The sequence below is a fragment of the Ostrea edulis genome, chromosome 6 (assembly GCF_947568905.1).
Source record: "Ostrea edulis chromosome 6, xbOstEdul1.1, whole genome shotgun sequence".
NCBI lineage: Eukaryota > Metazoa > Mollusca > Bivalvia > Ostreida > Ostreidae > Ostrea > Ostrea edulis.
This window is the reverse complement of record NC_079169.1, coordinates 89,370,309-89,514,487: the sequence shown is the minus strand read 5'-3', so window position 1 is coordinate 89,514,487 and position 144,179 is coordinate 89,370,309. Positions and strand designations below refer to the sequence as shown.

At 34.2% G+C, this 144,179-nt stretch overlaps 5 protein-coding genes and 1 long non-coding RNA gene across 7 annotated transcripts in view; 2 read left to right on the top strand and 4 right to left on the bottom strand.

Moving 5' to 3' along the window:
- Window positions 1–11,298, bottom strand: part of LOC125646845 (uncharacterized) — a 44,913-nt gene extending 33,615 nt beyond the window's left edge. Inside the window, exons 1-8 of the mRNA XM_056142040.1 lie at window positions 8,690–11,298; window positions 8,299–8,365; window positions 7,096–7,163; window positions 3,010–3,172; window positions 2,791–2,861; window positions 2,451–2,561; window positions 1,795–2,052; window positions 1–17 (exon numbers count right to left, since the gene is read on the bottom strand). The exon at window positions 1–17 is cut by the window's left edge and continues 31 nt beyond it. Of these exons, the coding sequence (XP_055998015.1) occupies window positions 1–17; window positions 1,795–2,052; window positions 2,451–2,561; window positions 2,791–2,861; window positions 3,010–3,172; window positions 7,096–7,163; window positions 8,299–8,365; window positions 8,690–8,734 (800 nt within the window). The 5' untranslated portion in view covers window positions 8,735–11,298. The remainder of the gene's footprint in view (window positions 18–1,794; window positions 2,053–2,450; window positions 2,562–2,790; window positions 2,862–3,009; window positions 3,173–7,095; window positions 7,164–8,298; window positions 8,366–8,689) is intronic.
- A 129-nt stretch (window positions 11,299–11,427) lies between these two features.
- Window positions 11,428–14,297, top strand: LOC130047457 (uncharacterized). The gene is made up of 4 exons (XM_056142575.1): window positions 11,428–11,513; window positions 13,048–13,142; window positions 13,662–13,733; window positions 13,972–14,297. Exons 2-4 carry the CDS (start codon window positions 13,061–13,063, stop codon window positions 14,295–14,297), a joined length of 480 nt encoding a protein of 159 aa, XP_055998550.1. The 5' UTR covers window positions 11,428–11,513; window positions 13,048–13,060.
- Window positions 14,298–14,861: 564 nt separating this feature from the next.
- Window positions 14,862–23,249, top strand: LOC125678464 (uncharacterized). The gene is made up of 7 exons (XM_056142574.1): window positions 14,862–15,086; window positions 15,596–15,717; window positions 16,304–16,433; window positions 17,953–18,108; window positions 18,574–18,690; window positions 19,605–20,231; window positions 21,445–23,249. Exons 1-7 carry the CDS (start codon window positions 14,862–14,864, stop codon window positions 21,472–21,474), a joined length of 1,407 nt encoding a protein of 468 aa, XP_055998549.1. The 3' UTR covers window positions 21,475–23,249.
- A 9,222-nt stretch (window positions 23,250–32,471) lies between these two features.
- LOC130047456 (uncharacterized) lies at window positions 32,472–33,060 on the bottom strand. Its single transcript, XR_008796343.1, has 3 exons — window positions 32,908–33,060; window positions 32,745–32,798; window positions 32,472–32,618 (listed from the first exon to the last, which is right to left on the bottom strand). It is a non-coding gene; the product is annotated as an uncharacterized LOC130047456 (long non-coding RNA).
- A 4,003-nt stretch (window positions 33,061–37,063) lies between these two features.
- LOC125647901 (atrial natriuretic peptide receptor 1-like) lies at window positions 37,064–59,956 on the bottom strand. Its single transcript, XM_048874735.2, has 24 exons — window positions 59,753–59,956; window positions 54,199–54,308; window positions 53,196–53,330; window positions 52,787–53,017; window positions 52,041–52,252; window positions 51,856–51,969; window positions 50,879–51,011; window positions 50,616–50,752; window positions 50,118–50,229; window positions 49,425–49,506; window positions 49,144–49,240; window positions 46,386–46,673; window positions 46,024–46,128; window positions 45,817–45,888; window positions 45,540–45,705; window positions 43,701–43,859; window positions 41,998–42,196; window positions 41,739–41,879; window positions 41,526–41,649; window positions 41,078–41,146; window positions 39,991–40,153; window positions 39,615–39,725; window positions 38,199–38,290; window positions 37,064–37,500 (listed from the first exon to the last, which is right to left on the bottom strand). The coding sequence occupies exons 1-24, from the start codon at window positions 59,953–59,955 to the stop codon at window positions 37,192–37,194; spliced, it is 3,564 nt and encodes a 1,187-aa protein (XP_048730692.2). The 5' UTR covers window position 59,956; the 3' UTR covers window positions 37,064–37,191.
- Window positions 59,957–64,468: 4,512 nt separating this feature from the next.
- LOC125648241 (uncharacterized) lies at window positions 64,469–98,066 on the bottom strand. 2 transcript variants are annotated; one of them, XM_048875213.2, is made up of 10 exons: window positions 97,777–98,066; window positions 92,227–92,369; window positions 86,912–87,030; window positions 76,001–76,125; window positions 71,142–71,509; window positions 70,237–70,290; window positions 66,975–67,113; window positions 66,445–66,560; window positions 65,862–65,955; window positions 64,469–65,142 (listed from the first exon to the last, which is right to left on the bottom strand). In XM_048875213.2, the coding sequence occupies exons 2-10, from the start codon at window positions 92,359–92,361 to the stop codon at window positions 64,934–64,936; spliced, it is 1,359 nt and encodes a 452-aa protein (XP_048731170.1). In that variant the 5' UTR covers window positions 92,362–92,369; window positions 97,777–98,066; the 3' UTR covers window positions 64,469–64,933. The 2 variants fall into 2 exon arrangements, with proteins under 2 accessions (XP_048731170.1, XP_048731171.1); XM_048875214.2 differs by lacking the exon at window positions 64,469–65,142 and having other exon boundaries at window positions 65,854–65,955; window positions 97,777–98,060.
- Between the last annotated feature and the right edge of the window lie 46,113 nt (window positions 98,067–144,179).

Below are 144,179 nucleotides of genomic sequence, written 5' to 3'. Positions count from 1 at the left end.
TCCTTCTCGGGTTTACTCTAGAAAACATCATATTAATCAATCATTTGAAAGGCACATTTTCCCAAGAGCACAGTCAGATTATTCCTTAAAATTAAGCAGACACCTAATTTTTCCTAGGTATTTCACACTTTAAATATTGATGTCAACTACAACCTATGTATTAGCAAGCATATCTTAATTTTGTCTCTCTATAAAAAATATTAAAATAATAATTAAATAAAATGATAAATAAATGTCCAATATTTTAGGCTTCCATATCTTTACTAATTGTATTGACAACCATTTCATTGTGGTGTGAAGAATGCTTGATAAATATATTTTAATCATATTGCGCAGCTAATAATATATTAGATTGTTTACTTGCTGTTCCCCAATACCGGCATTTATTTGTAAATACGATCGATTATCTCTCTCTCACGTTTCAAAATGACCACCAGTTATGTGTCCAGATTCTAGGGGGAAAAGTCTCTCTTATTTATACTATATTTTATTCACAAAGTGAATGGGATGGGGCAACAGGCATAGCCTATTTAAGCCCTCTCCATCTCTCTCTCTTTCCCTACTGTATACACACATTTCAAATGGCCATCAGATATTAGTCAAAAATCCTGCTCATTATTTTCCATGGGGTTTTGAAAGTGTTTTCAGAGACATTACCAGCAAGACTCAAATTTTGAAACTTTTTGTTATATACAGGATATCCCTGCCCAACGTTTCAATTATTCAATGTTGTCTGATCTTTACGAAATTAGTATGATGGCGTAGGAATAAAGTTATGAACTCGCCATTTTCAAATGTCCGCCATAAACGCGTCACATCTCTGAATAAAACTTGAAAAATATTAACTTGGGAACCCCGTCCGATTGTTTCCAGCTGGTTCTCAAAACCCTAATAAAGTCATTCCTAACATAGCCAGCTATCTCGCCTCCCCATGTTGTCCGCTGCTAGATTTTATGAAGTAGTTCACAGAATTAAACGATGCATGTTCTACTTTGATAATAACTGTTGGTAATATTTATAAGATATCAGTATTACGTTCTCCATATTCAATCAATGACCTACGTACTGCACATTAAAAAAAGCGAGTCTTAGGATTTGCGTATCCAAAAACGATGACGCAAGCAAACCCGCGACCTACGTTAAAACCGCGAATATTTCCGGACTCTCTCATCTTCGTGGAAATGCGAGTTACATACAATAGGTCCTTAGTACCCCTTACTAGTCGGAAGAGGCGACTGAATGGGGCGGTCTTTCGAAAGAATCCGCAAAAGCCGAGACCAAGTGTTACCGCAGGTGTGGCACGATAAAGATCCATCCCTGCTTAAAAGGCCGTAAGCGCCGAGCATAGACTAAAATTTGCAGCCCTTCGCCGGCAATGGTTGCGTCTCCATAATGATAAAATGAAAATTTCTCTATAAGGACATTAAACAATACCTAATCAATCAATGTAATCTTCGATACAACAGAATATTGACATAGGAACGAACCGTGGACGAATGAATGTGCAAATTCATCATAAAACGTTTTCCCTATAATATGATTTAAAAATTATTATCCCTTTATAATTGTAAAATTATGCGAATTTAAAATAAATGGAATTTCAAGCCTATGTTATCTAGGGAGTTCGCTCTAAAAAATATTCCCGCCCGTGCGGCGATAGATCTGTTCAATCTACGCTGAGATATCATTTTGAGGTCGAATGATGATTGTAACGGAGTATTTCATTTTTTTAGCACTTAATACTCGGCGGCCTTTTGTTAATCAAATCAGATGTCGCAGCAAAACATTTTATACCTTTGCCTCCTTCAGTTTTTCGTTGAATTCCTTCTTGGTTAAGACCCTCTCTTCAAACTGGCAGAGTAGGTCAAAGATCTCTGATTCTTTTCTTAACCCAGGAAGCTGCACAAAGAGCATCCTGTTCACTTTGTTATTACTCTGCCTCCTTAATCGCCATTGCTGATATTCCGTCATAATATTCTCAGCCTTCCTGAAACACCTTTGGCTAAGGCAGGCCACACTAATCGCTTCTTTCATAAGGCCACCGATGGATCCCTAAAATTAGAAACAATTTAATTCTCAGGTTTTGGTGCAATAATATCTAAAATATTTCACTTTTGATTTAAGTCCCACTTTTATAAAAGAGACAGATCAATTTGAAAATTTATGACTATATATGCCGCAAGAACCAAGTCTGCATGTTGCTAGATTATCAACATATCTAATTCAGGAAATTAGTATTCCTTTCAGCTATCAAAATCAATTACACTTCTATGATAGAAATTATTTCTTTCCAACCATTAAAGTTAATATATCAATTTCACTAGTTAGTATTTGCTTAATTCAAATAACAAACAGAATTTAATATGATTTAATATATCATTATGTGAATATTAATCTGAATGGAAAATATATATATATATATATATATATATATATATATATATATATACCGCTTTCATTTCGAAATGCTCCTCAGAATTCCTCCTCCACATCTTGTGGGCGGTATTCAGCATCTCATCTTCTTTCAGCACATCCTTCTCTGGGTGCAAGTTTCTCAGTATCTGTTAGATGAAAATTCGGGATTTAATCAAAAGTCTGTAATGTACAGCGACTTTAATAACATGCAATTGGTCACTACGTTGGTGCTAGCTGGAATGTTCATGACAGGAACCTTTGAAAGCTAAATTCGCTTTAAAATACCGTGCAAGTACCTCGAAGAAAAATGTGAAACATTAGATATCAACAACTCCATTGAACATGATGCTGTATAAAATGCACATGTTTAATTACCTGCACTTCCTCTCGGAAACTGACGGCATGCGTGAAATTGGACTTAACACGAGTGGGTGTGGCATCTGAAACTAAAAAAAAAAAACCGGTCAGAACGGACCTACAAGCACGGTGTATGGATACTTTCAGTTGAATGTGACAATTTCAGAGAAATCTGTATCATGTTCATAGCAGATCAACTACTTTTGAACAATCAATGAAGTAATTATAGCTATATACCTGATGTTCTACTGAGTTTAAGTCCGTTGAGTTGTGCTATGTTGGCAAATTCCTTGGCAAAATCCACATTATTAAGGCCGTGCAATGACTTGAACATGTTGTCTGTGGCATAGAAAGCTAATGCTGAAACATGGACTACCATTTCTTCATAATCTGTGTGAATCTATTATGGAAAAAATAATAAATATTTTTGATCCGTAAAGATCTAGCGCAACTATGTTCAATTAAGTTTAGAATATGCACCCTGGCATTTGAACGGATATTTTCATAAATATTGCATTTTGTGTATCCTAATAATAACACAATAGGCGAGATTTTTGTCTTCTTAAAAATTAAAGTAAAATTTCTTGTATTTGAAAACAAAATTTAGTGATCGTAAAAAGTGTTTTCGATTTTGTCGATAGGGATATATATCCAATATCCATCGGGTTTAGCGCTTATGAGAAACAATTTCACTCCTGTGTAATACCTGTCTTGGACTCTGCATCTAATACCTGGGGTTTCAAAAACTTTCAATCAATGGATAATATTCAAAATAGGGCCATTCGGTATGTTATTGGGGTACATCGTTTTGCACTTAGATTACATGTTTACAGAGACAATGGCCAAATCAATATTATAGACGTTGGATTCATGTTATCCAATATTGGAAAAGGGATTTGTCCTTTGACAATGAGTGCATTACAAGATATACATTTGAATTTCAGTGGCGGATCTACACCTTACACCTTACTGTGTGTGTGTGTGGGGGGGGGGGGGGGTCCGAATGGGAAGGGCTTGGGATGGGGTGCGGGGGAATTTTTAAAAATATTGATTCAAGATTTAATTATATTTAAACAAATAGAATAAACTTGACTTATTGATTCAAGATAATTCAATTTAATGCATTTCAGACTGAAATTCTGGTTTCTTCTTGCTTTGATTAATAGTTATCACTAAATAAAAAAAGAACGGGTTTTTTTATCGATCCCCCAACCCCCACCCCTAAATCCGCGACTGACTTTGATTACAACAGATGCAGAAACAATTGGCGCAGTGATTTGAAAGAACTATTTCATAATCTAGAGTTAGACTAGTATTATTTTGAGTTAGAGTTAACGGTAGATAAAATATGGTTCAATCAAAACTACACTTTTCTTAGTCAAACTTTTGATAGTGAAATTTTCAATATTCACAAATTATGTACTTATGTATCTTTCCAAACGACTTTTGGTAGGCAAAATTATGTAGTTCTGGATATTCTTAAATATTTACGGTCAGTTTTGGCGCAATTTAGATGTGGAATTTAACAATTACGAATAGAGACTGGTAAATATAATGAAGAACCTGTTCAAGAACGAATTTGTACCTTTTGTTCTGAAAATAGTGTAGAAGACGAAATTCATTTTGAATATACACATGTCACTATAAATAAATTACTACTATACCATATCATATCTATTCACTATGTAATACGACATTAATTGTCATATCCCTTGAAATTTACTCGGACCCCATGCCGCTTGTTAATCAAAATAATAAAAGATAAGTGTTCAGATCTGATTGGCAGATTCAAACAATCTTGCCCAATGGGTATCCGAGACCGGAATGTGGACTGAAATTATTACCCTCTCACATTTTTTTTTTAAATAGTGGATTCGATAGTCGCTGTAATTGCTCATAAATAATACTGATATTGACAGTTACAAGTATTTAGCATGATATCCTCGTAAGTTGATATAACTTGTTCAAGTTACTCTGATTCAGACTGTATTCAGGGAAAACCCTCACCATAATTAGGTAGTACCACTAAAACCAATCGGGATCGAAGTAGTATGCGACAGTACTATGTATACGTTTATGAATTTATGTATACATATTGTAACTGATGTGATAAGTCTTTAGCAATAAGGGGAGTATTTACTGTAATATTATAACATTAGCCACACAATTCAATTATTTTATATACGCAGACATTATTTATTATTATAGGCCCGTTGGGCGGGGTGTAAAATTATATTAAAATGTACCTTAAAAGTTTGTATTACACATGTCACTACAATGAAAGATTTACTAATTTAGTTACTTCTTAGTTTCTCAAACATTTGACGAAAATCGGTCCACATGCACAATTCCGAAAAATCGCGTGGATAAAAATTTTAAGAAAAAATATTAATGATAATAGAGAGAAAAACTTAAATAAGGTTTTCCTTGGGAAGGTCGTACAAGGAGAAAAATATGAGCCATCTCCCTTGAAATCGCTCGGGACGAAGATCAAAAACCATACCGACCGTCAATCAAATACTAGACAATAGACCCGCCAAGGCTAACAGACCAGCGCATCAACAGGACACCCAGTAGACTTGCTGAAGTCTCTGTTTACTTACCAGTGCTCTCTTTTAAAACTAAAGTCTTTTTAATAATGCCGAAATTGTGACGTTTAATTATGGTCGAGAGCAGATATTTAGATTTCTGAAACACAGTAAAATTTGGACGAAATGATAAAGTAATAAAAACAACATAGAAACTTGAACAAGTTCATCTACCGCAAATATATTTCGAAATCTTTAATTTCTTCTTCTTACATGTAGGAGGTGAATGAATAGATGAAAAAGAGTCGGTGAATACGTGAAACACAGAATCAAAGATCAAGAATATATCATTTGCATTTAAAACCTATCCAGGAGAAATTTGATCATATTGATAAATTCGATAATAATATCAAATCAATTAAACAATTTAGATATTTAAACGATTGATTCATTTGGCAGATTTACATTAACCTTTCCATGTATTTCTTTTTGTATAGCAATTAGCGCTTCTGATTGGGCATCTTTACATTTCTCTATGTAAATAAATATTATGACATCTTGAACTTTTCCAGAAACCGTACGGTAGTACAAGGGGTCTGTTAAGAATAACAAAACGGTCTTCCAATAGAAACGAAAGACCTTAATAATTGAAAAAAATCAGTATCCACATTGGAACGAAGATCAAAGAACATACCGCCAATCGATCGGATCTGGCTTGACGGACCGAGCGCATCAACAGAGCAACCGAGCTCGGGTGCGTTTATAAAACTCTGCCGCACAAATGTTGTCCTTCTTAATTATGAGTTGATAATTACAAATACATCATTCGCATTGAAAGGGACTGGTTCACAAGGGGGGGGGGGGGGGGGTGACAAAAATATTTTTCCTTTTTAACGTTTTCAATTTCAAATCAAATTTATTTAAACGATGGGTTCCGTTGGTATTTTTACATTAATGTTTTTGTTTTTTGTTTGATTGTGTTTTTGAAAATCTATTCTACTTTCCATGTATTTTTTTTAATATAAGAATTAGCACTTAAGGGCGTCCTGGCCTTTCCTATAAGTATCGTACCGATTCGAAGGAGTGAAAAAAAAAACTTGGGTGTCACAGTTTATAAGAAAATAAAAAATATTGATTTTTGATATATATTTGAAAACTTATCTTGGGGGAATTTTTTTTTTTTTTTTTTTTTTTGGTAAGTGTAAGAAAATATTTATGCAAAATTTATATTTTCTATGAAATTTGGATAAAAATTATAAAATTGTTATTCCTTTTATCATATTTATTGTAAAATATTATTTTTACTTTTAAAAAGAGGGATTTTTATTGAGATAAAATTAAAAAAAAAAGCTTTATGATAATTTGGTTTTATATGCTATATATTAATGCTTGTCAAAACAAAATCTGATGGCAGAATTATGGTTGGCTTCCTTTAACTCCAGATTGTCAAAACAAAAAGTAAGTGAACTGTCATATAATAATTGCCATATAAACAAGTTAATGATTTTTCCTTTCTTATTATCTAATAATGAACTGAAAGTGTTAAATATGGCAAAATAAAACAGTCATAAGAATGATGACGTGTATTCCCTTCTACCTCCCATCCACTGTAAGAAATGTCTGCATGGTGTCTGAACAGCTTTAGCACTTGAGCATTTGGGTACCACCTGTTATTGTTAACTTAATGGTATATATGGGGTCTCATATGCTAAGTCGTTTTTGTGACTTTTCCTACCGATTTTGTGACTTCTTGTCCAGTGACGTTTTGTCTAACCCAATACCCAATGAAACTTACCATAGTAATCTTTAAGTTTTCATCCTCTTTACCACAGACTACTTCTCTGACTGTTGAAGAATTGCCACCTGTTGATGTAGAATGAATTATTGATATTACAGTGGTAATGTCTACAACACATTTTAAAACTAAACGGTACCATTTATTAGTGCTCTAATGTAAAAATGTTTACTAAAGCCTTCGTAGAACATTTCCCCCTACTTCTTGGTAAGTTACAGTTTATGCAAATTATAACTTGATCAGATTAGAAATTGAGTAATCAAGTTAATTTTCTATTTAGTTACATGTACTTGAATTTCGGTGATAGACACAAAAATATTATTCTTTGTCAATTATGCAATAAAGCTAGTTGAATATTCATTGTTTGAAAGATTATTAAGGTATTCCAGGTGAACAATTTAGAAGGATTTAGATCAACATAAAAGTTTATTGTTGAATAATGATGAAAGTAAAGCAGATAAAATTCACATGACTGGTAAATGATTAGAAGCTGACCTTTTTGCACGTAAGATTTTTTGGAGGAGTTGTCTACCCTTTGTAAAAATAAGAAAAATCTAATTTTCTAAAAATGTGTGTGGTCAATGATTAACTGTATTTCATAATTTCATAAAAAGAAAGTGTATGTAACTTTCTACCAAGAGATTAGTATGAAAATATAATTTGTTTTTAAAATATTGTAATAATACATGTTTTTCCCATATACTTCAATGTTAAATTCTAAGTGAAATAAATCAAGCAGTAAACAAAATTTTGAAAATTCCTACGGTGGGTTACTTTTATTTGATGAACTCTTCAAAATGATACCATGATTACAAATATTCCACCATCCATTTATTAGATATGAAATATTGTCATTATACATTGAATACCTTAATTGACGATCCACACTCTGACAGCAACAGATTGATAGCTACAGTTGTTGAAATATCAGTAATGGTCTTTGCCATTATCGGCTCATCAGTTATACTTTATGATGTACGGGAGTTTAATTGTAATAATATAAAATGATGTAATAATATAAAATGAAAAATGGGTATTTCGGTAGGTAGGGGATGGAGGGTATTTCGGTGGGTTTTTTTTAAAAAATTTTTTTTAGGGTTTTTCGGTATTAATCAAACAAGGGTATTTAGGTAATTCTAGTTACCCCACTGGCTTGCATGTAGATACGTATTTTTCCTGAAGTTGGTAATATGAAAAACTTACTTGATGTCTGGAAGACAACATTTCCCCTCTTCAAACTCAAAGTCCAACCGGCCATGGTTAAGCAACGCTATGAAACGAAATGAATGCAAAGGTGAAGTGTCACGAAGGTGTTTATTAATTTATGACGTACCTGGTTTCACACCTTTTAATTACTAGGGGTGATTGGTTACTATATCTGAAGCCAATCATCAGTGCTCTTAAAATCTTAAAAATTGGCTTCTTAATGGCGTGGCTCTACTACACTGCACTACAATTAATAGTAATTATATAGGTGGGGAGTATGAAATGAGAAACATTACCATCTATGATTTAGTCTTTAATTATTATGTGTAGTAATTTTTATACATGAATAAGTTTTAAAATTTAACATCGATTTTGAGCCTAACTTTACCTTTGTTTCGCTTGAGCATGTGCTATCATGTAGATCGATCCTCATGTGATGTCATGGGTTTTTGCAAAATAAAATTTTTTCATCCAATTAAACTTTGCGCATGATAGAAATGTATCTTTCAGAAAATTTTATTCACTTAAAAAAAATAATAAACACACTATTGATAGTGAAAAGTATTATATTTTCCTTACAGAAACTGTATGACTATTATACCATCCTTTCCCTAAAATCTACAATTAATTTATACACATTTATAAATTAGAAGTTTTTCTAAACTGTTGACATGGAAATTGTTATATCAAAAAGTTTTAATCTTTTTTATTATTCGGTTTTGCGAAAATGTATGATTTGTTTTATGTTGACCTTGACTGTCCGATATTTTAAGAAAAGTGCAGTCATTAAATTGAAAGATGAGTTTGAAACCATAGTTGGTGCCATGATATCATATAACAGCAATGGATCTACTTTATATTGGATACTTTTTAGACTTCCTTGAAGTACCGAGAGGAGAAATCAGTTGAGGCAAATACATAAAGATATATGAATACGGTGCCTTTATTCAAACATCACTTACTCATTTGTCTTTCATATCCTGCGCTGAGATTGGCTCTTTCGAATCTTCTGATCTTTGAAAATGTCCGAAAAGTATTATACACAGACTTGTTTACGAAAAGTACCCAGATCTACAGAAAAGATCTGAGGTGCTTCCCGCCTGTGTGCCCATGATTGTGTATAATACACAACGTAGCGGTTACAGACATAGTCGCTACCACGGGAACAGTTCAAAGAACAGCGACAACAGTATTTGTATAGAGGCAGAAGGGAATAGATTGTGACTGTAAGAATCAGCAAATTTTTGGAAGAGAATTTGAAGTTTGTTGAAAAGGAAAAGACTGTGACCATTAGAATTCCAGCAATTTTGGAAAGAAAATTCAAAGGTAAGGCTTAAAATGTCGTTATTTTCGTAATATAATCAGTGATATAGATTTAAATCATGTTTAGAGGGTAGCGAAGAATATTAACATGTAATAATAGGTTTCTTGTTGGTATGCTATGCTTGTACTAGAACTAGTATCAGAGCGGATAACTATTACTGAATCCACAAATCCCAATAGCTACAAGTAGCACATGGTGTCTATGGTTTCTTATAAGTAGGCCCTATGCTATGGTGTACAGGTACAATACACGGTCCTCTATACTGTTATGATAACAATTTCCTGTGGTATGTGACAGCATAGATATATCCCAGTTTCACACCTTTCTTCAATACTCTGGATCATATGTGTAAAACTTGTTTTCATTACTATTATTTTTTAACTGGCATTTTGTCACCAAAACTTAAGTTCAATGTTCGCATCTTATGTATTTCAGTGAAATTACAACAGTATTTTGATGATTTACCGTCAATTCAATTTCAATTCTTTGTTAACTTTACTCACCACATTTCTTCTTATTATTATTCAAGAAATATATTTTTAAACAATTTTGCCGTCACTTTCAACGCTAATAATGTAGCCTCTCCGACTTATTTAACATGGGGGGGGGGGGGGGGGGGGGGGGGGGGGTTCCTTATAGAAACTTGGGCGCAATGATTCTCTTTACCGCACCATTTTCAATCATTCTAAACATTAGCTGGCTTTCTTTATGCAAATAAACAATTATAGTTTCATAGTCAATGTATAAATTTACAACCTGCAACTTGTGTACGATTTGTGATATTCTATACTACCGTTTTTAACGGGTACTACTAAACCGTAATTCAAAACAACTCATAAAATAATGAAACAAACACAATGTATTCCAGATATACATTTATTAGGTTAAGGTAGCTCACTACACTAATTTTTTATCGAATGGCTCGTTAAAACAACTCTTAAGAAGTAAGATTTCACCATCGAAAAAGTGATAAAAGCTCTCAAATATTTTAGGCTGTATTAATTTTTTGTGATTTATTCCAGGATGATTAGAGTCCAAATTTCGCTGTGATTTGATACATAATATTATGAATATCTAAGAAATCATACAGGGCTAAACGACTCAGATAGATGTTCGAATTGTTTTAATAAAAAATATTCACGAAAACGTTATTTGCTAATATTTTTTAAATTCATGGATATAATATTCAAAAATCACATGAATTAGAAAAAAGATATATTAGAGACATATATTTTAAAAAGAAATTGAAATTAAAAGGTCAAAATTAAGAAATATTACGATTTTTCTAATTTGAACCAAGTCCGATCGGAATTACTTAAGAAAAAAATAATAGGGTCAAAATTATCTTTGGGCGGAAGTGTCTGAAAAATGCGGGCTGAAGTGTCCTAATTGGCCCGTAATGCTTTTGGAGTAAATCGTAACTACCGGAACCTTACGGAAAAAGACGGGATCCGATTGGTTTGGAGTCTGAACAGATAGGACGACCGGCTATTTCCGTAACCACAAAATCCTCTTTCCGGTTACGGAAAACTCCGAAAAGGAACTGTAAATATAAATTTGACACTAATTTAAAAAACGGACAAAGTATAAATTTTTCCTCCAAACATATAATTTTCCTTTGTTTGTTCGGAATGGCTGTCATGGGTTACTACATTTTTCGTGCTGATTGTCAGTGCTTGTTTTCAGTAGATCCACCTACGAGATTTCGCGATTACAAGCATGGCGGAGCAGACGAATAATTTGGCTCGTTTACACATAGATCTACGTTTACATGTCAAATATTTAATGAAAACCAACTTTATTAGATATATCCAAGCGCACACTTGGTACTCTTATCATTGTAAACAATATTGGAGACTATTGCAAGGAGCCACGGAACTTATTACAGGTTATTCATAATTTTTTTTTTTTTTGCATCATTACGACTTACGTATCACAGGTGCTAAATTGGGTCATGAAGTTGAATACATATGGGTCCATTTCAGATAAATGGAAAAAATAACGTCCGTCACAATGCGAAAAATCAGAATGAGAATTTTACATGAATTTTCATGTTTTTAGGTAAAATAATTATTCGACTTTCAATATATAACTGAGAAAAGATAGTTTGTCCATTGTTTTTAATAATTTTAGCAATAATATAAGACCCTGTAATTGTGACGGGTGTTATATTGACATCATTTCCTTTATGCATTTTGACATTTCTACTGATTTTTTTAAAGCAATTATTGAATTTATGAAAGAATCCAGGTCATTTTACTTGTAAACATATTTGTATTAAATGTAGATCTAGCACTTTTAATTTACCTTATATCATCTTTTTTCTACCAAGTGACGGTTGGTACTATTTTTTACTGAATTTTATGTTTCTGGCATGTTATCACTCACTAAATTGACACAACCAACAATCCTATTCCACAAGTGTATGCACAACTTCAAAGTACATAATTAAAGCATCATTTGATTAACTCTACACGGATGTTACCTTTGACAGTTTGACTTGTACAAGTTTGAGCGGACGTTGCATTTGACATTCTGTTTATCAATGCACTGCATGTACTCTATGTAGTCACTTTATATCAATGAAAAAAAAAATTGAATGGTACTACTATATATATTAAAGCAAAATGTACATAGTTTATCTTAAGCTTTCTATATATGCACCCGTTGGTTATTAATCCTCCTCCTCCAAGTGCTAGTTGGCTTTGTAACACATTATTAAGGCGAGTGGTGTGATGCATACATGCTCATATTAACCAGGCTCTACTTAAGAATGTAACCTGGGGGTTCCAACTAGTGTAGTTTAAAAAAAGAGAACTAAAAGAAAGTAATTCGACACAAAAATCAATTTATTTTACTTTCTTCAAAACTTTTCACAAATGACATTCTTCCATGGAAGGTCATTGTGCAAGTTGAGAATTTCTTCTCATAGTTTAAACATCGAAATGGGTAGGTTTATCAACATTCTAAGAAAGGACCGATTATGCACAAAATGCGTATCTATTTACCATTGAAAATGAAATACATTTTCTTCATAACATGTGAAAAAATGATAACGAAAAAAAATTTAGTTGTATTATCAAAAATATCCAAAATTGTCCACTTTAGATAATAAACAAAAACTATTATGGCTACTCATCATTGTTGTAATTCTCTCGCGTTTGTCTATTTTTACTCTGAATTAGAAATGAAGTATTCTATTCTATGCAAGGGATTGGTTGGGGAAGGATAATAATATTTTTGCTATTTGGGGCCCCTTCAACCCCCACTCCCTTCAATAAAATGTTCTAGATCTGCCAATGTCAAAAGTATTAGGCCTAAATTTTAAGTTTGATTATCAGACATCAGCTGCTCCCATTCTTCTATGTCCTTGAGATTATTATAAATATCACTAGTGGTTTTTTTTCATATTCTTTTTGTAGGTGCTGGCTGAGAATGAAGAGGAAAAGGAAATTATCTCTTGATGAATTTGACACCTTGAAAACATTGAAGGATATCACAAACCATTTACCAAAAGGTATCTAGAGAAGCTCAGTCTTATCTTATAAGTGCCATGATTTGAAATGGTGTGCTGTTTGGTAAATGAACTTAAGAATATCACTAATGAGTCAGATAGAAACAGTACTCATCAAACTTGGTTTTCGTGTTCATGATAATTAGGCTAGTACACTAAAGCATTCAAAAGGTAACACTTGATTGTTAATTTTCAGGCACAAAAAATAGATATGATGTTTTATTTTCTAAGCTGTCATCTCAATTTGTATGTAGCCTATACATTTTCTTACAGAAACAGGTCACTAAACATTGTATATTTATACTATTTATAAAATGTGAGCAATGGTCTTGTTTAACTTATGTGAGACAATTTAGAAGCTGTTAAGCACTGTGCATGCAGATTTATACATGTATTGACAAATATTATTTAATTCAGTTATAAATCAGAGAAATTCATTTGATCATTTGGATCAGGTGAGCTAAAATTGATATTGCAGTTATTAGTTGTATGATGTAAATTTTCTGAATTATGAATTTCTAGAAAAAGAAGTGGAGGATGCAAGAAATTTCAAGGCCCCAGCAACAGCCAGATGGAGAGACACAACAAAGTCTAGTAAGTTAAATAACTTATATTTAAAGACAGGTCAATTAAGGATGAATGCTACACCAGAGAATTTACCTTTATAGAAGTCTAAAGCTAGAAAAGAGACTATAATTGTCATACATGTATCTTTCAATGAATTTAGTAAAACACAATACTAATAAGTGGGTTATAAGCCTAAGCTATATGTATGCGAAGTTCACTAATTATCAAGGGTTGTAATTTTTAAAAAATTAATTTCATTTAACAGACCGAAATCATCGTAAAGTTAAAGGCAAGAGGTATGTAGATAAGACCAGTAGAACAACGGTAGTAGATGACTTGAGGATGAACTGTTGCCCACTCCATTGTATGGAACATTTGTCCTTTGATCTGGTGTATGACCTACGGACATCATTTTGGAACGAAGTTGTGACGGCCCAGAACTTGAAGATTCAAGAGCATCGACGTCAAGTTTCCAAGGAGAAATGTGTATTAAGTGGTCATCTAGTGTGCACAGAATGCTGGCGAATTGTTCATGGAGTGTCTAGGTCAAGGCAAGTAATGCATATTTTGTTTCAATATTTTCATTTTTGATTGAAGTTTGCCCTTAGTCTGCCCATAGCCTGTTAACTTTTCACGTTTTCAACTTTGTAGAAAATATTTTTTAAAAGATAGGAAGGACAGTGGCATGGAAAAGTTATGATATATTAATTTTTCTCATAACCCCCCCCCCCCCCTCCCAAGGTGAGCTGGTGTGCTACTAAACATGCTAAAGGAAAATATAATTTTACATGGGGATATGTAGGGAAATGTTTAAAAAACTTTTCAATATTACAAGGGCCATGATTTGACCATGCAGAAAACAGCACAAAGATCACAACATTTTGGGTTATGCTGCCAATGAAATTAATTATTCATCAATAGAATAAAATAATCCAAGTCTCCAGGACCCCAGTAATACATTATAAAGCAAAGTTTATATTTTTTAATTCTCTCATTTCTGGAGTGACCTTAAAGGTTAAATAATATCTCATGGGAGTAAAGGAAAGGGGGGGGGGTATTGCTTTTTATATAAGTAATGTTAATAAATTTTACCTTATATACAGGTACATAGGATATAAATCTGCCATTTCACCACCAATAGATGCAAGGACTGGCATGGTTTATGGCCACAAGAGGAGTGCTGAAGCTACCAACTTCCTAAACAATCTGGCAACAAAGCAAGGAGAGAAACAGCCTGATAAACCATGCATCATGCTGCCCACATGTTTATCCCAGAAAAATGCATATGAAGAATATGTCAAGGAACACGATAAACCATTCTGCTATAGACATTTCCAGAGGGTTTGGAAAGAGAGATATCCAGAGATGAAGGCATCTGAGGTATTTATATTGTTCAGTTCTAAACTTTACAAACCTTGAGAATAGTGGTATTCATGTATATGCACCTCTCCTTCCAAAAATGAGAAATAGAGTTTTCTTGTCAGAGCTATGTTGGATTTTCACCAAATATACCGGTAGTACAAATGTAAAGTAAAGTTAATCTTCATTGCAATTGTAACAAGTTCTAATTGTAAAGGGGACCATTATATATGTTCCCCAAACATCCCCCTTTTAAAATTGGTGTCATTGAGCTTCTACACAATCATTTTACATACAGTTTTTGTATTTTTGACATTTTAGTGTTATCCAATCAAAATGAAGCAAGAATAATAAGATTAATGATAATAAGAAACACTAAAAACAAAATGTTTCCAAACTTAGCTTGGGGAACACGATAATTGCTGCAGTTTAAAAAGAGCTACATTCTCATGTGATTGAAAATTGATAGTGTTTTTTTAATACTCTGAAGCAAGTGCGTAATACAAGTATGTTATCCTTTTTTTTTTTAGAGAACCACATTCACGGAATGTAAAGAATGTGCCATGATAAAGCAGTTGAAAACCCAAAAGCTCACCAAAGAACAGCTTGTTGTTCTTGAGAAGCAGAAAAAAGCTCACTTGCTAGTTGCCCGGTATGTGTAAATTATCATAAATCAGGTAAATTCTATTTAAAGAATAACTATCTAGATTTATCCATGCATGCTACAATTTTTATCTTGGACACTATTATAGAAATATGTCAATGGTTGTGACTTGAAAGCAAGTTTCACCACTTTGCCAAATGAAGATACAAGAGATTAATCAACTGACCCTAACAAAGATTGATGATTGAATTGCAGGAATTTTAATTGACTTGATCCCAGGCTCTGAGGTTGAATGTCCAGTAGGGTGGTCTGCTAATGGAGCTATCTGGGCAATGATGATCGGTTGAGTTGATTGATTTTATATTATTTTCACTCATATGGAGACGTCACCATTGCCGGTGAAGGGCTGCAAAATGTAGGCCTATGCTCAGCACTGATTGATGCTGTCTGATTGTCACATTTCTCCCTCCTTAAATGTGTTCACACCTTGAAGACATCAACCCAGGATCTTTGTGTAGTTATATCTATCCCTAATCTTGGCACACTCTTTTTTCACTTATTAGGTATCTGTTCTGAATTGGGTATCAATTTTCAGTTTTTGATTTCAGTATTTATTTTCATTTATTGTTTACAGAATTGCAAGGGAAAAGTACTACAAACATGCTAAGAAAGCAGTGGAAAACAAGAAGAAATATATCTCGATCATCATCGACAATATGGACCAGTCGAAGACAAATCTGCCACGTTTTCCAACCTACCATAAGGTTAGTTTTAAACTTCACAAACTACAGATATCTCGTATTTACTTTGGACTAGCCACTGTAAAAAGCTGATGGTGGGAAACATATAACAGTGGATGCCATATAAAATCCTAGAAAATTATTTGAATATGGAAAATACATGCTCTTAGGTCACATGAAATGAAACTTCAAAAGGTCTGACCAAAGTGCATGATTCGTACTATGTTGGAGATCTGTTTGCCATTAGGTATATCTGCATTTAAAGGTGTCACATTTTTTACTTCTTTTCCACCAAATGGTAAAGTTCAGCTAAAATTGACTTATCATCCAAAAGTGATAAAGAAAAAATAATAAAATGCTATAAATTCATTCCTTGCCTCATTATTTAGTTTTTTAAATTCTGAATTCAAGCATAATAACAAACACTTGCAGTTGTGTTAGAAAGGAAAGAATTCTGCCTCATTACATTGCACAGCCTTGAATTCAGCTTCTAAAAACAATAGTAAATGGAGCAAACATATCAGAGTTTTTTAAGGTCTTGATTTCAGGGGCCAGGGCCTTTCGGATTGGGAAAAAGAGTGACATTTGCTTGAAATTGGGAAAAAATGTTTCATGTACAAAGAAATGGGGAAAAATTCAATTCAAAGTGCTTTAACGTGGGTCAGTCCTCATGTGACTTCTCAATATTGATGGTTAAAAGTGGAAAAACTATTAATTTCCACTCAATATAGTTTAATCTAATCAATAACCGTAGAAAATGTTGCCACCTTTTTAAATATGTCGGACATACAAAAACAGGAGTATATATCAACATAAAAAATCACACATTTTAGTTAAACAGAATGGTGAAAATTAATAGAAACTTGTTGAAAGGAAAAAATTTAAATGTCAACAGTGTAAGAAAACTGATAATTCATAGATATATAAAAATTTATTGTGGATATTAGGGAAATCGTGACATAGACATGCAGTAGAAGAAATTCCAGCATAGGAGTTATTGCCCTCGACAACATTTTAAACATTACCTATAAATAATTGATTATCTATGGAAAAATTTGGTAAACTTTTTCAGTATCAAAAGTTTACCAATTTTTTTTATCTTATTCAGTGAATAAAATTCCTCTGAAAGATATATTTCAATCACGCACAAAATTTAATTAGATAAAGATTTTGCAAAAACTTATGACATCACATGAGGATTGATCAACCTTAAGGTATAATTCGGCTCCTTCTGACTTTCAATTTGGTCAAAGTTTACCGCATTCAAATAAGCAGAGGCCAAAAAATTAGGTTTACTTAAGAATTCTGAAGCAAAAATTGTAATCTGGGGGAGTGTGAAGATTTATAAATGATTAGGCTACCCTGCTGGATTTGGTTTCATTGTTTAGGAATTTCAAAGCAAAAATGGGAAAAATACCTGCCTTTTAGCATTGGGAATGGGACCTTATTTCAGACCCCTACAGACCCTAAAAAATGCCTGCATATCCTTGTATAAAGTGCTTGGTTAGTCAATTTAAGAAATACATTGTTTAATTTTTCACAGGGAGATGCAAATTTGACACGACTACACCACCATGTCACTGGCGTACTAGCGCATGGGCAAAAGAAGTCCTATATATTTACATGGACAGACAAATTTGGGATGGACTGTAACATCACCATCAATTGTCTCCTTGAGGTCCTGAATGATATTTCAGAGGTACAGTACAGAATGTACATTATACATATATTATTAGCTCACCTGAGCTCTAAGCTCAATTGAGTTTTTCTGATCGCTTGTTCATTCATTGTCTGCCATTCTTTCATAGCAGGGTTATGATTAGTCATTTTGATATGCTAGCATTGACATGTAGTGCAGATTCGAGTTAATTCAGGTCATGGGCCCAGGTTTAGTATGGGGCATATTTATACATTATATAGAACCATTGATGATGAATGATACTTGTTGAACTGTAGAAACAAGATAAAAAAAACCTTTGACTTTTAGAGGTCAAGTTCATCCATGAAAATCAATGTTAGATTTACCATTTTATGATCTGATACTCCTTTAACTACAACTTCAGAGTGGTGTTTCCTTCATTAAAATACTCCCTGATTTAAATTTAAAATTACAAAATTAGATTGCCATTTCCAGTTGTTCAATATATTCACTTTCAATTTTCAGGAAAATTCCCTCCCACCTACTTTATACATACAAGCAGACAATTCTGCAAAGGATAATAAGAATTTCATCTTAATGGGGTTCCTGGCCAATTTGGTGCAGAGGAAAATTTTCAAGAAGGTAAGCATATTTGTTTAATGGGTATACTGGAATCGGGTTGTCCGTCTGTCTGTCCGTTTGTCCATCCGTCTGTAGACGCAATGGTTTTCGGGCTCTAAAGCATTATCCTTTTCACCTACCGTCACCATATCATATATATGGACTACCCATGGGATGAAGATGTTCCCTATCGATTTTGGGGTCAAAAGGTCAAAGGTCAAGCACACTGGACATCGAAGTAGCAATATGGTTTCCGGGCTCTAAAGCGTTATCCTTTCCACCTACAGTCACCATATCATACATATGGACTACCCATGGGATGAAGATGTTCCCTATCGATTTTGGGGTCAAGAGGTCAAAGGTCAAGCGCACTGGACATTGAAGTAGCAATATGGTTTTCGGGCTCTAAAGCATTATCCTTTACACCTACAGTCACCATATCAGACATATGGATTACCCATGGGATGAAGATGTTCCCTATTGATTTTGGGGTCAAAAGGTCAAAGGTCAAGTGCACTGGACATTGAAGTAACAATATGGTTTCCGGGCTCTAAAGCGTTATCCTTTCCACCTACAGTCACCATATCATACATATAAACTACCCATGGGATGAAGATGTTCCCTATCGATTTTGGGGTCAAAAGGTTAAAGGTCATGCGCACTGGATATGTATCAAAATAAGAGAATGAAAATCTTCTGGTTGTAAGCATAAATTCAGTATGAGGAGGCGGGTATTTGCTGTATCCATGTTTTACTGTACATTGTAAAAGTGTAATATTCAGATAACTTTATGCTGGATTTAGAAGTCCATTGAACAGATATGTCTGTTATTCGATGGCTATTAAGGTCTATAAGCCTCTTATTGTAGGGTTTATTTCAAACTTCTTTTTATGTTGAACATATCAATCACTCCTAAATCTGTGTTAAATTTTCAGATTAAGCTGTCTTTCCTAATGGTTGGTCATACACATGAGGATGTGGACCAGATGTTTTCAAGACTGTCCGTCCACTTATCTGGGAAGTCCATCCCTACACTTCCTGTGCTCCAGAGTCTGATGAAGGATGCATATCATCCTATACCGATGATTATGCATCTGAATGGGCTCTGGGACTACAGGAAGTTGGGAATGGCATCCCCAGTCTCGCTTACTGGCCACAGCAGTCCACACATATTTAGATTTAAGGAGGACCATGGGAAAGTTCTGATGGGGTATAAGGAATGGCCTTATAAAGCTGCTGAATACAAAACAGTAGACGTAACCCAACTGGCTGAAGCGTATAACCTGGACCCGGAACAACTTCATTTAGTAGCAGAGAAGGGGTCCAGGGCTTTTGACTTGATGATGACAGACCTTAGAAAATGGCAGGCAGGAGGGAAGTTAAGCGACGAACACATCAGTTGGTGGAAGGAACATTTAAGGTCGGAAAAGATCATGAACATCCCCTGTACCCCCAAGGCTTCTTCTTTCAATCCTTATCAAGTTCCTCCAGAAGATGGAGATTTCTATTCAACAATGACAGTTTTGGGCCAGCATGTCTCCAACCTTTCAAAGGAATCTGTTGTAAGTGAACTGTTAACTGGTTATAAGAATAATCATATACAATATTACGCTTGACTTAATATGATTTTAGGTCGTGAATCAGAGTAAACTCGTCACTTAAACTATTAAATTGATTATTGTCTATATTATATTATGTAAAGTCTTTCATCAGTATGGCCATTTTCGGAAGCATATAAGTATTGTTTTATACTGTTGGTGATTATTAGAATTAAGCTTAGATATGCAGAACAAGAATGTTGACATTAACTTGTAACTGATTTTCAGGTGGCTAATAAGGCCTGTGGGCCTCTTGTTTTGATTTGTTTGTCTTCATCTTACTGGCACTATAAATTTGAGTTAAGGACTCTCTTTTAGGAATCTAAACAGAGTTTTACAGTTTATAAATGCTTTTAACAAAAAAGTTTGTTGAGAGAAGACATTCTGATTCAAATATAGAGTAAATTAGTAACTTAGCCAACAGAATAATGACATGGAGTAAATTCAGTGGTTGTGATGAAAGCCTAGCTATTAAAGATCATTTTGCAATTATATATCAGATAACAGGCATTATATTTTGGAATGTGTAGATATATTGTTTCTGTTTTAATCATTGGTGTCATGAATATAGATATGAGGTATATATATTATTACTACAGTAACTTAATCCGAAGAGTCGGATCAGGTCGAGTTGACAGGCGCGGATCATCAGATCACGAGAAGCGAAGCGTCGAGTTTGATCTGATGATCCGCGCCTGTCAACGAGACGTGATCCAACTCTTCGGATCAAGTTATTGTAATAATGATAAATTTATTATATACTCACTTCTGCATTTTAAATCCACATTTATAAGATGATAAATGTAATCCAAATTATCAAAAACACAGACATACCATGAAATTATGTTTTGTGTACGTAGTTTTGTTTTGTGACGCGGTCAATATTTTCCACAAATAACGTTGCGTTGATGCATTGTGACGGAATCAGAAAACCACAGCGTGGTGATCCGGAAAACCGGATCACACGCTGTGAAATCCACAGTATCAACGAACGATACATTGATGGGTATATAATAAAGCAAAGTATTACAGTATTCTTATAGTCGTCACACAATTACATACACATAGAATGAAACATGCATTCATATATATGCACATAATTCTGGGAGGGGATATACATGTATTAAATGTATACATAACAGTTTGATTCCATGCTATATTTCTTCCTTATTTGCAGGTCAGAGTTGTGAAAAGAAAAACCAGATAGGGTGCCAGTGTTACCAAGATGGGCGAAAAGGACAAACATAATTTCTGTCTTCTAATTAAGATATTTGTGATATATTTTGTATTTGATACACATATATTATGCTTTGGCATTGGCATTTTGAAGCAAAGGGAAATTAACATTAGACATTGCTTAGTCATTTGAAATTAAATGTGATTTTCATTATTGTTATTACACACTGATAAATTCCTTTCTATAACTATTTAACATTTTTGTTCATTTACCTCTTTAGTTTTCTATAGATTAGATATAATATTATCTGTCCGTGCTTTTTTCTCTGTACTTGCAGATATTTATTTTATATATGGTATGTTGCTTTGCCATAACAAGTTACAGATAAAGTTTGATATTCGTCTTGGTCCGTTGATTTATTTCACATAGTTATGGCCCTTGGACTTAGAAAAATAGCATGAATTATCCGTTTTCCAGACTTGTTTTGGCTGTGCTTGTAGATATTCATTTGATATTTGGTACATTCCTTTGCCATCATATCAAGTTACAGATCGAGTTCGAATTTCATCTCAGTCCCTTGTTTTTTCATTAAGCTATGGCTCTTGGACTTAGAAAAATAGCATGAATTGTTTGTTTACATCAAAGTTTCTTATCTCTGTAGATAAGAGTAGTACACTCATTAAAACTTTTAGCAAAGTAATACAACAATATAGCAACATTATTCATGATCACCTACATGTCACAGTTTATTGACTTGGTTAAAGATTTAAACCTAATTATAATTTTCTCCTTTTTTCCTGGTCTAGTCTCTACTGGAATAGTAGTTGATTTTCAACCATTCCTATCCTGGTTCCCCAATTTTCCATTTTACCATAACTTACATAATGAACTTTGAATGTTGTGGTACATATTTTGAAAATATGAGAGTACATGTATTCATACAGGAGTTTTAATTGTCAGAAAAAGGGAGCACACAAATTTTTAATGTATTTCTTTGTACTTTTTGACATGTATATTAGTGCTTTCCAAAGCTATATTGTTATTTATATGATTTATTTTCTAAACCAATTCATATGATGGTGTTTTGAAGCTGAAATGTAATGAACCATTTTTTAACTCTTTCAGCAACAACACTTGCTATTTTCAATTGATATTTCTTGTTATGAAAATAGATAGATTAAATACATGTCTCTTCGTTGGAATAATGAATGTGTAGGATTTGTATATTATTTCAGGACTGAGGTCAAAGTGATTATTTCTAAGCTCTTTAATTATTTCATGACAACATTCCCTTTTTGTCAAACATTGTGATTTGAAAATTTTACAAGTCCATCTAGTCACTAAATATAGTTTCTAAGTTAACAGCATTTGCTACAAACCATTGCTGTTGTAAAAAAAATTATGAAGGTGAAAACTACACATTATTATTTTTATAATTGATATGAATACGGTATGGAATGTAACCTATCCCCATGATTTCTCATTGTAATTGAAATCCAAAAATTTGGGAGAAATTTATATAGTTATATTAGGGGAGGGGTAATAAATTTCAACTTTTAAACATCATAGAAAATTTACAAGTCTCTTCATAATTTTCTTCAGGAATTTCAGTAAACTAAGCCATAAAATAAACAAACATACGCAGCCATTTCTTATCAAGTGTCCTTATTAGTCAATGAGACATTTTAGAAACTTTGCATGAATTGATAACTATTAAAAAATGTATATATGCTACAGATGATGTAAACCACTGGGTTAGCATATGTATGCATTCATGTAATAAATTGAAAGTTTTATAAATTCAACTGCCTTATATTGTTGTATTTTCAGTAATTTGTCTGATGCAATACATTATGTGGTTCATGATTACTATATAGAAAACAGACGAGGTTCAATTGGATTAATGTACCATATGCTGAAATTATAATAAATCAATGAGTCTGGAAAGGTATCTTATGTGCATCACACTGTATAACAAAAGGATAATGAGCAATTTTGAAGGATTTCTAAAATCAACATGAATATTTATTGTTAAACAATGATGAAAGTGAAGTATATGACTGGTAAATGATTAGAAGCTGACCGTTTTGCACTCGAACTTTTTTGAAGAGTTACCTACCCTTTGCTAAAGTAAAAAATTAATTTTCTGAAAATTTATGTGGTAAATGTTTACTTTTATTTCATATTTTCATAAAGAGAAGGTAAATGTAACTTTCTACCAAGAGATTAGTATGAAAATATGATTTGTTTGAATGATATTTTATTAAAACATGCTCTTCCCATAGACTTTGATGTAAAACTCTTGGTGAAATAAACCGAGCAGTAAACAAAATACTTGAAATTTCTATGGGGAGTATTTTTATTTGATAATTAAGCCCTTCAAAATGATACCATGATCACAAAAAGTCCACCATCCATTTACTAAATATGAAATTGGTCATTATACATTGAATAACTTAAGTTTTAACTCAGGACACACTCATGCGATTAAGTAATTGTTATACTTATTACTCAATTTAACTTAAAAGACTTATAGCAAAGCCTAGTTATGCATCTATGAAGAACTCGTTAGTAGCATATCTAGTGCTATAGAAAAGTTATATGTATCTAGTAACCCCAGCCTGTAATCTTGGTGTATTGTTAAATGCATCACTTGAATCTGATGAAGTTGAAAGATGATATGGAGAGGTATTTTGGGAAACAATATTATGTGTATATGTAAGTGGATCTTAAAAATGGGATCCCCCCCCCTTCTTTTTTTTGACAGCTTTTGAAAAAAAGTCAGCATTAACCGGTCATCAAACCCTCATCCCCATTTTTAGGGTGGAAAAGGTCCAAATTTGGGTTGCAACTCCCTTTGCAGATTTTCTGGGTCCACCCATGTTAAGACAAACTTACCTCAGTAAGTATATAAACACACATAAAAACAACCTTTTTTAAAGAAAAATTTTCATGATGAGAGTTTGAGCCGTACTTGTTCTTGGATTAAAACATCCAGGGTCGGGCATGTCTAGGGCCAGAATGTCTGTAAACCGTGTATTCGCATACTGTCAAAGTCTTTACAATGCTTGAGGTAACACTATGCAACAGGTTAAAAAAGGACATTGAAATGATGAGGTGAATGCGATTGTCAACGAAGCGAAGACAGAACCGAAGCATACATGTTGTAAAACGATTCTCTGTCAAAAATCAGCGAGAATCTTTAGTGAGATGTCTGATTTGGTTCACTGAACATCTAGCAGCAAGTGTAAGCAGGTAGAATATACTGAAAACAATCGGCAACAAACTATATAGTGATATTATGTTTTTAACACGGACAAGTAGCACTTTTTTTCGTAATTCGTACACTTATTTTTAAGTTACATGTTATATAGCATAAGTTAAAGTAAATAGGCATCTGTGGTTGTGACACGTTGAACAATGTATGATTAGTACACAATCTGACTAAAGTACAGACCAGCCTATATTATTATTATATATATATATAATAATAAAGGTCTGTACTTTAGTCAGATTGATTAGTACAGAGTTTAGAATATTTCAACAATGGAATTCACTCGATTGACCAAATCGTGCATTGTCATTTTAACAACATAACATTCTGTTGCTATCGCAGTGCAAAGCTAATATGGCTTAGGGAGTGAATTATCATGATAAAGTATTTAAACTCTTGGGTGAGGGGTTGTATTTTTTCAGGGACCTATATACTAACGTTATAGGTCCCTGATTTTAAACTGAATGTAAACTTCCAGGATTTTTATCTATTGAAAGAAAATCCAGGTCATTAAACATATAGGTGCTAATACCATCTGTAAAACCAATCCTATTTTATGACTTCAAAATAGAAGCTCAAAACTCTTCACAATTCCTTAACATTTTTCTTTAGTATCAATATTCATGGGAGAAAAACTCCTATCCTGTCTTTTATTTGGGATATTTCCTCCAACTTCAAGTACAAATAGGATATTTTCTCCTATTTTTCATTAATGGAACATTTCATCCCATTAACAAGTTTAAAATGGGAGTTTTAATCCTATAGGAGAAAAAATCCCAGAAGATTAATTTCTCCCATAGGATTTTTCATGGGACAGCTGATAGGAGTGAAAATCCCACAATAATCCCATGGGATTTTATGATTTCAGGTGAAATATCTTAAAAACTACAACAATTACAGGTGTAAATTTTGGTGAATGTCTTGAGGGCAGAAAATCCAATCATTTTTTGTGAAGGATATACTTGTATCCTTGATAAAAGGGTTGGCGAAAGTCCGGACTTTTGTCATGTCCAGAGTTAAATGTCGCACTGTTAATGTTCATTTTGTTGGTCAAACTCTTAACAATCCTGTAATTTCTTTGTGGGGTTGTTTTACCTTCCTTCAATTTTTATGCACTTATATTGAGACCAGATATAATTAAAGTAGGGTTCTTTAACGTATCGACGCTTGTTGCAAAAGACAACCACCATTTATAGGTAATATATCGAAAGAACCGTGAGTCTCACATCTAAATACTGAGCGTTTACCGAAGAAGCAATTACTCACTATATTTACCGTTTAAGTTTAATGCGGCAACAACACAATCAATCACAATATCAAGTATATATATCGTAATTCAAAGTGCTTTAGGTAAGATATAGGGCTCATGGTGGGTGTCACCGGTCAACATGGGGTGCTTACTCTTCCTAAGCACTTGATACCACCTTTGGTATGTCCAGGGCTCCATGTTTGACAATCTCTTACTTATATTGTTCATAGGATTTATTAGATTGATCATTGTTATCTTCACTTGTTTACCAAACAGATCATACACGCCCTTGTACGAAGCAGTGTATAGAAAGGTGAATGTAAGGCGTATAGAAAGGTGAATGTAAGGCGAAGATAACGAACAGTTAAAAATCTCATAACTCCTATAAGCAATTCAAGATAAAGAGTTGCGCAAACATGGACCCCTGGATATACCAGAGGTGGGATCAGGTGCGTAGGAGGAGTAAGCATCCCCTGTCGACCGGTCACACCCGCGTTGAGCTATATATTTTGATTAAATAAACGGAGTGGTCCGTTGTTAAAACCAGCGTGTCAAGAATAATTGTTTATTTTTACTACTGCCTTGGTAAATATGCATATGTGAATATGGACATGGACTAAAATTTTAATAAATATGATCATTAATTGCTTTCTTGAAATTTTATTGTGATCTTTGTAATACTCAAAAGAGATGTTGTATCGACTGTTATTGTTTATCTTGACAACTATGTGTCGACTTTCTGCTTCATTGACAGTCAAGTATGACTCTTATCACTAGTTGTGCGTATGATCTGTGACATTTGACAAAGAAAGTTTTTGGATGACAGAATACAATATAGGAATGTTTCCGTGTTTGAATTCAATTGATGAAGCAGTTCTTTATGCTGTCAAAAATCCTAGTCTTTATTTTATGTGAAGAATGGTTGTGTAGAGTGTTCAATGATACATTTTGATGTTATTGAATTTGGGAAGGATTTGTAATAAAAGTGAACGTGAGAATCTGTGTTAATATCTGACGGACATGGGGATGTTAAATTTGTGTGAAAATAGATGATGAAATACATCATAATGCAAAAAAGGTCCGCTGGCTTCTTTAATAATGTTTTATTAGAATTGTTTCGACCAAAGTCTGGAAATGGTTAGTGAAGTTTTTGAGTAAAATTACGATTTCCAAAATTGATATTTCGAGAAGGATATTGAACGGATTCAGTCAAATTTAGTTTGATATTGAGCTAGTTTTTAATTAAAAATACTGATTACATACATCCTCAATTGCTTTATTGTTGTATCATGTCAAGGATTCAAGGTTGTTTGTTTTATGTCCCATCAAGAATAATTAACTCATATTGAGACGTCACACAAACTTAAACATGTGCTTAGCGTTTGCGGGCATAGTAATGAGGGTTATATGTAACGTGCCAACACCTGCCACGATACGAAGCCTCCGTTTTTAAGGTATATCCAAAAGACCTGTGGTTATCAAATCTGAATGCCAAGCATTTAGTTACGTTACGTCTTAGGTTTGACGTTGCCATGGCATTAATCCATGACCTTTCACTGACGAAGGAAACACTAATACTGTGCTACCGCGACTGGTACCTAATCAGGGAGTATAGAAGTTGCCAGTGTTAAAGTTTTCCGAACACAGAGATGATTTATTTGAAATGAAATAAGATTTTATCAGTATGTGTTTCACATATAGGATGTTTGTTCTGAAATACAACACACTAATAGGGATACTTCCTTTTGAACTATTGTTGGCTTTAAAAAGGCCTTTGTTACTATTGATAATGAAATAGTTTGCAAATGTGTCTTCACTGACTAATTCAAATCATGCAGCTTTCAAATGTTCAGTTTGAATAGTATACGTCAAATGTTTCACTCCGTTTGCTTGATCAGGATATAGGGCTCACGGCGGGTGTGACAGGTCAACAGGGGATGCTTACTCCTCCTAGGCACCTAATCTCACCTTTGGTGTGTCCAGGGGTCCGTGTTTGCCCAGCTGGCTATTTTGTGTTGCATGTTGGAGTTGTGAGATTGATCGCTGTCCGTTGTCTTTACCTTGCATGTACTCCATTTACGTGATCAAAATATAGGGCCCACGGCGGGTTTGACAAACCAATAGGGGATGTTTATACCTCCAGGACACTTGGTCCCACCTCTGATTTGTGCAGGGTCGGTGTTTTCTCTACTCTTATATTTATATTTTTCATAGGACTGTTCGTTATGTTCACCTTTCATGAGATTGATCACTTCGTTTTCTTCACTTTTTCGTTAACGGCGTGTTATCTTAGCCTAGACCTGTTCGCTTTAGAGTACCATAGGGTGGCATCATCGTAGACCCTTTAACTTTTCACATTCCTTAATGGTAATCTAGTTTGTTTAACTATAGCAAGAAATCAACTTCAAAGATAACATTCTTTAATAAACGTATCAAAATTTGATATTTTGACAGAAACTAGATTGAATTGGTATCAGAGAGGGATATGGTACGAGCAAATTTTAAAAAGGATAAAAAAGGGTTTTTGAAGAAATATATTAAAAGGAACATGTTCTTTGTATTACTCCTTATCTTTGAATGAATAACCTTCACTTTCAACGGTTTTTGTCATATTCACTTAAACATCACCACTCTATTACCTATTTCTCTAATTATGAAATTGAAACACCATTGACTTAATTGGAAAGAGTTTTCATGGATGCTTCCTGTCGCAGAAAATTAAATTTTCCCAGTGGTCAGATTCCCCGGGAAACCTAACTTTAGAGTTAGATTACTGAACTTGTAATCCACCTCTAGTTGAAAGAGTTTTGAAGAAATGAACATAACATTTCACAATAGTCACTCATTCACAATATGCTATTCATAGGGAATACAAAATTTTTGCCTGAACAATGGAACGTTCTGAAGTCATATATACGATGCTACATAAACAATGATATCAACACCTTATCATGTTTTCAAGAGGCATTCTTAACATATATGTAAAAAAACAACCCACCAAATCATCAGAAAGTTGAATCAATTTAGATTTCCAATGTCCTGTAGCATCATATATTAGGAAATTTCTGAATTGATAGTCTTTTGTGATTATAAAAAAATCCAACTGGAAAAACATAATAGAGAAATTGCAGATCCTTCAATTTCTCATAGATACCGTTATCAACACTTGTATTTGTTTGAAGAATAAAGGCTGACAATTGCGAGACATTATCGCTAGTTAATATAGATAGCGATAGAAAGTTCACTCCAGGGGTGTGAGACAGATCATCAAAATAAGAAATTTTACCTTTATTTTCTATTTTCAGCTTATACAGATATAAATTTCAATGATGATTGAAAAAGCATTTAACTACGTTTTACTTTGTTAGATGACCTATTTTTATATTTCTATGAGGTAGAATTTATTCAAAAGTTTCTACATAAGAGGAAAAATCTTTTTGTGGCTTTCAACTCGACACTTAGATATATCAACAATGTTTTATCTATCAACAAAAATCATTTTCATTCATATGTCGATTCGATATATCCCCATGAACACAAAATAAAAGACATCACAGAGTCCTCTACAATTACTTCATAATTAGTTATTTCATTGAAAATAGACATTAACGGCAATCTAACAACTGTATGATAAACTGGATGATTTCAGATTCTCCATCATCAACTTCCCATATTTATGTAGCAATACTCCCGTATCACCTGTATTGTGTTTATATCTCTCAACTGATTCGATACACAATACCTTGTTCTGCGAATCATAGGTTTTCAAATCAAGACAGACTACTGTTAAGATGATGTTACCGGGGATTCAACTGTCTCGTTTAATGTCAGCATTTAGTAAATGCTATGGTCGCTATAACGATTTAGTTTGCCAATAGAGCATATCATTGGGTCAAATGTCAAACGTGTTTCATACCGATTGTCAGGCCCTATTGGCACATGGATTCTGAGTACGTATCACTCCGTTTACCTGATCAAGATATATAGTTCACGACGGGTGTGACCGGTCGACATGGGATGCTTACTCTTCCTACGCACCTGATCCCACCTCTGGTATATCTAGAGGTCCGTGTCTACCCAACTCTTTATTTTGTATTGCTTATAGCAGTTATGAGATTGATCACTGTTCGTTTTCGTCACCTTTTCATTCAGTTTTGATGACATCTAATGACAGTGGAATTCTCTGACATTTTTTAAAACTTCAAGGCAAATTAAACCAACAAAAGAGAACATATTTTATACATGAGATTTGCAGAATCAGAATGCTATGCTTTGATATGACTTTTTTGTAATCTAACACCAGATTCTTAGTGTTTGTTTATTTTATAGTCATTGCGATGACACCAATATGCTTATGCTTATGTTATATATAGTCTAACTAATATCAATACAATCTGATGAATGAAATGGTGAAGATACAGTGTTCAATCTCATAAATCGTATAAGAAATACAAAATAAAGAATTGGGGAAACACGGACCCCTGGATATACCAGAGATGATACCAGGTGCGTCTGAGTAAGCATTCCCTGTCAATCGGTCACGTAGTCAGTGTGTAAAGAACGTCGTAATAATGGGTAGGAAACACGTCAGACAGCATATGAACTAATGACAGGTTGTATTGGAAAAGGAAATTGTTAGAAGGTCATAAAATGTGCGAAATGCTGACTTTAAACGAGACTGTTGAAACCCCTGTAACATCCAACATTTTTGTCATTAACTTGCCTCGATTTAAAAATTGGCCATACGCAGAAGCTCTTGCATATCAAATCAGTTGAAAATCTTTTGTATGCAATAATTCCACTTTGAACTTTCGAAACTACAGTAAAACTCTGATATAGCGAATTTTTGCGGACGCTCTATTATGTGCAATACATACAAACAGCCTATCGCATTTGTAAGTTACTTGTTGCTTTACACAAAGAAAGGGGTGGATGATGTTAAAATAAATGCAGCCAAACTTCAAATTTAATTATCGAGAATAGGAAACATCTTTTATGGCAATGGAAAGCGATTGTTAAAAATCACAAGTTTAAATGAAAAAAAAAATCGTTATAAAAGGTGATTTTTACGTTCATTTTTAATTCAAAAGGAATAGAGATTTACTTCGTTAAATCCGTAAATTTGCCATATCCGTGTTCATTATAGATGGAGATTTTTCTATTGAATATATAAAGAATTTGCCGGGGAAATCGATTTCACTTCGTTATAGCCGCAATTTCGCTATATCCGTGTTCGATATATTCGACTTTTACTGTATTATAATTCTTAATTTGACATACTTTTTGTCTGTGATGGTAACTCTATTATTAGTCACTGTATTATATGATAAATGCATTTATACCTCGATAAGGTGTAAATACCATTATTTTCTACAGTAAGCTGCATCATAGTGTATCTGGTTGATATGTAAATCATTTTTAGAAAATAGAGGAAAGATATACCTATAAACATTTACATTCATTCATTCAGATATATATCACAACAGGAACAAGCCACTGTCATTGCTGGCTGTTATCGGTGTAGTATAGTAGTACATTCATATATATCTATAGGACATGTAGGTTATGTAAATACGAAAGCGTTCATTCATACTTTTTTTTTTCTTTTTTTTTTTTTACAACTTTCATTCATTGATTTCGGTATCTAGGCCAAGGCTGTTTAACTTTATTTTAGTGAAACATTTCTCTTTGTAAAAGATTTGGTGTGAATTTTATTATCTTAATATTTCAAAATCCTCCACAAACAGTTCATTTCACAACATTTGGCGCTCTTGTTTTATATCATACAATGACACTCTGTATTTGTAAAAAAAAATTTCATTCTTCATAACAATAACAAAGTCTATTACATATTATTGGCATAACCTGTTCATAATGAAGTATGTCATAATGCAAACTCTTTCGCTGGCTAGGATCTTTATCGTGTCACGTCTGTTATGAGACGGGTCTCGTTTTTTTTGCGGTCTCATTCAAGGGACGCCCCATTTAATAGCATATTACGACAAGCAAGTGGCACTGAGACCTATTCTAACCCGGATCCCCACGAATGTAACTGAATGTAGATGATAGGCATAAACCAATAAGTAATGATATGCCATAAAATGATAGCAAAATCGTGCTTTCAATTATTTTATTACAAAACAAAAAAACAAAAAAACAAGCGGTTATTCAAATGTAAAATAATATCAAATTAGACAGAAGTATATGGCACATATTTGTAAGATAAATAATAAAAAAATCAGCAATGACAAAAATAATGCAATAGAAAACAGTCCAAATGTTGCTAATTATGCTTTGTGAGTTGCTGCCAAGATGAGGTAGGTTAGGCTATATTACTTTACTCTATTAATGTGAGCAAAACGTTGAATTTTTGTATGAATCAAATTCAAACAAAATGTCATTCAGTCTCATTAGTGCACTTTGATAGTGATTCTTTATGTTTGTAACACGGGCCGAGCGTAAGGTGTTTCCTTTACAGGCGTCAGCCGTTCCAAGGGCCGACAGACTGTTTTGGATATTAGATATGACGTCATCTGTAGCTTGTGTGCCTTCCGTTCCAGAGTTTTGGGTGTTCGTTAAGCTTTTTACTGTTTGTATTTCACGGAGGACGTCACACAGTTGTTGCTCCGTAATATTCCATTGATAACGAATCTATAAAATAATACAAATCACATTAACTTGGTATACTACATACAGGACTTCAATCAAATCTCATGACATTGTCAGTCAAATAGTTGCATTAATATTATTCACACATGTCCATATAATTTCTCTCACCGATTGATTGAAAATATAAGCTCTCTCATGGTGATATATTTTGGGGTTGCTAATCTGTATAAATATATAAAAGGTTTTGTCAATAGAAAGCAATGACCAGTTTTAGAGAAATTTCAAATCAAAGTACAGAAGAATATTCACACGTATTAAAAATATTACTTACACCAGGTATCAAATTCGCAGCACGTCTTAAAAAAGTCGAGAGTATTTCTGAAGTTTGACAATCGTTCATTGTGTAATTCACGGCTACCACGAAGTCTGTGAGATTTTGAATAATTTGTTTGGTTTCTTTTACAATGTTGAAATTTAGAGATTGCTGAATAGGAATCATTGGAGTATGATTGTTTGTAAAGATTGCAGTTGTAAGCGGGCTGTTTGAAAGTGATGAACAATTCTAGAAGCTTCGTTCTCTAATCCATACAAATGTGCCCGATCTCGAACACTTACTTCTATTGTTTGCAGACCATTATCCACAGAACAAATGATCGCCAGTAAAGTGTTCAGTATCTCGTCATACTGCAAGATGAACAAGATGGTGGGGATTATCAGATGTCTTTATTGTTTGAATAATTCACGTTTGATATGTTAATCCTAACTTATAAATGGTGGGGATTATCAGATGTCTTTATTGTTTGAATAATTCACGTTTGATATGTTAATCCTAACTTATAAATGGTGGGGATTATCAGATGTCTTTATTGTTTGAATAATTCACGTTTGATATGTTAATCCTAACTTATAAATGGTGGGGATTATCAGATGTCTTTATTGTTTGAATAATTCACGTTTGATATGTTAATCCTAACTTATAAATGGTGGGGATTATCAGATGTCTTTATTGTTTGAATAATTCACGTTTGATATGTTAATCCTAACTTATAAATGGTGGGGATTATCAGATGTCTTTATTGTTTGAATAATTCACGTTTGATATGTTAATCCTAACTTATAAATGGTGGGGATTATCAGATGTCTTTATTGTTTGAATAATTCACGTTTGATATGTTAATCCTAACTTATAAATGGTGGGGATTATCAGATGTCTTTATTGTTTGAATAATTCACGTTTGATATGTTAATCCTAACTTATAAATGGTGGGGATTATCAGATGTCTTTATTGTTTGAATAATTCACGTTTGATATGTCAATCCTAACTTATAAATGGTGGGGATTATCAGATGTTTTTATTGTTTGAATAATTCACGTTTGATATGTTAATCCTAACTTATAATTTGTGATATATGTATATTCACTACGTACTTGTGAAAGTGTCATATCTATCTTCATAGCATTGTTTATAAGTTGTTCCGAGGCAGAAAATAGTCCTGTTTTCTTCTACAATTAATGATATATATTAACTATCAATGTTTGTTGTTTACCAATGTTGTGGTTAAATTGCTTGATTATTGATTGAATTAATTTGGAATTTCTGATGGTCGTTTATTTATCCATAATTTTCTGATTTCTTACGTTAGATATAAATACATATCATTCCTTCCGTCTTTCGATATGTTGAATGAAGTCAAAGTTATATTGCATTATTTTGTAAACTGTGAGAGTTTGATTAGCCTGTAAATATTGTCCTGCATTATACAGATAGGTTTGACATGTATGCAAGGTGAAGATAACGAACAGTGATCAATCTATGTATATTTCAAATAACACTGTGTCAATTTACGTATTGTCGAAATGCAATTCCAACAAAATCAATGCTCCGTTCACTTAATGTAATAATATTATTCAGATTTATTAGCTTGTTCAGGGAGAACTTTTGATGATGAGCGTGAAAGAATCTTTGAGACGGTTGATGTCTGGAAATCAATCCCTGGTTAAGGTGGCTTGGCGTTCTGGAGTTCAGATTTGTATGTTTGTCGATAGAAGATCTTGCAGCTGGTTTCTCTCATAAATAGGCAAGGGTATTGCCATTTGTGGACAGAAAACGAAAACGCAAAAGAGTACGCCTTGAAGAAAATATGAAAAAAGATGAATACGTAAACTAGTTCGAAAAGTTTTTTTCTCTCGCTATAATCCTTCTACTTATTGTTATGATATATGATAAATGCTTGATTTAATTCTTACTAACCTAAAATCGTTTTGTTTTCTTTTTTGTTTTGAAATCTCGTATCTATTATTGTGATATATGATGAAGTTTTGATTTTGGTAGATCTAATTCATACAAACCTAGAATCATTTTTTCTTTTTTGTTTTGGAGATCTCGTATCTAGTGAACGATGGCTGTGAGGTTTCCTATGATGGAGTACGTCTGGTCTTTATATACCAGTCTAAAGTTGTTAAATCGAAACAGAAAGGATGGATTCTAACGTTCCCGATTTACTCATGGAAATTTTGGTATCCCTTAATATTTCAGCTGCAATTGTTAGTGTCATACCTGTATATTCCATATTATTATTCAATGTTAATTATATTCCTGTGGGCGTTGTTTATTCTTGAACATAAATGGAATAAGAAATTCGGTGTCACATGCATCCATTAAGGTCAATGATCATATGTTCGGAAGTGGGCATTGTTTGATCAGAAAAAAATAATACATTGGTCGAAGGAGACACTTAATGTGTCTTGCTGTGTGGAATCCATTTCCTGACCAATTGGTTCCAATATATGCTTTTTATCTATCATTATGTAAATTTGTACACAGCGTATATCTAACACAATGTATAATTAAACAGTGGGTGTTCTTCCTTTTGGAGCAAGATACTTGTATAGATTACACATTATTTCATGTACAAGAATATTTAATATCGATTTCGATTTTCTTCAACATATTTCATTGTATCAACACAACGAAAATTCCATTCTACAGTAATTTACTATGATTAATGATGATGTGCGATTGGCATTCTGTGTCTAATGTATTACGGATTTTACATGTATGTATTTTGTTGCTCAAACTCTAAACAATCCCGGAATTTCGTTTCTGGTTTGTTTCATGTACCTTCGAGAATTGTTCACTTATATTGAGTCCAGATGTAGGTACATGTAAAGTACCAGAAATATAGACATGGTTAGCGCTCAGGGCCCTAAAGTCTTCATTTCATTAACGTGCCAACGCCTGCAACGACACGCGATCTAGGTTCTTAGGTCAAAGTTATTCTCACTAAATGCCGAAAGTTTAGCGAAGAAACAAACACCACCTTTGTTTACCTCTCAGGTGTTACGCGGCCGTGACAAAAGCGGACTTGAACTCACAATCTCAAGTATATATATCGTAATAAAGAGTACTTTCGGCAAGATATAGGTTACAGAATGAGTATGATCGGTCGACACGGGGTGCTTAGTCTCCATCTGATCCCAGCTTTGGTATATCAAACGCTCCATGTTTGTCCTTCTCTTTAATTTTTTTCTTGATGGGATCAATTAAATTGATCAGTGCTCGTTATCTTCACTTGTTCATCAAAACGGAGCATAGCATGCCCTTGTACAAAATAGAGTATAAAATAATTGTTTTTTAAATACTGCCTTTATATAAACTCTCCAATTTCTGGACTTGAACCACAATTTGAATACATTTGGTTTGCATTTCATTGCTTTCTTGAAATTCTTTACGATGCTTAAAATAGATGTTGAATTAACTATTATTTTTTATCTTGATAATTATGTGTTGACTATCGGCTTCATTGTCAGTCAAGTATTACTCTTATCACCGCATTGTAGCTTTCCATCAGCCGTACGGTGATGCATGATGAAAGGACAGAAATACCAAGTGTTAAATTTGATATGAATGGGAATTCTAAGCTCAAAGTATGTACTCGTGCATTATTCATTCTAATTATGATATACATGAATGAATAAATCAATCAATTCGAGTCACTGAAATACAGCTACTTAGAAATTTGTGGACCTTTGGCAATACATTTTTCAGAATGCTGTTTCCAACAGCCATTGAAAACAGCACACGTAGTTAAGCCTGATATTCAAAAACAACTAAGATGTGTAAATACATCATGTATTAGGTTCCATCGTCTTGCAATAAACAGGAATAGTTTGCTTTGTTGTTTTTACGTATATTTGAAATGTTTTTCATTCGTGTAAAGATGTCACTAACTGCAGGTGAACACAATTGCGAAACAATTTTCATTCCTGTTTAAACAGAAGCAAACGATTTTCATTCTCTTTTTTTTCCATTTATATAGCAAAAACATAAAAACGAACAAAGCCATATATAGACGTCCAGAACTTTGATTCTTTCTCAACTGAGGACAGGAATTCCACTGTAATCAAAGTGAATGAAGCGCTCGTCTTTTAGATTACGTTATCGACTCTCTACGATAACAGTGGTGATAACCAATACAGACCGGAGGAGATTGTCCTTGTTTTTATTACTAAACGTTGAAGACACGTTTCACATCAAGAAATAGACATAGTACTCATACTTGTAAAGTGATATTGCAAACACAAAAAGCATATAAGTGATGCGTTTAAAAACCATCACTCTGAATACACTTCTTCCTTATCATCATCAAACAGCTCGAGGAGTCCCGAGTCACTACTGATGATGTCCGATGCGTTAGGTAGGGATGGCATGTTGAGAAAAGATACGTATTTCAGAGATGGTTCCTCAGCTTCCGGTCCTTCTTCACTTTCTGTGGACACATCGTAATGGCGACTACAGTTTGCACTTTCGGGTTGCATATTAAAGGCATTGAAATCCGAGAGAGATACTCCTTTAGGCGACGATAACGGATTTTCTGTGACCGATTGACCCTCCAACCAGTAGGTGGTCATAGTACCTTTGCCCTGTAACGCCAACGTAATTGGAAATGGATTTTACAAGTTCAGTCTATGCATGTGAATTCAATGTAAATACCGGAAACCCATACTTTGTACTGAATTAGTAACCTTTGATAAGTTACGTACAACTACAGGTACATGTACTTAAAGCTAACGTTATCACATTTCATATCAAAAGGTCATATCAAACGATTGATAACAGTGATATTTTACTTTATAAACATAAAGATTGGTATGAATGAAAAATAAATTGCGTATAGCAATTTGTATAATGTTTGGCTACCGAAAAAAATGGTCATTTGTTTCGCAAATAACCTTGATGTGTTCGTGGCAACAAATCCATTGCATCGGAGATTTTTTCTAAATTTGGGATCTCTTGAGGAAAGGTACATGCCCATTTCTTCTGTGACCATAATACAGCAATTAAATCCAGCACACTGCGGCATTTTTCAAAGCTATGCAATAGATACTTCGTTATACATCACAGTGGGTCTTTCTAACGTAATCAGAAAAGGGAGATAAGCCGCGATCATCGAAGATCATTTCCGTATCGAGAATATTTGACCAGCTGTATTGACATTATCGTGCATTAAAAAAAAAGAATTGTTATTGATTAATGAATCCCCATACAAGCGTCAATTTCTCCGTTTATCGTTTCATGTGACCTTTAAGATGAGTAAATGATGAATTCTTATGAATGATACCTTTACTTCTAGTTTCCCCCTCTCCACTATTGTGTAACAGTTTTCTTCTTCTAATAGTGTAGCCGTAGTCGCGCTGATATGGATTTTCAATGCTGAAATTATGTAAAACATGATCAAACTTACTTTCTATAATGAACAGTGATTAATCTCATAAATTCCACAAAGAATACAGAATTGAGAGTGGGGCAAACACGGACCCCTGGACACACCAGAAATGGGATCAGGTACCTAGGGGGAGCAAGCATCCCCTGTTGATCGGTAATTTTATCCGTGAGCACTATATATCAATTAGGTGAACGGAGTCACCTGTAGTGGTAATTACCATATCAAGAACGGTCCTACTATTGGTATGAAATAAGTCAGACAACATTGGACCTAATGACAGCGTTGTATTTGCAAGTTAGATCAAAAGAAAGACATTAGAATTTCCGTAATGCAACCTCTAAGCAAAACTGTTGAAACCCCTGTAGCATCAACTTATTTGTAAGTAATCTGCCTCGATTCAAAACTGATCATATGCAGAACACGCTCTTGCGTATAAAATCAGTTCAGAGACATAAACAACATATGCAGGTGTTAATGGAATGATGCTACATGGATATAGGAAGTTGACGATGGGGAAGCTGAAATCATCTTGTTTGTCTTAAAGATGAGTAATTAGTTTGTCATTAGCATCTATGTTAAATAAAATATCTAAGTACGAAGCAGACGTGGAAGACTCTGTGGTGTCTTTTATTTCGAATTCAACCAGGATATATCGAATCGACATATGATTGAAAATGAGTATTGGTAATAGATAAAATGCCGTTGATATATCCAAATGTGGAGTTGAAGGCCACAGCAAGAGGATTTTTTTCTCATCCAGAAGCTTTTGAATAAACTCTTGACTTGTAAGAATATGAAAACATGTCAGTTAATATTGTAAATAGTTCCGACTTTAAATAAAAATTACTTCCTTACTTAGCAGTTGTGCATGATGCTAAAACCCCTATTATTAAATGTATCGAGAGGAATGGTCGTGTACAGTTTTGAAAAGTCATAAGTTTTTATGTTTTTGATTTGGGATAAATTATGCCTAGGAAAAATACGAAACAGGTCAGCTAATAAATGAAAATACATATATCCAGTGTCCATGAGATTTCCAACAGACTGTTGGAAGACCTAATCACCAAAGACTACACAGAAATTGTCACTGAGCAATTCCAGCAGCTTTTTAATATCAACTTAAGAATACTTGTGTGTGATATCAGAGTTTTGGTTAACCCATTTTTGGATAATTGTCACAAGTTACGTATATACCAGAGTTCCATTGTTACATGTATTGACGAAGCAGTTGTGTATGATGTCAAAAAGTCAGGTCTTTAATTCATTGTATTGTACAAATACATAAACTGAATAAAACAAGTAAGACAGTGCCTTTGCCATTGGATTCCATCCTGGATGCTGTGTTGACAGTATCTCCAAACAAGCAATAGCGCGGCATAGTCAAGCCCACCACTCCAGCACACACGGGGCCGGAATGTAAACCTAGCAAAGCACAGTCAAATGTAAAGTTTCAACAGTTTATTACACATACCACACTATAGTTTGTCACTAGATGAACATTGAAATCACAGAATGCTTAAATAATTGTCCTACAACAATTATATTGTTTAGGCCACAAAGGAATTAAAAGAATAAGGGGGTTTATACTTTACTTGTGTAATTCAAAATACAGTACATGCTTTTAAAAACATAATCCAAGATGCACTCAACTAAACATACAAAGTGAAAAAGGGGTATACTTGTGTACCAATTCTTATCTGGAGTTGTTCATCGGTTTCGTGAGGAATTTTGAAATGTTTGACTCCATCTAACAACTCCAGCGCCACCTTGGCGATTTCGTTGGCGTGATTGTTGCCGTTCGTCTCCGGTAAGCCGCTAACAATCATGTAAGCATCACCTATGGTTTCTACCTGGATTTAGGACAGGGTCAAGATTAGCATTATATAAAAAAAAATACGTAACATAATTATTCATGGAAAATATGTTGTCTGTTAAATGAGATGTGTATGAAAGGTGGAGATAGCGAACAGTGATCAATCTCATAAATCCATAAGCAATACAAAATAGATAGATGGGCAAACACGGACCCCTGGACACACCAGAGGTGGGGTCAGGTGCCTAGGAGGAGTAAGCATCCCCTGTCGACCGGTCATACCTGCCGTGAGCCCTATATCTTGATCAGGTAAACGGAGTTATCCGTAGTCAAAATCAGTGTGCCACGAACGGTCTAACAATTGGCATGAAACACGTCAGATAGTATTTGACCCAATGATAGGTTGTATTGGCAAACTAGATCGTTATAACGACCATATAATTTGCGAAATAATGACTTTAAACGAGACTGTTGATCAGGTGCCTAGGAGGAGTAAGCATCCTCTGTCGACCGGTTTCACCAGCCGTGAGCTTTATATCTTGATCAGGTAAACGGGGTCATCCGTAGTTAGAATCAGTGCGAATAGAACGGTCAACAATTGGTATGAAACACATAAGACAGTATTTGGTCCAATAACACATTATAATGGTAAATTAGATCTTGATAGCATTTGCGAAATACTGACATTAAACGAAACTGTTGAAACCTCAGTAACGCTTTTGTCAGTAGCCTGTTTCGATTTAAAACCTGATCATACGCTGAACATGCTCTTACGTATCGAGTCAGTTGGGACATTAACAGCATAATTATGCAGGTGATATTTTGTTCCTAAATATTTTAAAGGGGTAGACTGGCTGTGAAACAACTCCTTTATTTAGCCTTAGTTTTGATAGACTTTCGAATAAAAGTGGTAATAATAATAATGATAAACATTTATCAGCATTAAAAAGAAGTAATTTACCTTGTAAACATCATAATGTTCGATGATGTCGTCAAACAGTGTGTACAAAGAATTCAGCAACCCAACAACCTTTAAAGTACACCAAGAATTGAAATACTAACAATTTATCAATGGGGCATCTGGTGGTCATTCTTTTTATTGATGAACAGATCATTTCCTAGAATCATTGATTTCTTGTAGAGTTATGTAATAATAGTGATCTACTATCAGAACATCACATCCACTGTTGTATTTATTAAATACAATAAGTACTGAAAATGTTTATGTATAGCAAAAATAATCATGGACATTTCTAATACAAAAAAAAACTTGCAGAGAATTTCAAGTCGTTTAAGTAATACATATACTTGTGCAAACCCCATCCCAAAAGGAATAGGTTAAAGTATACAGAAAGGAAAACCAAGAACGTATGTTCAAGCTGAAATGTATAAATTACGATATTGTATACCTGCATTGGTGTACTGCTTCCGGCGAGATTGGTAAAGCCCACAATATCGGAGAAATAAATCGTAACAGACTCAAAATTTTCTGCCTTCACCGATCTCCCCAGCTTTAATTCCTCAGCCACTTTTCTAGAATATCCAGGAAACATGATAGAATATACAGGTTACTTACCACAAAATCAATAAAGGGGTACATGTAATTTATAATGATTTTATACCTTGGAAGCATGCGGTAAAGAAGTGCATCCGTCTTTCTTTTTTCCTCTTGCAGTTGTTCGGTTCTCTCTGCTACAATCTCCTCCAACTGATTTGAGTATTTCTCCATCATTACCACCATGTTTTCTATCACGTTTGAATTTCTACAGAAAATAATTTAAGAATTTTAACATTTGATCTGGGTGTAGATGTAGATACCCGTAGAGAGTGAATACTATAAATGTGTGTAATTTCTAGTACTACATTGTCCGGAGTATGTACTTGTATGGGTTGATTCTGTGCAGTGCTTTCAGAATGGTTTTAGTCGTTGGTCTCATCATCGGGTCCTCGATCCAGCAGCTTTGGATGAGTTTTTTTATAGCATAGCTTTGCTTCGCTGTCTGTACACCGTCAAGTTCTTGTGGGAATGCTGGTCTAAACCGCTTCATTTCGTTGTCATTCATAACTCTATTAACGATTTCTGGTAACGTAAAAATCATCGAATGAATCATCGATGCACCGTTTTATCACTCATCAATTCAATAATGCATGCATGGTGTTAAATACCAAAATTAGGAATATCATATTATCGTTCACCAAAACTTAATTAGCGAGAACATCTACTACAACCATAGTATGTATCATGTGACGAATTATATCTATTACTACAGTACTATGTACATTTGATGAACTATATCTACTATTACAATACTATATATCATGTGATGAACTATAAATACTACTACAGTACTATGTATCATGTGGTGAAGTATATCTACTACTAAAATACTATGTATCATGTGATGAATTATATCTACTACTACAATACTATGTATCATGTGATGAATTATAACTACTAGTACAATAATATGTATCATGTGATGAATTATATCTACTACTACAATAATATGTATCATGTGATGAATTATATCTACTTCTACAATACTATGTATCATGTGAATTATAACTACTACTACAATACTATGTATCATGTGAATTATAACTACTACTACAATACTATGTATCATGTGATGATTTATATCTACTTCTACAGTACTATGTATCATGTGATGAATTATATCTACTACTACAATACTATGTATCATGTGAATTATATCTACTACTACAATACTATGTATCATGTGATGATTTATAAATACTACTACAATACTATGTATCATGTGATGAATTATATCTACTTCTACAGTACTATGTATCATGTGATGAACTACTACAATACTATGTATCATGTGATGAATTATAAATACTACTACAGTACTATGTATCATGTGATGAATTATAAATACTACTACAATACTATGTATCATGTGATGAATTATATCTACTTCTACAGTACTATGTATCATGTGATGAATTATATCTACTTCTACAGTACTATGTATCATGAAAGGCGAAAATAAGGAATAGTAATCAATCTTATAACTCCTATAAGCAATGCAAAATAGAGAATTGGGCAAACACGAACCCCTGGATATACCAGAGGTGGGATGAGGTGCCGACCGGTCACACTCGTCTTTTGACGAATTGTATCCATGACCTACATATTTACATTGTTTGTTGAATGGTATTGGGTACATCCAATTCGTTCGAATCATTAGCTTAGGGACACAGTGGGGTTATGAGACTTGGTAAATGACATAAAAATAAATACAGGACTAGGAGTTTAAGAGACTTAGTATATTACATACAGATACGTACAGGACTAGCTTAGGGTCACAGTGGAGTTTGAGAGATTTAGTAAATTACATATAAATAAGTACAGGACTAGGTTAGGGTCACAGTGGAGTTTAAGAGATTTAGTAAATTACATATAAATAAGTACAGGACCAGTTTAGGGTCACAGTGGAGTTTAAGAGACTTAGTAAATTACATACAAATAAGTACAGGACTAGGTTAGGGTCACAGTGGAGTTTAAGAGACTTAGTAAATTACATACAGATAAATACAGAATAGATAATTATAACCTTCCGCAGTCAGATGGTTCTCCATAGAGTAAGGCTTGTCTCGACAGATAAGTTCTTTAGCAATAATGGCGAAGGCGTAGACATCTCCCGCGGGGGATCCATACCGCTTCCCAGTAGGGATAATCTTCCTCAGGAGCTCCGGGGCAGTCCAGAGTAAGCCTGGTGTAAGGTAGGAGGTGATAGCATCAGGTAAACATGTAGTCATTAATATATAATGCGGATTCTGTTTTCAGTCTTCGCAATTTAGTCTACAAATAATCCTGTCTTTTACCTATACAGAATACGGGATTTCAGCAACATATCTCATATCTAAGCGAACAAATTTTGCTTTTAAAATTGTGATACTATTTTCAATGTATGACTATATAATGAAAAGTTATGAGAACAAACAGTGGTCAATTTCATAAATCCCATAAAGAATACAACATTAAGAGTAGGGCAAACACACACCCATAATGTCATGCAATGATCAAATTTAAAGTACTGGCAACTAAATTTATATTTACGAATTAAGAGTTGATTTCGTTGGAGTGTAGTTGTTCCTTTATAGGACTGGTATTAAAGGGATTTTATTGTTTGACATTGCAATTTGCTGAAAAGATATACCTTACATTAATCTATGAATCTTTTCTCAGATTAATTTCAGTTGTTTTCCTTAATCAGTGCAAATCTCACGAGGGGAAAAACTCAAAGCATAAGAACAGATGGAAATGAGTTCTTAATGTTGAACACTTATAGATGGTCGTTGTGTCTACACTGCAATTAAAACAATAGATGACAATCCTTGGTATCACATTACGGAAATGCAAGATGAGCGAAGTCGTATGAGAGATGGGTTTTGTACTTTTATCTTGCCACCTTTGAAAGTGTTCTTTTTTTATTTGTTTGTCTCTTTGTATATTGTTTAACGTCCCATTTCAGAATTTTTATTCTAGAGATGTCACGAAGTATAGATGAAGTGCTACTTTAGACCTATGTATGGTGCTCGGGGTCATATCTGTGAGGGTTCTTTATCGCGCGAACTCCTACTGTGACACGTGACCTCAGGATTTTTTAGAGCATATCCGAATGACCCGTGACTACCTGTGTTTCAGTTTTACACAGCACCGGGATCGACAATTGAACCCGGGTCTCCCTGCTTGTGAACCACTAGACCACCGCGATAGAAACTTGTACTTGTAAGGGGAATGAGATTTATCTCAAGGCGTTGTTCCAGTCCATCTCCACAGCGTGGAATCTCGGAATTTCAGTCATTGAACAATTAAGGATCAGTAGTTCGACTACATGAAAATGGGTTTTAGTGTCTGTCAAGATGACGAGGTCTTGAAATGCAAATGTCTCTTACATATTTTCAATTTGAATAATAATTGTTTGTAATATTTCACTTCAGTTTGAAATAAATCAATGCAAGAGACACATCCTATTTTACTTATCCCTTAATAATGCAACGTTCAATGAGGTTGATTTAAATGAATTTCGACACCAACTCCGAGTACACTCTAAAGTCCCCTCCTGTTCAACTATATACATGTACCGTTCTACGGTCCTTCGGACGAGACCACAAAAACCGAGGTTCCGTGTCACAGCAGGTGTGGCACGATAAAGATCCCTCCCTGCTCAATGACCATAAGCGCCGAGCTTAGGCCTAAATTTTGCAGCCCTTCACCGGCAGTGGTGACGTCTCCATATGAGTGAAATATTCTCGAAAGGGGCGTTAAACAATATTCAATCAATCAATGTACCGTTCTCAGCATACAAATATTGCTATTCTGCAACCCAGATTATAAATCCTTCCGGATAACGGTAATACTACTACTACGTTACATCAAATATAATAACCCGAGTATTTGTCCAACTCATCTTCCTCTGTATCGATGTCGTCACCCTGTAAATGACGTGGAGCGAAGTCCGTCAGTTTACACGCCCACCGGCTGTCTATCAGACAATTAGAACTCTTCAGATTACCATGGAAACGGAGGTCACTTTTATGGATGTAAGCCAATCCCTAATAATAATAATGAACATTTCAAATCACTTTCTTTGTCGTTAATGAATAATCTTATAGGAACGAAAGCTTCATCACACGTGGTACAAGATGACTAACACATGTACTCACCTTGCATATATCTACAGCAATAGAGATCTTAAACATCGTATCCAGCTTGATGTCATCATGCTCTATCACATCCTATAAAAGATCAATAGAATAATACCGAGACTTCTTCACTTAATAGTGTAGACAGACCTGCCCCAGGACATGTGCTTGTTATAGAGTACATGTATGAATGATTTATTCGGTTGTATGTTATGGACGATTAATCACCTGAACACTTCCTTTAGAGCAGTACTCCCATACCACGCAGGGAATATCGGCATCCGTACAGATCCCTAACATGATAGCTATGTTTCCATGTTTGAAATCTATCACCTAATAATATGTCAGAAAGAAAAACATCAAAATTTACTAGCTTTTTACATGAAACGAATATCCAACTATTTGCATGGTAGCTATTTTTTCTTCTATATTTGAAATTCATCACCTCATATATCAGAAACAATACATCAATATTTATTTGCTTTTTATACAAAAACATTAATATTTGCACACGATATTCATCATCTCATTTTAGATGTTGATATAATGAAAGAACACAATACAAAAGTTAATTGGCGAAAACGAAGCACCTGTTTCATTTCTTTAAGAAATTTAACTGCATCTGTTTTCAGTCTCTTTTTCCTCAGAGATTTGATGGCTACCATGCGGCCCTTGTATCGAGCTATCGTGACCTTGGAGGCCTGAAGGACATTGTTGTCCATGGACAGCGTATCGGCGTTAGTTGTTCCGCCTGTAGTATACTCTGTCCCTTTATCAGACCTGCTGGTGATGCTTGGACGCCGGTGACGAACATAGGTCTCACTAGTACTGCCTTTCCTAGTCATTAGTTCACTTCCGGTATCATGACGAGACAGGTTCTAGATTCGGTAATTAGTAAATAACATCACAACATGCGCGGATACAGAGGGATCGGAACCCTCCCCCTCCTGAGATTTGTCCAGAGGTAAAGTCCTTGGAATCCATCTCTGAGAAATCTCGGGAGGGGGTGGGGTCCAGACCCGACATAAGGTTAGTTTTTTTCTGGCTCGCTTTCACTAACATAAAAATTCTTCCAATGATATTTCATTATATTTTAGTAGACTTGATCAAATAATAATATTACTTATAATGACAATGATGTGACTAAATTGTGTTACTTTTCCATTAGCATATTCGTACTTATTTCAGAATTACTGAATAAGGAAAAGTTGCCCAAATTGATGTTCTACGATGATTATGAAATACGAGGGTGGAGTCAATAAGTAACCAGCCTATCCCATTTCCGATTGACCGAGACAGTCACGATTTGCATGCCTTGTTGCAATACATGTTTTATACCTGGGTACAAAATTGCACGCGTAGCGAGTCATTCTTTAATAAGATATTGAATGTCAAACATGGCTAGTGATGCAAAGGTATGCTTTTCATCTAAAGTTGAGTACCGTGCTATAATTCGGTACTTGATTTAAAAGGTAAAACAGGCAAGGGAATACACGGCGAGTTAGCCGATGTTTATGGGTCTTCTGCACCATCTTATGCTCAGGTTAAATTCTGGGGAGGGGAATTCAAACGCGGTAGAACGTCTTTAGAAGATGAAACCAGGTCAGGACGCCCAATGGATGCCACCGATGAAGAAATATGTAAGATACTTCGGGAGCTGGTGTACTCTAATAGGCGAATTCAGGTGGAAGAAATAGTGAAGACATTAGGCATTTCACATGGTAGCGTTTCAACAATCTTACATGATTGTTTAGGTATGCGCAAGCTAACAGCCCGTTGGGTCCCCAAACCCCTTAGCGACGAGCAAATGGCAACCAGAACATCAGTATGCAGCACCTTGTTGAGGCGTTTTAGGTCAAAAAATTTTCTTTTGCGTCTGGTGACTGTAGATGAGACTTGGGGTTCATCATTATGAACAAGAGAATAAAGCTCAAGAGTCGTTAGTGGGTAGGGCCTTGGTCCCCGAGGCCACAGGAGTTCAAGACGCAACCATCTGCTGGCAAGGTGATGGCCACAGTATTTTGGGACGCAAAAGGCTGTATTATGTTGGACTTTTTACCCAAGAGAAGTACAATAACTAGAGTATACTATGCAAACTTGCTAGACCAGCTGAGAACCGCCATCCGTGAAAAACGCCGAGGTAAACTCTCTAAAGGTGTTTTGCTGCAACAGGACAATGCGAGAGTCCACACGTGCAAAGTTGCAATGGGTGCTGTAAAGCGAAACGGGTATGGAATAATACCACATCCTGCCTATTCGCCTGACCTAGCTCCTAGCGATTTCTTCCTATTTCCAAACTTGAAAAGGATATCCGTGAACGTCATTTTCGGTCTGACGAAGAAGTCATGACGGCAATTGAAGAGTGGGTCAATGGAAAGGACCCTGACTTCTTTTTTTTTTTTTTTTTTTTTTTTTTTTTTTTAGATCTGGGCTAATGGCACTTAAACACCGTTGGTCTAAGTGCATCACACTAGTGGGCAATTACATCGAAAAAGAAGAGGTGGATCTCAACCGGAAATAAGTTATACTGGTTACTCATTGACTCGCCCTCGTATTATTTGATATCAAATCAATATTTTAACGAGGAGTTTCAAGCGACCCGTTTTTTGATCATATTCACTATCTGACAAAATGTGTACGCGCTGCAGTTATATTTGATATTTGTTTCAAAATGCGAGGCTATGATTGTAATTCAGATATGATGTTCCTTGATTAATTGTGTGTTGTTTAATGTCCCTCTCCAGTTTATTTCAATCACATGGACACGTCGTCAGTGTCAGTGGAAGAGCTTCAAGTTTTAACCTTTACTTGGTACTCAAGGTCAATGAACAATAGACGAATAATCTGTGCACCGCTTGACCACTGCACGTGAATTTCTAGGAAGAAATAGATGTTGCTTTGCAGCTGTGAGCTACACGTTGCTATTAGGGTACTTAAAGTATACGCTAGATTCATTTGAGCAGATTTTGTCTCCATTTCGCGACACAAATTTAGTTGCTTCTTCAAACTGAGCTTCAAAATATCACAACTCCGACGTTTGAAGTTACGCGTGGGTGGATCTAGAGGGGGCCTGGAATACCATCATGATGTATAAAAACAAAATGAGTTATTACATTTGCGTGCTAAGGACCCCTCCCCCTGGAAAAGAATCCTGGATCCGCGCATGTTTCAATGTACAATCAGTAAAAGAACTTAATTCTTTCTATGAATGAGTGTCACGTGACAATTTCGTACAGTCCGGTAAAATGAAAATAAAATGTTTTCGTTGCTCTACATGTACTTAATTTAAATGTAGTGCAGTATGATTTATTGCGTAGCTATATTTTTCACGATGTTATGCGCACATACCATAAAAGACCGAACCTGCTTCCCTAGTAAGAAATCGATGTCTTTGAAATGAATTTTCCATGCAACATTTTGAAGATCCCTCTCCCTTTTCCATATTCTACAATGGAATAATTGATACAATTCATTTCATGTGCACCTTGAATACTCATTTCTCGATTAATATCGGTATGGTATGTAACAATCTCCTGACCACAGATGCATGTACAAATTTCATGAACTTACCTGGCGAGATGAAAAAGCACGAGTAACACTGAAAACATTCCCCTCAGGTATGTATTTACCTGTACGCCAAAAACAGCATCAGTGCCAGTACCATGATCGCTAGTGACACGCCGATATACACAGCGAGATCAGAGGAGGCGGCTGAAATAGGTAAGCAACGGGCTATTATAATCAAACTCGGTTTCCTTTCAAGCACTTGAAAGTTTAACGGGACAGAGCGAGAGAATCGATATATTTTCCAATAATGATTACACTGTAATATTACCTCGAGGTCGAAGACAATTAGAATTTGTTAGTATTCAAAAGCCTGAATATGAAGAGCTGTTCGGGTAATGTTGAATAATGCAATGTACCTTCCAGTTTTTCCTAATGCATTTGAAAGAAAATGTTTTGCGTGGATGTTGTGAACTTCGCCATTTAATAATCGACAATTCCATAAAGTGATGAAAAATTTACAAGAGTTGATATCGATTGCAGCTCGACAATTTCAACAAACTTTATTTCGATAAGTTTTCCAATACAATCATAATCAATAATATATCACCCCAGAATAAAGACTTTGAAGAATATATTTTTGAAAAAGAGTATTTCATGAATTAAAACGACTAAAAAAAATTCAATAATAAAATTTTTTGATAGATTTATGGGTCAAACTTATTTAGTAGAGGAACTCCGGCTAAGGGATTTTAGTCATAGAAACTGTGAAGCACAATGTCCGTGGGGGGGGGGGGGATTATGAGTATCGGACGTACCTGGGGCTGTAGGACATTTCTCATTGAAGAAGCCACAAGTAGGCGTGTCTACAGGAATCCTGTCATCACTGGTCGTACCATCCCCCCACCGGAAGTACGTTAAGTCGCTTTCCTGCGTAATGTATTGTAATAATCTCTTAGAATCGCTTTGAATTTCCACTATCAATTATTCTCATTTTACTTCAGCATTGGGCTTCGCGTGCGCTTAAATGTATGGAAAAGAAGAATATTGTGCACTCGTCATAAATAGTATCTCACTAGTTTTAAAATCCATTATTTTATGGAAATAGTCAACGAAGCGCCCTAACCGACAGGTATAAATTCATTACATGTACATGGCATAACTAATGGTTAAACTGACTTTATAATCCCAAAGTCTAGTAAACGATGAATATTATTCTCTGCAGGATGCGCAATGGTTTGGTTTGTTTATGAATATCGATTCGAAATACGTTATTTCCATAGCGAAAATATCCATAAAATAGGTTGATATCTTACCGGGAAAATTGAACCATTGACAATGGCGATCCGGTAGTAAGCCACCGTGGTAAAATTTCCTGACTCTGAGAGATCGAACACGGATATTGAAGCATAACGATCGGCCTCGTATGACATCGCAACATCTCCGGAGAGGCCTGCATGAAAGACACACAGAAAGCATTTCTTTCACCACACTGTATATAAAGCACCAATCTTTACATGTATTTAGATTTCCCCCATTTTCACAATATATCAAACCAAAATGAATTTGTTAAATGCACCTTTGAAATTGAAGTTTTCTATGGATTTCCTTATGTTGGTACCGTTAGTGCCTGTAGGGTCCCCACCGTTACTCTGCAGCGCCAGGGAATAGAGGTAAACAGCGTCATAAAGAAAGGGCGAGTAGATATCCGGCTGAACAGAACGTTAAATATGAACAACAAATATAAAAAGTTTGAAAATGCATCACGCTAACGTGCTTCATGAAATATGTCGCTGTCCCTATCCTGATGTATTTGTAAAAATGAAATTCATTTTTTTATATTTACATTGTACTTTTTCTTTACTGTCGGAATACCCAGCTGATAGATTAGACATACTATATTCATTAAGATTCATACGCGCATTGTTCACAACTTCAGCGCTATCATTACAATCAATGACAAAAACATTGGGAATGCAAGTACATGTATAAAGATGTGAATATAAGGAAAACAAAACAACAAAGCAAACATCTTTGAATTAAAATCATTTACTTATTCTGATAATTTGTCATCTTCATTTCCAAAAATGTTTTCTTTTGTACATTTGTTTTGAAAATCATGGAACTTTCCGAATTCTCTTTTAAGAATTCAAAACAAGTTCTCGCCATTTAAAAGTGGAGATGTTAATATGACAGAGTACCGACTTCAAAAATACTAAAACAATCAGGTGACTACACCATGAAATAAATATTAGCTGCACATCATATAATATCATAACTTCTGCATGCTACACATTTTAATTGTGACGTCATAAACATGTATGGTATCCCGGAAATTTTCACCCCCCCCCCCCCCGAAACATTGCGTATTTTAATAACAGGACTTTAAAAATTGTAGGAGTGCACCAAATAACTACCAGACACCTTTTTCTACATGTACATATTTTGCAAAAGTATCTAACATCAGACACTTCTTATCCGTTATGTTAGATAAAAAAAAAAAAGTTAACAGATCAGCCCAACAATAAATGTTTGATTCATAACAAGAACATGTACCTCTGCCCAATCAGGTAACGAGGAGAAGGAAGAGTTCCATGTCTGGTACGCTGTATACGCCTTAACAGACCATGTGGAGGTTGTGCTTCCTTGTAAGACATCACCAAAGGACATCTGAAATATACCGACAAAGTTCTAAGCAGTTCCTACTCTGACGTTACAATGACGAATAAAACAGGTCTTACGTAAAGTAGGTTTTCGAATCCCTGGCGCGCTGCTAAGTCCTCACTATCTCCGGATTCCCAGAGAGTTCTGCTCTCCAAGTCTGCTATTTCTTCATTGGAGAGTATAGTGGTTTTGATAAAAATGAACTGGTAGTCCCCACTGGTCATCCCTCTAGCGTGTGCCCTGATCATGTATGTACGGAGTTCTGTGTCGGGAATGATCAAGACGACAACTGTAAAACCGAAACAGTGTTCTTCTTTATTCACCGAATTGCACAGAAACGATAGCTTTTAATTCTTGTAGGGCAACTAAAAACTTTGCTTCGTTCTTTTTTAAGGAGGAATAACACACCAAAGAAATCTGATAAGGGTGGAAAATAGAGGACATGTACATCAATTTTGAAAATGGAAAACTTTCAAATAAATTTACTTTATTTAGTTAAAAGTGCAGTTTTAGTAGATAGTAATCTGGAAATATCAAACTCCTTCTAGACTCAAACCCACAATCTCCAGATCAGTAATTTCACATTAACCTTCTGAGTTACCAAGCTACGCTAAAAACTTTTAAAGATTTAAAAGGAATATACAACTGTTGCTGATATTCATATTTTTAAAGCATTAACGTTTCAATAAATCGGCGTTTATACGTGGATATCTAAATAAATAGTGTAATATCTAAATAGTGTAATAGTCATTTTGTAGGCAGTCAGCCATTATAACGGTGTGTTATCCCTCCTTAAACTTCGATGTGTTTTGGACAAACTTACTTCTCCCTTCATATTTGATGGCAGAATACATTGTATCAATCAGCATTTCTGTTGCATTCAGTTCCACACGTGCGTAATGATGAACTAAGGAAAATCCGAAGGCGGACCAGTATGGACTCTCAATTTCCGAGATAAGAGCACTAGCGTATGCATCACACTCCGGATCCATAGACGATATGATGATTATTCTCAACCAGCCGAATCCGGATAAAAAGATGGTGAGAATATTTCCTGGTTTCAGTTAAAGATTGTAACAAGCATTAATGCATTAATGTATACAGGCCTATAATAGATTCTGTCGTGTCACTACAAAACCGTCTATTTGGTAAAAATATTTACGAAACAATGCCTTTTAAAAAAATATGTAATTTTATTTATCGTAGTATTCAAACTATTGTAAACTTTCTACCTATAGATGACAGGGGAGCGATGGATCGCACGAGGGTTTGAAGTTTACTCTTGTCGTCCAGAGATTCCTCATTGGATAGCCAACCAAAAACAGGGATGTCTCTGTATGCGGCCAGCTCCGCAATAGGGATCATGGCTACCAAGTCAAACAATTAGACGTCTCCATATCAGTGAAATATTCTCGAGAGAGACGTTAAACAACAATCAAACTATGAAGTACAAATATACGCATTTGTTAGACATCTATTTAGAATAATTTTAATGTATAAACAAAGTACAAGATAGCCACTACATCTCTAGCTGGGAGGGGGGATTAATTTTTCATTATCATTTTTTTTATTTTTGGTTTGCTTTTGTTTCCTTTTCTTGAATTAATTTCTTCATTTTACATGTTATGTATACCTTTCGAAAGTTCTGATGCCGTGACGATTGAAGATAGATAACTTCTGTTATTCCAATAGTGATATTGTTGTGTAAGAGTTGCCCCCCTTTCAGTACTTAAGCTGCTTACATTAATCACGTGGATTAAACAGGGCTTGAAATTAACATATGCCCGTCAATCTGTGGCTGGTTAAAAACTGATTGACATCATCTTCGCTAGCCAATGGTTTACGATCCGCTCCGTTTGTAGAGAAGCGGAGCGGATCGGATCGTAAACCCTTGGCTAGCGAAGATGGACTAACATTTGTTTTAGTCAGTCCGATGGGACTGGTCAGTTTTCTTCAACGTAATTTTGGAAAACCTACTTATGTCGGCATTCCTCTGTAGATCTCAGATGAATCAGATTAGTAAATATAAATCTCACGTAAGTGTTACAATATTGTCTGAGGCATATCTAGTTAAATTCCGTTATTTTATTTAACATGATCGAAATATGTTTATTTATTTTTGGTGGACTGGTTAATTTTTCTGTGGACTGATTGAAATTATACCCTATTAGTCCAGCTGGAGGGTAACATAAAAAGTTAGTTTCAAGTGCTGTTAGAGAGGAACAAACTCCGTACCCTTTGTACACGGGGGCCCAAATATGACGTCCACTCTGTTATGGAACAGGAAATCTGTGAATTTTCCGATACTGGTTTTGCTGTCACAACCCGAGTCTACCCATAAGATGCTGCAAAGTAACGTGACACTGTCTATGTTTATTCCGACATGTATACAGAGTGTACAAGATTGCAAAAAGAAATTATTATTAACTTCCTTTACCTAATTTTTACTAGTTTAGTGAATTTGTTTTGGATGTCCATCGATTCTGATATCTCGTGTTAAAAATCAATCCTTGTTTTTGCAATCAATCCCCAGCGGAACATCTCATTTAATGTTTATTTATTATTAAATTTTATTTATTTTTATTATTCTATGAAGCGTGGTCACTATGCGGAAGGTTGTATAAAGTGGACATTTTGTATGCACATGTATTGCCGTCTGGCGGAGTTTAAGATTTAAATCATCTATTTTTGGTGGGGTGCTACATTTGGGGGATCGGTTTCAAATCGCTGAAATAATTTAATCACCAAAGCTAAGCCCTTGATATTTATATAGTAGATATTCATTAAATCATCTAATTCACAATTATTAAAACTTCGCCACAAATGTCCGCTATACGGTATCAAGAACTTTACGGTATTACAAATTGATTATGCGAGGGAAAGAGAAATGAGCGTGTTTTTCCCCTTGACCTTGTTCAGACCAACACTTGCATTATCTTCGATACCAAAAACTAAAACCATTTATCATTTGAAATTTACAATTGTTTCCTTTAGTCTAAATTGAGATCGTTTGAAATTTACAATTGTTCCCGCGACAAACTTAAGTCGTTAAAACAGGTAGTGACAGTTCCATCGCCAAAAACGCTCGCCATCAGGTGTGAATGTCAAGAGTCCTCGGAGATGACCTGAAAAACGAATGTCCCGTGTCACAGTAGGTGTGGCACGCTAAAGAGTCCTCACTGCTCAATGGCCGTAAGCGCCGAGCAAAGGCCTAAATTTGAAGCCCTTCACCGGTCTTGGTGACGTCTCCATATGAGTGAAAAAATTTTGAGAAAGAGACGTTAACCAAGATACAATCAATCAATCAATCATCTAGTCTATATTGAGATCGTTTGAAATTTACAATTGTTTTCTCTAGTCTATATTGAGATCGAGGGGAATACCTCTAGTCTATATTGAGATCGAGGGAAGCTTCCTCTAGTCTATATTGAGATCGAGGGGAGCTTCTTCTAGTCTATGTTGAGATCGAGGGGAATGCCTCTCGTCTATATTGAGATCGAGGGGAATACCTCTAGTCTATATTGAGATCGAGGGGAATGTCTCTCGTCTATATTGAGATCGAGGGGAATGCCTCTCGTCTATATTGAGATCGAGGGGAATACCTCTCGTCTATATTGAGATCGAGGGGAATGCCTCTCGTCTATATTGAGATCGAGAGGAATACCTGTAGTCTATATTGAGATCGAGGGGAATACCTCTAGTCTATATTGAGATCGAGGGGAATACCTCTCGTTTATATTGAGATCGAGGGGAATACCTCTCGTCTATATTGAGATCGAGGGGAATGCCTCTCGTTTATATTGAGATCGAGGGGAATACCTCTAGTCTATATTGAGATCGAGGGGAATACTTCTCGTCTATATTGAGATCGAGGGGAGCTTTCTCTAGTCTATATTGAGATCGAGAGAAATACATCTTTCTAACTCTCTGTCCCCCTTAAGAGTTCGTAATCTATAATCATTAAAAGTACCAGCCCTCCCTTAGACTGAAATGGCCGTCCTTTTAGTAGATATTCTGTTAGTATTTATTGAAGCAATCTGACATCTATATGAAAAAGGTGACGATAAAAGTGACCAATCTCATTATTTCATATGAAGAAATGTTTCTAACTTTCAATATGCAAGCAGTAATTTTTCAGCTGAGAAAAAAAAATTATCTGTAGATACAATTTCTTCAAAATAACTATATTTAGTCACCGTCAGCCATTTAATCAGGGTCGGATCCAGAAATTGCGGTTACGGGGGGGGGGGGGGCACTTTATGAGATAGGGGGTCTGGGTTTTACTGATTTTATAGGGCTTGAAATATGTCTCCTATTTAGTCATTTGTACTATTTTCTATCATTCTTAATAAGATGAAATTAATAAAGGGACGCAAATTTTAAAGGCATAGGTTCTAAGATGTTGATGAAATTTTGCATGTTCCAAAAAGGTGGCGAAATTAAAGATCGTAACTAGAAAATCACAAAAGTTCTTCAGAATGTTTACAAACACATTGGATACGATAGTAATTACAAAATAATTCCCTGTTCTCATTTGTCTAAACTAGTACCCTGTCGACTTCGCATCTCTTATGTTTGTGTGAAGCCACCAATCAGCGGGGTACCAGTTTTTTTGGAGTTCTTCTTGCAAAATATTGTGATGTCTTTTTTGAGATAAAAGATAGACCCTATACCTTTAAGGGGTTTTTTGGGGGGGGGGGGGGGGGATAAGTTCTTCCAATAAAGTAATTCAAGATTTTGTCATTTATTTCTCCGGGAGTGGAAGATATTATTGCTTCTTTTATCGTCTAGTATATTTTTCTAAACAAGACACCACGATTTACATTAAATTTGAAAAAAATTAGGGGGAGGGGGGGGGGGGGGCTGTGCTCCCCTCCCCCTTGAATCCGCCACTGTTAATTGTTCTCTTATTAGTCCGGAATAAATGACAAATGATATAGGGCTTACGGCGGGTGTGACCGGTTGACAGGGAATGCTTACTCCTCCTAGACACCTGATCCCACCTCTGGTATATCCAAGGATCCGTGTTTCAACTTTCAATTTTGTATTGTTTATAGGAGTTATGAGATTGATCACTGTTCGCTATCTTCACCTTTATAGGAGTTATGAGATTGATCACTGTTCGTTATCTTCACCTTTATAGGAATTATGAGATTGACCACTCATTCACTGTTATCTTCACCTTTCATTTTCTTCGGAAATATGTCTCTAAAAATTGACATTCCCACCGCGGAAAATTCTGTTCTTGAGCCAGACATTCCCACAAGTTCCCCTCAAAGTCAGACAATTAATTATAGAGTGAGACTTCCTCCATGATACGCCACCCCGGAAGTCTGTCTCGAAAGTGAGATTTTCCCGGCTACCCTGAAATAAGCTCTACTTTAGACCGCAATAACCAAATCCCCGTGTCACAGCAGGTGTGACACGACAAAGACCTCTCACTACCACAGGCACCTGAAGTATGGATATTACTACACCCCCCCTTTTTTTTCATAATTTTTTTTTGGTGGCAATAATTTCTCTGAAATGTATGAATTCCCCGTCTATCTCATTCCTCTTTCGATTCATGTAATCGTTTCACGCTTTAAAGATTGGCCTTCTACCGGTATAATAAAATACACAAGGTAAGAAACAAAAAATTGTAAACAAACAGGGGGTCCCCGTTTCCGGGCACATTTTCCAAGTAACCTAAGGAATTTTGACGAGCGGCAGGTCGGGGAGATTTCATACTACAAGTCTCTTCAACTCAAAACCCATCTCATCTCTTTTATTTGACACAATCTTGCGTGCATTGATCGGACAGGGCTTCATCTCTTCCACTGGCAGCCAAAAAGGAGGTCACAGAGTACGAATTTATAACGTGTCGTGTGATTGGTCCGCGAATAATCCCGAGACCCTTCGGATGATCCCGAGACTAAGCAATGTCTTTGTTTACAAATTTTTGTTTCTTACCTTGTGTATTTTATTATACCGGTAGAAGGCCAATCTTTAAAGCTTACAAAAAGCGTGAAACGATTACATGAATCGAAAGAGGGATGAGATAGACGGGGAATTCATACATTTCAGAGAAATTATTGCCACCAAAAAAAAATTATGAAAAAAAGGGGGGGGGGTAGTAATATCCATACTTCAGGTGCCTGTGCTCACTACTCAAAGGCTGTAAGCGCCAAGCAAAGGACTAAATTTCGCAGCCCTTCACCGCACAGGCACTTGACGTTTTAGATATCTATAATAAAAAAAATTGTCTTCCTGTAAACATAATATTGTCAATAATGGTGACGTCTCCATATGAGTGAAATATTTTCGTGCGTCCCGCTATATTAAACAATATACCAGGGCCGTAAATTACATGGAGGCGGAGGAGGCAGCTGCCTCCTCCAACTTTTGAGCCAAAAAAAATTAAAATTTAAAGTTCATTAGAATTTATGTTGTTTCCAATAACTAAGAACATGATACCTCCCTTAAAAAGCATTCCAAATCTTTCTTTTAGAATGAGTTAGTCAAGTAACATCTTAGAAGGCCCTAGAATCAAGGATTTTGTACGAAACGTGTTCAGTGTGCACAAAATGTCCTCAGCGCCTGGGCGGCCCCCAGACCCCCGCCTAATTTCCGGCCTCCTCCAAATTGAAGGTTAATTTACGGCCCTGTATACAATCAATCAATCATAATCTTTCTAAATAAGTTACACTTAACATATATATTCATTGTCTGATTTAATCCAATTAAAATTTTAAGTTCTGCAAAGACAATATATGTCATACTCATACTAGTCATGCTATCTCAGATCTAGACAAAATATGTCATACTCATACTATATTAGATGACACCCATTTTTTTTATTACCACGTATATATTAGTGATTATGCAATTTTTCATATATTTGTCTATACTATACATTCCATACGTTAATTTTTATTCGTCATCTGTTACCTATTTTAATCATTGAACATTTGATTTTTTACCAGAGGTAAAGGCAGACATGCGTAAAGATATATACAAAAAACAAGATAATATATTATAGATGTAACTGAAGTTTGTTCACATCGTACCCCACCCCACCCATCCCCCCCCCCCACACACACACACAGCAAGGGTAGCTAGGGTGCGAGTCTATTGTACGGGTGGGCGATGTGACCCATGGAGCTTTTATCATTTTTAATATATTGAGGAAAAAGATCAAGATTGTCGTTAATAAGGCGGGGGAACTTTAGATATGAATATCTGAATGGCCTTGTGTTCTCGAGTTCATGTGTACTCTTCAGGTGATCTCAGAATAAGAATATACACTCTGCAGTCTTCAAATATTGCTAAAATACCACATTTCTATCATCATCGAATTTATGTATTTCATACACCATTTAATATATAATGTTAATGAAAATTCAAAACCAATAAACATCATTGTTCTTATTTCAACAGTATTGCACAGATTTAGATAGAATCAAAAGTAAACACTCCATTCTTGTTGAACCGTTCACTCAGCTATTCAGCAAATATTTTAAACCGAATTAAACATGTTCTAAACGTAAGAGAAAATGGAAAGTCTTGAGGGGGGAAAACCAGCCTTTATCTTCCGCTACGTAAAATTCAGAACCCCTATACTGTAAACCCCCTTTACAATTCTAATAAAATTACCATCAATACGAAGAAGATTTTTTATGGACATCTGAGCCAGATGGTATGAAATTTAATCAAACTCTGTGCCTTCTCGCTTATAATTATTTTCTAGTCATTAAACTGAAAAACTGTGATAACAATATATATATTGGGAAATCAATACCACGCTTACTCAAACGTTCCACTGGGCAATATTCCGTCCCTGTAGACGTCGTCCACGGCGTACGCCAGGGCCCCCACGGATGTGGAGGCGTTCACGGTGATGGCTGAGGAAGGTGGGGTCTCTTTGGGAGCCATCCACACAGCTTGAACATTTCCGGAGCATCCAAAAGGAAGAAAGGCAAAGCACACTAACACACAAATAACAAAGAACATGGTCTGAAAAAGTCTGAACACGTTCTGAAAGTCATTCTCTTCCTGGTGTATGTGCGTTCAACATCTTCGAAAGATACACCAGTTTTCTCTCTAACTTCGAATTCACTCAACGCGTTTTTCAAACTTTTTGCACCGGGAATGATGGTGCCTACACTGCAAACACGTAATTTGGGCTAACTAGGTGACTCTCACTAACATCGGTAATTAGATCTAATAAATAAATCAAACAGGCCTGTTAAAATTTGATCATTCCGTGTTTGTTTTGGTGAATGATGATATCCTTTGTCAATAGAAACTAAGACAAAATGTATCGCGTTAATGGCGCTTGTTATACTATTGTCAGAGTGATGCATCGTACTCTTAACGTGCTTAAACTAAACAAACAACCCGTGTTCCGAAAGTCAAACCAATGGAGGTGGCCTAGCCCTGTTTTTGTGTAAGCGACGCTTGAAAGTGAACATTGTATTATCCTAGTTTTTCTGACTTTGTTAGCTTCAGTCATTCCATAATTACACGAACAAACTTAACGGTTTTATAATGTCTCAGATAGATTTTGTGGTATTTGTAGAGGATGTTTACAAATGAACTCTTCATTTCTATATCAGTACTAAGGACTATGTCATATTTACTTAAGAAATAAATTTTTATTTTTGAAAATACATGTACATGCGGTTATGAGCTGCGACGCTTCATGTTGACGTATAGCTGACGTAATTCATGAATTTGATTAAGAAAAGTACGCCGGCGTGAAGGATTGCAAGTCATACCCTCATGCAATTTAAAAAATTTAAAAGAAAAAATCTTATTTACCTTCCACTTTCACAATCGCCACACGTATATGAGAAGATGACTATCATTACGTATGGTGAACGACAAGGTGGCCCCTGTACCCCGGAACTCACTTCCAATACACATTATAAAATCAAACACGAGTAACGGTTTTATAACAAATCTTAAAATACAGGCCATTCTTCAGAATATATTTTATTTTTATGCAGAACTTTGATCCCTTATTGAAGCACCATCCTACACCCCCCCCCCTCTCTCTCTCTTTCCAGGCTAGGATTTTAATAAACTTGAATCTGAATGTCACTCATCATGATTCTAGCCGGCCTGCTACTCGTGAGGAGAAACAAATTTAAGGATGTATGCTACACCAGAGAAAATTGATATGGATGAAAAGTGGAAGATATGTACAACAATATTTTGAAATTGAAAACTTTGATATTTACTTTATTTAGTAAAGAAATGCAGTTTTAGTAAAAGGCAAAATTTAAAACCCCTGCTGGACTCGAACACGCGACCAGTAGTCGACTTGCTAACTCACTGAGCTACTCAGCTAGGCGAGATTTTTCTAATGAATAGACATTTGATATTTATATTTTCATCCATGTTTTAAAAGGAAGTCAGGCATTATGACGATGTAGAGTACCTCCTTAAAAGGTTGACCGATGGATTCATGGATAGACAGGCGGACGGACGGACACCAGGTAATAGATGATCATAAAAGCCCATTTGAGCTTTTAGGTCAGTTGTAAGTTGATCTAATGAGTATTCATCGCCTTCCTATTCATACGAGAACAAGATTTTACCGTGTTTGTTTCCCTCTATATATTATTATATAAATCTTTTTTCCCTATTGTACATGTCCACCCATCCTACCCCCAGAGGCCATTCATTTGAGTAGACCTGAATGTGCATTACTTGACGATGTTTGCATGTTAATATTACTAATCAAGGCCCTGCTGTTCTTGAGCAGAAGATTTAAAAAAAAAAAAAAATCCTACCTATTCCATTTAAAACTTTGATCCACTATCGTAGTCCCGATTTTTTATTCTTTAAAGATGCTTTCACATAAGATTTGTCTTTTCTGGCCCAGTGGTTCTTGAGAAGAATGTTTTTGAATTACTCAATTCTATTTCAACAAATTGCTACTTATTTCCCTTTGTGGGGGCATGAATCCTAAAATTAAAAACTAGGAATGGCTCTACCTAAGAATATTTTGTGCCAAGTTTGGATCGCAAATGTCAGTGGCTCTGGGGAAGAAGTTAAAAATGTGAACAGTTGAACAGTTAAGGGATCAGAAAAGTCCACGTGAGCTCTCATCTCAGGTGAACTAAAACACTTAGTTTAAACAAGCAGTATTCCCTGCCAACATGGCGTATCGTAAGACAATATGTTTGGTTTTTTTGGTTGGTTGGCTTATTCCGTTCGAAATTGTTTTACTTTTATGTCACTAATGTTGACTCATGCATGCTAACTCAGACACTAACAAGTCCGATGTGAGAGCCAGACAACCTGAACAGGACATTTTTGCACTTAGAAATGAACTCGGATAATTTCCAAATTTGCCATTTTTAAATTAGCACTATTAAAACACAAGAACAAATTTCTCAAACATTAAAGCTGAATTATTTTTAGTGAAAGTAACAAAATGAATAATCTCTTTATCAATTACATGTAATTGTGAATGTTTTGTACATAAAATGTTAATAAATATTTCTACTATATAATTCCAATGTTATTTATTATAATTGTTTTGATTGGACAAAGATAAATCTAAACGAGAATTTACACATCAATAATTTCAAAAACGCTATGTATACATACGCGTTTGAAAACAAACAACATAGTGCGGGGAAAGTATTCAAATTATTGAAGTTGATAATGCACCAAAATTGTCTTGACGTAATTAACTTATCATACCATGAAAATAAAAACCAAGGCCGAAGTTATTGAAATAGAGAGTGTGAGTGTAAATTTAGAATATAATTTAATGGAACTTTAAAAATACACAGTATAACTAAATTATTTGTTTTAAATATAAATATATATTATTACTACAGTAACTTGATCCGAAGAGTCGGATCACGTCGAGTTGACAGGCGCGGATCATCAGATCACACGAGACGCGAAGCGTCGAGTTTGATCTGATGATCCGCGCCTGTCAACGAGACGTGATCCAACTCTTCGGATCAAGTTACTGTAGTAATGATAAATTTATTATATACCCTCTTGTGCATTTTAAATCCACATTTATAAGATAATAAATGTAATCCAAATGATCAAAAACACAGACATACCATGAAATTATGTTTTGTATACGCAGGTTCGTTTGTGACGCGGTCAACATTTTCCACAAATAACGTTGCGTTGTTGCATTGTGACGTCATTGTGACGGCATCAGTTTCAGAGGATACTGATACGGAATCAGAAAACCACAGTGTGGTGATCCGGAAAACCGGATCACACGCTGTGAAATCCACAGTATCAAAGAACGATACATTGATGGGTATATAATAAATACATGTATTGTCTATTAGCTAAATCAATACTGAATGTCTAGTGTCTTCAATTTTTTTTTTTTTAAGGAAAACCTATATTGATAAATGAATGCAGAAAAGAAATACGAATGTCCCCGTAACCCTTCACCACAAAAAGATAAATAAATTTAAAAAAAATTGTAGTTTCATATTAGTACTAATTGCAAAGTAATGTGTGCAATATTTACCTGTGCTGGTAAAAAAAAAAAAGATGCATAAACTTTAATTCATAAAACGTGTGAATTGATTTTGTACCCGAGGTATGAAGATCGCATCGTGTCATTGACTGTTTAATTTATATACCTTCACCATCAGTCACAGGTAAGTCGTGGGTATCCAATGCAAGGAGTTTTAAGAAAGAAATAAACATTTACATGAATTCTCTAAAATGAATAAATGTTTAAGATGCTAAAATCCAGAAGTGATGAAAATAACCCAGTAAAGTACTATCGGATGTTCAGGACATTACGATGGTTAGAACTACTCCTTCATCCACGCGGTAGTGTCATGTTAACTACGAGATTTTGGATCCAGTATTCTACTTCCCATCAGATGGATGGTGCCCTAATCATAAAAAAGAAATCTTAAAACCATCGTTGTATTTTTTTTTTTATAAGACTTTATTATTAACGCTAAGCAATTCGAACTAATTTTAATATAAAACAATAAAGCAGAGAAATCTATGATAAGGACTGCCAGCAGGTTGTCAGTACTAATTGTAGAAAACTAAATTTTAGATTCTTAATTCTATCAAAAGGTGCATTGTATATCATTTAAATTTGCACATGTAGATAGGTGTGTGGACATTTTTATTTTCAAATTTCATTAATGCGAGTGCGTCCATGCTCTTGCACATTGCGTCAATGATGAGCGCTGAAATTACCACCAAAAGCTGCGCGCTTAAATTACCAATAAAGATCACGCATCGAAATTACTACAGGTACTAGACAGTGTATGTTCATAGTACCAACAATATGTGCTGAAATTACACCCCCCCCCCCATATTACGCGTCGAAATGACCACCAAACATTACACGTTGAAATTATCACCAAACATTAAACGCTCAAATTATCACCAAACATTGCACGCTCAAATTATCACCAAACATTACGCGCTCAAATTATCACCAAACATTACGCGCTCAAATTATCACCAAACATTACACGCTCAAATTATCACCAAACACTTGTCATTTGTACAAAACTATTTACTCACACTGTAAAAACATCACAAGTAATGGATGAAGTAGAACACTTCACATTAGAAATAAAAAACAAACAAGTTAAAGACACATGTAAAACAACCATTGCATATAACAAATTCATCCGAGCCTTGGTAATAGCAGAGTCATGGAAAACGCCTTAGGGATATTGCACGCTGATTTAGGGGAATGGAATGGTTCCCTAATATGATATTAAATCGCTCGCTATGTCTAACAAATTCCCGATTCATTCCACTTCACAACGCTCCTATGTCTGTTCGCCAATTACTGTTGAGGTCGGTTCTATCGAACAAATCCTCCTGGCTAAATTATAGATTGTAACACCAGGCCTCCTGAAACCTGAGAACTTTCAGTAGCAAATAGAACACATTAGAATGACCACTCTTGACCCCATCCAAGCTTCTTCCTCCAATCTACAAATATTTTTTTATTTCAGTCTGTTGACTTATCAGAGGGTTTAACCTCAACACTTCCGTTCGATTCGCTGTGCTTGATTGAATTTCCGTTCCAAAATTTGAAGCCTTGCAGATCCAGAGAAGGGAGGGAGGGTCGAGGGGAGCGATCACGTGACTGATCATACAGGAGAGGTGACATTGAGGAGGTGTCTAGACGGACTTTACACTTTCTTTTACCAAAGGTTGCTATAAAGAAATAAAACAATTCATTTAGAAATAGAACAATTTATAAAGAAATAGAACACTTTATAAAGATATAGGATGATTTATAAAGATATAGAACAATTTATAAAGAAATAGAACAATTTATAAAGAAATAGAACAATTTATAAAGACCTGGAACAATTTATAAAAATGTAGGATAATTTATAAAGATACATTGTATATAACAATTTATAAAGAAATAGAACAATTCATTTAGAAATAGAACAATTTATACAATCGACTGAAATATTCTATGGTATATTTTTTTTGTATCTATAGTTTTACAATGTATAATGAACATTAATATACATTAACAATATACAACTATATAGAAGGACACATTTATATACAATAATGCGACACACATCTGCTTGTGAAGAAAAACACAAACCCGATGCAAAATATGAAGACTTTAAAATTAAGACTGGCACTGTCACGAACTAAATGCGATAGTTTAAAATCAGGACTGGCACTGCCACGAACTAAATGCGATAGTTTAAAATCAGGACTGGCACTGCCACGAACTAAATGCGATAGTTTATTCACTTTTCCCTGACAGAATTATTGACAGAGTCATGTAATTATTATACGTTCATTATCAACAGTACACAATGCATGATGTACTGCATAACAGAGAAAAAATGAAAGAAACTGCATGACTTGTCATTTTCTTGGTAAATAAGGCTAATTAGTCTACTTACGTTGATATTTTTCCTCTGCCTTTACACATTGATCAATTTTCCATTCATCTAGGCCTTCTGACAAACAGAGACGCCGCAGTGCATTACATTGATACTGTAATGACAAACAAATAACAACTAACATCTGGAATCTCAGTCGAAATAATGGAAGGATGGTCCCCAGACAACTAATAGGGAACGCATAGACTGGGTTGAACTGTAGATACAAAGCCTTCATTTTCATTAAATCACTACAAGACATGACATCACCAGAACAAAAATCATTTTTTTATATTCATCTTGAAAAATCAAGAAATATTTTTCATTTTTGAAAATACATGAGCGCTGCGTGAAGTACACTGATGTGAAGCGTTGCAGTTCCTAGCCTCGTGTATTTTCATAAAAATAATTAGATTTACATTTTACTTTTATTTCTGTCCCAGTCGTTAAAATAGACGCACTACATTTATCTGTATTCATACGCATATTGTTTACAACTATACAGCGCATTCAGGAGTACATTGTAAAGATGTCAAAGACAAGACATTGAAAATAGAATTATTATTCATTGAATCACAGGTACCTAATCAATTTGTTTGCAAACCTGAAATATCTGTGCTTTCACTTCCGTCTCCCTTAAGGTGGTTTGTATTTTCTTTTTTCGCTTATAAACAAGTTTTAACCGGAAGTGCTCATGGTCTTTCACTGCCACCACTAAACCTGTATTGTACACAAGTTAAACTAATAACTGCTATAAACTGAAATAGAGGCTTTTAAAAGGAAAATATCTTGAATAAAATTCGAAATCGTGATTAGAAATCATGCTTGCTAAAAATGCTTTTTGAAATTTCAAAGAGTATTTCATATTCAATTTCAGGGTGTATGGTTGAGAACTACAAATATAGTAGGTATTTTGCATTAGTACTGGTCACTGTTACACGTATTACCGTTTTCATGTAAAACATTTAATCATTCTTGCATTGTGTTTAGAGTCTCGAAAAAAAAAATCTCGCTTATAGTGCCAGTATACTTCTGCCATTTAAAAAAATAAAAAATGTATGCATTATAATTTTTAAATTCTAACATCAAATGCCATTTCACGAGAGAATTGCTAATTGCGGATAAAGAACGTACTGTCAACGACCCGTATGACCCTCCATGGCAACAAAAATGCCAGGATGAAAACAAAATCCCTCGTGTTGTAATCCGGTAATGTCACCAACAGAATAAGATCAGCCACGAAGGATACGATGACAATAAACGCATCAAAGACCTGCAAAGTCAATAGACAAGTATCACTTCAGCATCACAACTTCAAAGAACCCAGCGTCTCCCGGAGTTTACTTCCCAGACAGATCAGACGACAAGGGAAGTCAGAGAGCGCCAGACTGCAATCACACTACTACAACAGAACTCATCAGCAAACTTCTGTGGATTTGCGTTCTATATACTGATATCTCCTAGGAAGTAATGCTTTGTCTTTAATTTGCGTAATTCCTAATTTGTGGGTAATCTTAAAGGGCGTAAATTGATTATAGTTTTAGATTACTATGCCCTTTAGTAAATTTGTAATCATCACTGAATTTAGCATTTGTAATCAAAAGATTGTTTAATTATGAAGAATCACAAATACGGAATGTGTGTTGCCTGCACAATCCATCCTACTGAGCATTTCTCACTGATATAGAGAAGTCACACATTTCAAATCTTTGTTATCAACTCAATATGCTTTAATGTTTCTTAATCAGAATAACTTCTATCCCTGTTGCAGCAGATATAGTCGCCCCTGTATAAATTGTCGCCCCTGCATGAATCGTCACTCCTCAGACACCTGTATAAATTGTCGCCCTTTTATATTGTGTCTTCTCTGCATGAATTATCGCCCCTTTATAAATTGTCGCCCTTATATCTATTGTCGCCCCTGTCCATATAGTCACCCCTGTATGAATTATCTCCCTGTACAAATTGTCGCCCCTGTCCATATAGTCACCCCTGTCTAAATTATCTCCAATGTATAAATTGTCGCCCCTCTATAAATTGTTGCCTCTGTATATATTGTCACCCCAGTATAAATTGTCATCCCTGTATATATTGTCGCCCCTGCATAAATAGTCGTCCCTGTATAAATTGTCGCCCCTCTATAAATTGTTGCCTCTGTATATATTGTCACCCCAGTAAAAATTGTCGTCCCTGTATGAATTATCTCCCTGTACAAATTGTCGCCCATGTACATATTGTCTCCCCTGTATAAATTGCCGCCCCTGTATAAATTGTCATCCCCTGTATAAATTGTCTCCCCTGTATAAATTGTCGCCCTTGTATAAATTGTCGCCTCTGTATATATTGTCGCCCCTGTATAAATAGTCGTCCCTGTATAAATAGTCGCCCTTGTATAAATTTTCGCCTCTGTATATATTGTCGCCCCTGTATATATAGTCGCCCCTGTATGAATTATCTCCCTGTATAAATAGTCGTCCCTGTATAATAGTCGCCCTTGTATAAATTGTCGCCTCTGTATAAATTGTCGTCCCTGTATAAATAGTCGTCCTTGTATAAATTTTCGCCTCTGTATATATTGTCGTCCCTGTATATATAGTCGCCCCTGTATAAATCATCGGCCCTGTATGTAGTGTCGACCCTGTATATATAGTCGCCCCTGTATGAATTATCTCCCTGTATAAATAGTCGTCCCTGTATAAATTGTCGCCCTTGTATAAATTGTCGCCCCTGTATATATAGTCGCCCCTGTATAAATTATCGGCCCTGTATATAGTGTCGACCCTGTATGCCGTGTTCACACATGTCGGCAGTGGGGGTAAATATCATTGCCGACGACAATATGTGTCCAAAGCCTGCAGCACCTTACCAACGATTACCACGGTCGGACTTAGGGATTTGACCTTGATATTAGAGTCGACCTTATACGATGTTTCTGCAAGTATTTTCTTATAGGAATTTTTTTTTTAAAATCCTGCAGAACAAAGCTTTCTTTAATCTAGGAATTTCAAATTCATTTCAGTAGAAAGAAACGTTTAGCGGTCCGCGATGATACATGTATCTGACTTGTGTGAAGTTACGCTGATACATACGAACACAACACATTCTGTTCATGAAAATACGGACAGCTTGTGAAATCTATTATTACTTTGTGCATATAAATAATGTGCCGTATATTGATCGTCGCTCTGGTATATACATTGTCGTCGGTGATGATTTTGATCACGTTGTCATCTAATGAACAATAACTGCAGTAAACGTTGGTATACATTGTTGATGACGACGATATCGACATTTGCAGGGATGACAATTCGTGCTGCAACAGACCTCGTTTTATCAAGGGTTCATCCGAAAGGCCTGTGGTTTTTACGTCTATTTGGCGATGGATTAGTCACAAATATGAACTGGCCAAGATTTTAAGGAGGAATATCACATTTTTATAATGGCGGGAGTCTTTTTGAAACATGAATTAAAATATAAATATCAGCAATATTTGTATATTCCTTTTACAGGTAAATCTAATCGCCTTGTTGGTTACCTCAGTAGATTAATGTGTCGCCTACTTATATGTAGGTGTCCTAGCTGGGTACCTCAGTAGATTAATTGTCGCCTACTTATATGTAGGTGTCCTAGCTGGGTACCTCAGTAGATTAATTGTCGCCTACTTATATGTAGGTGTCCTAGCTGGGTACCTCAGTAGATTAATTGTCGCCTACTTATATGTAGGTGTCCTAGCTGGGTACCTCAGTAGATTAATGTGTCGCCTACTTATATGTAGGTGTCCTAGCTGGCTAGCTCAGTCGACTGATCTAGCGTTCGTACGTTCGCTTTAAACAGGAGTTTTAATTTGTTTTTTAGATTACATTCTTTTCTTTTTAACTAAACAAATCCTAATATCAAAATATCATTGTACATATCCTCCACTCTCCAGCCATATCAGATTTCCCTGGTGTAGCATTCCTCCTTAATTTAATTAGAAACGAAAGATAGCAGGACTCTGGTACATGATGTGACACTCATATGAAGTTAACTTCTATCATCTGTAAACTTAATATCTAGATTTGTAAGATCAATAAATTCGGTACTGTGTCGCTTTTATACCAGTGTCAGAAGAAATTAAAATTTACAGATTTATAGTTTTTAATTTTATAGTGACAAATATAACCTTGAATTCTTTTCTCACAAGTGTTCATCAGTAGTTTTAATCCACAGAGAGAATACCTGAACGACGTTCAACAACTGTTCATATTTTTTTTTATTGTTGTAATGTCTTGTAAGTAAAGAATATAAGCCAAAATCTGAATAGGAAATCTTTCGTGTACAATGAGTACAAGTATATTGGCAAAATTAATACCGGTGACAAATTGAAGGGTCTCTTGCTGTTAGTTTAATTATATACCTCTAGTTTTCTGTGGAAGAATCCTCGTCCTGCACAAACAGCTTTTAACAAAGTCTGCAAAAACAATAAAAGGAATTGTATTAAAGAATTCAAAGTTGAGTTTCTGTTAAACAAGTAAAGCGACAAATAACCCCCATTAAAACGTCTATTGTTTCATTCGGGCTTTTTTTAACGAGACCATTACTGAAACGGGAAATAATTATGGCTCCGATAAGAAAAATCGCAAACGGAAAATAATGTGTTATAGCTTATTATTGGACAATGGAAGTGGTTCAAAAAATAGCTCTACTGATCTTTGTCAATAACTTTCAGAGCTCAGCCGCTATATTTTTAAAGGTAATTTGAAAATCAATGCAGAATGCTGTAGATTTAATCCTAAGACAAATTTCTTTTTTCTGTTGCATAATAATAGTGTAATATTTACGTTTTATGTCATTTTGTTACTTAGATTGTAAATGATTTCAGTTACAACAAATGTGTCCATATACGGTTTTTCCATTAAATGAACTCCCATTCGGGGTCGCTGCATCCTAGTTAGGGCTCTCACTTCACGAAAGGGAAACCCGGATTGGATTTTCGACCCCTACGTCAAACCAAAGATGATTAACATGCATGGAGTGGAAAATGAGCACTTGGTATTGGATAGAACAGACCTCGCACAATGACATCACTAGACGCGGGCACAGTGTAAAAGACATTACACGTGAATTTGGTGTAAATGAATGAAAGCGCTTCCAAAATAGCTCTACTTATGTCTTTGTGAATAGTTACACGTATTTACAGCCCTGTCGCTGAGGCTTTCAATGCCACGTCTACAGCGTACGGTGTAAATGGTAGAATACTTGCTAATTCACAGGAAAGAAATTGCATATAAAAATAACATATTTTTCCCCATGACACATTACCTCCAGTAGTATAATTCCTAGTAGTGAAATACTTCCGAGGTGTAGCGCATGCGCTATGCTTTCCTCGATGCTGTATCCCCTCTTGGGAATGTCGATATTGGTGGAGTTTATGCCACTTTTGTTGTTCACTTCCGCACTTCTTGGCCTTCTAGACGACACCAAATCCAATATTGTCGCCTCGTCATTTAGCTGATAATGTTCTTTCATCTCGTTATCTGTTTGCAAATTCCATTTTATTTCCGCTGTTGATATCAGATCAAAAACCCGATCATACTCTTTATCACTCAGGACTTTCGGATACCGCTGTTTTACTTTTAGCAGGAACACCATGGCGCTGTTCGTAAACATTTCGTTGTCTTCTAATGTCACTGTAGAATGGAATATATATATATATAATTCATCTGAGAAAAACACTTCTATCAAATTTCAAGAAAAGGCGATTTTATAGTCTAGACCGAATTAAACACGGGGCAGAAGTCTGATAGACATCATTTTAAAGCACTTCAGTTCTTCAGGATGAGAAATTAATACTGACATTGTTTATAGACAAAGATCTATTGTTATTGATTATAAGAGAAATGACTAAATATGCATTCGTGGATACAATATTGAAATAAAGGTTTAAGAAAAAATAATTGAAAAACGCATTGAAATGACATCATGGTAGGGAGCGATGTAAAGATTTATATCGGTTGAATAACTTTAAGGAATAGGTGAGTCATCATTAATTGAAAACTATAGAGTAACGATATAATGACTCAGTGAATAGCGTAACGATAATCAAGGTGACGGAGGGATCAATACGTTAACTCTTCTAACATTACATGAAAACCACGCCGCCGAAGCATTTCTTCATTTATTCTATTTCAACTCTTGTTTCACAGATCTTGGGAATTTTACAAATGTCGATCTACTGAGTAGTATGGATTAATTTTATATTGATTTCAATAACATATCACAATATATATGTATATATGATTGTATGTTAGTCCACTGTGTATAGATAATGACAAGAGAAGGTGGAATTAAAAAGATTAATAATCTGATAAAACAGACGGGGAGTCGTTTTATTATAGTGTTATAGTTAGAGGGTACAATTGTATATCATCCTGTAACTTAGACATCGCCGAAAGATGCCGAGGCCTGTAACAACTACGATAAGCTCGTGTTAACACGTGGTGCTTTAAATATCATTAATAACTACTCCGAGTGATGAAATTATATAGGCAAAATTTATTGAAAGCTTTAACTAAATTGCATGTTCTGAATTTATGAAGTTCCGTTTTTGTGAGATTTTTGTCGCATGCAATTTACATTTAGAGGGTTTCAAATAATAATCCATATTGTGCTAAAATTTGATGGTGTTAACTGCAAAACGATTTACCTATAATTCCTTTTGTAAATTGTATGGAAGAAAACAATTCGTTCGGTGAATTGTTGTATAATCAGAGATATATACCGGTGTATATGAATTATTATAGGATTGTTTAGAATGTTAATATTCAATTATTTATAACAATGGTTATATTCCTTTCTTCTGAGGAGAATGAATTTTAGATATCGAATAAAAATTTACAATACATTTTCAACAAAGGTGAAATGAAACACACAAATGACCTTTTTCCGGCGGCCGTTGAATTTTTTTTAAATGAAATGCACAATATGAGTTCTCCTAACACAAAATTACCTTTAACTTTATAGAGGTGGAGAGTTCTACTAGCACTAGATTACCTTTAACTTTATAGAGACCGAGAGTTCTCCTAACACTAGATTACCTTTAACTTTATAGAGATCGAGAGTGAGTTCTCCTCACACTAGATTACCTTTAACTTTATAGAGATCAAGAGTTCTACTAGCAATAGATTACCTTTAATTTTATACAGATCGAGAGTGAATTCTCCTAACACTAGATTACCTTTAACTTTATAGAGTTCGAGAGTTCTACTAGCAATAGATTACCTTTAACTTTATACAGACCGAGAGTGAATTCTCCTAACACTAGATTACCTTTAACTTTATAGAGATCGAGAGTGAGTTCTCCTAACACTAGATTACCTTTAACTTTATAGAGATCGAGAGTGAGTTCTCCTAGCACTAGATTACCTTTAACTTTATAGAGATCAAGAGTTCTACTAGCAATAGATTACCTTTAACTTTATACAGATCGAGAGTGAATTCTCCTAACACTAGATTACTTTTAACTTTATAGAGATCGAGAGTTCTCCTAACACTAGATTATCTTTAACTTAATAGAGATCGAGAGTTCTACTAGCAATAGATTACCTTTAACTTTATACAGATCGAGAGTGAATTCTCCTAACACTAGATTACCTTTAACTTTATAGAGTTCGAGAGTTCTACTATCAATAGATTACCTTTAACTTTATACAGATCGAGATTGAATTCTCCTAACACTAGATTACCTTTAACTTTATAGAGATCGAGAGTGAGTTCCTCTAACAATAGATTACCTTTAACTTTGTAGAGATCTAAAGTGAGTTCTCTTAATACTAGACTACCTTTAACTTTATAGAGATCGAGAGCGAGTTCTCTTAGCACTAGAGTACCTTTAACTTTATAGAGTTCGAGAGTTCTACTAGCAATAGATTACCTTTAACTTTATAGAAATCGAGAGTGAGTTCTCCTAACACTAGATTACCTTTAACTTTATAGAGATCGAGAGTGAGTTCTCCTAGGACTAGATTACCTTTAACTTTATAGAGTTCGAGAGTTCTACTATCAATAGATTACCTTTAAATTTATACAGATCGAGAGTGAATTCTCGTAACACTAGATTACCTTTAACTTTATAGAGATCGAGAGTGCGTTCTTCTAACAATAGATTACCTTTAACTTTGTAGAGATCTAAAGTGAGTTCTCTTAATACTAGACTACCTTTAACTTTATAGAGATCGAGAGCGAGTTCTCTTAGCACTAGAGTACCTTTAACTTAATAGAGACCGAGAGTGAGTTCTCCTAGCACTAGATTACCTTTAACTTTATAGAGATCAAGAGTTCTACTAGCAATAGATTACCTTTAACTTTATACAGATCGAGAGTGAATTCTCCTAACACTAGATTACTTTTAACTTTATAGAGATCGAGAGTTCTCCTAACACTAGATTATCTTTAACTTAATAGAGATCGAGAGTTCTACTAGCAATAGATTACCTTTAACTTTATACAGACCGAGAGTGAATTCTCCTAACACTAGATTACCTTTAACTTTATAGAGATCGAGAGTGAGTTCTCCTAACACTAGATTACCTTTAACTTTATAGAGATCGAGAGTGAGTTCTCCTAGCACTAGATTACCTTTAACTTTATAGAGATCAAGAGTTCTACTAGCAATAGATTACCTTTAACTTTATACAGATCGAGAGTGAATTCTCCTAACACTAGATTACTTTTAACTTTATAGAGATCGAGAGTTCTCCTAACACTAGATTATCTTTAACTTAATAGAGATCGAGAGTTCTACTAGCAATAGATTACCTTTAACTTTATACAGATCGAGAGTGAATTCTCCTAACACTAGATTACCTTTAACTTTATAGAGTTCGAGAGTTCTACTATCAATAGATTACCTTTAACTTTATACAGATCGAGATTGAATTCTCCTAACACTAGATTACCTTTAACTTTATAGAGATCGAGAGTGAGTTCCTCTAACAATAGATTACCTTTAACTTTGTAGAGATCTAAAGTGAGTTCTCTTAATACTAGACTACCTTTAACTTTATAGAGATCGAGAGCGAGTTCTCTTAGCACTAGAGTACCTTTAACTTTATAGAGTTCGAGAGTTCTACTAGCAATAGATTACCTTTAACTTTATAGAAATCGAGAGTGAGTTCTCCTAACACTAGATTACCTTTAACTTTATAGAGATCGAGAGTGAGTTCTCCTAGGACTAGATTACCTTTAACTTTATAGAGTTCGAGAGTTCTACTATCAATAGATTACCTTTAAATTTATACAGATCGAGAGTGAATTCTCCTAACACTAGATTACCTTTAACTTTATAGAGATCGAGAGTGCGTTCTTCTAACAATAGATTACCTTTAACTTTGTAGAGATCTAAAGTGAGTTCTCTTAATACTAGACTACCTTTAACTTTATAGAGATCGAGAGCGAGTTCTCTTAGCACTAGAGTACCTTTAACTTAATAGAGACCGAGAGTTCTACTAGCACTAGATTACCTTTAACTTTATAGAAATCGAAAGTAAGTTCTCCTAACACTAGATTACCTTTAACTTTATAGAGATCGAGAGTGCGTTCTTCTAACAATAGATTACCTTTAACTTTGTAGAGATCTAAAGTGAGTTCTCTTAATACTAGACTACTTTTAACTTTATAGAGATCGAGAGCGAGTTCTCTTAGCACTAGAGTACCTTTAACTTAATAGAGACCGAGAGTTCTACTAGCAATAGATTACCTTTAACTTTATAGAAATCGAGAGTGAGTTCTCCTAACACTAGATTACCTTTAACTTTATAGAGATCGAGAGCGAGTTCTCCTAGCACTAGATTACCTTTAACTTTATAGAGTTCGAGAGTTCTACTAGCAATAGATTACCTTTAAATTTATACAGATCGAGAGTGAATTCTCCTAACACTAGATTACCTTTAACTTTATAGAGATCGAGAGTGCGTTCTTCTAACAATAGATTACCTTTAACTTTGTAGAGATCTAAAGTGAGTTCTCTTAACACTAGACTACCTTTAACTTTATAGAGATCGAGAGCGAGTTCTCTTAGCACTAGAGTACCTTTAACTTAATAGAGACCGAGAGTTCTACTAGCACTAGATTACCTTTAACTTTATAGAAATCGAAAGTAAGTTCTCCTAACACTAGATTACCTTTAACTTTATAGAGATCGAGAGTGAGTTCTCCTAGCACTAGAGCACAGTCCACGATGCAGAGAATGACCACCGTTAACAACACAGCTTTACTTTTAAAGAACGAATATCCCTTCCTCCTCCACCTACAAAGAAACAACAGAGGTGTATGATGAAACAACATAGATGTATGATGAAACAACAGAGGTGTATGATGAAACAACAGAGATGTATGATGAAACAACAGAGGTGTATGATGAAACAACAGAGGTGTATGATGAAACAACAGAGGAGTATGATGAAACAACAGAGGTGTATGATGAAACAACAGAGATGTATGATGAAACAACAGAGATGTATGATGAAACAACAGAGGTGTATGATGAAACAACAGAGGTGTATGATGAAACAACAGAGGTGTATGATGAAACAACAGAGGTGTATGGACAACAGAGGTGTATGATAAAACAACAGAGGTGTATGATAAAACAACAGAGATGTATGGACAACAGAGATGTATGATGAAACAACAGAGATGTATGATGAAACAACAGAGGTGTATGATGAAACAACAGAGGTGTATGATGAAACAACAGAGATGTATGATGAAACAACAGAGGTGTATGATGAAACAACAGAGATGTATGATGAAAAAACATAGGTGTATGAACAACAGAGGTGTATGATGAAACAACAGAGGTGTATGATGAAACAACAGAGGTGTATGGACAACAGAGGTTTATGATGAAACAACAGAGATGTATGATGAAACAACAGAGGTGTATGATGAAACAACAGAAGTGTATGGACAACAGAGGTGTATGATGAAACAACAGAGGTGTATGATGAAACAACAGAGGTGTATGATGAAACAACAGAGGTGTATGATGAAACAACAGAGGTGTATGGACAACAGAGGTGTATGATGAAACAACAGAGGTGTATGATGAAACAACATAGGTGTATGATGAAATAACAGAGGTGTATGATGAAACAACAAAGGTGTATGATGAAACAACAGAGGTTTATGATGAAACAACATAGGTGTATGATGAAATAACAGAGGTGTATGATGAAACAACAGAGGTGTATGATGAAACAACAGAGGTGTATGATGAAACAACAGAGGTGTATGGACAACAGAGGTGTATGATGAAACAACAGAGGTGTATGATGAAACAACATAGGTGTATGATGAAATAACAGAGGTGTATGATGAAACAACAAAGGTGTATGATGAAACAACAGAGGTGTATGAACAACATATGTGTATGATGAAACAACAGAGGTGTATGGACAACAGAGATGTATGATGAAACAACAGAGGTGCATGATGAAACAACAGAGATGTATGATGAAACAACAGAGATGTATGATGAAACAACAGAGGTGTATGATGAAACAACATAGGTGTATGATGAAACAACAGAGGTGTATGATGAAACAACAGAGGTGTATGAACAACATATGTGTATGATGAAACAACAGAGGTGCATGATGAAACAACAGAGATGTATGATGAAACAACAGAGATGTATGATGAAACAACAGAGGTGCATGATGAAACAACAGAGGTGTATGATGAAACAACAGAGGTGTATGATGAAACAACAGAGGTGTATGAACAACATATGTGTATGATGAAACAACATAGGTGTATGAACAACAGAGATGCATGATGAAACAACAGAGGTGCATGATGAAACACGCCACACAGCTTTCAAATCTTTTCCATATTTCGTTTAAAATTGTAAAAAGTAAGTAATTGAATTCAGGATGTTTTTTTCTGTCTTGGTTTGCAAGCCCTGTGAATTTAAAAAAGCATATATATCAGCATCTATCTTTTACAGAAACAATAAAATGTATGTTTACTTATAAGATATAGTTTAATGGTATTCATATTTTGGCGTCTCGCCGCATTATTAAGGGGTCGATCTATGATCAATGGCAAACATCTGCATGTCAGAGGAACGATAACACCACTCACAGTGCCGGTCGCCTGCATTACAACTACACTTAATTCTTAGTACGTTAAAGTAAATAAGAAAAAATATATCCCAACACGCCTTGAATTTGCATGGTCAATTGCATGGCTCTTAGAAGATCTGCAAAGAATCATGTCCATTTTAGTTTTATTTGTGCACTTTATACATAATGATAAATTGTAAGCTTTTATTTATATGATCTAAACTTCCGTCTGTCTGTCTGTACGTCTGTTAGTCTTTCTGATTTTCCCCATCATTCTTTGAGGTATTTATGTAAAACATACAGTAATTCTTATACATTTTTGTCACGGACATCGGTTATCAAAATATTTTTAGACTTACTATGGAATGATTTCATTGTTTGTAGCAAATATTGAAAAAAGACAATACATATATTTTTGTAGTGGTAGTTTGATTTGACAAGAAAATGGAGGTTATCGTAGTATAATCGAGGTTATGTTTTCCTCTTGCCGAAAAGACTCGAGAATGTGCGATTGATACCGTCAAACTATAAAGGTTTTATTGAAATAAGACGTTCAATAGAAGTACGGAAGCGGATAGGCTCATTTCTGAAAGGTAAAACATATAACTTTTTATAGCTAGATAGTATCTCGCCACAATGAGTTAGTCATCTCGTTATAATGTGTTAATCATCTCGCTATAACGAGTTACTATCTCTTTATAGCAAGTTATCTTTTTTTTTATTTCATTCATATGTCGATTTGATATGTCCTAGTGGACTCGTAATCGAGGATACCACGGAGTCTTCCGCGTCTGTTTCGTGCGTGGATGTTTTATTGAGCGTGGATGTTGACGGTAGACTTGCGGCTCGGCTTTGTTCCAGATGGGGTGGCTTAGGTCTCTCAGTCGTCGGCTTCCCATATTCATATACATGTAGCAATATTCCATTTTCGCCTGTATTTGGTGTTTATATCTCTCGGTTGGTTCGGTGCACAATGAATTGTTCTGCGTATGATAGACTTTTCATCCGAGGCGAGCTGCTGGCAGATGGATTGACGTTGAGGCTAGCTGCTGACAGGTGGTTGATGTTGAGGCGAGCTGCTGACAGGTGGTTGATGTTGAGGCTGACTGCTGGCAGGTGGTTGATGTTAAGGCGAGCTGCTGACAGGTGGTTGATGTTGAGGCGAGCTGCTGGCAGGTGGTTGATGTTGAAGCGAACTGCTGGCAGGTGGTTGATGTTGAGGCGAGCTGCTGGCAGGTGGATGATGTTGAGGCAGACTGCTGGTAGGTGGTTGATGTTGAGGCGAGCTGCTGGCAGGTGGTTGATGTTGAGGCGAGCTGCTGGCAGGTGGATGATGTTGAGGCAGACTGATGGTAGGTGGTTGATGTTGAGGCGAACTGCTGGCAGGTGGTTGATGTTGAGGCGGGCTGCTGGCAGATGGGTTTATGATGCAGGGGTTTCGAAAGTCTTGTTTGAAGTCAGCATTTCTCAAATTCTGCGGTGTAATGGCGATCTGATTCACCTATATGGCCTGTCATTGGGTCGGGTGCTGTCTGACGTGTATTGTGTTAGTTTTGGGGCCATTCTTTGCACACTGAGTTTGGCTGCGGATTGCTCCGTTTGTCTGATTGGATTGTGGGGTTCATGGTGGGTGTTGGCGGTCGCAGGGGGTTGCTTGCTACTCCTGGACACCCGGTCCCGCCTCTGGTATGTTTGCCCTGCTTTTGGTTTTATGTTCTTTGTGGAAGTTGTGGGGTTGATCGCTGTTCGTTATCGTCACCTTTTAATTAGTTGGTACCTTGTTACGACGACTTAATTATGGTTTGATTAAGAGTTACTCGTGATAACGAGTTAGTTATCTCGTAAGAATGAGTATCTCGTTATAGCGGCTCAATATCTCGTTATAACGAATTAGTTATCTCGTAAGAATGAATATCTCAACATAGTGGATCAATATCTCTTTATAACGAGTTAGTTAGCTCGTAAGAATGAGTATCTCGTTATAACGAGTTAGTTATCTCGTAAGAATGAGTATCTCGTTATAGCGGGTCAATATCTCGTTATAACAAATTAGTTATCAAGTAAGAATGCGTATCTCGTTATTACGAATTAGTTATCTCGTAAGAATGAGTATAGCGAGTTATAGTTAATATCTCGTTCTAACGAGTTAAACTCTCCTTCTAACGAGTTAGTTATCATGTTATAACGAGTTAGTATATATTAAAACGTTATGCTACCTCTTTTTTGCAAAAACTCAACACAGCGATTAGAATTCATTCAAACTGTCAGAAATGATGTCTGATCGAATTATTCACTATACCGAGTATAAGATAGTAAAATTCCTTGAGACAAGATACAGGGTCTACTGAGAAAAACATAAAGTTCTAAGGTCTGGTGAACATGTGACTAAATAAAAAAAAATCCAATGTCTGGTGAACATGTGAGAAAATAAAAAGATTCAAAATCTGGTGAACATGTGAGAAAATAAAAAGATTCAAAATCTGTTGGACATGTGAGAAAATAAAAAGATTCAAAATCTGTTGAACATGTGAGAAAATAAAAAGATTCAAAATCTGGTGAACATGTGAGAAAATAAAAAGATTCAAAATCTATTGGACTTGTGAGAAAATAAAAAGATTCAAAATCTGGTGAACATGTAGGACAATTTTTAAAAAATTGGCTTATCGACGATTATTTTACGTTTACTATTATGTAACACTATTAGTCGTCGTAAAGATGACGAGAAAATGTCAATTTCTTGCTCCAAACAAATGAATAGGTGACTATATGTTATCGTGAATATAAAAAAAGATTGAGTTTTCGCTGTCAAGAAGTAATATAATTGTTATTTATCGTTTTAATAACTAGTCGAATTGTGCAGCAATGGTTTGTCAAATATTTATAGCTAAATTGATATTTGATAGAAAAATCAACCATTCTAGATCTAGATTATATTGACAATATGCATTTGAACGTACTTAGACTACTTAATGTCAATCCACCAATAAATGGTATAGTCATTCATTACGATATAGCAGGCAGATATCTGTCTGGTACATAAAATTATCACTAAATATGTACATTTCCGTTTTGTCTTTGATACATGTACAGATATTGTAATGATCGTCAGCTCCTCGTTGCTGTAGTTGTGAATAATGAGCGAATGAACGTTGACAAGTATAGTACGTCTATTTTAACGAGTGGGTGCTTCAGAATCAACATGACTAACATGGACTCTGTTTTGGAGAAGATTTTACAAAAGATTTTCCCCTACTTTGATCTTTGATTTTAGCTCCAAACTAACCCCAAGGTTCATGTAAAAAATATGAATTCAGATTTAGTGTGACCCTGCTACTTATGAAAATATTTCTTCTCCAATTTCTCATATATTCTCATGTAAAACTGTGATTCCCTATCGACGTCAACAGTAGTCAAAAATGAATGTGCACTAATTTCAGTTGAGATTCGGCTTGGCTGAATATTTGGACTAACGCCTTCACCGAATCTCAGAGCAGTCCTTCATAATTCATGTCTGGAATGTTACTTTCAGCTTCGGCCGGTTCTAGCAATTAATGTGCAATTAGGTGACACTGTTGCTCGCTTGAAATAAGCGATTTGACTGTTAAAATTACTCTCTATCACTATAAAGTTTGCATTGCTTACCGTCTAGGTATGAAAATCCCAAAATGAAAATAGTCACTCAATTTTCCGTTCAAATGATTACTTTCATGGCACAATATTTTATCTCCTGAAATTAAAGAGTTCCTATAGTCTGTTATCTAGTTACTGATACATTGTATCTCTGCATACCGTTTTGTAAATATCACTAATATAAAAAACAAACTATAGGAACTCTTCAATTTCGGGAGATAAAATATTGCGCCATGTAAGTCATCATTTGACCGGAAAATTTTGTGATAGTTTATTTTATGGAATTTACATACTTATACGGTAAGTAATGCAGCACTAATAGTGATACAGATTTGGTTTAATAGTCAAGTAACTTATTTGAAGCGAACAGCAGTGTCACCTAATTGCATTTGAAGACCCATAAACATCAGCTAACTCGCCGTGTATTTCCTTGTCCGTTTTACTTTTTAAATACAAGTAACGAATTATAGCACGATACTCAACTTTAGATGAAAAGCATGCCTTTGCATCACTAGCCATGTTTGATACTCACTATCTTATTAAAGAATGACTCGATACGCGTGCAATTTGATACCCAGGTATAACACATGTATTGAAACAAGCAAATGTCCGTTAATTTGATTTAATCGTTCTGAATTAATCTTAACATACACATGTCACATATTTTCCCGATTACATTAAATCGCTAAATCTCTATAGAAATATATAGTGTGTATCTGCGGAAGCTATAAATGTCTTTTATAAAAACCTTGATTTTCAGTCAAACTTTTCCGAAATTTGGGTCTTATATCTTTGTATCTTTAAAAATAGCCGGCCCAAACATTTAGTATCAAACACTTCCTTGTGTCAAGACATGACTTTGATCATCCAATGAACCGCCGAAAACGCACAGCTGTTTACGTAACCATGTTGGCAATCCGGTCAATTCGATCCTCTTTGATTCCTATATTCATGTTTCAATCCTTTAGCTTTACACAGAAAACTCTGTGTTACCTTGAAACAAATATCTTTCTGTTAAATATTTCATATTTCATTCTAGTTCGGTTGAAATACAAGAAGGTTTGAATATTGCTTAAATTTCACTGCTCTCCATATGTTTGAACGAGTTTTCAGCGCAGAAGAACTAATTTTACGTCTGGAGGAGCGTATAATTTATATATTAATCGCTTATGTTCAAGACCAAAAGCTATAGTATTGGAAAATCAAAATGTACTCGGGTAGAATAACCAATGGGGTTCGAATTCACCGACAACTTAACATGGCTACGTAAACAGGCAGACCTTATTGGAGTTGTGGGTTTTTAACTCGAATGGATGTTTGAAGGAAAATTTTGATGCAAGTGTAATGGGAAAATATGTTAGGAATTTTTAATACTAAAATTCAAAGATACAGATATACAATACCTGAATCATGCCCCCAAAAGTTGCACAGTAAATCAAGTTTTCATAAGGGTTGGATCTGCAGCTCTCTGATCTATTCAAGATATTTCCCAGAGAACTACAGATCTTCAACTACATGTGCATGCAGAATAAACAAAGCAGTACGAAATACCCTGATCAATAAATTGTCTCTGTTTGCTTCCTGTATAAACTGTTATGTCCCTAACAAAACATACCATTATAACTATATTTTACTATAATTAACTGTACTTTATTGTAACTAACTATAGTAAGTGTACTATACTAAAACTTTGGTACTATGACTTACTGCATGAAATAATAATGCAAACACAAACCCCTGGATACAACATAGGTGGGATTATAAGCCTAGAAGGAGTAAGCACCCCTGTTGACCGGTCACGCCCCTATAAACCTTAGAGCTTGATCAGGTAATCAGATTAATCCGTAGTCAAAATCAGTGTGTAAAAAAAAAACCGGCCTAATTGTTGGAATGAAACATGCCAGAAAGCAATCGACCTAATGACTGTTGTATTTATAGATCATTATGACGACCATTGAGTTTGCGAAATGCTGACCCTAAAAGAGAATATATAAAACTGTGGCATTGTGATTTACTACACGTGTACAAACCTTGAAACTGTAATTAGCTATTGTAAACAACCTTGAAATGATTAACTTATGCTTTGATTTTTGTTGATTTATCTTAGTAGAGTATAACAGGAGTTATGGAGCTGTTTGACTTTGTGGGTACAACTGGTCTGAAACCGCTCAAGCGAAATAAACATTAAAAACTTCTGGTCCTTTGATTCACTATAGTAAAAACTTTGATACTTTGATGATTATTGTTAAAACTTTTAGCCTTTGTTCCACTATATTAAAAACTTAAATACTTTGATGACTATTGTTAAAACTTTTATCCTTTGATCCACTATATTACAAACTTTGATACTTTGATGACTATTGTTAAAACTTTTATCCTTTGATCCACTATATTAAAAACTTTGATACACTGATGACTATTGTTGTTAAAACTTATCCTTTGATTCACTAGAATGAAAACTTTGATACTATTGTTATGATTTATAACATCATGGTATTTTTGTAAGGGATGAAATTGAATAATAAACGTGTACAAGTGCGGGTTGATCGTAATGTCCGTCTGAGTAGAGGAATTGGTGAATATATTTATCAGCATTTCATTTGACAGGGGATGATTTCTCCTCCTAGACACCTGATCCCACCTCTGGTATATCCAGGGGTCCGTGTTTGCCCAATTCGTAACTTTGTATTCCTTATAGGAGTTATGAGATTGATCACTGTTCGTTATCTTCACCTGTCATGAGACTGATCAGTGTTCGAAATCTCCACTCCTTCATTCTGTATGGCATGTCAAACGTTGCAATATTTGATCTTTTCCATTTGTATTGTATAATTTTCCATTGGTATTCTATATTTTCCATTTGCATTGTGTATTTTTTCATTTGCATTGTACAATTTCCATTTGCATTGTCATTTTTTTAAATATAAATTTGTATTCTATATTTTCTATTTATATTGTATAATTTTCCAGTTGTATTCTATATTTTCCATTTCTATTATACATTTTTTTCGTTTGCATTGTATAAGATGTTGCAATGTAAATTCTTATTTTAATGCAGTGATAAAATTACTTACATTTAATACATTGATAAAATTAACGTCAAGATGAGATTTGTAAATCGTCAAGAATTGTTATAATGTTTAATTTTCGTAGACAAAAGTATATCAAATATAGGATATTATGGAATTCAGCGAAAGAAACAATATCGTTTTGTTAAATTATGACAGAACAATATCGTTTTGTTAAATTTATAATCACGACATCAATAGATTTCCGAGTGTTTATACTATTTTCGTTCCTGCTTTTCATATCAGGAAAAAATATATCGAGATCAGCCAGCATTAGAGTAGCTATCTAAATTTTCATAAAGTCGATAAATACATTGTATAGATTAGATAAATTATTTATTTCTTAACATGTTGTACACGCAACGCATGACAGCTGCGCGACTTCGTAGTATTAGTACACAATTACGCTTGTAAGCAGATATATTTTCTGAGCGTGTTCCGCTGACTGCGAGCATTCCAATGGATTGTATTTTTATCTAGAACCGTGTCCGGGATGCTGCACAATTAAAGTAATTGTACACACAGGAGTAAATTATGAATCAATATAGATTTACTGTTACAACGGTATTCCTGAGGAATATATGGATATTTCTGATTTTGCAGAAACTGTGTTTTAATCCACAAAAGAGATATTGAATTAACACTATTGCAGTCATTTACTGTGTAAAATTGTTTACTTCTCAGACAATGTCACGATTTCGCCCATAAATCAATATTAGAAAAATTATCTTTCTGTAAGTGCGATTACAGAAAACGAAACGCACCCTTTTCTTACGTTAAGAAAACATAAAGTGATTGTGACGACGGGTTTCTACAAAAAGCTGTAATTTATCACTGTCAAACTTTCTTTGGAAAGTTTTCACTTCCTTAGCTTATTAAGACATTGATTAAATCTACCATTCTACAGCTGAGAACCCTACTCTGAATATTGATTGTCTGAAGAAGGCATCTCCAAAAAATGCCTCCACAAGACTCACTTCACAAAATACCTCCATAAGACTCACCTCACAAAATATCTCCACAAATCACCTCACAAAATACCTCCACACATCACCTCACAAAATACCTTTACTAGACTCACCTCACAAAATACCTCCACAAATCACCTCACAAATTACCTCCAGAAAATCACCTCACAAATTACCTTCACAAATCACCTCACAAAATACCTCCACAAATCACCTCACAAATTACCTCCACAAATCACCTCACAAAATACCTCCACAAAACTCACCTCACAAAATACCACCACAAGACTCACCTCACAAAATATCTCCACAAATCACCTCACAAAATACCTCCACACATCACCTCACAAAATACCTTTACTAGACTCACCTCACAAAATACCTCCACAAATCACCTCCACAAATCACCTCACATATTACCTTCACAAATCACCTCACAAAATACCTCCACACATCACCTCAAAAATACCACAAGACTCACCCACAAAATACCTCCACAAGACTCACCTCACAAAATTCCTCCACGCATCACCTCACAAAATACCTCCACAAGACATCAACTCACAAAATGCCTCCACAAGACTCACCTCAGAAAATACCTCCACAAGATCTGCCTTACAAAATACCTCTACAAATCACCTCACAAAATACCACCACAAGACTTGCCTCATAAAATACCTCCACAAATTACCTCACAAAATACCACCACAAGAGTTGCCTCATAAAATACCTCCACACATCACCTCACAAAATACCTCCATACATCACCTCACAAACTCCCTCCCCAAATCACCTAACAAAATACCTTTACAAATCACCTCACAAAATACCTCCACAAATCACCTCACAAAATACTACCACAAGACTTGTCTTACAAAATACCTCCACACATCACCTCACAAAATACATCACCAAATCAACTCGCAAAATACCTTCACAAATCACCTCAAAAAATACCTCCACACTTCAACACACAAAATACCTCTCCAAATCACCTCACAAAATACTTCCCCAAATCACCTCACAAAATACCTCCACAAGACTCACTTCACAAAATCATTCACACATCATCTCACAAAATATATCACCAAATCACCTCACAAAATACCTCCACACATCAACTCACAAAATACCTCCACTCATCACCTCACAAAATACCTCCACAAATCACCTCACAAAATACCTCCACACATCACCTCACAAAATACCTCCACAAATCACCTCACAAAATACCTCCACAGATCACCTAAAAAAATACCTCCACAAATCACCTCACAAAATACCGTCACAAGACTCACCTCACAAAGTCCTCTTTCGGGAGGTACGCTTCTTGTAAGATTTCCTCTTCGAGCTCGTTTTCAATCTTTTCCACGTATCCGTGTGTCTTTGCCAAAACTAACGTCTCAGCTACCAAAGTCTGCAAATAATTAATTGTTGATACATGTACTATCTTCTATTATCCCAACTTATTCACCAGTACACCTAATATCATGTATATAGATAATACAGGTAAAATATAAACCTAATGTCATGTCTATAGATATTACAGGTAAAATATACACCTAATGTCATGTCTATAGATATTACAGGTAAAATATACACCTAATGTCATGTCTATAGATATTACAGGTAAAATATACACCTAATATCATGTCTATAGATATTACAGGTAAAATATACACCTAATGTCATGTCTGTAGATATTACAGGTAAAATATATATCTAATGTCATGCCTAGATAATACAGGTAAAATATACACATAATATCATGTCTGTAGATATAACAGGTAAAATATACACCTAATGTCATGTCTATAGATATTACAGGTAAAATATACACCTAATATCATGTCTATAGATATTACAGGTAAAATATACATCTAATGTCATGTCTGTAGATATTGCAAGTAAAATATACACCTAATGTCATGTCTGTAGATATTACAGGTAAAATGCATATCTAATGTCATGTCTAGATATTACAGGTAAAATATACACCTAATGTCATGTCTATAGATATTACAGATAAAATATACACCTAATGTCATGTCTATAGATATTACAGATAAAATATACACCTAATATCATGTCTGTAGATATAACAGGTAAAATATACACCTAATGTCATGTTTATAGATATTACAGGTAAAATATACACCTAATATCATGTCTATAGATATTACAGGTAAAATATACACCTAATGTCATGTCTGTAGATATTACAGATAAAATATACACCTAATGTCATGTCTATAGATATTACAGGTAAAATATACACCTAATGTCATGTCTATAGATATTAGAGGTAAAATATACACCCAATGTCATGTCTGTATATATTACAGGTAAAATATACACCCAATGTCATGTCTGTAGATATTACAGGTAAAATATATATCTAATGTCATGCCTAGATATTACAGGTAAAATATACACCTACTTTGATGTCTGTAAATATTACAGGTAAAATAGACACCTAATGTCATGTCTGTAGATATTACAGGTAAAATATACGCCTAATGTCATGTCTACAGATATTACAAGTAAAATATACACCTAATGTCATGTCTATAGATATTACAGGTAAAATATACACCTAATATCATGTCTATAGATACTACAGGTAAAAGATACACTTAATGTAATGTCTATAGATATTACAGGTAAAACGCATATCTAATGTCATGTCTATAGATACTACAGGTAAAATACTCATCTAATATCATGTCTATAGATACTACAGGTAAAATATACACCTAATGTCATGTCTATAGATATTACAGGTAAAATATACACCTAACGTCATGTCTATAGATATTACAGGTAAAATTTAAACCTAATGTCATGTCTATAGATATTACAGGTAAAATATACACCTAATGTCATGTCTGTAGACATTACAGGTAAAATATACACCTAATATCATGTCTGTAGATATAACAGGTAAAATATACACCTAATGTCATGTCTGTAGATATTGCAAGTAAAATATACACCTAATATCATCTCTGTAGATATTACAGGTAAAATATACACATAATGTCATGTTTATAGATATTACAGGTAAAATATACACCTAATGTCATGTCTAAATATTACAAGTAAAATATACATCTAATGTCATGTCTGTAGATATTACAGGTAAAATATACACGTAATATCAAGTCTAGATATTACAGGTAAAATATACACCTAATGTCATGTCTATAGATATTACACGTAAAATATACACCTAATGTCATCTCTATAGATACTACAGGTAAAATATACGCCTAATGTCATGTCTACAGATATTATAAGTAAAATATACACCTAATGTCATGTCTATAGATATTACAGGTAAAATATACACCTAATATCATGTCTATAGATACTACAGGTAAAAGATACACCTAATGTAATGTCTATAGATATTACAGGTAAAATGCATATCTAATGTCATGTCTATAGATATTACACGTAAAATATACACCTAATGTCATCTCTATAGATACTACAGGTAAAATATACGCCTAATGTCATGTCTACAGATATTATAAGTAAAATATACACCTAATGTCATGTCTATAGATATTACAGGTAAAATATACACCTAATATCATGTCTATAGATACTACAGGTAAAAGATACACCTAATGTAATGTCTATAGATATTACAGGTAAAATGCATATCTAATGTCATGTCTATAGATACTACAGGTAAAATATACACCTAATATCATGTCTATAGATACTACAGGTAAAATATACACCTAATGTCATGTCTATAGATATTACAGGTAAAATAGACACCTAATGTCATGTTTATAGATATTACAGGTAAAATATACACCTAATGTCATGTCTAGATATTACAAGTAAAATATACACCTAATGTCATGTCTGTAGATATTACAGGTAAAATAGACACCTAATGTCATGTCTAGATATTACAGGTAAAATATACATCTAATGTCATGTCTATAGATATTACACGTAAAATATACACCTAATGTCATGTCTATAGATATTACAGGTAAAATTTACACCTAATGTCATGTCTATAGATATTACAGGTAAAATATACACCTAATATCATGTCTATAGATACTACAGGTAAAATATACACCTAGTATCATGTCTATAGATACTACAGTTAAAATATACACCTAATGTCATGTCTATAGATATTACAGGTAAAATAGACACCTAATGTCATGTTTATAGATATTACAGGTAAAATATACACCTAATGTCATGTCTATAGATATTACAAGTAAAATATACACCTAATGTCATGTCTATAGATATTACACGTAAAATATACACCTAATGTCATGTCTATAGATATTACAGGTAAAATATACACCTAATGTCATGTCTATAGATATTACAGGTAAAATATACACCTAATGTCATGTCTGTAGATATTACAGGTAAAATATACACCTAATGTCATGTCTATAGATATTACAGGTAAAATAGACACCTAATGTCATGTCTAGATATTACACGTAAAATATACACCTAATGTCATGTCTGTAGATATTGCAAGTAAAATATACACCTAATGTCATGTCTATAGATATTATGTGTAAACCTACATATATTATGACGAAAAATTTGATACCCACCGAAATAGATGAAACCTGATATTACCATAACCCCCCTCTCTATCTCTCTCTCTCTCTCTCTCTCTCTCTCTCTCTCTCTCTCTCACACACACACACACACACACGCACATTTAAAAAATATGTTGGTAATCCTACCTGATCTTTGATATGCATATTGAACATGCATTATGATATATACAGATTGTTTACAAAATAAAAAACATCATAAAAAGAATATTACGGGTAAACTATAAGATGAAGTGGTAATTTTGATGGGTGTTGCTTTTATCATTTTTGCTGACGGCAATTAAACTTTTTGCTTGTTCTTTGCTTGTTACTAAAGTTTAATCAATTGCGTTTAGATTTGTCAATATCATTAATTTAACCACTGTTTCCTCTAATATTGGAGTACATGTATAAGAGGTACAATCCCGGGATCGTATTGGTTTAAACTCTCTGATTTTTAAAGTTTCTTTCCAGCTTTCCAGAAATAATGAATAGAAAAGAGTTCGATTCCTTTCGTCGCCCACTGTGATAATGTTTGGAAAAACTATCACAAAATGATCAAGGGATGTTGTCAAATGAACTGTAACAAGATGCACTGAACAACAGCTATATAATTATTTCACTAGAAAGTCTGCCTGAAGTGTCAACTCTGACATTACAACGCGAATTCATATCATATCACTGCAACATTAGAACACAGCATCTCTTTGATGGTACATTTCTAGGAACTCAATTAAACGATCTGGATAATGAAATATTCATTGCGATCATTGTGTAGTAAAGTTTGTGTTTCGTACACTTTTTTGACAGTAAAATTGAATAGACTATGTGAAAAAAGACCTACTTTTCTTTTACCTCATAGCCATGTATCTACCAAATCGTGAGAGATGGCAAACCCGTTTGTCGTAAACAATGTGCGCAGAAGTACACGGCGATTGCGGAGGTGAAAAAACTAAAAACCTCTAATTTTCTTTTAATAGAAATTGGCATTTTCCTTTTCTGAGAATCAATATGTTATGCTACAGCACAAAACTCCATCGACCTTTTGACGAGCACATTACAACCCTGATAATGCAACTTAATCTTATAATCCTTCTGTGTGACAAAGAGCAAATATTATTACCGTTTTCCTTATCAAATAAAACATCGCCCTCGTTACGAGGACTAGTGGGACCGGACCTAATCTCCCCGGATCCGGAAATGTTCGTAACAAGATATGAGGTGCTGTCACGTAGATTAACAGTTAGAATAAAGTTATGAAAATGAATCGGTTTGAAAAATGAAAACGTCTTATTTTCTTTATCGGGATGTTGCTGTGAATAGTCCATGACGGAGGCGCAATATTTATTGGTGTTTGTCTTTATATAGATTTCTATAATACATGCGACTGCGCAAGCCCTTGTCCCCGAGTGCTTGTAATGGAGTGTGAGTTCGTACTAGATAACCTTTTACTCCAAATAACTTGAGAAGAATACGGATAAAAAAGGTGAAGACAAAGAATATAACATTAAGAGTAAGGCAAACATGGACCTCTCGAAACACCAGAGGTGGGATTAGGAGCTTAGCGAGCATAAGCATCCCCTCTTCACTGATCACATCCGCCGTGAGCCCTATATCTTGGTTAGGTAAACGGAGTAATCCGCAGTCAAAATCAGTATGTAAAGAACGTCTTAACATTTGGTATAAAACACGTCATTCAGCATTCAATCTATTGACAGATTGTATTTACAGATAAGATTATTTATAACGACCATAGAATTTGTGAAAATGCTGATTTTAAAAGAAAAAATTGAAACCCATGTAATACCACCGTATTGACTCTAAGCAGAACATGTTCTCGCGTATCACATCAGGTATTAATGAGGCTTTATGAAGAATCTACATGCCATTCGCAAAATTGTGCTCAATGAACTTTAGCAACTCTATCATACTTGTATAAAACTTCATTGAATACATATTGAACATTCTCGTTTGGTCAGGTGCGGATCTCCGCAATAGATGTAAAGGATTCTTACCCTGATGGCGCTGTCCTTTCGTCGGTATCGCGATACTGTGTTCATGCCATTACTAGCCATGTAAACACAGGCTTGGAAACACGTAGAGTTACATCGAGCATGCAGATGAAAGCTCACCGTCGGCCCAATATACATTCAGTCACCTGAAAGTGGATCACATAAACGTTTTATATTTTGAAGGATTTGGTGTAGCAGTAAGTAGTAGAAATGACAATTTTATGGGGAACCACTTGTAGCCGATCTGAAATTAGCAGGATAGCTGTATGAAACGAAAGAAATCATTCAATGTTAATAGCGATGAAATCAGAGTAAAACATTACTTAACGATCTTACATACCGAGCACCTGCTAGTATACCGAGTAATATCACCATAAACATGAACTTAATATGAGTGTCTCGAACACGGGTGTATGACGTGCGATAGCCTCTGATGTCACTCAGTAACGGCTGTGAGGTGAATTCTAATTTCCGGTGATTACCCTGATTTAAGTTTATCCAGTAACATGCAGTGATGTAAGGTTATTCCGCTTGTTCTACTTGCTATTTAAAGAAAGCGTGGTCTATTTAAATACAAACAAACGTTACTCCCTTCTTAATTGTGGTGGAATTAATTCTCCAGTGTCAAAGTATTTTATAGGTCAGGGCGTTTACAGCTCGGGAGATCAAATGAACAAAAATATCCATATTACATCGACATCCTCTCAGGATTAGTTACCACTAAAAGGAACAAAATCACAAATGATTTTGCATGTGTTGATTCCATTAACGGTGTGTCTTTTAGCTATTGTGTCATGGCGTATAAAATGCTTTTTGAAAGCTATACCAAATTGGCTCATTAAAGAAAAAAAATAGTATATAGAGTGTGTTTTACTTGGGTATCAATGTCGCGAGAGCAAACTCTATGTTTACAGTATGCAGTACAAAGGAACTGACATGAATAACCCTTAAAAATAATAGTGGGCGTTTATCAACAACTTCATACCAGAACTATCGTGATTTAAGATTACCGCATACATGCATTAACAATAAATTCTAAAATACAATACTGTCATTATATGATGTGATCTTTACATTCTCAATTTATGGGATATTTGTCATATGATTCTATGAACAGCGGTAAAATAACCCAAACTCCTTTTTATAACGTTACCATCAAAATGACCAGAGAGAGAATGAAAAAGAGCGAGTCCAGATATGTGAACAGTACTGTAACATTAGTATTAGTAGACAGAGGGACTCACAGAGACACTGATATATGAACAGTACTCACTACTGTAACACTAGTATTAGTAGACAGAGGGACTCACAGAGACACTGATATGTGACCAGTTCTGTAACAGTAGTATTAGTAGACAGAGGTACTCACAGAGACACTGATATGTGACCAGTACTGTAACACTAGTATTAGTAGACAGAGGTACTCACAGAGACACTGATATGTGACCAGTATTGTCACAGTAGTATTAGTAGACAGAGGGACTCACAGAGACGCTGATATGTGACCAGTACTGTAACAGTAGTATAAGTAGACATAGGGACTCACAGGGGCAGTCTTAAAGTTAGTCAGAGTTGTAATGGGCACCTTAAATAATTTTCAAGTTCATCGCTTAATGCCTAAATATTTTTGAAGTCTATGAAGAATTTCTACTGTCACAACAAAGTAAAACAGCGCATCTTGTGCCTTGCTAGTATTTCACAATTTTGCGATTATCTTTTTTTTTTTTTTTTTAATATAAAATGGAAATGCATTGGAAGTGTAAGGAGAGGTGACTTAAAAGACATTGTGAACAGAAGCAGTGATATTTGAATATATAATTTGATAGGTTGAATAATTGCAACAATAAATACTTCTGGAGCACATCGCTCATCACTAGAAATACAAAAAGCCGTGTATTTCCTATTCTTTATTGACTGTCCTAACGCTAAGGGTGTGTGATCAGGCTGTAAATATTGTTAATATGCTTTTATGTGTAAGGAGATATCGACAACGAAATACAATTTCTCTTGTTCATTTTATTATCTAAGAATCGTGGATACATAGATTAATGCGGCTAGTAAAGTAAAGGAGCCTTTCATTAATGGCTGTTGTGGAAACATGATATAACCAGTAACGGTGTCCTGATCTGCACATCTGGTTGCTGTGTTGATATAACTTTTTCGGTTATCTACATGCAGCACTTTTTGGATTTATGAATCGTTAAATTTCAAGGTCAATCAATATAGACCCCCCCCCCAAAAAAAACACCCCACAACAACAACAACTATGCATGGCAAGGGCCCAGTCTGGCGCCCCGAAATGGGTTAACGTTTTGTTCTATTTGTATATTGTTGAACGTCTACAAGAGAATTCTTCACCGATAGAGAGATACGTGAAGTGACACAAATTTTGACCTGTGGTTTAATTTCTGTTTTGTTTGTATATTTTTACACTTCGCCTACAGAGAAACACCATCAGCTGTATGTCACATGACACGGACTTTGTCCTATGCATGGCGCTCAGTGTTGTAACAGTACAGGTTCTTTATCTCCAGTGGCGGTGAGCGAGTGTTAGAGCATGCTCCACAACCGAGAGGTCACAGGGTCCATTCACAAACCAAAAACATGTAACATAGGTAGCGTGTAACTTTGGTAGTGATTGGTCCTTAAGATGTGTAACTTTGGTAGTGATTGGTCCTTAAGACATTTAACATAGGTAGTGTGTAACTTTGGTAGTGATTGGGCCTTAAGACATTTAACATAGGTAGTATGTAACTTTGGTAGTGATTGGGCCTTAAGACATTTAACATAGGTAGTGTGTAACTTTGGTAGTGACTGGTCCTTAAGACATTTAACATAGGTAGTGTGTAAGTTTGGAGTGATTGGTCCTTAAGACATTTAACATAGGTAGTGTGTAAGTTTGGAGTGATTGCTCCTTAAGACATTTAACATAGGTAGTGTGTAAGTTTGGTAGTGATTGGTCCTTAAAACATTTAACATAGGTAGCAACTGTTCTTTCGCCAAGCACCCGGCATAGGACGTAAAGCCATGGTTTTTTAAAAACGGAGGTGGCATCGGCACAATAAAGAAACCCGTGCTTACAAATTCCTTACATACCAGTAATAGAAAAAATGCAGGCCATCATAGGTCATGACCTAGAAAATGTATGCATCCCGATTTTGGAAACTTTGTTTATATTTTTGAATCCCTAATACGGAGCAGCTTTGTGGCCCTTCTTCCTATCATTTATACTGATTCGTCAGAAGTAGAAAAAATCATTATTCTTCGTTAGAAAATCGCTCTATGTTTTAAAATGTAAAAAAAACCAGGCATTTGCATTTACGGTTGCGGTCGACAAACGAGTATAAAGACGATCGATTGCTTCATTTCTATGTAAAATACAAGAAAAGGTGAGTCCCAGGTCGTTAATATTGTCATCGCCCTTAGGATTCCTACTCCATTACTCTACAACCCGTCCATCCCCTCCAAAATCAACATTTTCACAATAATTTTGAAGTTGATATTGACCGTAAGAATTGGACAAATTAAGAACAGTTCGAATCTCCACTGTGCTATTTTGCTTACATAGATTAGAACTTTAAAGGCATTTTGCCGACATAATTACTTGCAGGTTTTGTTATTTTCCACCTTCAACTGATAACTGTCAAATGTTTTCAAAATAATATACGAATAGAAGAAAATTGGGGAAGATGATAAATTAAAAAATCTATTTTGATATCTGCAAGTACAGCTAAACCTGTGAATTGTATGGTTCTTGGTAATAAACAATACAATACAGGGTTATTTCATTCTGAGTGAGGATGGATATTTTCACTATAGAGCATATCTGAGGTTCATTGACTCCGCATACAGTGTGTAAAATGTGTGTAATGACTACAGGACCGCGAATGTTAACGCAAGAAATGGGAAGTAGTAAAACACCAACATTGAATTAACAGTCAATAATTGGAAGGCATGTAAGGGAAATATAGTCAAGATTTGTTATATATATAACTTACACATAAAATAAGGTAAATAGGTACTGTAGGGGAAAAATCAGAAATTTTTCCAATTTCTTATGAGCCCAAAAATTGGCAGTTTACAAGTCCTACAATGTATCTGATTTAATCGGATCACTCTCGATTTTCGATGTTTATTTCTTTTGCACACATTTTGGTATATGTACATTACCAATATCGTTTTGAGGACAACATTTTTTGTGCGCCGTAAAACAATTATTTTTTTATGAAAGGAATGTTGTATTGTGCTAAAGACAGGAACACTCTCTGCATTCTAAATGTCAAAATTCAATTTCAAAATCACAGTTCTGTTTTAAATGTCAGTTTTCAATATTGTAAATATCAGCATGACCAGAGCAATATTTTTAATGGTATTTGGAAAAAAGTGATATCAACACAAGTATTTCTGTCGTGTCATCCGCATGTTTAAAGTGTGTACTATGAAAAGCAATGACAGTTTCTCTTTTCAATAAAGTTGTGTTAAATTCAAATACATTGAATTTAACACAAACGATGTTGTAAAAATTTAAATGGTAATATAATGATACCGATGATAATGGCAATGATAATATTGATGATTATACCAAACGTAGCATTGACATGAGGAGAATATTTTTTACTAAAGTGAAGAGTACTAGAGATGTTAAAGATATCAGAAATTGATAATTCAGGCATCAAAATCCATTTTCGAATCGTCCTTGATTAAAACGATGGTATGAATCAATACGGGTTTCACTATATTTCTATCGATTTTATAATTGAAACAATGTTCTAACTTTCACTACACATCCTCTATCAAGATAAGCGATTTCCTGACATCTGTTCTCCACTGTATCTATCGTTGTATTTATCGTTGTATCTATCGTTGTATCTATCGTTGTATTTATCGTTGTATTTATCATTGTATATATCGTTGTATTTATCGTTGTATTTATCATTGTATCTATCGTTGTATTTATCGTGCTTTAGAAGAGTTTATGTTTTGCTAACTACAAGTTACGGTCAGTTCTAAATACCAGACTCCTCTTAACATTTTTGAAATTTACTTTACAGGTTAACAAACTGGCATGCAGAGGTAAAATTAGCCATCGAGGAGAATCAAGATGTACTTCATTAGATAGGTTCGCTTGATTCCATAATTTGTGCAACAAATATAGACGTTCTGAACTTCTGATAAACTATGATTGTAATTTTAAAATATGATAACGTACCCCCCCCCCACCCCCCGATACACACAACAGACAAGACGTCTAAAGTATTAAGTGGATTAATAGTATAAATGGGTATTACAATCTTAATTAAACGCACCATAATTAAAGGAATATGACTCTCATAACTCACTTCTTGGATTTAAAGCATAAATGGGTATTACTATAAAAATTAAACGCATATGACCCTCATACCTCACTTCAATGCAACAATTAGAGATTTAATGCACGCACATTATTCAATTGAATTTCAGCTTTCTCTTATCTTATCGAAATCATACTATTACTACTGCAAACACTTTTAAACATTCTGAGCAGAATGAAAAGAGTCAGGACAATTTTCCTACCTTCAATATAGCATATTTATCCTAAAATATAATACACATCCGATTGATTGAGTCACTTTTATATTTGAATCACGACGGAACATGCACGCTGCCAGCTGCGAGTTCTTACATAGAGCGTGTTTTGATTGCGGGATCGATGTGAGGATGGACGCGCTTGTACTCCTAGCTCCGCCAATACGGCAGTGGAGATGTCCCTCGTAGATTTACAGTTACGTAGCCATTCCGTCGTAAAGACACCAAAAAAATTATGCCAATAATTCACAGACGTCTCCAGCATCTATAACATCTTGATTAGCACATGGGTCCTGTCAAAGTCCCCATTTAAAATAGAAATTGAGGCAAATAGTGGTGGTTTCACATTAAAGTGTTCGAATTTTCCTTTAAATACGCATCGGTCCTCGAGCTTATTTATATGTTCTTCAAAGTGGGCAGGCAGTATAATGTGTTATATATAATTTGTATGGAATATCAAAAGTAGCAGATTAGCATGATTACCAACGTCTCTGGTTTGTGTAGAGGCAGACCCACAATTATTGTTGGGGTACAATGACTGCCGTATTCAATACACGAGGAAAGGCAGGGGAGCTGTTTTAGCAATACTAGAAAGAAAAGAACGTCTAATTAGGATATTTCAACTTCAAGTAGGCGGTGTGGGGGTAATTATAATACATGTGCGAGACGAGAGACGGGGAATTATATACCAAAATTATATCACATATTCAGCGGGGGGAAACCCCAACTGTTAAACTGCTGAATCATCAGTAAGTCTACTGTATATAGTGACTAGTATTTAATGTAATTATACATAGTGCCTAGTATTGAAGTCTATATAATTATATACAGGGACTAGTATTGAAGTCTATATAATTATATACAATGATTAGTATTGATGTCTATATAATTATATACAGTGATTAGTATTGAAGTCTATATAATTATATACAGTGATTAGTATTAATGTCTATATAATTATATACAGTGATTAGTATTGAAGTTTATATAATTATATACAGGGACTAGTATTGAAGTCTTTATAATTATATACAGGGACTAGTATTGAAGTCTATATAATTATATACAGTGATTAGTATTTAAGTCTATATAATTATATACAGGGACTAGTATTGAAGTCTTTATAATTATATACAGGGACTAGTATTGAAGTCTATATAATTATATACAGTGATTAATATTTAAGTCTATATAATTATATACAGGGACTAGTATTGAAGTCTTTATAATTATATACAGGGACTAGTATTTTAAGTCTATATAATTATATACAGGGACTAGTATTGAAGTCTATATAATTATATATAGTGACTAGTATTTAATTAATCATACATTGTGAATAGTATTGAAGTCTTTGTATAATCAGTGAACAGTATTTAAGGCTAGGTAATTAGTGATTTGTATTGAAATGTATGTAATTAATGACTAGTATCTAAGTTAATGTAATTAGTTACTTGTATTTAAAGCAACTGTTTACTTGCAGTTAATCTGATACAAGTTTAAAAAACGTATTTATTTCTATTTATTAGAGTTAAAACTAATAAATTATCAAATAAAATATATAGGTCATCACACTTTTTAAGATGCTAGACTTACATAAACAGAATCATATATCACCATCAGAAAATTGCAATTTTCCGTCAACACCATTATCAAAATTTCACAAAAACTGGTTATAACGATATCATAGTATTCATAACAATTTCATGAAACTATTTCTTTACAAAAATATACAAAATGTCTGTAAAAAATAAAGGAAATCTATCGCATGATACACTTGATAAAAAAAATCAATAAAAACAGAGTTATTTCCCTTGGATTCAATATTTTGAAACATCATTGATTATTCATTTATAACTTCGACTTTTGAAATAGTTTAGTTTTAACAAAATTTGTACATGCATAAATCTAAATAAATCATTGATTTTGCAAAATCTGATGACATCACAGGAGGGTGGAATTACTTTAAGTCTATGTAATTAGTGACTAGTATTTAAGTCTATGTAATTAGTGACTTATATTTAAGTCTATGTAATTAGTGACTAGTATTTAAGTCTATGTAATTAGTGACTAGTATTTACGTCTATGTAATTAGTTATTAGTATTTAAGTCTATGTAATTAGTGACTAGTATTTAAGTCTATGTAATTAGTGACTAGTATTTAAGTCTATGTAATTAGTGACTAGTATTTAGTGACTAGTATTAAGTCTATGTAATTAGTGACTAGTATTTAAGTCTATGTAATTAGTGACTAGTATTTAAGTCTATGTAATTAGTGACTAGTATTTAAGTCTATGTAATCAGTTATTAGTATTTAAGTTTATGTAATTAGTGACTAGTATTTAGTGACTAGTATTAAGTCTATGTAATTAGTGACTAGTATTTAAGTCTATGTAATTAGTGACTAGTATTTAAGTCTATGTAATTAGTGACTAGTATTTAAGTCTATGTAATTAGTTATTAGTATTTAAGTCTATGTAATTAGTTATTAGTATTTAAGTCTATGTAATTAGTTAATAGTATTTAAGTATATGTAATTAGTTAATAGTATTTAAGTCTATGTAATTAGTGACTAGTATTTAAGTCTATGTAATTAGTTATTAGTATTTAAGTCTATGTAATTAGTTAATAGTATTTAAGTATATGTAATTAGTTATTAGTATTTAAGTCTATGTAATTAGTTAATAGTATTTAAGTATATGTAATTAGTTATTAGTATTTAAGTCTATGTAATTAGTTAATAGTATTTAAGTATATGTAATTAGTTAATAGTATTTAAGTCTATGTAATTAGTGACTAGTATTTAAGTCTATGTAATTAGTTATTAGTATTTAAGTCTATGTAATTAGTTAATAGTATTTAAGTATATGTAATTAGTTAATAGTATTTAAGTCTATGTAATTAGTGACTAGTATTTAAGTCTATGTAATTAGTGACTAGTATTTAAGTCTATGTAATTAGTGACTAGTATTTAAGTCTATGTAATTAGTGACTAGTATTTAAGTCTATGTAATTAGTGACTAGTATTTAAGTCTATGTAATTAGTGACTAGTATTAAGTCTATGTAATTAGTGACCAGTATTAAGTCTATGTAATTAGTGACTAGTATTTAAGTCTATGTAATTAGTGACTAGTATTTAAGTCTATGTAATTAGTGACTAGTATTAAGTCTATGTAATTAGTGACTAGTATTAAGTCTATGTAATTAGTTAATAGTATTTAAGTCTATGTAATTAGTGACTAGTATTTAAGTCTATGTAATTAGTTATTAGTATTTAAGTCTATGTAATTAGTGACTAGTATTAAGTCTATGTAATTAGTGACTAGTATTAAGTCTATGTAATTAGTGACTAGTATTTAAGTCTATGTAATTAGTGACTAGTATTTAAGTATATGTAATTAGTGACTAGTATTTAAGTCTATGTAATTAGTGACTAGTATTTAAGTCTATGTAATTAGTGACTAGTATTTAAGTCTATGTAATTAGTGACTAGTATTTAAGTCTATGTAATTAGTGACTAGTATTTAAGTATATGTAATTAGTTAATAGTATTTAAGTCTATGTAATTAGTGACTAGTATTTAAGTCTATGTAATTAGTGACTAGTATTTAAGTCTATGTAATTAGTGACTAGTATTTAAGTCTATGTAATTAGTGACTAGTATTTAAGTCTATGTAATTAGTGACTAGTATTTAAGTCTATGTAATTAGTGACTAGTATTTAAGTCTATGTATTTAGTGACTAGTATTTAAGTCTATGTAATTAGTGACTAGTATTTAAGTCTATGTAATTAGTGACTAGTATTTAAGTCTATGTAATTAGTTATTAGTATTAAGTCTATGTAATTAGTTAATAGTATTTAAGTCTATGTAATTAGTTATTAGTATTTAAGTCTATGTAATTAGTTATTAGTATTAAGTCTATGTAATTAGTGACTAGTATTAAGTCTATGTAATTAGTGACTAGTATTTAAGTCTATGTATTTAGTGACTAGTATTTAAGTCTATGTAATTAGTGACTAGTATTTAAGTCTATGTAATTAGTTATTAGTATTAAGTCTATGTAATTAGTGACTAGTATTAAGTCTATGTAATTAGTGACTAGTATTTAAGTCTATGTAATTAGTGACTAGTATTTAGTGACTAGTATTAAGTCTATGTAATTAGTGACTAGTATTTAAGTCTATGTAATTAGTGACTAGTATTTAAGTCTATGTAATTAGTGACTAGTATTAAGTCTATGTAATTAGTGACTAGTATTTAAGTCTATGTAATTAGTTATTAGTATTTAAGTCTATGTAATTAGTGACTAGTATTTAAGTCTATGTAATTAGTGACTAGTATTTAAGTATATGTATTTAGTGACTAGTATTTAAGTCTATGTAATTAGTGACTAGTATTTAAGTCTATGTAATTAGTTATTAGTATTAAGTCTATGTAATTAGTGACTAGTATTAAGTCTATGTAATTAGTGACTAGTATTTAAGTCTATGTAATTAGTGACTAGTATTTAGTGACTAGTATTAAGTCTATGTAATTAGTGACTAGTATTTAAGTCTATGTAATTAGTTATTAGTATTTAAGTCTATGTAATTAGTGACTAGTATTAAGTCTATGTAATTAGTGACTAGTATTAAGTCTATGTGATTAGTTATTAGTATTAAGTCTATGTAATTAGTGACTAGTATTTAAGTCTATGTAATTAGTGACTAGTATTTAAGTATATGTATTTAGTGACTAGTATTTAAGTCTATGTAATTAGTGACTAGTATTTAAGTCTATGTAATTAGTTATTAGTATTTAAGTCTATGTAATTAGTGACTAGTATTAAGTCTATGTAATTAGTGACTAGTATTTAAGTCTATGTAATTAGTTATTAGTATTTAAGTCTATGTAATTAGTGACTAGTATTTAAGTCTATGTAATTAGTGACTAGTATTTAAGTATATGTATTTAGTGACTAGTATTTAAGTCTATGTAATTAGTGACTAGTATTTAAGTCTATGTAATTAGTTATTAGTATTAAGTCTATGTAATTAGTGACTAGTATTAAGTCTATGTAATTAGTGACTAGTATTTAAGTCTATGTAATTAGTGACTAGTATTTAGTGACTAGTATTAAGTCTATGTAATTAGTGACTAGTATTTAAGTCTATGTAATTAGTGACTAGTATTTAAGTCTATGTAATTAGTGACTAGTATTAAGTCTATGTAATTAGTGACTAGTATTTAAGTCTATGTAATTAGTTATTAGTATTTAAGTCTATGTAATTAGTGACTAGTATTTAAGTCTATGTAATTAGTGACTAGTATTTAAGTATATGTATTTAGTGACTAGTATTTAAGTCTATGTAATTAGTTAATAGTATTTAAGTCTATGTAATTAGTTATTAGTATTAAGTCTATGTAATTAGTGACTAGTATTAAGTCCATGTAATTAGTGACTAGTATTTAAGTCTATGTAATTAGTGACTAGTATTTAGTGACTAGTATTAAGTCTATGTAATTAGTGACTAGTATTTAAGTCTATGTAATTAGTTATTAGTATTTAAGTCTATGTAATTAGTGACTAGTATTAAGTCTATGTAATTAGTGACTAGTATTAAGTCTATGTAATTAGTTATTAGTATTAAGTCTATGTAATTAGTGACTAGTATTTAAGTCTATGTAATTAGTGACTAGTATTTAAGTATATGTATTTAGTGACTAGTATTTAAGTCTATGTAATTAGTGACTAGTATTTAAGTCTATGTAATTAGTTATTAGTATTAAGTCTATGTAATTAGTGACTAGTATTTACGTCTATGTAATTAGTGACTAGTATTTAAGTCTATGTAATTAGTGACTAGTATTTAGTGACTAGTATTAAGTCTATGTAATTAGTGACTAGTATTTAAGTCTATGTAATTAGTGACTAGTATTTAACTCTATGTAATTAGTGACTAGTATTAAGTCTATGTAATTAGTGACTAGTATTAAGTCTATGTAATTAGTGACTAGTATTAAGTCTATGTAATTAGTTAATAGTATTTAAGTCTATGTAATTAGTGACTAGTATTTAAGTATATGTAATTAGTTATTAGTATTTAAGTCTATGTAATTAGTGACTAGTATTAAGTCTATGTAATTAGTGACTAGTATTAAGTCTATGTAATTAGTGACTAGTATTTAAGTCTATGTAATTAGTTAATAGTATTTAAGTCTATGTAATTAGTTAATAGTATTTAAGTCTATGTAATTAGTTAATAGTATTTAAGTCTATGTAATTAGTTAATAGTATTTAACTCTATGTAATTAGTGACTAGTATTTAAGTCTATGTAATTAGTGACTAGTATTTAAGTCTATGTAATTAGTGACTAGTATTAAGTCTATGTAATTAGTGACTAGTATTTAAGTCTATGTAATTAGTTATTAGTATTTAAGTCTATGTAATTAGTGACTAGTATTTAAGTCTATGTAATTAGTGACTAGTATTTAAGTATATGTATTTAGTGACTAGTATTTAAGTCTATGTAATTAGTGACTAGTATTTAAGTCTATGTAATTAGTTATTAGTATTAAGTCTATGTAATTAGTGACTAGTATTAAGTCTATGTAATTAGTGACTAGTATTTAAGTCTATGTAATTAGTGACTAGTATTTAGTGACTAGTATTAAGTCTATGTAATTAGTGACTAGTATTTAAGTCTATGTAATTAGTTATTAGTATTTAAGTCTATGTAATTAGTGACTAGTATTAAGTCTATGTAATTAGTGACTAGTATTAAGTCTATGTGATTAGTTATTAGTATTAAGTCTATGTAATTAGTGACTAGTATTTAAGTCTATGTAATTAGTGACTAGTATTTAAGTATATGTATTTAGTGACTAGTATTTAAGTCTATGTAATTAGTGACTAGTATTTAAGTCTATGTAATTAGTTATTAGTATTTAAGTCTATGTAATTAGTGACTAGTATTAAGTCTATGTAATTAGTGACTAGTATTTAAGTCTATGTAATTAGTTATTAGTATTTAAGTCTATGTAATTAGTGACTAGTATTTAAGTCTATGTAATTAGTGACTAGTATTTAAGTATATGTATTTAGTGACTAGTATTTAAGTCTATGTAATTAGTGACTAGTATTTAAGTCTATGTAATTAGTTATTAGTATTAAGTCTATGTAATTAGTGACTAGTATTAAGTCTATGTAATTAGTGACTAGTATTTAAGTCTATGTAATTAGTGACTAGTATTTAGTGACTAGTATTAAGTCTATGTAATTAGTGACTAGTATTTAAGTCTATGTAATTAGTGACTAGTATTTAAGTCTATGTAATTAGTGACTAGTATTAAGTCTATGTAATTAGTGACTAGTATTTAAGTCTATGTAATTAGTTATTAGTATTTAAGTCTATGTAATTAGTGACTAGTATTTAAGTCTATGTAATTAGTGACTAGTATTTAAGTATATGTATTTAGTGACTAGTATTTAAGTCTATGTAATTAGTTAATAGTATTTAAGTCTATGTAATTAGTTATTAGTATTAAGTCTATGTAATTAGTGACTAGTATTAAGTCTATGTAATTAGTGACTAGTATTTAAGTCTATGTAATTAGTGACTAGTATTTAGTGACTAGTATTAAGTCTATGTAATTAGTGACTAGTATTTAAGTCTATGTAATTAGTTATTAGTATTTAAGTCTATGTAATTAGTGACTAGTATTAAGTCTATGTAATTAGTGACTAGTATTAAGTCTATGTAATTAGTTATTAGTATTAAGTCTATGTAATTAGTGACTAGTATTTAAGTCTATGTAATTAGTGACTAGTATTTAAGTATATGTATTTAGTGACTAGTATTTAAGTCTATGTAATTAGTGACTAGTATTTAAGTCTATGTAATTAGTTATTAGTATTAAGTCTATGTAATTAGTGACTAGTATTTACGTCTATGTAATTAGTGACTAGTATTTAAGTCTATGTAATTAGTGACTAGTATTTAGTGACTAGTATTAAGTCTATGTAATTAGTGACTAGTATTTAAGTCTATGTAATTAGTGACTAGTATTTAACTCTATGTAATTAGTGACTAGTATTAAGTCTATGTAATTAGTGACTAGTATTAAGTCTATGTAATTAGTGACTAGTATTAAGTCTATGTAATTAGTTAATAGTATTTAAGTCTATGTAATTAGTGACTAGTATTTAAGTATATGTAATTAGTTATTAGTATTTAAGTCTATGTAATTAGTGACTAGTATTAAGTCTATGTAATTAGTGACTAGTATTAAGTCTATGTAATTAGTGACTAGTATTTAAGTCTATGTAATTAGTTAATAGTATTTAAGTCTATGTAGTTAGTTAATAGTATTTAAGTCTATGTAATTAGTTAATAGTATTTAACTCTATGTAATTAGTGACTAGTATTTAAGTCTATGTAATTAGTGACTAGTATTTAGTGACTAGTATTAAGTCTATGTAATTAGTGACTAGTATTTAAGTCTATGTAATTAGTGACTAGTATTAAGTCTATGTAATTAGTGACTAGTATTTAACTCTATGTAATTAGTGACTAGTATTTAAGTCTATGTAATTAGTGACTAGTATTAAGTCTATGTAATTAGTGACTAGTATTAAGTCTATGTAATTAGTGACTAGTATTAAGTCTATGTAATTAGTGACTAGTATTAAGTCTATGTAATTAGTGACTAGTATTAAGTCTATGTAATTAGTTATTAGTATTTAAGTCTATGTAATTAGTTATTAGTATTAAGTCTATGTAATTAGTTATTAGTATTTAAGTCTATGTAATTAGTGACTAGTATTTAAGTCTATGTAATTAGTTATTAGTATTAAGTCTATGTAATTAGTGACTAGTATTTAAGTCTATGTAATTAGTGACTAGTATTAAGTCTATGTAATTAGTTAATAGTATTTAAGTCTATGTAATTAGTGACTAGTATTTAAGTCTATGTAATTAGTGACTAGTATTAAGTCTATGTAATTAGTGACTAGTATTAAGTCTATGTAATTAGTGACTAGTATTTAAGTCTATGTAATTAGTGACTAGTATTTAAGTCTATGTAATTAGTGACTAGTATTTAGTGACTAGTATTAAGTCTATGTAATTAGTGACTAGTATTTAAGTCTATGTAATTAGTTAATAGTATTTAAGTCTATGTAATTAGTGACTAGTATTAAGTCTATGTAATTAGTGACTAGTATTTAAGTCTATGTAATTAGTGACTAGTATTTAAGTCTATGTAATTAGTGACTAGTATTTAAGTCTATGTAATTAGTGACTAGTATTTAAGTCTATGTAATTAGTTAATAGTATTTAAGTCTATGTAATTAGTTAATAGTATTTAAGTATATGTATTTAGTGACTAGTATTTAAGTCTATGTAATTAGTGACTAGTATTTAAGTCTATGTAATTAGTTATTAGTATTAAGTCTATGTAATTAGTGACTAGTATTAAGTCTATGTAATTAGTGACTAGTATTTAAGTCTATGTAATTAGTGACTAGTATTTAGTGACTAGTATTAAGTCTATGTAATTAGTGACTAGTATTTAAGTCTATGTAATTAGTTATTAGTATTTAAGTCTATGTAATTAGTGACTAGTATTAAGTCTATGTAATTAGTGACTAGTATTAAGTCTATGTGATTAGTTATTAGTATTAAGTCTATGTAATTAGTGACTAGTATTTAAGTCTATGTAATTAGTGACTAGTATTTAAGTATATGTATTTAGTGACTAGTATTTAAGTCTATGTAATTAGTGACTAGTATTTAAGTCTATGTAATTAGTTATTAGTATTTAAGTCTATGTAATTAGTGACTAGTATTAAGTCTATGTAATTAGTGACTAGTATTTAAGTCTATGTAATTAGTTATTAGTATTTAAGTCTATGTAATTAGTGACTAGTATTTAAGTCTATGTAATTAGTGACTAGTATTTAAGTATATGTATTTAGTGACTAGTATTTAAGTCTATGTAATTAGTGACTAGTATTTAAGTCTATGTAATTAGTTATTAGTATTAAGTCTATGTAATTAGTGACTAGTATTAAGTCTATGTAATTAGTGACTAGTATTTAAGTCTATGTAATTAGTGACTAGTATTTAGTGACTAGTATTAAGTCTATGTAATTAGTGACTAGTATTTAAGTCTATGTAATTAGTGACTAGTATTTAAGTCTATGTAATTAGTGACTAGTATTAAGTCTATGTAATTAGTGACTAGTATTTAAGTCTATGTAATTAGTTATTAGTATTTAAGTCTATGTAATTAGTGACTAGTATTTAAGTCTATGTAATCAGTGACTAGTATTTAAGTATATGTATTTAGTGACTAGTATTTAAGTCTATGTAATTAGTTAATAGTATTTAAGTCTATGTAATTAGTTATTAGTATTAAGTCTATGTAATTAGTGACTAGTATTAAGTCTATGTAATTAGTGACTAGTATTAAGTCTATGTAATTAGTGACTAGTATTTAAGTCTATGTAATTAGTTAATAGTATTTAAGTCTATGTAATTAGTTAATAGTATTTAAGTCTATGTAATTAGTTAATAGTATTTAAGTCTATGTAATTAGTTAATAGTATTTAACTCTATGTAATTAGTGACTAGTATTTAAGTCTATGTAATTAGTGACTAGTATTTAGTGACTAGTATTAAGTCTATGTAATTAGTGACTAGTATTTAAGTCTATGTAATTAGTGACTAGTATTAAGTCTATGTAATTAGTGACTAGTATTTAACTCTATGTAATTAGTGACTAGTATTTAAGTCTATGTAATTAGTGACTAGTATTAAGTCTATGTAATTAGTGACTAGTATTAAGTCTATGTAATTAGTGACTAGTATTTAAGTCTATGTAATTAGTGACTAGTATTAAGTCTATGTAATTAGTGACTAGTATTAAGTCTATGTAATTAGTGACTAGTATTAAGTCTATGTAATTAGTTATTAGTATTTAAGTCTATGTAATTAGTTATTAGTATTAAGTCTATGTAATTAGTTATTAGTATTTAAGTCTATGTAATTAGTGACTAGTATTTAAGTCTATGTAATTAGTTATTAGTATTAAGTCTATGTAATTAGTGACTAGTATTTAAGTCTATGTAATTAGTGACTAGTATTAAGTCTATGTAATTAGTTAATAGTATTTAAGTCTATGTAATTAGTGACTAGTATTTAAGTCTATGTAATTAGTGACTAGTATTAAGTCTATGTAATTAGTGACTAGTATTAAGTCTATGTAATTAGTGACTAGTATTTAAGTCTATGTAATTAGTGACTAGTATTTAAGTCTATGTAATTAGTGACTAGTATTTAGTGACTAGTATTAAGTCTATGTAATTAGTGACTAGTATTTAAGTCTATGTAATTAGTTAATAGTATTTAAGTCTATGTAATTAGTGACTAGTATTAAGTCTATGTAATTAGTGACTAGTATTTAAGTCTATGTAATTAGTGACTAGTATTTAAGTCTATGTAATTAGTGACTAGTATTTAAGTCTATGTAATTAGTGACTAGTATTTAAGTCTATGTAATTAGTTAATAGTATTTAAGTCTATGTAATTAGTTAATAGTATTTAAGTCTATGTAATTAGTTAATAGTATTTAAGTCTATGTAATTAGTGACTAGTATTTAAGTCTATGTAATTAGTGACTAGTATTTAAGTCTATGTAATTAGTTAATAGTATTTAAGTCAATGTAATTAGTTATTAGTATTTAATTCTATGTAATTAGTGACTAGTATTTAAGTCTATGTAATTAGTGACTAGTATTAAGTCTATGTAATTAGTGACTAGTATTTAAGTCTATGTAATTAGTGACTAGTATTAAGTCTATGTAATTAGTGACTAGTATTTAAGTCTATGTAATTAGTGACTAGTATTTAAGTCTATGTAATTAGTTATTAGTATTTAAGTCTATGTAATTAGTTAATAGTATTTAAGTCAATGTAATTAGTTATTAGTATTTAATTCTATGTAATTAGTGACTAGTATTTAAGTCTATGTAATTAGTGACTAGTATTAAGTCTATGTAATTAGTGACTAGTATTTACGTCTATGTAATTAGTTATTAGTATTTAAGTCTATGTAATTAGTGACTAGTATTAAGTCTATGTAATTAGTTAATAGTATTTAAGTCTATGTAATTAGTGACTAGTATTTAAGTCTATGTAATTAGTGACTAGTATTTAAGTCTATGTAATTAGTTATTAGTATTTAAGTCTATGTAATTAGTGACTAGTATTAAGTCTATGTAATTAGTGACTAGTATTTAAGTCTATGTAATTAGTTATTAGTATTTAAGTCTATGTAATTAGTGACTAGTATTAAGTCTATGTAATTAGTGACTAGTATTTAAGTCTATGTAATTAGTGACTAGTATTTAAGTCTATGTAATTAGTGACTAGTATTAAGTCTATGTAATTAGTTATTAGTATTAAGTCTATGTAATTAGTGACTAGTATTTAAGTATATGTAATTAGTGACTAGTATTTAAGTCTATGTAATTAGTGACTAGTATTTAAGTCTATGTAATTAGTTATTAGTATTTAAGTTTATGTAATTAGTTAATAGTATTTAACTCTATGTAATTAGTTATTAGTATTAAGTCTATGTAATTAGTGACTAGTATTTAAGTCTATGTAATTAGTGACTAGTATTTAAGTATATGTAGTTAATGTGTGTGTCTCTGATGGCCACTTTTACGTTTCACTTCCGGTTTCTTGATGAGGAAGACATGACAGATATTTCGATATACACATATACGCTTCACATCATAAATGCATCAGCTCACAGGATTTGCAACACTAACCATTTCATGATGCATATTTTACCGTCCACTGTTCGGTCTTTACAAACCACACAGTTTAGGATACCGCACTGAGGGCCTGCCTGATTTCTACTCTATCAGCCATTATGATCTATGTTAATGTTATCACAACATACAGCATTTATCAACATGTTCCTGTTGACATCGAGTATACATGTCTTGAAGAAAGGTATTAAAACTCTATAGTTAATGGAAATCATAACTTTCGAACTTTTCGATTTTCTATAATCATCTTACTATGTGAAATCGTTAATTTTCAACTTTTCGATTTTCTATAATCATCTTACTATGTGAAATCGTTAATTTTCAACTTTTCGATTTTCTATAATCATCTTACTATGTGAAATCGTTAATTTTCAACTTTTCGATTTTCTATAATCATCTTACTATGTGAAATCGTTAATTTTCAACTTTTCGATTTTCTATAATCATCTTACTATGTGAAATCGTTAATTTTCAACTTTTCGATTTTCTATAATCATCTTACTATGTGAAATCGTTAATTTTCAACTTTTCGATTTTCTATAATCATCTTACTATGTGAAATCGTTAATTTTCGAACTTTTCGATTTTCTATAATCATCTTACTATGTGAAATCGTTAATTTTCAACTTTTCGATTTTCTATAATCATCTTACTATGTGAAATCGTTAATTTTCAACTTTTCGATTTTCTATAATCATCTTACTATGTGAAATCGTTAATTTTCAACTTTTCGATTTTCTATAATCATCTTACTATGTGAAATCGTTAATTTTCAACTTTTCGATTTTCTATAATCATCTTACTATGTGAAATCGTTAATTTTCAACTTTTCGATTTTCTATAATCATCTTACTATGTGAAATCGTTAATTTTCGAACTTTTCGATTTTCTATAATCATCTTACTATGTGAAATCGTTAATTTTCGAACTTTTCGATTTTCTATAATCATCTTACTATGTGAAATCGTTAATTTTCAACTTTTCGATTTTCTATAATCATCTTACTATGTGAAATCGTTAATTTTCAACTTTTCGATTTTCTATAATCATCTTACTATGTGAAATCGTTAATTTTCAACTTTTCGATTTTCTATAATCATCTTACTATGTGAAATCGTTAATTTTCAACTTTTCGATTTTCTATAATCGTTGGAATATGTGAAATCATTAATTTAGAACTGTTCGCTTTCCTATAATCACTTCAATATGTGAAATCATTAATTTCGAACTGTTCGATTTCCTATAATCACTTTACTGTGTGCTGTTTTATCCTGCTACAACATTACCAAAAGTGAATTTGTAATCGACGTGTGAAAAAAAGTTTGAAGAAGCGTGAAAGGAATGGTAATTGGCAATTAGCAAGCGAAGTCGGCGAACTGTGTAATACAAATTGTGGAAAACTGCGAAGTTCGTCCTTTGAACCATCGATCTCAATGGTAATGGAAACATGGAGGTGTAACAAGCATGCACGATCCTTGGTAGTTTCAAACCCCTGATACAATTACACTCCACACCGCCAGAGGAATTACTCAATATCCATTATACATATATTCACGTAAAACAGTCCTGTTTATTTAGGAGCTCCTTGTAATCTCTGTACTTTGTAAAATATTTCAAATGCAGTGTGTATCTTGTATGGTTTTCTTACGTTAAATATAACTGTATCCTATTTCCATTCTCAATGACCGTGTAGCGCGTGGTGAGAATTCCACCGTCAACACAACCAAGTTTTTAGACTTGCCTAAATGGTCAAGCGGTCTAGCACGCGGGTCGCACGCTGGTCGAGCGGTCTAGCACGCGGGTCGCACGCTGGCAGGAGAATTGGTTCCGCAGGTCGCAAGTTCAATCCCGGGTTGGGGCGGAAATGGATTTCCATCAATTACATACACATATACATCTTCATTATTCATGCTGGTCACCTGTCAAGACGATGTGGGTTCACTGCTCTCTAGAGAGTCAGCTTTCCAATGCTAAGGGGTACTTTTGTAGTCTGGCCATTTTACTTCTGAAATACACTCTCAGTATTCGTTAGGGTTTTAAATTCCACTGTAGTCGAATATATCTCTTTTTATGTTCCCGCCACACACGTGACCGGGCAATCTAGAGTTGACCCTTTCCCTCCCTCTGTTTGAGAGATTTTCTACTCTTTTTCCATGTATTCAAACGTTTAGCTGACTCAAAGTGTGTACAGTTGTATATCTAGTTACAATCTTGCCCTAATTGGCCTACCTTTATCAAAGTTACGACCCAAACTGCAGTTTTCTAGACCCTTTGTTCACTGTGTTGGCTGAGATTAAGATTATGTTTAGTGTGTGGTTGTGTATTAATAAAAGTAAGAGTAAAGAGACCAAGTGTGTCGTACTTACAGCGGAGTTACAACCCTTTGACTTTATTTTACTTTCAGCGGAGTTACAACCCCTTGACTTAACTTTCAGCGGAGTTACAATCCTTTGACTTTGACGATTTCGTGGAATTTCTTGCAGATCAAACGAGTTCGTCTGATTCGCTGGATTTATTTACAAGAGATCGAAAAACCTCTTCATTTGCAAATGGTGATTGATTGATTTTATATTGTTTAATGTCCCACTAAGGAATCTTTCACTGCCGGTGAAGGGCTGCAAAATTTAAGCCTATGCTTGGCGCTTACGGCCTTTGAGCAGGGGGTGGGGGTGGGGGGGGGGGGGGGGGTCTTTATCGTGCCACACCTGCTGTGACACGGGACCTCGGTTTTTGGATTGATTTTTTAATGTCCCGTCGAGAATTTTTCACTCATAATGAGTAGTCACCAACGGTAGTAACACATAATGTTTAGCGCTCGGGGCCGTAGCAGTGAGGATTCTTTATCGTACTAGTGCCGAATGACCCGCGATTCTCACTTTTAAATGCCGAACGTTTGACGACGGAGCAATCATTTCTTATTTTAACGTCTCAGGTTTGACGCAGCCATGGCACGAGCGGGGCTTGAACTCACTACCTCCCGGTTACGAAACGAATGCTCAAGATACCATTGAGCTACCGCGACCAGTTATACGTATCACATTTGAAGTAAATTAAAAAAGCGATACAATTGAAATTTCCAGACAGGACATGATCCAACAATATGTACATGCATATAATTATCAAATGCTAGCCCGTTGAATATAAAAGACGGCGTTGACACACTACTTAAGAAACGTGATCATTTATTTTTTTGGAAGCAATTTCTCTATCAAAATTAAATATTAACTGCGAATAAAGTGCTGAACTGAATAAGATAAATGCATTTCTGTAACACTTCATACTACGATTTGTTTCAGGATTTGTGTCCAATTTTTCAACGAAGAATTTATTGAATAGTAGCTTTCGACTTGATGTGTAGTGCATATTTCGGGAGATTTAGTTTTGTCTACACACAGCGGCGATGAAGAAATTGCCTCCTCTCAAATTTTCAAAATCTGCAGTTAATTCTTCCTGTATTACTCTTTAATTCACAATGTGCGGGGTATTCGGGATGACAATGGCGCTCCATAGTGTATTACTTGATTCGGAATTAGCGCCGCGGACGTGAACATGGATACTGATTAAAGAAGCTTTTTTTATTCTGCACGTTAACGCAGGCCTATCTCACCACACTTCCGTCATGTAAGTTGACAATGATCGTTAATAATATCCGAGGTGTTTTTTCGCTTTGTTCAATTTTTACCAAACTGTGCTCACAACAGAGCAGAACACGCCGTAGAGAGGAATTCAGATTCCGTTTTATTTTTCTTTCGCAGAATGGATAGCTTCGACACTTCTCCGACATATATTGTAAATCTTTTAATTGGTGGCTCAACTGGATATTTCTAGTATGTAAAAGTAGACCCCGATTACTTAACTAGTGTTGAAAAGTCTTGTTTACATTAACCAAAAGTAAGGCTAAAATATTGCTCTTATCCTTGCAATATAAAGGTCCATTTGAACTTTGGCCATCAACTTTAAAAGAGTTCTATTTTTTTTTTAAATATGTACCATCAAAAATCCAAAATATTATATTAAAAAGAAAAAAATAAACAAAACAAAAAACCTGAACCAGTCAGTCCCTTTAATCGCTGCGATGCCTGATACCAGTCTTAGGAATGTGTAGTTCGTCTTTCGTCTGTGAGGAAAAATATAATCTAAAAAATAATGCACTATAAAACAGTTGAATGTAGTAGAATTTCCATACTTTTCTTTACAAAAGAAATGTCTGTCAAAAATATAACCTTTTCTAACTATTGTATCTAGTGCAATATTTTGGATTAGAAATCAGGCAAATTACCGATTGTGTTAAAAAAAGTTGTTGCGCAGACTTCCGGAACGTACGTATTCAATGCAAAGTAAAACATCTTTCTATAAAGAAATAAAAACCCAACAAAATGTGTTACATGGTAAGTCGATCATGTAAACTGTCTACATGTTGTTGGGGTTTGTTTTGGAGGGGGGTGGGGGGGGGGGGTAACGTCAAACGTAAACATGCGGTCAGTACGCCGCATGGGAAATAACCACGCTGCAATGACCTCTCAATTTATCACTCGCCTGTTTTACACCTCTGTATGCATTACTGGTCAGCTCTACAAAGTTACACGAGTTGTTTAATTTACTTCATTTCATTTGGGGCATTTAGTAAGTATGGAGTAAGCATTGAGTAAGCATATACAAATATAAAGCCATAAAGTATATTCTTTATCTATTAAAATTCTTCACTGGTCTGATTAATGGATTACCGTATTCCATTAAAGGGTTCGGATGACAATCTGCAGATCACGCTTTCGTCACTCCCACAAGGATTTCATTTATGTTCCTTAGTTAATATGACTTTCCAAGTAGTCTTTGCTTGTTACTTGATAAAGGCAGTGATACTATTGATTGCGTAATCATTTTACACTAATATTATGAATTTTCAACACCAGAACATTATCCAGTTTTCAACCCTCTACGACTTGTCAGTATCAAGTATCATATGTTACGGGTATTGCTCCTCCCACCGGTCCACAGGGGATGCTTACTCTTCCTAGGAACCTGATCCTGACTTTGGTTGGGGTTCGTGTTTGCGCTAATCTTAATTTTGTTTTCTTTATAAGAATTATCAGATTGATCATTGCTCGTTACAGATCTTCATTTTTTATGTACTTACGAAAATGTTTTTCTTCATTTCATGTACAAAGAACATGTATACCAGCTGTACTTTAATGATGCAGCTTCTGATTTATGAAAAGTATATAAAAAATGCGTAATATTCCAGAATATAGAGCGATTTTTCTGGATGATTCAGGAATACGTTCTTTTAAAACTTAAATGGGGTGCAGTCCAGACACTAAGTTTTAAGTAAAAAAAAATGTTAACTGAGAGTAGCTATATTTTTACTTTTATTTTCAGTCAAATCTTTCTTAGGATTCACCTACCTCGTACATACATCCTCAAATACATGTTATTTTATGTAACTATCTTAAACTTGTCTTAACCCAGAGTTTTTCTGTTTTCCATTCTGCAAGAGCGACATCGATGCTAGCAATGTTGACATCATCTATTTGACCGCGAGTGTCTCTTAATCTCCGTTTCATATCGAAAAAAGGTTTTATGTGCGCTTCAAATCCTTTGTTGAAATATTGGTCTTCCCTCTTTTCTGATAGCCTACTGCAGCGACTAAACAAGGCTTCTTTGAATGATGTTTGGGTCCCGAATGATTTCCTCGTCGATATGCGATTCTTGACAATCGCAGGCCTTCTTGTTCTGTCATATAGTGGCGCAGTAAAATGACCCAATGTTTGTTTCCGTGGAATTCTAGAGTTGTTTAAATAATTTTTGCAAATGTATCGTTTTTGTGCCTGATTCGATGCAATTGTACATTCCGTCCCAACGGTTTTAGAGTCTTCTTAGGATTCAAATTCTATACATTTACAATCTGCATGTTTTATTCCTTCTTTTTCATCCATCAGTTCATGAAACTTTTGTTCTGTTGTAATATTTAAATTTATCGGGCGGATGTTCTGTATAAGTAGTTATTTACGCTGGAGGTTAAGTACGCATTTCTCACGTCCAACATTAGGCGTGGGGGGATACGCGGTAACTGAATATAATGTATATCACATCAAATATTCGTAACTATACGCGTGAGGGTTTTACGCGCTTACTCCGTGATCGCGTAATTCGTGTAAATTACCCCCACGTTTAAATAACCACTTCTACAGTACATACAAACGTTGAACATAACACTTCCATCAGTCACCAGTCAGTCCTCCAGCAGAAAGAAACAGGATTACAGGTCTTGTTTGATTCCTTGAAGCAGAGTATAGTCTTCAAAGATGTTTTACTGTAGAGTACATCTTTGGGTCCCGAATGATTTCCTCGTCGATATGCTATTCTTGACAATCGCAGGCCCTCTTGTTCTGTCATATAGTGCCGCAGTTAAATGACCCAATGTTTGTTTCTGTTGAACTCTGGGGTTCTTTAAATAATTCTTGCAGATGTATCGTTTTTGTGCCTGATTTGATTCTGCATTGCGAAAAGAATCTCAATAGACATGTATCTTTCGCCCTGCCCTCTTCATAAACTACCTATATTGGCAAAGAAGCTAATTTGCAATACACTACCTACTATGTAATGTTGTCACAAGTGTATCAAGGAAAAGAAAACAATATGCATTTGTGAAACTTTAATGTCCCTGTAAGGCAACAAAGTTGACAAGGGTCAAAGTTTATTTTATTTCAAAAGTAAGTCATAAGGTAAAATAATATTTGGTACCGAAAACTTCTTGTCACAAGGAAACGTTCAAAAGTTAAGGTCAAGGTTATCTTTTTTTTTTTTAATAAGTAGGTCAAACACCAGGGTTAACAGGTCATATGTTTGATAACAAAAGGAAGGTCTTGTCACAAGCAATACACACGTGATCTGCAAAAGTCATATCACCATTCATTCGAAAGTTACGACAAAGGTTAAATAAATGCAGACAAAAAGACAGCTAGACGAACATACCAAAAATTATATACCCCGGATCTCCAATTACGGAGGCATGAATCTTCATCTGAATTCCTTAGCACTATTGCTATTACATTGCTGGGCATTATCTCTTTGAGAGCAAACCCTGCCGTTACACTATAAACAATGCAGCTTAATTTCGTGTTGCACGTTACACTACAAACAATGCAGCTTAATTTCGTGTTGCACGTTGCACTACAAACAATGCAGCTTAAATTCATGTTGCACGTTACACTACAAACAATGCAGCTTAAATTCGTGTTGCACGTTACACTACAAACAATGCAGCTTAAATTCGTGTTGCACGTTGCACTACAAACAATGCAGCTTAAATTCGTGTTGCACGTTACACTACAAACAATGCAGCTTAAATTCGTGTTGCACGTTACACTACAAACAATGCAGCTTAATTTCGTGTTGCACGTTACACTACAAACAATGCAGCTTAAATTCGTGTTGCACGTTACACTACAAACAATGCAGCTTAAATTCGTGTTGCACGTTACAATACAAACAATGCAGCTTAAATTCGTGTTGCACGTTACACTACAAACAATGCAGCTTAATTTCGTGTTGCACGTTACACTACAAACAATGCAGCTTAATTTCGTGTTGCACGTTACACTACAAACAATGAAACTTGAATTCTGTTGATGTGGGCGTGGGATTACACATTAGAAAGTCCTCTTGTCTTCCGTAAATGGGCGTGGCAGAATGTCCCAGTGATTTTTTCCCTTTGATTGTTACTTGAATTCTATTTCAAGCATTTGTAAACCACACTAGGTGTTCGAGAGGTTGCGAATTTCATAGCATTACATTTACCATCTTGCATTATTTGTGCTGTGACCTACAACTCGACATTTAGATATATCGATGACGTTTCATCTATACCCATTTTCATTCATATGTCGATTCGATATATCCCAGTAAACTCAAAATAAAAGACACCGCATAGTCTTTTAAACCTACTTCATATAGGAATATTTTTTTGAATACAGATGACAACAGCAAACTAACAACACAACTTCATGACAAACGAGATTACTTCAGCTTCTCCTTCGTCAGCTTCTCATATTTATGTAACAATATTCCATTAACACTTCTGTGCATACGGTGTTTTTGTCTTTCAACTGATTTGATACGCGAGAACATGTTCTGCGTATGATAAATTTCTAAAACAAGGCAGACTACTGACAAATAAGTTGATGTTACGAGGGGTTCAACAATCTTGATTAAAATCAGAATTTCATAAATCATATGGTCATTAGACAATTAATGATCTAATTTGCTCATACAAGCTATCACTGGGTCGAATGTTGTGTGACGTGTTTCATACCAAATGGTGGGTCGTTGTTTGCAAACTAATTATTCCGTTTACCAAATCAAAACATAGGGCTCACGGCGGGTGTGACCAGTTGACAGGGGATGCTTACTCCTCCTAGTCACCTGATCCCACTTCTGGTATATCCAGGAGTCCGAGTTTGCCCTACTCTCTATTTTATATTGCTTATTGGAGTTATGAGATTGATCACTGTTCGTTATATTTACCTTTCTTTGATCACCGAGTTATCTTCCCTTGTTCTTTATGATATATTGTTCGACTGAGTGGACGACAACACTTTGTTAGTGAGAGGAGTTTCCTCGTGCTATTTTGGCGGACTGAGTGGATGAAAACACTTTGTTAGTGAGAGAGGGGTGTCCTCGTGCTATTTTGGCGCATCATCCAGTAAAGAAACGCTACAGAGCGTATTCTGAACATGTCGGCATGAACATATTGTCCAACTTTAATGACTATGCCCCAGTAAAAATATTAAATTGTTCTACCTTTAACAGCTTGAATACCAGTTATTAGAAATGATTTCAAATCAATGAGAACCTATGCATTTAAGTTACTTACTTGAAATCTTGTCATGTACAGTGTAGTAGTATTATATCATTATTCATATATTTTTCATATCATGCAGACATTTTGCAAAGTTATCTAAAACGGACATTTTTATGAAAGAAGTACACAATTCTGTAACCAAGACAGGTAACCGATAAGTTGATGTTACAGAGGTTAAAAGTAACAATTTCGCAAATTCTGTGGATGTTAAAACGATCTGATTTACATGCACAATCTGTCATTAGGTTGAATGCTGTCTGGGGTATTTCATACCAATTGTTTCACCGTTCTTTGTATGCTAATTTCGATTACCTGATTACGATCACTTTATTTACCTGATCGAGATGTAGGACTTACGACAGGTGTGACCGATCAACAGGGGATGCTTACTCCTGCTAGGCACCAGATCTCACCTCTGGTGTGTCTGCTCTATTCTCATTTTTTTTTTATACAGATTATGATCACATTGATTACTACAATTCGTTATCCTCACCTCTATCATGCAGTTCAAATTCGTTCTTCGGAGAATTTCATCGCTTTTCTCTAGCGATGTTTAAGACTTGCGTTTAGTAATCATGTTCAGGAGAAAATTGTTGTTCAGCTTCAGCCTTTTAATGTTTACAACGACGTCTAAATGCGGCACCTAGTGTAATGGTTAAAGTCATGTACCGTGAAATTCGTGAAGATCGCAACAAGACAAATCTAACAACTGGTCATGCGATTAAATCACTTAAAGGATAAGACTTATGCGCATTACATTGGATCGATTAATCCACCGGAGAGAGACCAATACAACTGATTAAAACTGGGCTGAGGGAGAAGATTCAATAATAAGCTCTGCGGAGGACAAACCCGAGTGTCCGGGAGAGTCTAATCGGATTCCACGTGCTAAGCTAGATGCATAATAAGATAACTGAAAGTAAATATGATTGATTGAAAAAAATGCTCAGATCTTGATTGACCGATTTAGTAATAAGTGAACAAATAACCACTAATGATGGGATGCGGGATTGTTTTCGCGCCCGACTCAAATTAAGTATAACATCTCCCGAAACCGTCCTTACTAAAAGTAAATCTATCTAATTTACACCCAAACTGTTAAGATTCACAAAATTAAGTATAAAGTCTTTATAAAACGTAAAATCTATTCAATTTACAATCAAATTGTTAACATTATAACGCCTTACAAAAAGTAAAATCTGTTTAAGGAGGTACTCTACATCGTCATAATGGCTGACTTCCTTTTAAATCATGGAGGAAAATATAAATATCAGCAATATTTGTCTATTCATTTCGACTAAAGTCGCCTAGCTGAATAGCTCAGAAGGTTAGCACGTTGACTGCTGAACTGTAGATCGTGGGTTTGAATCCATGGTTGTTTTTTTTTTTTTCAGATTGCTTTCTACTAAAACTGCATTTTTTTTTTTACTAAATGAAGTAAATTTGAAAGTTTTCAATTTCATATCCTCAATGTACATATCTTCCACTTTTCATCCATATCAACTTTCTCTGGTGTAGCAAACATCCTTAATTTACATTCAAATTGTTAACATTATAACATCTTACAAAAAGTACAATCTATTTAATTTACATTCAAATTGTTAACATTCCCAAAATTAAGCATAACGTCTCTACAAAGAGTTAAATCAAGTTATTTACCCGCAAACTGCTAACATCCATCTTCATGTCAGCCACGTTTCGTTTCCTGTCGACCGATACCACATAGACTACTCAGACCAGGTTTGTATATGGCTATCTATGATAATAAGGAATAATGTAGCTATGATGAAATTTGAAAATTGTAGTCTCTTTTAGACGAAAATAGGAGAAAATCGACAAGTTCAAAAAGGCCAGGGCCGTAAATTACATGGAGGCGGAGGAGGCAGCTGCCTCCTCCAACTTTTGAGCCAAAAAAAATTAAAATTTAAAGTTCATTAGAATTTATGTTGTTTCCAATAACTAAGAACATGATACCTCCCTTAAAAAGCATTCCAAATCTTTCTTTTAGAATGAGTTAGTCAAGTAACATCTTAGAAGGCCCTAGAATCAAGGATTTTGCACGAAACGTGTTCAATGTGCACAAAATGTGCTCAGCGTCTGGGGGCCGCCCAGGCCCCCAGACCCCCGCCTAATTTCCTGCCTCCTCCAAATTGAAGGTTAATTTACGGCCCTGAAGGCATCAAATATTATGAACAAAGATCGATATAACGAAAGATAGTCATGAGAACAAAATTATTAGAAAGCAAATGTAGGGAATTGATCACAATATTGTTTACTTTGTTGATCTACGGTCAGGTAGACAATGAAAATATTTCACTTCAAAATAAGCAAAGTTCGGCAACCTCTTCAATAGAAAAAAAAAGATTTTCAGATGATAAAGCTAATTTTGAGTCGGGTCTCTTTTTCTCGAATGATTGCAAAGTGAAAGAGCAACATCATAATTCAGACGCTATCTCAGCGGTTTTGTTTGTTGAATTATTACATTACATCGATCTTCAGTTAACATTTTCCCTTTGCGGCCAAAAGTAATGTCATTGAGCGGTCAGATGTCAGGGTGTAATCGACTTACATACGTACCTACAGGGGGGTCTCCACCGCATGCCTAGAGAATAACGACGGGGGTCGACAGGACCCCTTCTAACTCATTGAATAATTGTAAATACACCCTTATCACCAGAGTAACTATATGTTATATTATATCTAAGCCAAAGATGTCAATTATCTCTGTCAAATATTTTACCATTTACCCGGGGATATATTACTTTCCACAGCCCCTTAAGTTTGTATTCCACTTTTCTATTTGATGTCTGTAATGTTTTTTAAGTATCTACTTTTAAAATTGTACCATTAAAATACTCAAGATGATATATAGAAATATCATTTTCTATGTGACCGGCTATCTTCGATTTGATAGTAACCGGCCACTATCTTCAGTGATAATAACTGGCCGCTATCTTCAGTTTGATAATAACCGGTTATCTTCAGTTTGATGATAACCGGCTATCTTTAGTTTGGTAATAACCCACTTATCTTTAGTTTGATAATAACCTGCTATCTTCAGTTTGATAATAACCGGTTATTTTCAGTTTGATAATAACCGGCTATCTACAGTTTGATGATAACCGGCTATATTCAGTTTGATAATAGCCGGCTATCTTCAATTTGGAAGTAACCAACCGCCATCTTCAGTGTGATAATAACCGGCTATCTACAGTTTGATGATAACCGGCTATCTTCAGTTTGATAATAACCGGTTATCTTCAGTTTGATAATAACCGGTTATCTACAGTTTGATAATAACCGGCTATCTTCAGTGTGATAATAACCGGCTATCTACAGTTTGATAATAACCGGTTATCTTCAGTTTGATAATAACCGGTTATCTTCAGTTTGATAATAACCGGTTATCTACAGTTTGATAATAACCGGCTATCTTCAGTGTGATAATAACCGGCTATCTACAGTTTGATAATAACCGGTTATCTTCAGTTTGATAATAATCGGTTATCTACAGTTTGATAATAACCGGCTATCTTCAGTGTGATAATAACCAGCTATCTACAGTTTGATAATAACTGGCTATATTCAGCTGTTGTTTTTTTCAGTTGAATAATAACCGGCTATCTTCAGTGTGATAATAACCGGCTATCTACAGTTTGATAATAACTGGCTATATTCAGTTGTTGTTTTTTTCAGTTGAATAATAACCGGCTATCTTCAGTGTGATAATAACCGGCTATCTTCAGTGTGATAATAACCGGCTATCTTCAGTGTGATAATAACCGGCTATCTACAGTTTGATAATAACTGGCTATATTCAGTTGGTTTTTTTTTCAGTTGAATAATAACTGGCCGCTATCTACAGTTTGATAATAACTGGCTATCTTCAGTTGAATAATAACCGGCTATCTACAGTGTGATAATAACCGGCTATCTACAGTTTGATAATAACTGGCTATATTCAGTTGTTGGTTTTTTTCAGTTGAATAATAACCGGCTATCTACAGTTTGATAATAACTGGCAATATTCAGTGTGATAATAACCGGCTATCTTCAGTGTGATAATAACCGGCTATCTACAGTTTGATAATAACCGGTTATCTTCAGTTTGATAATAACCGGCTATCTACAGTTTGATAATAACTGGCTATATTCAGTTAGTTTTTTTTCAGTTGAATAATAACCGGCTATCTACAGTGTGATAATAACCGGCTATCTTCAGTGTGACAATAACTGGCTATCTTCAGTGTGATAATAACCGGCTATCTACAGTTTGATAATAACTGGCTATATTCAGTTGTTGTTTTTTTTCTTCAGTTTAATAATAACCGGCCGCTATCTTCAGAGTGATAATAACCGGTTATCTTCAGTTTGGTAGTAACCGACCGCTATCTTCAGTTTTATAATAAGCGGCTATCTTCAGTTGAAGAATAACCGGCTATCTTCAGTGTGATAATAACCGGCTATTTTCAGTGTGAAATCGTAACACCACTGATTTTTGTAGGTAACCGGGGAAACCCCTCCCTCCTATAAGCGACACCAATAGATTGTAAGATGCGTTCTGTCTTTAACTCACCTTTGATCAATTAAACCGATGCCGGGGGGATTAGCTTCCTTCTGACCACAACTTGACTAACTCTCACCAATAAAATCGCAAGGAATAGTTTCTAAAACACAGTTATATCGAGTACATTTATAACGAATCCACGCTTACAGCGAAGTGAATTCTATTTTCCGTAGTATCAAAACAAATTATGAATTTATCGGATGTCATGTTTAGAAACTGAAGAAATATTGGAACTGATACGAAAGCATGTAATATCACAGTTATGCACGTTTTCAACCAAGTTACGCACGTTTTCAACCATTCGTTCAACTGAATCATTTGGTATGGGTGGGTTAATTTTTTTGATAGTTATTTATGATTCTTGTATGATGCACATTGTTGTTGTTTGAATGTTTGTTTCATGTCGGGATGTGTATATAAATATATTGCGAATAAACGTTCAAACGAGCAACAATCCATATCTTATTTAGAGCATATTTAATTCATCTTCGGATGAATGCAGTGAATGAGAATATAACAAAAGCATGTCACGTATATAATATAGCAAATCGCAAACGAAAAACAAATCTTACTTTGATAATTTTAGATATTTGACTAGAGTGTGAATGACAGAATATAGAATATTTATCGAAGAAAGAAACTAGACAAATGGAGCTGAGAAGGGGGGGGGGGGGGGTACATGGCTGCTAAGCTGAATGCCTGTTACATATCCTGATACTGATATGCCGCCCAGGTGACTATTGTTATCCCTTATTAATTAATTAATCCCTGTTTGTCGTCATCCACCGTTAACGTTTGACTAGAATTGGGGTAGGGGAACAAACTTTGTGAATTTCGTGGTCACCGTCCTTTTGGAATCCTTGCTAGGCTAAATGTATAAAAATCTTCTTTGCTCCCGATTATTTAGGAAACAAACTAAGTTCATAGTTATGCAGGTCACAGAAACTAGCTCTTCCAAATTATGAAATTCACTTCTAATGGGTCGAGGGGTTTATATCACCATACATCGAAAACGCATTAAATATATTTGAACACTTTCTTCCCTATTCCTGAACATTTTGGAAACAATATGGGATCATAAATTACACTGGTCACTTTATCAAAATTGTGAAATCCACACTCCCTTGGTCAGTGGTTCAGGACCCAGGGAATGCAATTATATAAAGTTGTCAAAATACTCTACTTTTGAATATATAACCAAACAGAAGAATTGATGGGGTTGTGATAATGAACATGTATGCTTTCAACAAAGTTGTGTAACGCATGACACTTGAACCAGAAGATCAAATCACAACTAAAGGAAATCATATACTGAGCTTGTGTTAAATCTTTAGATATCTTCTTCTGCGAGTATACACATTTAGCATAGCTATTTATAATGTACAGCAAACCTGGATGACAAGTCGAAGATAACAAACAGTGAACAATCTCAGAATTCCTGTAGAGAATATAAAATTAAGAGTAAGACAAACACGAACCCCTGGACACACCAGAAGTGGGATCAGGTGCCAAGGAGGAGTAAGCACCCCCTGTTCACCGGTCACACCCGCCGTTAGCCCTATATATATATATGTCTTGATCAGGTAAACGGAGTACTCCGTAGTCAAAATCCGTATGTAAAGAACGGCATAACAATCATTTGACCCATTGAAAAGTTGTATTTGTAATTAGATCGTTATAACGACAATAGAATTTGCGAAATGATGACACCTCTGTCACATCAACTTGTTTGTCAGTCCAAGAGCAACACATAACTCTAACGTCCGGGTGGTTCCGGTTCCAGGGTTGGGCTGCATGGCTTATAATTAAATTGTATCCTTTTGAAATACTCTTTACTCCTGAACATCTAGCACATACTTGGCACAACGGTTATCTATGACGGGAGAATGTATGATGACCCTGAACCAAGGTCAACAATGTCACTCTTTGGAAAAGAAAAAAAATATTTATTGGTGTGACTCACAACTCGCTTATTCATTGTTATATATTACCAGTTCATTTGTGCCACAAATGTTGCTCATGAGCAGATATAAATGCATTTTAAAACATTGACAAGGACATCCAATTATACACATGCATCGATGGGACTTCCCGGATCTGTGCACGTGTTCCAAAGAAAGAATCTAAAAACGTCGAAGGTATGAATGTCTCCTCTGTAGAGTCAGTCAGTACTAGTAAAACAATGGACTGTTATTTTACTATCTTTAAATGCTTGCAAATTTCTAACACAGAAAACGGTAATTTTGATATTAACTAGGCGCATGGTTTTCGCGTAAAGTTCAAGTCAGGACACAGAATCTACAATGTCTTGGAATTTGTCTGATACAATCGTGCATGTCCAATTGCCAAGAAACTTCATTCATAACCCTTTGTCTGATATTCCAGCGAGCTCAGTGACAAGCCCTACCGCTAAGAAAAATAAAAAGGAAAATTCTAGCTCCCAGAATAGAATAGTAGAATTCCGTGTATCGAATTCCAACCATTTCGGCTCGGATTGTTATTCACGACACTTTTCTGACATTTCATCATTATTGTGGGCGTATGACTGTGACGAAAAGACAAGCCATTCAAGAACTTTATCATTGCCCTCAAGGATGAAAGGACAACATTGTTATATGTACTGGTGAATGTATTGGCAGAAATAAGGAATTCAATCGATCTTTGATGAATCGATAGTGGTTAATGAAATTGACAAGTCCTTTTCCTTCTGTGTACAGGCAATAAAATCAGTAAGTTCTAAAGTTACAGAAAAATTGGGATAAATAGAGGAATCCCATATCAAAAATCTAAAGCTGTGCTAAAATCACCCAATATTATAGGAAGCGGTTAGCGCTCTCGATACAATGTATCTACATATAATACATAATCTCTGAGATTGGTAAATGTTATTGATTTACAAGTATACAAGTGTACTTCGATATCGAATCACTTTCCAATTGTTTTCATCGGAAATAAACATTTACGCGCGTAATTTTAAATGCTATTACGCAAACAAATTAAAATAGCGTCCACAAAGCGCACTGAACACTGTTCACACTTGCAATAAACACTTCAGTCGCTCTGTTATCTTCATGTATCGAAAAGGCACAAAAGGGGGGTACTTACACATCTATCATTTCGTCTTCGAAAATGCTTTAAAAATGAACCGAGATGTATCTGAGACTGAGAGTGAAGAAAACCAGTTCCTCGTGGAACTCGTGCATTGAAGATTTATAAACAGATGGTTTAATAGAGAATTCATAATTAAATACTAAACTTGAGACGATCTCGCTCGGCGGTTGGTCTCACGATCAAGGTTGGAATATACATCAAAGGCATTAACTTCAGTAAGAAACGTACACTCATCTCCCCCATATATTAATCACAGTTCAATTAATCTATTTGTTTTTAATTTTGTTTGTTTTTAAACAGAATATTTGAATCATCTATAGACGATTATGATAATCAGTTTTATCAGGTCTAATTGATATGTCTTAAACCATATTTCTTTTATCTTGTCTTGCTACTCTACGGAGTGCACTTTGAAATCCTGATATGCTCAGATGAATCAAGTAACATCCAACTAGTATGAAACAGTATAGGTCACATGCATGCGATTTTTAGGCTCGCACACGTCTAGGGCATTCTGATCATTTCCATCATAGATATCCATGTTATAGGTACACGTACAACAAAGGAATGAAAATCAATGATATATACACCAAAGATGTATAACGATGTTGATTGTATTGTAAAATTGAAAACTTCGCGCAAATGTTAATAAGATCCGCTAATACCACCTTCACACTCACAGATTTTTCTTAGAGTCCTTACAGATCTCTGACTCGTAGTCAATCGCAAGCATTCGTAAATCACTCGTCGGTATCCGTAGTAGGTGCAAATTTCTTAACATGTCAAAAAAAAAAAATTCCCGATTGTCCACGGATTTCATTTCCCGTAAATAACCCGTAAATAACTTGTAACAATCCGTAAGTATCGTAAACTGGTCGCAAGAACACGTAAACTGCTCGTAAGAATCCGTAGAACACTCGTAAAAAGTTTTTTTTTACGAATCTTTGCGGTTAGTTTACGATATGTTACAGATAGTTTACGAGTTGTTTACAGATTATTACGAAAGCCTAAGTGATATTTACGATTTCATTCACGTCGGGTTACAATCGCTTTACGGATTGTTCAGAGTCATTACGAGCGCTTTACGTATAGACACGATTACTTTACGAGTACATACTTAAACTTTACGATTGATATCACCTTCACACTCACGGATTTTTCTTACGAGTCCTTACTGATCTCCGACTCGAAGTCAATCGCAATCATTCGTAAATTACTCGTCGGTATCCATGTCTAAATCGTAACAATCCGTGTACCTTTACGGATTCGTGAAATACGTGAGGATCCGTAAGAAAAATCCGTGAATGTGAAGGTACCATAACCCAATGTTAAACCAAATATCAATAATGGATAACAATACATAACGCGAATACAAAAGGTCTCGTAAACCGCCACAAGCAAACTTAGACCGCCATAGCAGCACCGCCACTATCAAACTTATACCGCCATAACAGCACCACCACTAGCAAATTTATACCACTATAACTACACCGCCACTAGCAAACTTATACCACTATAACTACACCGCCACTAGCAAACTTAGACCGCTATAGCAGCACCGCCACTATCAAACTTATACCACTATAACAGCACCGCCACTAGCAAACTTATACCACTATAACAGCACCGCCACTAGCAAACTTATACCACTATAACTACACCGCCACTAGCAAACTTATACCACTATAACAGCACCGCCACTAGCAAACTTATACCACTATAACAGCACCGCCACTAGCAAACTTATACCACTATAACAGCACCGCCACTAGCAAACTTATACTGCTATAGCAGCACCGCCACTAGCAAACTTATACCACTATAGCAGCACCGCGGCCAGCAACCTTATACCGTTATAGCAGCACCGCCACTAGCAAACTTATACCGCTATAGCAGCACCGCCACTAGCAAACTCATACCGCCATAGTAGAACCGCCACTAGCAAACTTACATCACTATAACAGCACCGCCACTAGTAAACTTATACCGCCATAGCAGCACCGCCACTAGCAAACTTATATCACTATAACTACACCGCCACTAGCAGCAAACTTACACCACTATAATAACACCGCGGCCAGCAACCTTATACCGCTATAGCAGCACCGCCACTAGCAAACTTAGACCACTATAGCAGCACCGGCACTAGCAAACTTATACCGCCATAGCAGCACCGCCACTATCAAACTTATACCGCCATAACAGCACCGCCACTAGCAACCTTATACCACTATAACAGTACCACCACTAGTAAACTTATACCACTATAACAGCACCGCCACTAGCAAACTTATACCACTATAACAGCACCGCCACTAGCAAACTTATACCGCTATAGCAGCACCGCCACTAGCAAACTTATATCACTATAACAGCACCGCCACTAGCAAACTTATACCACTATAACATCACCGCCACTAGCAAACTTATACCGCTATAGCAGCACCACCACTAGCAAACTTATACCACTATAACAGTACCACCACTAGCAAACTTATACCACTATAACAGCACCGTCACTAGCAAACTTATACCACTATAACTACACCGCCACTAGCAAACTTATACCACTATAACTACACAGCCACTAGCAAACTTATACCACTATAACAGCACCGCCACTAGTAAACTTATACCGCTATAGCAGCACCGCCACTATGAAACTTATACCACTATAACTACACCGCCAATAGCAAACTTATACCACTATAACAGCACCGTCACTAGCAAACTTATACCACTATAGCAGCACCGCCACTAGCAAACTTATACCACTATAGCAGCACCGCCACTAGCAAACTTATACCACTATAACTACACCGCCACTAGCAAACTTATACCACTATAACAGCACCACCACTAGCAAACTTATACCACTATAACTACACCGCCACTAGCAAACTTATACCACTATAGCAGCACCGCCACTAGCAAACTTATACCACTATAACAGCACCGTCACTAGCAAACTTATACCACTATAACTACACCGCCACTAGCAAACTTATACCACTATAACTACACCGCCACTAGCAAACTTATACCGCTATAGCAGCACCGCCACTATGAAACTTATACCACTATAACAGCACCGCGGCCAGCAACCTTATACCGCTATAGCAGCACCGCCACTATGAAACGTATACCGCTATAACATCACCGCTACTAGCAAACTTATACCACCACTAGTAAACTTATACCGCTATAACAGCACCGCCACTAGCAAACTTATACCACTATAACAGCACCACCACTAGTAAACTTATACCACTATAACTACACCGCCAATAGCAAACTTATACCACTATAACAGCACCGCCACTAGCAAACTTATATCACTATAACTACACCGCCACTAGCAAACTTATACCGCCATAGCAAAACCGCCACTAGCAAACTTATATCACTATAACTACACCGCCACTAGCAAACTTACACCGCTATAGCACGCGGCCAGCAACCTTATACCGCTATAGCAGCACCGCCACTAGCAAACTTAGACCACTATAGCAGCACCGCCACTAGCAAACTTACACCGCTATAGCAGCACCGCCACTAGTAAACGTATACTGCTATAACATCACCGCTACTAGCAAACTTATACCACCACTAGTAAACTTATACCGCTATAACAGCACCGCCACTAGCAAACTTATACCATCACTAGCAAACTTGTATCGCTATAGTGGCACCGCCACTAGTAACCTTATACCGCCATAGCAGCACCGACACTAGTAAACTTATACCAATATAACTACACCGCCACTAGTAACCTTATTGGAGATATAAGAACATTCTGATCAGGATTCCTTAAACAAGTCCTTCCCAAATCAATTTCATTCTAAGTGTGAATCATTGAGAAAAACATGTTTTTATTACAAAATGTTTACGTGTTGGAGTGAGAGAAAGCGAGGGAATGGTCTTCCTCGAACACTAAGTGACCTACACAGATATACTGAAATAGATATTCTATTGTTTCTGTATTATTTTACGTGTCCATTCAGGAATTTCTCGTTTAGAGAATTTACTAGCTTTAGGTAAAATGCCACAAATTTATTACCCTCGTTTGCGCGTTTTACCTCGACATGGGTGAGGAGTTTAACATCCCCAGAATGCATACAGTACCATTCATTTATTGTTTGTAGACGCAAAATCAGTGTTCGGTCAAAAATATCTGATTTTCATATGCATTCTTTTAAAGCTGTATGGTCCGAATTACAATATTTTTTTTTCCATCTCGTAAAAACTCTATTAAATCATCGCACGTATGTAGTTATGAAGCTGTATGACATATCATACATTATTTCACCTGTTTTAACCAAAATTATTTGATTTTAAATCGATGTTTACAAATAACCGCGTCACTCTGCCATTTCAAGTGACAGTCACGTGACCAGTTCAAACTTTCAGATCATCGGTGGTCTTATCTGTGTAAATCTGTGTATTTTGTTACAACAGTACCGTGCATAAGTTTAATAGAAATAAAAATATCAAATACCTCTTAGTAATTTGTTGTTTTTCGCTCTTTCAGCCTTAAAACTAGACATTTACGTATGAGTTAATACATCATGTTGGGATTCCCCTGACACGCGTGGGTCTATTATAGACGTCTATTTATGGGATGATTTATATATGTACCACACTATATTTACTTTCTAAATAATATTCTCACTGTTTTCTTTTACATGCAGATGTTTTCAAGCATGTAATTAAGGGAAAGTTAATAACTTTATAAAGTAATTAATCTGCTTTAAAGTAATTATGTACAAAAATAATACATGAACATCGGGTCATACAGCTTTAACATATTGACGTATATAAAAATATATAATACTTAGCTGGGTGTTCGGGTAGCGCTCTCGATTCTCACCGCTGAAACCCGGGTTCAATCCCTGTGATCGGTAGTGGTTGAATGTGAGAAGGTATGGCAGTCACCCGCTCGGACACTCGGGTTTTCTCCGGGTGCTCCGCTTTCCTCCCACATAAATGACCCCCTAGCGCAAATATCCGTACATTAAAGGTTTCGAGCTTTCATGGGTTATCCTTGGTATTTATGTATGTATGTTTGTATGTATGTATACACCGAATAGACATTTATTTATTTATGTAAAAATGTCATTTAAATTTCTTAGATATATATTTTACAAATCAATACAAACGACTAAAATCGTAATATTTCAACTTCCTATTTAAATTATATACTTTAATTTTCAAAGTTCACACATGCGTCATATTGTAATTTTCGAATTTAGTGGGTGGGTGTACATGTAAGTACAAAAATTACTATACCCACCAAGTAGATTAAAAAAAAAAACCCCACGATGACACATGTTTAAAACTCTCTACAGAACATACACTTACATTCATTCCACGAATTTTTTTTTAACTGTGCTGTTAATATAATGTGTTTATAAATATTCATAAAGAACGTTTTCAATTCATAAGGGAATCATGACCAGTGAATTTTGCATTGAATCCCGGAAAATCGGTGAATAAAAGTCACGAAGTTTGTTTAACGTCGTAAAATTGACAAGGTTGCCCGGATTGAAAATTGAACCCGGAACCTAACGCTTGCAAATCGGGCGTCCTAACCTTTGGGATTTTATATTGTTGCATATAATTACAATATAGACTATAAAAGAATGTGAAGAATTAGATTTGGTTATCCCGCAGACTTTTATATATTAAATGTACTCTGAAAATACCTACTACAGGTTAAGTTTATCCGAACGAAACTATGTCTGCTTTCCTATTTACATGTATATAAATCAATGACCACAAAGAATTGAAGTGAAAGATGTGTAAAATCGATCACCTGGTATCAAGTTTCCTTCAAAACACAGCAGTTTGCTATGCTCCACAGAACTAGTGATGATAAGAAATGAAGTTGCAAATGATGAACATCATTCAACCGTTTTTCACAACATTTCCCGTGAGTCCGGCCGCTGCATACCGCGGATATTTTCTCAACTCTAGAGAGAGAGCGGGGTAATTACAGGCAGCCTCAGAAGCACGCTCTGGGCACAGGTACGATCAGGGAGGTAAAAAGATGCAATATAAACTCAGAGATTTAAAAGTTCAGTCAAATCGTAAAAACTATCAAATTTACAACATGCTGATTGGTGAGGGTCTTGAATAAGCACTGGAAGATAGCATCCCCACGTCGATGATAGATACTAATTAATTTAAACGTTTCTTATTTGCACCTATCAAAATCTGAACCTCTTTTTTTCTTGTTGATACAATCTGTTCAATGTAAAACAACACATTTTCTTGAAATAAAATTGAAACATATGGAGGAATGGTCGCAATAAAATGATAGTTGTTTACAAATATTCTTTGAGCATACGAAAGAACTGTGCGTAACATTAGAATGTTTGAAAAGTATGGGTACTACGTTTTCTGCAAAACTATGGTAAGTGATTTTCCTTTTTTCTGTTTTATTTCTTCGGAGCAATTTGAAGTTTAGAAGATGAAATGGGTTATCCCGACTTAACACTGTGTATAAGAGGAGACAGAATTCGTTGTACATATTTTTAATAAATCTGATACATTTTCCATCTATACTGCTTTTAAGAATATTGCTCCCTATTCCAACTTTTCATTCGATATTGAGTGCTTGCTTAGAATTCATAACTGCGCAGAATAATTTCTTTTTGTTATTTAGAGCATATTTACTCAAAACATCTTAAACCTACACATAGAATACCGGTTAACTGTTTTCCAATACAACTGAGCAATGTTATTGGCCTATGATGTTCAGATAGAGAGGATCACTTGGGTTCACAATTCCTATCAGCCTCTCATCTGGTACAACACCAGAATCGAAAATAAAATCAAAGACAAAAATATTGAAAGAGTGGGATATATATGTTCGTTGAAAATTAAATTTAAATTTGTTGATTTTAACTTGTTTACTTTTTGCTTTATTTCTTCGGAAGTTATCGCACTATTTAGATAAGAGTCATCTTTCAATGTAAACCAAGTTAATCATGTACATTAACAACATCATCTACACCATTTGAATGAATGTCCATCCATGACGAAATTGAGAGAATTCGAATCGTTTACCACCTTGACCAAACATCATTTGGATACAACCATTTCTACACAGGACACAATCGTGTTTTAATTTACTATGGAGAATGTAGATGTCCGTGAGGAGGGGTTAAAAGTTATCCATATTTTTCTTTGTACAGATAATTCTTAAGAATTATATAGCCTATCAGGTGACGCAATGAATTTAGTTTGAATGATATATAGCATTTGGTGAGATCCCCTACCACTTACTCAATGACGTTTTTCCACGGTGTATACTGTGGCTTCTGACCTACTATCGGTCCAATAACAGCGTGCTACTTCGCTTGATCGAGCATGCTGTCAGAGTTTGGATGACCATGTTATGTCATTCCTTCAATAAGTTTGGTCGCTGACAACGAAAGTAGAAATGTATGAGAATCCTCGCCCAAACATTTGCACGCTTGATCAAGCAAAGTGCCATGCTGATATTGAAACGATATTAGTTCCCTTGTGCGAGTGTTCTCCCCTCTCGCCTTCTTGTAACCTTTGAGTACAAAGTCAGCTGTGACCGTGACAGCTCATTCATCGTTGCTTAGAAAGTTCAATGTTAACATCCACTTTCCCCGGCCTGGAATTTTTCGTCAATGCATGTGGAGATCTCCTTTCGAAACCTTTTCAACTTACTGTCGAATTTGGACTGTAGCTGGGTTTTATCTTTCTGAAGTCTATTGCATTCGCAACTGGCAATCTGTTAAAATATCTTGCTCCGTCCGAATCGGTCGACATACCGTCCGTCATTTCGACATCTTGGCTGGTTTGTTTTGTTTTGTTGTTTTCCGTCACACTCAACAATTTTTCAGTTATTTGGTGGCGCCCAGTTTTTTTATTGGTGGAAGAGAGAACCCAGTTACAATGTTCCTGGGAAGAGACCAACGACCTCTCGAAAGTAAACTGGGAAACTTTCTCACTTAACTTACAAGATCCTCACAAGATCCTCGTTTGAATTCTCTCTCTCTCTCTCTCTCTCTCTCTCTCTCTCTCTCTCTCTCTCTCTCTCTCTCTCTCATCCCATACACTCGTACAGTGTTGTATATGCAAATTATATATGCATGAACAATTTATGTACCTAAACGATTTCCTGATTTACAAATCTGCAATACTCTGACCAGTAAAGCATACGGTATAAAGATTAATGCATAGTACAGGGTAAATATCATACTCTGATACTTCCCCTGATTGAAGATAGCTGATCGGCAGGGGCCAAGTGTGTCGCAGTCTGTACAATGGACAATGTTGTTTACTGTTGGAATACATATGGAGTTTATCGTTTGCTTCATGGATTATGCAAATAAAGGGAGTTTTACTACTACTTAGAGTATTTTCGACAAGTGTATACGTACATCTGCGGTCCTTTACAGACATTACGGGTAGACCCAGGTAAATAGTCGTCCGCATTCGATGCGTTTTCATGGCGAGCATACATGCCATGTTTATAAGTTATATAAGTACAGTAGTATTTACCTTTTGCTTGAAGTAAGTGTGAATGGTATAGATTGTATATCCTTTGCTTATCCCATTTCATAAATATATAATAGATGAAATATTTCTCCGCGTTTTTGTATAGTATTGACATATTTACTGCAAATGTACGTACATTCACGTAAAAAAAAGCCATTCTAAAACTTATCCAAAGTTTTTAGAATGATTTACTACTGTACGATATTTTTATTGTAATTTTGAGCACTGCATGGTGTTCCAAAACATGATTTCATTTCTTCTCGATGTCCTATGGTTTAGTATCGGAGATGTACCGTACGTGTTACCTGTCGAAGCTACCCGAACAGGTAAATCGAAAACACTGATGTGAGGTGAAGCGCAGCAAAACTCGTCCCCTTATATACCACGCGAACCCTAATACATAAAACAATAGAACATCCAACTAATATGGCGGATTAGCAGAGAAATATGGTGGACGCATAGAGTTCTACTATATTTATTCATTCTTGTCAGCTTTAATCGAAACATTAAATATTAAATCATTAAATAGAAATACAGTACTACGACTAAGTAGATGAATGTTCATGATAGTATGATTGATTGCATCTTACTTAACGTCTCTCTCGAGAATTTTTCACTCATATGGAGACACCACGAATATACTCGGCACTAACGGCCATTGAGCAGTGAGAATTCTTTAGCGTGCTACACCTACTGTGACACGGGGCATCCGTTTTTAAGGTCATCTGCGAGGATTACGAGTTCATAAGTTTCTTTAAATAATTAGAAAAGGTCATGAGTTTCTTTAAATAAAAATATAAAAAATTATAAAGGTGTACCTTCTTTTTTTTTTTTACTTTAAGGTCTACCGTCTTCGACGGCTCAGTGAGATATTTTTCTTTCTTTTTTTTCTCTCGCCAAACTCAACAATTTTTCACTTATCTCGTGGCGTCAAGCTTTTATTGGTGAAAGAGAGAACCCAGATACAATGTACCTGGGAAGAGACCACCGACCTTCCGAAAGTAAACTGGGAAACTTTTTCACTTACCGGCGCGAGCGGGATTCGAACCCGCGCCGACAGAGGTGTAATTTTGAGCGCGATACTCTAACCACTCGGATACGGAGGACCTTCGGTGATATATATCTAATGATATTAAGAAACAGGCCCGTGGGCCTCATGGCTCACTTGAACAGTCGAGTAAAAAAAGAAAATCATATCTCTTGCGGGTTTATTGCTCTATTCTTAAGAATTTAGGTGCTTATTCCTTTCATGTGCAGTCGTTCTTCACTAATTGAATTATTCCAGTCAAGATTTTATCCCATCAGAAATCGGACGGAGGACCTACTCGTTGCTTGCAACGAGATCGTGTCTAGTTGCTCTTTATGTAATTTCTTGGTTTGAAAGAGCACAATCCAAGCTAAATGTAAAACTTATACGGTACCAATTTTGATGCACCAGATGCGCATTTCGACAAATAATGTCTCTTCAGTGATGCTCAACCGAAATCTTTGAAATCCGAAATAAGTATGACGTCACAATGCACTGTTGACATCGGCTGGCGTTATATTCCCTGTGTCAAATGAATAGACGGATCACATATTCATTGAAGGATCTCATTGAAAATAAGCCATATGGCTTTCATGGGTTATCCTTGGCATAGGCATATACATTAATTTACTCACTGTGCTCTTAAAGTCAAATAGCTCTTAAAGTTTACCCTTTTTATCTTACATGTATGTATTTAACAACAACTTTTGTTTTTTAATTATGTGTTCTTCTGTGCTATTGTCTTGTATTTATATTGTATGTGCCTATTCCTAAATAATTTAATTCTTATTGTATCCTTGTCTCTGATTGGTCAATTTCCAATTGAGGAATGCAAGTTATTTTTGAATAACCTGGTTTGGTATGGGGACCCCCCCCCCCTTGACAACCAGAAGCCGGAACTATTTTTTTCTCTCTCTCTAAATTTACATCGCAGCACTGTTTTCAGCCTTCTATGGAATAGAAAGTCAACATGTACAATAAGATACTTCGGTTTGATACACATGTTGTTTTCTCATTGTCAATATTAGCATCTACTTGTACGCAAATCACAGTAAAATATCTTTCTCTGTTTGTATAGATTAAAAGAAAGATATTATACTCGAATTAATGATTTGCCAAGTAAGCATTACCCTGTTCATTTTGAAATACATTTCTCACTGGGGAAAGGGGGTGGGTTGTTTCAATGCTTGATCCGTCTTTCAACAAAGCAAACAAAAATTCATACGTCACATTTTATGCTTACTCCTCCTAGGCACCTGATCCCACCTCTGGTGTGTCCAGGGGTCCGTGTTTGCCCAACTATCTATTTTGTATTGCTTGTAGGAGTTATGAGATTGATCACTGTTCGTTATCTTCACCTTGCATCACATGACGTCAGACACATTGTCACATGCTTACATATTTTCTTGTGTCGGATTTACTATTAGCGATAACGTTGCATACAAGGGTAAGTTTTCATGTGGTAGAAGTTTTCACAGAGTTAAAGCCGCAAATTATTGCATTTTTTGAATAGATCTATTCGAAGATTTATTTTGGGTAGGTATAAACGATGCTATTTCCCGTATTTTCCCAATCTGTCGGAGACGAGAGACTTCAAAGTCGATCTCTATATATAATGGACAGCGAAATAGGCATTGCATGCATAGTCTACATATATTTTCTATCATGACAAACTTCACTTTCGATACAATATTTTGATAAATGGCTAGGCTCCGTAGAACTAAGATTAAAGATGGCGACCTTCACATCGAGACGCTTCCTGTCGTTGCTAAGTGAATCATTGCGCAGCTCAGTTGACTTGTATTTTTCCGACTTTATGTACATTTTGATAAACGAAGTTTAGCATCTTTGTCTCTTGTATTAAATTATAAGGAATGACTTTAATTCTGGGGCAAGTTATACGAGTATAACCTGGTTTGGGTCAGTTTAAACTGACCCAAACCAGGTTATACTCGTATAACTTGCCCCAAAATTAAAGTCATTCCTTAAATAAATAAACTAAACTAAAAAATCCTCATATATTCACCATTGATATTTGGATGTCAATGGGCATTTAGCACAAGAGGGATTTAATAAATGATAGATATTTTCAAGTGAATGGATGTTTGTATTTCTATGCAAGATTCTCACTGAACATGTGACACAATTGTATACATTTTAAAGCGTCTCATTGAACAGGTAACACAGTTATACAGATTTGTAGGAGTCTCATTAAACATGTAACAGTTATATAGATTTGTAAGCGTCTCATTAAACATGTAACAGTTATATACATTTGTAAGCGTCTCATTAAACATGTAACAGTTATATACATTTGTAAGTGTCTCATTGAACAGGTAACACAATTATACACATTTGTAAGCGTCTCATTGAACATGTAACACAATTATATACATTTGTAAGCGTCTCATTAAACATGTAACAGTTATATACATTTGTAAGCGTCTCATTAAACATGTAACAGTTATATACATTTGTAAGCGTCTCATTGAACAGGTAACATAGTTATATACATTTGTAAGAGTCTCATTTAACAGGCAACACATTTCTGTACATTTTTAAGGGTGTCATTGAACAGGTAACACAGTTACATGTATATAGATTTGTAAGTGTCTCATTGAACAGGTAACATAGTTATATACATTTGTAAGTGTCTCATTGAACAGGTAACACAATTATACACAGTTGTAAGCGTCTCATTGAACAGGTAACACAGTTATATACATTTGTAAGCGTCTCATTGAACATGTAACACAATTATATACATTTGTAAGCGTCTCATTGAACATGAAAGGTGGAGATAACGAACAGTGATCAATCTTATAACTCCTATAAGCAATACAAAATAGAGAGTTGGGCACACACGGACCCCTGGTCACACCAGAGGTGGGATCAGATGCCTAGGAGGAGTAAGCATCCCCTGTTGACCGGTCACATCCGCCATGAGTCCTATATCCTGATCAGGTAAACGAAGTTATCCGTAGTAAAAATCAGTGTGCCAAGAACGGCCTATCAATCGGTATGAAACACGTCAGACAGCATTTGGCCCAATGATAGGTTGTATTGACGAACTAGATAGTTATAACGAACAAAAAATTTGCGAAATGCTGACTTCAATCGAGACTGTTGAACCCCTGTATCTTCAACTTGTTTGTCAGAAGCTTGCCTCGATTTGAAAAATGACTATACGCAGAACAATCTCTTACGTATCGAGTCATTTGAGAGATATAAACAGCATATACAGGTGATGATGGAATGTTGCTACATAAATATGGGAAGCTGACAATGGAGAAGCTGAAATCATCCCGTTTATCATACAGTTGAGTTGTCAGTTTGCCGTTAATGTCTACTTTCAATAAAATATCTAAGTATGAAGCAGAAGTGGACGACTCTTTGGTGTCTTTTATTTCGAGCTCACAGGGATATATCGAATCGACATATGAATGAAAGTTATTATTGTTAATAAACCTCGTCGATATATCTAAAAGTCGAATTGAAGGCCACAGCAAGATATTTTCTCTTCTCATGTAGAGGTTTTTGAATAAATTCTGCTTCATATGAATATAGAAACAGGTCAGGTAACAAAGGAGCACAATTCATAACATCTAACATAGTTATATACATTTGTAAGCGTCTCATTAAACATGTAACAGTTATATACATTTGTAAGCGTCTCATTAAACATGTAACAGTTATATACATTTGTAAGCGTCTCATTAAACATGTAACAGTTATATACATTTGTAAGCGTCTCATTAAACATGTAACAGTTATATACATTTGTAAGCGTCTCATTAAACATGTAACATTTATATACATTTGTAAGCGTCTCATTAAACATGTAACAGTTATATACATTTGTAAGCGTCTCATTAAACATGTAACAGTTATATACAGTTGTAAGCGTCTCATTAAATATGTAACAGTTATATACAGTTGTAAGCGTCTCATTAAACATGTAACAGTTATATACATTTGTAAGCGTCTCATTAAACATGTAACAGTTATATACATTTGTAAGCGTCTCATTAAACATGTAACAGTTATATACATTTGTAAGCGTCTCATTAAACATGTAACAGTTATATACATTTGTAAGCGTCGCATTAAACATGTAACAGTTATATACATTTGTAAGCGTCGCATTAAACATGTAACAGTTATATACATTTGTAAGCGTCTCATTAAACATGTAACAGTTATATACATTTGTAAGCGTCTCATTAAACATGTAACAGTTATATACATTTGTAAGCGTCTCATTAAACATGTAACAGTTATATACATTTGTAAGCGTCTCATTAAACATGTAACAGTTATATACATTTGTAAGCGTCGCATTAAACATGTAACAGTTATATACATTTGTAAGCGTCTCATTAAACATGTAACAGTTATATACATTTGTAAGCGTCTCATTAAACATGTAACAGTTATATACATTTGTAAGCGTCGCATTAAACATGTAACAGTTATATACATTTGTAAGCGTCTCATTAAACATGTAACAGTTATATACATTTGTAAGCGTCTCATTAAACATGTAACAGTTATATACAGTTGTAAGCGTCTCATTAAACATGTAACAGTTATATACATTTGTAAGCGTCGCATTAAACATGTAACAGTTATATACATTTGTAAGCGTCGCATTAAACATGTAACAGTTATATACATTTGTAAGCGTCTCATTAAACATATAACAGTTATATACATTTGTAAGCGTCTCATTAAACATGTAACAGTTATATACATTTGTAAGCGTCGCATTAAACATGTAACAGTTATATACATTTGTAAGCGTCTCATTAAACATGTAACAGTTATATACATTTGTAAGCGTCGCATTAAACATGTAACAGTTATATACATTTGTAAGCGTCTCATTAAACATGTAACAGTAATATACAGTTGTAAGCGTCTCATTAAACATGTAACAGTTATATACATTTGTAAGCGTCTCATTAAACATGTAACAGTTATATACATTTGTAAGCGTCTCATTAAACATGTAACAGTTATATACAGTTGTAAGCGTCTCATTAAACATGTAACAGTTATATACAGTTGTAAGCGTCTCATTAAACATGTAACAGTTATATACATTTGTAAGCGTCTCATTAAACATGTAACAGTTATATACATTTGTAAGCGTCTCATTAAACATGTAACAGTTATATACAGTTGTAAGCGTCTCATTAAACATGTAACAGTTATATACAGTTGTAAGCGTCTCATTAAACATGTAACAGTTATATACAGTTGTAAGCGTCTCATTAAACATGTAACAGTTATATACATTTTCCATACTTAACTACATGATGATTATCATTCGGGACACGCCGATGACTATTTAAGGCTTGCTTGGTCTAACAGTCACACCGTACATACATGCATTAATTAAACCTACAGTTCATTTGGAACAAATTGAGTGTTTAGATTGTAAATTGCACGGTAGGGTCTTATATTTCTTGGCAATCAAATTCAAAACTCAAATAACTGTTGAAACAACTAATGAATGGATTACTCGGATCACGTTGTGTGGCTTCGTACGAATCAAAACGGGGAGAGCCGGTATCGGTATGCAATAGTGTATGATAAACAAAATGGCGGCGCCCATTCGGCTAAAAAAAATTCAGAGAACGTATGTACATATTATCTCTAATCTTTTGCAGATTTGGTCCTTTTTCTTCTTTAACGTACGTGTTACTTTTAGAGCCTTGCTTCGGTCGGTATAACTCGGGTTTCAGGACACGGAATGTTCTTAGCAGGCTCCGTTCGCTCATTCGATTACCGTCACCAACAACACAATTCTCACAGGGCATGCAACTCTCTCGAACGATGCCACCGACAAGCCTCGACTCTCCCACAAAGAAAAAACACACAACCCCCCCCCCAAAAAAAAAAAAAAACCCCAAGAAACAGGACTTTAGTACTTGTAACTTCAATCAATGTACCATTGCATTTAACAAACACACAAGTAAAGTTTGTTTGTGTGTCCTAAATATCGACTATCTATGTTTAATAGTATTCTGGCACATGAATTTGTATTTTATAGTTATTAGATACGTCATAGTAAAAAGTAAAAAGGTATAACAAATATTTATTGTTTGGGTTTTCTGGCAAAATGTGTTTTGTCGAACCTTAAAACCAAACTATTACCTTTGGCCTAACCACCTTAAGCAACCTTAGGCAACAGTTTGATTCTGAGTTCTCAAGTCCGACAAAACGCATGTTGCCATCTAACCTAGTTAATAATAGTATTCATCGACCAATCGAATGACCTACCGACTGAGTACAGGAATAAAGCAATATGTCCCTCTTCTTTCAAGGGAAGCATGCTAATATAGGAACCTTTATCTTATCATATAGTATCATCGAAGTACAAATTGCCAATACAAAAAGATCGTATTTTTTCAAAGGAACTAAATGGAAGGATTGCGTGAATTAGATAAAACTTCACGCAGCCAGTCAGAGAACGAATGGTCGAAGTATCGAATTGTTAAATGGGGTCCCGGAGTTTCAGATTACTCTTTAGCCTTTGTGACTTCCGTTATGTTATTTTTCAGCTTGAAGACTTCATAGTAACATGAACTATTATCAGTATTCGATTGCAGTTTTATGTAGGAGTTATGTGGCGACTTTAGCTGACCATGTTTATTGTGTTTAGAGATAGCCGATCTCCGCTTTGATTTTATTATGACGTATATACTTTATAAATCCTGCGAAGAATATTCATGTAAAAGTTTTTAAATTAAAAAAAAATCTATGAAAATTATAACGGTCGTTTGTTAACTTTTTTTTCAATCTACGTCTAAAATCGTCAACAACAGCAACAAACGGATAAAAATAACGCTATTTTTCTTTTAAGATTTGAACCAAACGAAAGCAAAATGTACCGGTTCCGATCTAAATTTGAAATTACTAAATTGTTCATATTGTTGTTATGTTGTACCTACATGCACTTTTCATCAAGAAATTAGATTCTTTTAAACATCAATTCATATATAAACCATTTTACACCAAGGGAATGTAGTTTTCTGATTACAATCTTCTCTATGACTACTTCTTAATAATTCCGATCGGGCTTGGTTCAAATTTAAAAAAAAAACCACTGCAGTATTTGTTTATTTTAACTTTTGACCATTTTATTTCAATTCTAAAAAAAGACATTTGTCCGATACGTCTTTTTTATAATTGACAAGGTTTTTGAAAATCTTCTTTATTTTGTATTGCTTATAGAAGTTATGAGATTGATCACTGTTCGTTATCATCACCTTTCATTCAAAGATATTAACAAATAGAATGTTTTCAAATTTCATAACTATTCTTATTCAAACAATTAGAACGTCTATCTGAATGGTTTGGGCATGATTGATTAGATATTAATATTAAGCAGCAAATCACAGTCTATGAAATTTGAACTCTAGAATCTCTTATTTGCAAACAAAGTAACCTTTT

Coding starts and splice junctions, on each gene's coding strand:
- LOC125648241 (XM_048875213.2), bottom strand. CDS start 92,361: ATGTATATTGGGCCGACGGTGAGCTTTCATCTGCATGCTCGATGTAAC. Junction 87,031..92,226: donor GAAAGGACAGCGCCATCAGG/GTAAGAATCCTT, acceptor AATTATTTGCAG/ACTTTGGTAGCTGAGACGTT. Junction 65,956..66,444: donor TGAAAGCACAGATATTTCAG/GTTTGCAAACAA, acceptor TTGTCATTACAG/TATCAATGTAATGCACTGCG.
- LOC130047457 (XM_056142575.1), top strand. CDS start 13,061: ATGAAGAGGAAAAGGAAATTATCTCTTGATGAATTTGACACCTTGAAA. Junction 13,143..13,661: donor CACAAACCATTTACCAAAAG/GTATCTAGAGAA, acceptor ATGAATTTCTAG/AAAAAGAAGTGGAGGATGCA. Junction 13,734..13,971: donor GAGAGACACAACAAAGTCTA/GTAAGTTAAATA, acceptor TTCATTTAACAG/ACCGAAATCATCGTAAAGTT.
- LOC125678464 (XM_056142574.1), top strand. CDS start 14,862: ATGGTTTATGGCCACAAGAGGAGTGCTGAAGCTACCAACTTCCTAAAC. Junction 15,087..15,595: donor CAGAGATGAAGGCATCTGAG/GTATTTATATTG, acceptor TTTTTTTTTTAG/AGAACCACATTCACGGAATG. Junction 20,232..21,444: donor ACCTTTCAAAGGAATCTGTT/GTAAGTGAACTG, acceptor CCTTATTTGCAG/GTCAGAGTTGTGAAAAGAAA.
- LOC125647901 (XM_048874735.2), bottom strand. CDS start 59,955: ATGTTCTTTGTTATTTGTGTGTTAGTGTGCTTTGCCTTTCTTCCTTTT. Junction 54,309..59,752: donor TTGCCCAGTGGAACGTTTGA/GTAAGCGTGGTA, acceptor GTTACTTTGCAG/CATCTTATGGGTAGACTCGG. Junction 45,706..45,816: donor TTGCTGTAGATATATGCAAG/GTGAGTACATGT, acceptor TATTATTATTAG/GGATTGGCTTACATCCATAA.